The sequence below is a fragment of the Lemur catta genome, chromosome 7 (assembly GCF_020740605.2).
Source record: "Lemur catta isolate mLemCat1 chromosome 7, mLemCat1.pri, whole genome shotgun sequence".
Lineage (NCBI taxonomy): Eukaryota > Metazoa > Chordata > Mammalia > Primates > Lemuridae > Lemur > Lemur catta.
In genome coordinates this window covers 65,924,477-66,068,655 of record NC_059134.1, presented here as the reverse complement: position 1 = coordinate 66,068,655, position 144,179 = coordinate 65,924,477, and the positions used below count along the sequence as shown (strand labels likewise).

At 42.6% G+C, this 144,179-nt stretch overlaps 4 protein-coding genes and 1 non-coding gene across 9 annotated transcripts in view; 3 read left to right on the top strand and 2 right to left on the bottom strand.

Annotated features, from left to right (window-relative positions):
- The window catches only part of IRAG1 (inositol 1,4,5-triphosphate receptor associated 1), a 77,494-nt gene extending 75,487 nt beyond the window's left edge, over window positions 1-2,007 (top strand). The window contains exon 20 of the mRNA XM_045557511.1: window positions 1-2,007. This exon is cut by the window's left edge and continues 1,458 nt beyond it. The gene's annotated coding sequence lies outside the window, so the exon portion shown is untranslated.
- Window positions 2,008-10,600: 8,593 nt separating this feature from the next.
- Window positions 10,601-24,881, top strand: LYVE1 (lymphatic vessel endothelial hyaluronan receptor 1). The gene is made up of 6 exons (XM_045557510.1): window positions 10,601-10,966; window positions 14,593-14,764; window positions 14,886-15,025; window positions 22,008-22,310; window positions 22,692-22,770; window positions 23,314-24,881. The coding sequence occupies exons 1-6, from the start codon at window positions 10,882-10,884 to the stop codon at window positions 23,498-23,500; spliced, it is 966 nt and encodes a 321-aa protein (XP_045413466.1). The 5' UTR covers window positions 10,601-10,881; the 3' UTR covers window positions 23,501-24,881.
- A 17,457-nt stretch (window positions 24,882-42,338) lies between these two features.
- On the top strand, window positions 42,339-81,518 carry RNF141 (ring finger protein 141). Its single transcript, XM_045557509.1, has 6 exons — window positions 42,339-42,454; window positions 49,903-50,096; window positions 53,125-53,233; window positions 60,887-61,068; window positions 73,539-73,646; window positions 78,646-81,518. The coding sequence occupies exons 2-6, from the start codon at window positions 49,954-49,956 to the stop codon at window positions 78,794-78,796; spliced, it is 693 nt and encodes a 230-aa protein (XP_045413465.1). The 5' UTR covers window positions 42,339-42,454; window positions 49,903-49,953; the 3' UTR covers window positions 78,797-81,518.
- Window positions 59,576-59,682, bottom strand: LOC123643040. Its single transcript, XR_006736617.1, has one exon. It is a non-coding gene; the product is annotated as a U6 spliceosomal RNA (small nuclear RNA).
- A 9,218-nt stretch (window positions 81,519-90,736) lies between the features above and the next one.
- Window positions 90,737-138,280, bottom strand: AMPD3 (adenosine monophosphate deaminase 3). Of its 5 annotated transcripts, XR_006736452.1 has the most exons (16): window positions 137,360-137,486; window positions 127,058-127,283; window positions 116,874-117,078; window positions 113,113-113,275; window positions 110,731-110,950; window positions 108,786-108,915; window positions 103,178-103,372; window positions 101,773-101,904; window positions 101,072-101,235; window positions 100,176-100,302; window positions 97,306-97,469; window positions 96,080-96,200; window positions 94,790-94,963; window positions 93,178-93,288; window positions 91,843-92,146; window positions 90,737-90,919 (listed from the first exon to the last, which is right to left on the bottom strand). XR_006736452.1 is itself a non-coding variant. In XM_045557507.1 (15 exons), exons 2-15 carry the CDS (start codon window positions 127,276-127,278, stop codon window positions 91,970-91,972), a joined length of 2,304 nt encoding a protein of 767 aa, XP_045413463.1. In that variant the 5' UTR covers window positions 127,279-127,283; window positions 138,181-138,280; the 3' UTR covers window positions 90,737-91,969. The 5 variants fall into 5 exon arrangements, 4 of the variants coding, with proteins under 4 accessions (XP_045413463.1, XP_045413462.1, XP_045413461.1 ...); XM_045557507.1 differs by lacking the exon at window positions 137,360-137,486 and adding an exon at window positions 138,181-138,280 and having other exon boundaries at window positions 90,737-92,146; XM_045557506.1 differs by lacking the exon at window positions 137,360-137,486 and adding an exon at window positions 138,029-138,152 and having other exon boundaries at window positions 90,737-92,146.
- Between the last annotated feature and the right edge of the window lie 5,899 nt (window positions 138,281-144,179).

The following is a 144,179-nucleotide window of genomic DNA, read 5'->3' as shown; positions in this document are numbered from 1 at the left end:
TGCTTTTGGTTTTTTGTTATTGATATTGTTTGCTTTTGTTGCTGACACTCCTATGGAACTTACTATGAGCCAAGCACTGTTCTCAGTATTCTATAGGTATCAATTCATTTAGTTCTCAAGAAACAGAAAAATACTATGAGGTGGGTACTGTTCTTCCCATTTTCAGATGAGGAAACTGAAGCACAAACGGGGCAAGTAACTTGCTATGGACACCCAGCTAGTAAATCATGGAGCTGGAACTCAAACCCAGGTAGGCTGGCTCCAGGGCTGTGCTCGTATTGCCTCTTCTGATGGTCTCCTACCTGGATGCCTTGCAGTCTAGTCCTCTTCCTCCATGTGGCCCTTCAGCTACTCCAAACCATCTCCACTTCCCAAACTAAATGGTTTCTCTTATAGCTCTGGACCTCTATTCACTAGTTTTTCCTCCAATAGTTTTTCTCTTTTCTTTTGGTCACTCTTCAGGACCAAGCGCACAGATCATGCCTTCCATACAGGCTTTGATGGACCTCCCTTCCACATTCCCCGCCATATACAACCTCCTCTGTGCTTTCCAGAATTTTCTAAATATCTTCATTACTGACCTTTGCCTATAGTATATCACAATAACCTATTTATCTGTATCCCCTGGTATTTTTCCTCAAAGACAAGAACTATGTCTTACCCATCTCTTGGGTAAGTGCCTAGCATGGTGGCTGATACTTGGGAGGGTGTCATTAAATGTTGATCAAAAGGACAAGTGAACATTCAAGGTGGTGGAGAGCAGCCTGGGACAGCTAACAATTTGCGTGCTTCCCAGTACTAGCACCAACACCACCACCATCTTTCCTAACATCTTCTTAGCATCTTTCTTAACCACAGCTTATTCTAATATTTCTCAGTCTACTCTGAGAGGGCAGGAATGAGACCAGACTAGCAAGACCATTTCCAAGCTCAAGGACTGGGCTCAATGCAATCATGCCCTTCAGAGAGACCACCCCACCTTAAAGGATGCCCACTTTAAAGTAGCATGTTTACTGAAGGAGAATCCTTTATAGTGGCCAAAAATGACTGTGAGAGGAGCCTATTCCAGGATTGGCCCAGGATGTGCCATTATGGTAAAGAGGTACAAAGCAGAGAAGAGGAACTTTGGGGACATGGGTGCATGGTTTACCTGGCCTCTTTCAGGGGGTTCAGATACAACTGAAGGAGCTTTAGGTACATGAGGCCATCAGAGCCAAAGTTGCAAATGGAATTCCAGAGAGTGGCTGTGGGGCAGGTCTCTAGGTGGGCAATTTCCAATCCCAGCCTCCCTTAAAGGAGGACCATGCTGAGATGGCCCATTGTCCACTTGGCCACAGGATTCCCAATTTTTTTTCCAGGTGAGTCAAAGACCAGGAGAGCAGGTGCAGTGAGCAGATGCAGAGAGCTCCTGTACCTCCAGATACTCCACAGAAAGGCCTGCAGGAGTACTGGGCACAGGCCCTCTCCTGCACTACTCCATTTGCAAGTAAAGGGAGGTCGAGGAAAAGGACATCTCCAAAAGGGAGCATAAGAGTAGCCACATTTACAAGGGCATTGCTGAAAAAGTACTAATTTGTCTTTGCTGGAAAGAAAAGATCAACCTAAAGCAGTTGGAGCTGCTACCAAAGCAGTAGTGAAATGGAGAGAAATAGGTCTTGTATAGCCAACAGTGACATTGATCTGAAATAAAAGTTTCTCTCCAAATGCTTCTGAAGCCTGACATTTCTGCTGAGCCCTAAGAGTCTGGTTGCCTACCTTCAGTTACAGAGTGATGTGATGTGTCATTGTTGACGTCACCTCCTAAAAGGACCTTCCCTTTCTGATTGCCACAAAGTGAAATGCGTCGCTCCCTGTATACAGCCTGACAGAGTAAATGGAGAGAGAGATGTTGGATTTGTGTATTACTGGCCACCAGTTCCCATTGTTATTAAGCCTCACATGGGTGTGCTAGCATTGAACTGTAGAATGTCACATACCTGAGTTTGAAAATAAAAGCACATTTCCAAACCTCTGGCAGCTTGCCATATGCCTCCTCGTTTTATGGAGCTGAGCCACAATTTAACCCCAACCCTGAATTAGATGCCTTTGGATATATTAGTGCCTCCCAGATCCAGGCCAGGGGTCCCCAACTCTGGGGCACTGTACTGTAGACTGCCTCACAGAGGCTGGATCAGCTCCTCCCCTTTTTTCCTTCCCCATTCCTGATCTAGTTTCCCGTATCTTCCTGGTATATGATATTTTAAACTTCAAAATATTAAGGGGATGCAAAAGCTTTTGTTATTAATACATGGATATACTCTATAATGCTGAAGTCAGGACTTTCAGTGTCCCCACCACCAGGACAATGTTCATTATACCCAATAGGTAATTTTTTGCTGTTGTTTTTCTTTTCTTTTCTTTTTTTTCTTTTTTTGAGACAGAGACTCACTCTGTTGCCTGGGCTAGAGTGCCATGGCATCAGCCTAGCTCACAGCAACCTCAAACTCCTGGGCTCAAGCAATCCTCCTGCCTCAGCCCTTCTGAGTAGCTGGGACTACAGGCATGTGCCACCATGCCCAGCTAATTTTTTCTATATATATATTTTAGTTGTCCAGCTAATTTCTTTCTACTTTTAGTAGAGACGAGATCTCGCTCTTGCTCAGGCTGGTCTCCAACTCCTGAGCTCAAATGATCCGCCTGCCTCGGTCTCCCAGAGTGCTAGGATTACAGGCCTGAGCCACTGCGCCCAGCCGGTAGGTAAGTTTTTATCCCTCAACTCCACTTCCATGCTCCCCACTTCTTAGTTTCTAATATCCTTTGTTTCTTTTTGTGCCCAAGTGCACCCAACATTTAGCTCCCACTTATTAATGAGAACATGTGGCATTTGTTTATTCATTCATGAGATACTTCCGTTACAATAATGGTCTCCAGTTCCATCCAAGTTGCTGCAAATGACATTATTTCATTCTTTTTTATGGCTGAGTAGTACTCCATGGTATGATGTACTTATGTATTATCCACTTATGTATTGATGGGCATTTAGGTTGATTCCATATATTTTCAATTACAAATTGTGCTGCCATAAACATTTGAGTGCATCTGTCTTTTTGATAAAATGATTTCTTTGCCTTTGGGTAGATACCCAGTAGTGGGATTGCCAGGTTGAATGGTAGCTCTATTTTTAGCTCTTTGAGGAATCTCCATACCATTTTCCATTGAGGTTGTACTAATTTGCAGTCCCACCAACAGTATATAAGCATACGTTTTTCTCTGCATCCACACCAGCATCTGTTGTTTTTTGACTTTTTAGTAGCCATTCTGACAGGTAAGGTAGTATGTCATTGTGGTTTTTAATTTACATGTCCCTGATTATTAGTGATACTGAACATTTTTTCATACATCTGTTGGCCATTGGTCTATCTTTTGAAAAAATTCTGTTCATGTCTTTTGCCCTGTTCAACATAGTGCTGGAAGTCCTAGCCAGAGCAAACAGGCAAGAGAAATAAAGGCATCAAAATCGGGAAGCAGTAGGTCATACTATTCCTGTTTGCCAATGATATGATCTTGTACCTAGAAAACCCCAGAGGCTCCACCAAAAGACTCCTAGAATTGGTAAATTCAGCGAAGTCTTGGGTTACAAAATCAATGTGCACAAATCAGTAGCAATTTTTTTTTTTTTTTGAGACAGAGTCTCGCTTTGTTGCCTGGGCTAGAGTGAGTGCCATGGCATCAGCCTAGCTCACAGCAACCTCAAACTCCTGGGCTTAAGTGATCCTACTGCCTCAGCCTCCCGAGTAGCTGGGACTACAGGTATGCGCCACCATGCCCGGCTAATTTTTTCTATATATATTTTTAGTTGTCCAGATAATTTCTTTCTATTTTAGTAGAGACGGGGTCTCACTCTTGCTCAGGCTGGTCTCAAACTCCTGACCTTGAGCGATCCACCCGCCTCGGCCTCCCAGAGTGCTAGGATTACAGGTGTGAGCCACCGCACCCGGCCAGTAGCATTTTTGTATACTAATAACATTCAAGCTGAGAGTCAAATCAAGGACTCAATACTATTTACAAAAGCTATGGAGAAAATAAAATACTTAGGAATATACTTAACGAGGGACGTGAAAGATCACTACAAGGAAAACTACAAAATACTGATGAAAGAAATTGTTGATGACACAAACAAATGGAAAAACATCCCATGCTCATGGATTGGTAGAATCAACATTGCTAAAAATGTCCATTCTGTCCAAAGCGATTTATAGATTCAATGCAATTCCCATCAAAATACCAACATCTTATTTCACAGATCTAGAAAAAATAATCCTAAGCTTCACTTGGAACCGAAAAGGAGCCCAAGTAGCCAAAACAATCTTAAGCAAAAGGAATACATCTGGAGGCATCACATTTCCTAACTTCAGATTGTATTACAAGGTTATAGTGACCAAAACAGCATAGTACTAGTTTAAAAGTAGAGACATATAGACCAAGGGAACAGAATAGAGAACCCAGAAACAAAACCATATGGCTATGACCTACTGATCTTTAACAAAGCAGGTAAAAACATACACTGGGGAAAGGACACTCTATTCAAAAAATGGTGCTGGTAAAATTGGATAGCCACATGCAGAAGAATAAAACAGGACCCCTCTCTCTCACCATATACAAAAATTCAAAATGGATAAAAGACTTAAATGGTAAGGCATGAAACCACAAAAATTCTAGAAGAAAATACGGGAAAACCTCTTTTAGACATAAGCCTAGGCAAGGAATTTATGACTAAGACTCCAAGGCCAAATACAGCAGCACAAAAATAAATGGCACTTAATTAAATTAAAAAGCTGCACAGCAAATGATATTTTTAGTTAACACATTTTGCTGTGATTCAGTCTGCTAAGTTTTTACCAGAATGAATTCCACAACTCAACTACATTTTTGGGTCTTTCTTGCAGCTAGATGCAGGGGAATGTGGACCTTCCAGATCTACTTCCCTAAAAATAAACTCTTCTGCTCAATGCTCACACTCTCTTTATTCTCTTCTCTGTCTACGAAATTCAGAGGAGTCAGTTGAGAAGTCTGAGAACCAAGAAAATGGCAGACCCAGGTGGAAGCTGGGTCTTTGAACGGGTGCTCACAACATTGAACTGTGAATGAGCAAGAAACACAATTTTAGTGTATTAAGCCTATAATGAACATTTCTTAATTTATTATAGGCTATTAGGTAGTTAACCTACCCTGACTAATGCAAATGAGGTGCTTCAATAACAAAATTCCAAAATATGAAGCACTGGCTTACCAGTCAAATTGCAGGAAACAAGAAAACTGATTTCAAAGGCTGGGAAGATGGTGACCCATGTTGTGAAAATAACAAAAATTTTTGAAACTCTGACCTGTGATAACTTGAAAAGCAAGTAGCCTATAGCTTTAGGAGTGATTGGAAATTTCTCAGTTGAACAGATCCACTCAGCCTTGTGACAGAGACTAGATTAAGGATGTGGTTTCAAATGAACTCAGTATATTGATGATTAAATTAGAGAGGTATGAAGTTAAGAAAGCAAAGAAATACTTCTTGAGCATTGTGACTGGGAAAGGATTTGGAGAATAATTATTGGCACATGGAATCAAATGGGAGCAGAAATCTAAGTTTGTTTGGGAATTGTATTTACAAACAAACACCAGCCAGAACTAAAAACTCCTTTGATTGTTAGAATCAAGTTAGAAAACAACTTTTGGGAGGAAAGAAAAGCAATATAACAAAGAGATACCTGCACCCCCATGTTTCTTGCAGCACTATTCATAATAGCCAAGATATGGAATCAACCCAAGTGTTCATCAACAGATGAATGGGTTAAAAAAATATATACACAATGTGATACTCTTAAACTATAAAAGGAGTGAAATCCTCTCATTCTAGGCAACATGGATGGAACTGGAAGATGTTATGTTAAGTGAAATAAGCCAGGAACAGAAAGTTAAACACTGTAGGTTCTCAATCATATGTGGAAGCTAAAAAATAAGTTGATCTCATAGAAGTAAAAAGTAGAACAGAGGATATTAGAAGCTGGAAAGGGTAGCGGGGGTGAGAGACACAAAATTATATTTAGATAGGAGGAACAAATTCTGGTGTTTTATAGCACTATAGGATGACTATAGTTAATAATATATATTTTCAAGTAGAAGAGAGGATATTGAACATTCTCAACACAAAGAAATGATAAATGTTTGAGATGATTGATATACTAATTAGCCACGATCATTACAGATTGTATCAAAACATTACTGTGTACCCCATAAATATGTACAATTATGTGTCAACACATTTTTTTTAATTTAAGAAAACAACTTTTGGGATCCTAAGCTTATGCCAGCAGGAAGCAGACAGCAAAAGCTGTGCTACTCCCAAGGAGGGCATACTCCCTAATGTCCACTTCAAAAGTGGCCAAGAAAGATTATATATAGTGAATGGCCACAGAGAACAGTGGACATGGGAGTTTCTCCCAGGAAGAGGAATCAGAATCTAATCAAGGGTAGGTGACCATGGGAGGCAGAATTTCTAGAAAGGCCCTCCAAAGATGTCCCACTCCAATCTTTGGAGCCTTTGAATATGAGCTATCACTACTGTTACTATGTTGCGTACATGGTATGGTTGACCTTAAGATGGGGAGATTGTCCAGCTAGACCCAAGGTAATCTCACGAGCCTTTAAAAGCAGAGCACTTCCTCTGGCTAATGGTAGTTGTGGAAGCCAAAGAGATTAGAAGTATTAGAAGGACTCTGTGTGTCATCGCTGCTTTGAAAATGGAAGGGCCCTTAGGAGCAGAGAATGGACTCCAGCTGACAGCCAGCAAGAAAACACGGACCTCATTCCTACAACTTCAAAGAAATGAATTCTGTCCACAACCTGAATGAGCTTAGAAGTGGATTCCAAGTAAGAGCCCAGCTCAGCGAGCACCTTGATCTCAGTCTTGTGAGACCTAGCTGAGCCCACCTGGACCTCTGACATAGAGGAACTGTGAGATAATAAATGGTATTATTTAAGATGATAAGTCTGTGGTAATTTGTTTTTTTGTTTTTTAGCTGTTCACAAAATTCTTTATTCCTAAACAGGATGTATTTTCAAATTGTAACATGATATTTATAGATAATGAAATATAAAAGGTTACTTATGTGATTAAATAACATTTACAAAACACTGTCTTGAGAATTATAGTTTGATGAGATTTTTTTCATTCCAAAGTATTATGGGAGTACAAATATTTTTGGTTACATGAATTGCTTTTATAATGCTTGAGACATGATTATAAGTGTGGCCCTCACCCTGTGGTAATTTCTTAATGGTAATAGAAAACGGATATAATGGCCTTTATAATGTCCCTTCATTGGTATTCCAGAAATACCATGGCTGGTGATTTTTGTGCTCCCCATTCTTCCCCTTTACACATGCGAGTTTTTGTTGAGATCATCCAGGTCCTGCTCCACCATGATATTTAGGGAGTATTATATAACCGTTTTGGTTCATAGATCACCACACCACAAAGTGCCACAGCTGGACCTGATAGGGAACACTCAGAGATCATAGACTTTGAGCTGGATGGGACCTTGGATCATCTCCCTTGAGAACAGAGTACCGTATTCTACATGTGGGAGGAATAGTGAACCCTGTATTGGGTGATCAGAAGGCACACTGTGGCAGGGACTGCTATGTGTTCACCGAATCATTTTCCTTTTACTCCTGGGCACAAAGCTAGATTACAACTCCTTTGCAGTTAGTGCAGTTAGGTGGGAACATGTGACAAACTTCTGATAGAATATTGGTGAAAGCGATATAGCTGCTTCCCAGGCCTGGGCCCTAAAGCAATCTCCAGCGTGATCCTCTGAACTCTCTTTCTTTGATTGCTGCCTCGACCGGAAGATCTTGGGGAAAACTTGGAGGGGATGGCAAAGCTACACAGGGACTGATGGAGGGAGTCTCAGCCTACGGATAACTGTGTGTGGCAGAATCCCCCCAACACACACACCCTACCGTCACCACCATCACCACCACGACCACCACCACCCACCAGCCATTGGATTGTGACGTGAGAGAAATAAACTTTTAATTTGTTAAGCCATTAAGATTTGGAGTTGTTTGGTATAGCAGTTAGACTACACTGACTAATACATTTGCCTATATATATTTTTTAGATAACTGATCCCTAGAATATCAAGTACCGTAGAATTATATTGCTATGTTATTTTTAAGTTCATATAATTCAACTCCCTTCTTTGACAGATGATAAAACTGAGGCCCAGAGAAATTAACTGACTTGCTCAAAGTCACACAGATAATTAGTGTTAGAACTGAAGCTAAAATTTAGATATTACCCCCAGTCTGGTACTCTGAATGATATCGCATTTCCTTCCTTCATGACACATTTCAAAGTTTCTACTCCATTTAAATTTGTATTTGCATATATCAGATTAAACATAACTTTCAATCTTGTTTTCCATATTCAGGGAACAAGAAAACTGGCCTGAATATTCCAGGCTTCCTGCTCTCTTTTGAAACTTGATTATTCTCTTCATTTTCATTTTTAAAATTTCTCTTCTAATTCTATAACTTTCTTCTTTAATTACTGGTTCTCCTTGATTGCAGCACAAGCTGTCATTTCAGAAGTGGACAGAACTGCTGATTCCTTTTCTGTATCCTGAACATTGTTTCTCAAAATGGTCAAGGGAGATTATCTGGCAATATTTTCTTTATAGCTCTCCACTTTGGCTTTTAGCTTTTGGCAACAAACTTTTCAGAAGCTTATCTTGGGTGAGAGGCCTAGAAGCTGAGACTGGGCATATTCATACTTGACAAGAAACGCAGCAAGTTCCAATCAAGAATTTTCAATCACATCCCAATGATCGCTTAACTTCTCTCAATAGGGGTTTTCAAAAAAATAAGATTTCCTCTTCCAGAAACTTATTATTAAGCACCAATATAATCAGGCAGACTCCCTTTATCCAACAGATCCTCTTCTAGCAATTTGTTTCTGAAATTTAAGTACTCTTCTCATTTCTTATAAGCTATTTCTCCTATCCAAAGCTGTGCCCTCTGCAATTCATTTTTTCCCCTTCCTATCTTTGTTCCTTCTTTCTTTTTGTAGTAATTTAACAAATGCTTGAGAGCCAGCTCTCTTTTGTGCATGGTGCTAGGCTTTAAGGATAATTGTGAAGAGCACATGATTCCTGCCTCTGTCTGCTGGTACCACGATAATAGAGTCACACGTTTTTGAGATACTAGGAGCCTAGGGCTGTGCTCACCCAAGTAATGAGCTCTGTATTGGAGATCTTTAAGCACTATTTTCCTGGTCTCTTAGAAGTTTTCTGTTTTGTGCTGAACAGGTTCTCTTTTTGTTAGTGGTGTTTTCCACACAGTTATCTAACTTGATGATCAATACTACTTATATAAAAAAGAACTAGTTGTTCATACACCATTCCTATACAAGACATTTGCTTTGGAGAAAACCTACAAGCTTTTTGTTTTTTGTTTTTTTGGAGACAGAGTTTTGCTCTGTTGCCTGGGCTACAGTGCCATGGCGTCAGCTTAGCTCACAGCAACCTCAAACTCCTGGGCTTAAGCGATCCTACTGCCTCAGCCTCCCGAGTAGCTGGGACTACAGGCATGCGCCACCATGCCCGGCTAATTTTTTCTATATATTTTTAGTTGTCCAGCTAATTTCCTTCTATTTTTAGTAGAGATGGGGGTCTCGCTCTTGCTCAGGCTGGTCTTGAACTCCTGACCTCGAGCGATCCTCCCACCTCAGCCTCCCAGAGTGCTAGGGTTACAGGTATCAGCCACCGTGCCCAGCTGAAAACTTACAAGCTTTTGCTCAAGACATTGGTCACAAGCCAGAACTCCATAATTACCATGCAGGGCAAACCACTGAAAACCCATCTGGGAAAACATAGAGTGCACTCTGCACAGCTCAGATATACCTCACATTCATCAAGTGAGAGGCAGAGTCTAAATTCAAATATTGGTCTATCAGAATATTAGAGAAGTTATTAAAGTTATTGTATAAAGAAACTGTGGTGATTACTATTGAAAAGTCAAAAATCCTTTTGTAAAATGTAAAATGAATAATTTTGTAAATTTTCCCCCTGTTGTTATTTGTAAATATGAATTTTTATATGTGCCTGGTTTCTTTGAAAAGAGAATCACCTGTAGTGGTGTGGAGATTTCAAATGTCTAAAAGAAGACCCCAAGGAAGGCATGAAGGTTCTGGACTTGGTATTTAAGTGGGCATTTACTCTCATGAGCTTCAGCATCACACCCCAGAGATCACAAGGCAGTTGGGAGGGAAAAGAAAATCACTGATCGGGGGAGGAAAGGAAGCACAGCCTATGCTCAAAATCCTTTAGGGAGAGAGACATTTCTAGGACTCTGAGGGCTGTCCAGAAAGTATCCAGCCATTGTTAGTATAATGAGAATGGTTACATGGCTGGATACTCTGCGGACAGCCCTCGTATATAATGAACGAGCTCCACCGGCAATAACAATGAATGGTGTGAGAACTGAGCTGGTGGGGGAGGGGGAGTGGCAGGGAATATGGGAATTCAGAAAACCTTCAGCAGTTCACACTGTGCTATCTGCCTTCCTCATTTGTGTGCTCTCTGAGTCAGCATTAGCTAAATTTTCCAGAAAGCCATCCACACAGTACAGCCTGGGCATTCAAGGGACGTCACTCATTTCCCCCAGTGACCTTGACAAGTCAGAAGCTTGAAAGCAGGGAAATCCGGATGTCTCAGTTGTGAAGTGGAGCAGTGTGAGCCTCAACAGATTTCCAGAACTCTCCATCCAGACCAGAGATTGAGCATCTGCCTCTCATACTGCCAGTGGCCATCTGGGGTGCCTCCCTGGCTCTAAGGGGTTGGCACAATGGCCAAGGGCTTCAGCCTGGTGTTGCTTCTTGCTTTCATCTGGACCACGAGGCTCCTGGTCCAAGGCTCTCTCCGTGTAAAAGGTAGGTTTCTCACCAGATTTCCAAACTGGTAAGGCAAAGCAAGATCTTGCAAACTGTCCTAAGCCTACTAAGCTCTTGACTATGAATTACTGGGAATGAGTGTGACCCTCAAAGTCAACAGCAGGTCTAATTAGTAGTATTGCTCTGCCAGAAATGTTTTCACCATATTGTCAGCTTCATCAAAATGATTTGCATTTTCCTTTAGGTCATCTGGACTTTTATTCTTGATTATGGAATATTTTTAATGAGAATATCTTGAAATAAAACATTGAAGAGAAATAATTTGTTTTTTAAAGGGTTTTTCATTGAAGAAGGAAACCATGATTGTTAAAAATCGAAAGCAATCACTAAGCCTGGGAATAATGGGTAACTTTTAGTAAATGATGGCCTACTTTATTTTTGTTTTGGGGAGTGTCAGCATAATTATTTTAATTTCAATTTTACTGTACTATAAATGGAATGCAACATTTTTAATATGCAGTAAATAGCAAATTAACTGAAAAAATCTGTGAAAATATAAGTTTGAAAATTAAGCTCCCTACCAAAAGAATGACTTAAAGTGATTTCTGGGCTTTTGAGATGCCTAAATGGAAAACCTAATTCTGCACTGTAGACAAAAAATTGTAACCACAAATCACTCACTGCAGCTCTGGGCAAATGAAAATCTCAGCACTTTAAAAGGAAAATTGTATGTTCCTATGCTGGAATATGCCCTGAGATATAAAATATGTTGGAAACAGATATCCAGACTTGATTCATATGTTATTATATTAAATTTTATAGGGGAGTTTAGAGTTATATGACTGAGTCTTTTTAAATACCAGAACTGTTATTTTAAATAAGTTTGATCCTCTTTGAAACCCTCTGGGGAGACTATTTACTTTTCCGCACAATGTTGCCATTATTTAAACTATTTTGGAATTGTTCTTTGACAATGACTCCATCACACTCTTTGGACCATCCTCAATAATGGCAAAAATTTTCTAAGGAAATTAAATTTTTGGAAAAAGCCAAAAGTTATAACCATGATTGTGGAATAAGGTGGCTGATGAAGGTGAGTGAATGGGGATGGGAACTATTTTTGAGTGCAAATTATATAGAGATCCAGAGGTAGGTGTATATATATACAATTTCACTTAATCCTCTCAAGAAGACATTTTATAGATGAAGAAACAGGCTCAGTGAGGCCAAGGGACTTGCCCAAAATCATGCAGTCAGTAAATTATAACACTTGGTTTTAAATTCATCTCTGATTTCTAAGCATATAGTATTATCCGATATTATATACATATATCTGATTCCTAAGCATATTCTATTTCTACTATGTTTGCCATTTCCTAAGAAATCTTAAGAAAGGGGTTATTAGAGTACCCCTTGGATTCCTGCTTCTTCATTTTATCCCTAAATGAAATAGAAAAGCATAAAATGACTAATATCTGATGACTTCCTACTGGACCCGGCCTCTATTAGGTACCAGTTATCTAATTTAATTCTGAAAAAAAAATCATGTGAAGAAGATATAGCCATCCCCATTTTTCAGATGAGAATGAGGACTTGCCCAACATCCCAACAGGCAGTTAACGACAGAAAAACCTGGGCCCAAAGCTAGGCCTATTCACCAAGAATACTCTTATGATATTTAGAGTAAAAATGAAGTATGATGAGAGAGTAGCAGGACTACTTTATAGTGTGATAAATAAACCTTCTCAATTTCCAAAGCAGCAGCCATAAGAGATCTGAGCAATAGAAAGGTCTTGCAATAAAGGAGCCACATTCCAGGATAAATAGTGTGTTCAGAGAGTTCAGCCTAATTTTGTGTGTGTTTGTGTGTGTGTGTCCGGTCCCCTGTAGCACAGTGGAAGGCAGAACAGTGTCATAGTCAAGGAGCTGGGGTTCACAGCTGGGTGCAGTGGCACACATCTATAGTTCCAGCTACACGGGAGGCTGAGGCAGGAGCATCGCTTGAGCTCAGGAGTTTGAGACCAGCGTGGGCAACACAGTGAGACCTTGTCTCTCAAAAAAAAAACCCTGGGATTTTAGAGTCAGGCATAATTTGGTTTGTGTCCCCAATCTGCCACCTAGTTGCTCTGTGTCCTTGGGCTTGGGAAAGTTACTTAATCTTCCTGAGCCTCAGTTTTCTCTTAAAAGAAGGTTTGGCATAAGATAACATCAACAGATGATAAGTGTTGAAATTATAGTTGATAATAACATCAATATCAATATTGGTATAGGTATTAGTGTCAGTACCTATGGACATAAAAGGCTGCTCTGTCACCCCAGTTGCAAACACTAATATTGGGGTGCTGACTATCCGTTGTCTCTTGGCGAGAGCAAGGTCTGGAAGCAAACATTGCCATCCACAAATACCATACATTATGCACACCTCCCTTTCCCCAGCCCCTGCTCCAGAATACAACAAGGTCACATGGAGGGCTTGTAGAAATGCTCCCTCAGCATTTGTAAAAAGAAACTTCCTTTAAATACCAACCTAGAAAGTGGTCAAAGCATTTGACTGGGTGGCCAATACTCAGCCCTGTGTATAAGCAATTACTTGGGAGATTTAAACGCCCTTTATGGACTTTCATGGATGAAGCCCAGTAGGAATAATGTACTGAAATACAATGCAACTTGGCAATTTCATACAAGTCCACAAATCCCAGAACCTAGAGGGAAAGGGTCAAAAGAATTCCCAAACCCATTAGATTTTGAGTAGAAATATTATTCACATCCTACCTGTTCCACTGCCTCAACTTCCCCAGGGAAATTGGTTATTAGCAGACTAAAACTAAAATGCTTTAAAGATAACAATGATAATATGTTATCTATGATTTACTGAGTACCTATTACGTGTGGCAGGCACTATGCTAAGCATTTTTATTAGAATTTACTCATTTAGTTTCACCACATCGTGCAGTAGATATTGCTACTCTCTTTGTTGTATAAATCAGGAAGCTGATACTCAAAGAGATGAATTATCTAGCCTAAAGTCACAGAGCTAGCAAGCGACATAGAAGCCCAGGTCTGACTCTACTTCCTTGACTTAGTTTTTCTGCCGTCTAAGTTTCACTGCCCAGCTCCTCCAGGAACTTCTGAGTAAGCCTGCCCCCCAATGGTCAGGGAAGATCTGGAACTAAGAGCACTCACATTCTGTTATAACAAGTACATTTCCAGCCCATCTCAGAAATAGTGATGTGCCCAAACCACATTGGTTTGGAGTATTATTAACTATTCTATTAACCAGCGCCCTGAATTCTATCTTTCTCAAAAGTGTCAGATGCTTCATTTTACAGACTCCAAAAAGGTTTGCAGCAACTGCATCATCTAGTCTCCACCCCAGGAACTGGTAGCCGAAGCCCCACCTGTGATGAACAAGGCACCTAAATGCAGTGGGATAGGATGGACTTCTATGGAGTGAGATTTACACCTCGGACCAGAGCAAGCATCAATCTAACCTAGCAGGTTGTCCTTGTGGGATCTATGTGGACTGTGTCCTGTTATTTCTAAACCCTGATCCCAGCCAGACAGACCTCACTGCTGCAAGATGATAATGCTCTGCTAGGAAGGAGAGCCTGAGTGCTAAGAACAAGGACAGCAGCAAACTGAGGACCCATGTGATTCCTTTGCAGATCTTTCCATAACGCTGCCATGCAGAATTGTGGGGATCACCCTTGTGAACAAAAAGGTAGGCCAGCAGCTGAATTTCACAGAAGCCAAGGAGGCCTGCAGGCTGCTGGGAATGACTTTGGCCAGCAGAGGCCAGGTCGAAGCAGCATTGAAGGCTGGCTTTGAGACTTGCAGGTGAGAAACAGCTGGATTCACTGTCACTGCTGGAGCTCTTTTGGCTCTGTGTTCTTGTTCAGCAGTAGAGATGATGCCTTCTAATCATTTGTCTGTCCAACTTGCGATTATTCTTTTACAGCTATGGATGGGTTGAAGACAAATTCTCGGTCATCCCTCGGATTCTCCCGAACCCCAAGTGTGGGAAGAATGGAATTGGTGTCCTGATTTGGAGAGCTACAGTTAGCCAAAGGTTCGGGGCCTATTGTCACAACTCATCTGGTGAGTTAGATCTGTAGGCTTTCCATGTGGCATATTTTCTCTGGGTATCTCTAGCTCTGTGACCTGTCTGGGAAGAGTAACCCCGAGCCGCAGTAGAAGCAATCATGGCAATGGTCATCTGATTCTTCCAAGACTGTCTCTCCGGCCGGGCTAGAGGTGGCAATGTGCCTCTCAGGGGGAAAAGTTAGGAAAAATATAACTGAATGGCAACCCAGGGAGAGGGCACAGGGACAGGGCATTTAGGAGGCTCAATTACTACCTCCACTACCCGAATCCTACAAGATAATCAGGACAAAGGGAAGACAAATGTACAAATGTAAGTAATGCATCCACTATGGACAAAGCGATGTACAGTTCTCCCTCGGTATCCGTTGATCTATTGGTTCCAGGGTCCCCTCAGATACCAAAATCCGAGGATACTCAGGCCCCTGATATAAAATGGTGTCATATTTGTACATAACTTACACACATCCTCCTGTATACTTTAAATTGTCTCTAGATTACTTATAATACAAAACACAATGTAAATGGTTGCTATACTGTATTGTTTGTTTATAGTATTTTTTTTCAAATATTTTCAATCTGCGGTTGGTTGAATCCGCCTATGCAGAACCGCCAGACATGGAGGGCCAACTGTACTAGGTGATCTCACTGAATATGACAACTTCCCTATGAGATGCATTTACTATCCCCATTTTGCAGATAAAGAAACTTAGCTCAGAGGACATAAGTACATTTGCCTAAGGTTGCATTACTGTAAAGTTTCAAACTCAGGTCTAACCCTGAAACCATGCTCTTTCCACGGTCCCACATTCCTCTTCTGGAGAGGAAATTCACATGCTACCTTTGACATTTTTAAGAACAAGACCCAATCTCCGTTTTATGAAGGAAGAGATTAAAGCCTAGAGAGTAGGACTCATTTACTCATGGCCATGCAATCATCTCATTAACCTTGCTTAGAGAGCCAGGCTGCCTTAGTCCAAGTGCTTTACCTAAGTAATTGCTCAGAAAATTTTTCTCTTACTAAATACTCACTTGTTCTCAGTTTGTCTGAGCACCCTGTCTGATTTATTACTCTTCACACATACTCATATATCTGACCTTCTAAAGGTTGGGCAGCTGAGCGTTCATGCAAAGCATAGATTTCAAAATCCTTCTCTGAGATCCAAGAGACAAATGTGCACCAGCCAACATTAGCAAAGCCTGTCCCAGGAAGGAAATATAGGATCCAAGCAGTTCTCTGAACCAGAGGGCTTCCACACAGAAAAGGCCCTTGGAGATAACTTTACCCAATTCTCTCACTTCAGGGATGAAACAGTTATAGTTCAGAAAGGGGGTTTAGCTTGTTCAAAGTCCTACAGTCAGCTAGTGGCAGAGTCAAGGCTGGAACATAGGGCTTCTTGCAATATGTTTTCACGATTCCCCTTCCTTCTCTGCCTCTTTGTCCTGTCATCCTTGGCTGGGGAACTGGTGATTTACATGCCTGCTTATCTCACAGCTAGCCCGTGCCTGTCAAGCGGCCTTGCCTTTTATCTGCCTAGCCTTCCTGCCAGCTGTCACTGTGATGCTATGGTAGCCAGCCCTTCGGACTAAACAAAAAAGAGCCAGGAGAGAGGGCTTGGATTTGTCTATTTCTTTATGGTTTCATTTAACTTGTACTCCCATCATCTGTATTTCCTATATACCGAAAGTTAGGTATAGAGGCTTAATTAATCTCATGTTCAATATTTTTGGCAAAAAATACTCATAGATGATATTGTGCACTTTGGATCACATCACAACAGAAGGCACTTAATGTTACTATGTCTCACTCTTAGTTATGCTAACTTTGATTATTTGATTAAGGTGGTGACTGCCAGATCTCTCTCTAATGAAACTATAACAATGTATCTTCCCCTTTGAAATTAGTAGGGTAAGCTATAATGTGATATTTTCACACCATGCAAATATCCTGACCCCCAGTGAGCTATAACCTAGTGGTTTAATCAGCCACTGATGATCCTTACTGGAATCAGTTATTATATGGGGGGCTGCAAAACAGTGATTTTTCTAAATCTGTTCTTCCTTCTACATTTGTTAGTTGGCATCTTTGATGAAGAATCTCTTTCTCTCTGTGTCTCTCTCACTCACACACACACACACACACACACACACACACTCACTCACCTTTTCCCTCCCCCTTATATTACCATGGGCACATGCATATTACTTATTCAATGTGTTCAATATGTTATAATCAATTTTACAATTATTATTCTTTTATTTTTTGGGTGCTTGAATTGTCTTGAATCTGGCAAATGGGAGCCCATTTTAGTTGACTTTTATGTCCTTTATCCCATTAGGTTTTGGGCAATTCCTGGCACAATAACATGTTCCAGACTCACTTTGTACTTTCTCTGCCCCAGATGTGGAATCAGCCTCTTATTTCTCCCAGGAGTGTCTTGGTTCTTTTTAATGGGGAATGTTAATTAGAAACCAAGATTTGGATGCAAGTAGTTCCCTTTACTACTGGAGTTTTCATTGCTTCTCAGTCCTTTTCAATAGATAACTAATAAGTTATATGTATATGAGTTTATATTGAGTTTCCAGCTCAAATTTAACAATTCAAGTTTTTTCTTAGTTTACTTTATTTTATATTAGTATCGCTTCTCTTATATTGAAAATCTTAGTTCCTAATAAATAATAAGATATTTTCTTATCCGACAACAGTTTCAAAATTACAAAACCAACATTACTAGGAATCATAAACCTACTGAGTGAAATTTAAGATATCTTTCCATCTTTTAGTCCTTAGAAGATATCCTTCTAAGTACAGAGAATTGTGTGTAAAAGTGACTTCAAAAAAATTTGCTACTCTGTATAGTTATATTATCATTTTGAAATAAATTAGGTTTATTTGCTTCTATTTGTGATCAATTTTAGGGTTTGACTTTTGTCCTATTTTTATTTTTTTGAATAGCTAAAAAATGTACATGGCTCAATGGTCCAAAGCATACTTTCTTCAAAGTATATTCAGAGAAGTTTTATTCCAGTCCCTTCTGAACTGTTTCCACCAACCATTTTCACTCATTTCTGGTTTCTCCCTCTGTGTTGCTTTGTGTATAAAGGGGAGTGTGTATCTCTGTGTTGTCTTATTTCCCCTTCTTACAAAAACTAGCATATTATATACACTGCTTTGCACATGGCTTTTTCCACTTAAATCCTAGAAATTACTCAATACAAGTTCATTGGGACATTTCTCATCCTTTAATGGCTGCATATACCCCACTGGGTGGCTGTATCATCATTTATTCAACCAGTCCTCTAAGATGGACTTTTAGCCTATTTTTCAATCTTTTTCTATTCTATGGAATGCTAAGGTGTATAACCTTGAACATATGTTGTTTCATATCCATCATATCCATGGAGATATCTCATCAGGATAGAAGCCTACATGTTCAAAACGTGTGTGCAAGTGTGTGTGTGTTGGCATCTTGGTGAGGATCAGAGTTCCCTAACCATCATCCTAACGCTAATCCTAACCTTACCCTAATTTTATTTTGTAATTTCCTTTTTCATTACTCTCTTGTGAAGGTTTGAGGACCTGAGTAACACTAACCCTAACCCTGATCCTAAACCTTACCCTGATTATCTTTCTCATTGCTATCTTTGCAAGGCTTGGGGATCAAAGTAACCCTACCCCTAATCCTAACTTTATTTTTTTATTGCTTTGTGAGGTTTGGGGACCAGACCAAAGTGCTGTTAATACTCTGCACACACCATTTGTTTCAGCTATTTCCTCTGCCACAATGCCCACCCTCTTCATCACCTGGCTAACTCCTACATTTTATTCTAATCTCAAGGCCAGGCACTGTGGCACACACCTGTAATCCCAGCGCTTTGAGAGACCAAGGCACGAAGATTGCTTGAGGCCAGGAGTTCGAGGTTACAGTGAGCCATGGTCACATCTCAAGTGCCATCTGCTTCAGAAGCCTTTCCATACCCCTTACCCCTGTCCGTCCTCTGGAACTCCAGCCACACTCTGTGCTTAGTATCTATCAGAGCACTCAGCACATCTAGAGAAATTGTGTTTGTAGTTTGGAAGGGAAGGAAAACGAGACCCTAACACTTCCAGGTGACCAACACTGTGCCCTCGACCAGTTAGGGATTACAGGACCAGACTACTGTTGCTCCCTCATACCTGGGAGGCCACACATATAAACAGAAAGGCCAAGGAAATGAATTCTTGCAGATCTTATCTATCATACCCAGACACTATGAGAGAGGCCCTAGACATTTACTGTCTGATTAGTCATGAGTAAAATGACACCCGTGTGTCATTTCTACTTTCAGGAGAAGTAACTGATGCTTAGCGTGTACCTTGCCTGCGGTCACAGTCAATAAAGGATAGAGCCAGGATTTAAACCTTGAGCTAACTGCATGGAGCCTTGCTGTTCCAGTGTAGCATCTTCCATGCTGATGACCACACGTCAGTCACATACAAGCCTGGGGTGGGCCTGGGCATCGGTATTCTTTAGAAGCTTCCCAGATGATTCTAACCTGCAGCCAGAGTTGAGAATCACTTCTCCCTAGAAGATCTCTAAGATCTAAGTTTTAGGATCCCAGGAACTTCTGAAATTCTCCTATTTCTGTGCAGTTGCCATAACAGCCTTGTTTGCTCCTGGATTGTACTCTCTCCTGTCATTTCATTGTCCATGCATCTCCACTGGTAATTACTTCACTCTCCTGCTCCATAACCTTGGGTGACTTCCCGTTTGATAATATGATGTAAATTGTAAAGAGTTTTGCACATAAAAGTGGACATATATGAGAACATTTGTATATAATTTGGGAAATTTGTGGACCCCTGTTGAAAATTCCCTCTCCTACAGAATCAATTCCAAATTCTTTAACGTAGCAGTTATGAACCTTGATATCTAGGCTCCAACCTATCTTCTCAGTCTCATCTCCCACTTGCAGTCTTTCCTATCCCCCATCACACACACCCCCTACATTCCAGCCACACTGTGCTTCTTGCCATTTTTCTAACATGACTACACTTTCAAACTTCTGGATTTTTAGATCATGCTATTCCTATTGCCTGGGATATTCTGTTCCTTCCCCTCAATGAGCTACTGCCCTCTTTCAGTCATTTGACCTTCTTATTCATCACATGAGCTAAGTTCATTCAACTCTGGCTCTTGAACTTTCTGTTCTCTTTACTTTGAATGATTTTGCCCTATATCTTCAATGACTGGCTACTTTTCATCATTTAGGTCTCAGCTTAAGTATTACCTTCCCAGGGGACCATCTCTTATCACCCTATCCAAAGTATCCTCCACCCCTACCACTTTAATCTGTATCCTGTTTAATTTTCTTTTCGACATTTATCATCTTCTGAAATTTCTGGCTTATTTATTGTTTTTTAAAATGATCTCTATCCTTCCAACAGCATGCAGGCCTCTTAAGGGACTTTGTCTTGTTTGCACCATGTCCCTAGCACCTAGAACAGTGCCTGGCACAGAGCTGGTACTCCATAAAAATTTGATGAATGAACACATTAATCCCCCATACTCTGCCCAAATGCCCTCTCATCTGAATTCCCAGTGATCTCCACCTACCCCCATCAAAATGCTTCCTCTGTCCTCCTGGAAACAGAAACCATGCCTTTTTTTTTTTTTTTTTATATTTTCAGTTCCCTACATAGCATATTGAATTTAGTATGTTTTTCCCCTGATACTCAAAATTTTCATTTTTCTGAGGGAAGAACTTAGCATGTACTCAAGAATGGGAAATATAGTTAACAGTTTAGGGCAGAGAAGGTCAAAGATGATGTCTTTTTAAATAGAGGTCTTTTCAAAGTAAAATGAACATAAAAACAGTACATGTGCAGTCAAAATGTTTTGTCAGTAATATCCATTACCTTGAATGATATTTAATTTAATTTTCAAAAATTAATCAACTTAATGAAATAACTTTTTCTTTATAGCTAACATTCCAGCTGATGCTACTCACTGCCTCAAATACTTAGGGATTCAAAATAGATGCAAATTCACACTATAATATATTGCATGGCTCTGTCATTTGCTAACTACATGACTTTGGATAAGTGATTCAATTTCTCTGAACTTCAGTGTCCTCCTGTATAAATGAGGGTTTGATAAAATTGTTAAGTGAGGTACCTATTTAAACACCTAGTGCTATGGTTGACTCAGAGTAAGATGCTCAACAAATGTTAGTTTCCTCTCTACCACATTTAACAGATTGGAAAGCAAATCCTCATTCCCCTCCCTTTTTTTGCTTCCTTTTTTTTTTTTTTCGATAAGAACAGAAAAATCTGGTCTCGCAGAGCTTTGTCCTGAAGTGGCACGACATACGTACATTTGGTCTTCCCATCTACTCCTTCCTTCCTTTCACTTTTCCTTCCCTCCTTATTCATCAAATATTTATTGAGCATGTACTGTGTGCCAAGCACTGTGAACATACCATGATGACCAAGACAGATAGGGTTCCTGCTTTCAGGAAGCTCACAGTCCCGTGGGGAGCAGTGTAATGAGAACTGTGATGAGGGAAGTACATGGAGGTCCAAGAACACATGCCCAGGGACCCAATCTAGTCAACAAGTCTGCTTGAGAAAGAGATGGTCAATCTGAGACCTGAAGGATAAGTCACAGTGAGCTAACTAAAGAGGGGTAAAAAGTCTCAAAGGTGAAGAAAGCATCATAGCACACTTTTGGTGAGAGAAACCATATCAAGGAACTGAAGGAAATTCAGTATGGCAGGAGCAATGAGAGAATGCCTGCAGGTGACACTGGCCATGTCAGCCGGAGCCATGCAGTGGCGGCATGCCACTGAAGCATCCTAAGGAAGGAAGTGATATGATTAGATCTGCATTTTGGTGAGACCATTCCAACTGCAGCATAAGAGGTTGGAGGGTATTAAGTCTACAGGCAAGAAGAACAGTTAGGAGGCTGCTGCTATTCATATTTTCCTCTCCTGACAGATATTTGGATTAACTCGTGCTCTCCAGAAATCATCACCACCGAAGATCCCATGTTCAACACTCAAACTGAAATACACATGACAGATTTTATTGCCAGTGACAGTACATACTCAGCATCGTCCCCTTATTCTACGCCTCCTGCCCCTGCTACTACGCGTGCTCCGGCTTCCACTTCTAATCCACGGAGAAAAAAATTGATTTGCATCACAGAAATTTATACAGAAACTAGCACCATGCCTATGGAAACTGAACCATCTAGTGAAAATAAAGCATCATTCAAAAACGAAGTTTCTGGGTTTGGAGGTAAATGCTTTCTGTGTCTGCGTTATGTGTGTGTATATGTTTACATATTACAGACAATTCACAGTATCCAGCCTGTCTCCAGACTGGGCATTCAGGACCTGCCAAATAAAAATCAAAGCTTAACGCAAACTCAACTTTCATAAAGTCATAGAACTTGAGAGCTATAAAGAGCCTTAGTGATGAAACTAAAAATCGTGAGTATACAAGGGCTTCGCTGTTAAAAACTCAAAGAAGCAAAGAGGCTGAGGGGGCCTGACATCACAAAGGGTTGCAGAGAAGGTTTTTCTCCTACGCTATTGTCTCAGCCACCTGGATGGTTAAATGAGCAGCGCACGCAATGTACACACGAAAGACCAACAGGTATGTCTCTGCTTCCTGCAGGTGTCCCCACGGCTCTGCTGGTGCTGGCTCTCCTCTTCTTTGGTGCTGCGGCTGGTCTCGCATATTGCTACGTCAAAAGGTGAGGTTATTGGCGCATCGCTAGCCTTGTAATCTTTGTCACCTCCCCATCTTGTGGTTTTCTAGGGTTGTAATTGGCATTTTATTGGTCAAAATGGAGATGACAGTCCTCTTATACTGTAAATTTCTCCCTCATCTCACCTCTCTTCCCTTCCATCCCATCTTTCCTACTGTTGCAGTACATGCACATCATCTAGCCTTTAGATATTGGTCAGTATCTAGCCTTTGAAAATCAAGAAATGAAAAGAAAAATGGACATCTGGGGAAAATTTATATACTTTATTTGATTTTTTCATTCCTTGTTTTTGGTGGAAGAGTTGTGAATTCAGCTTAAAGTCTGGCCTGTGAACATACTGTCCAATTTAAATGACTCCATTAAGGTGGGGATGTGTTAATGTATTTGAACATGCATGTGTTAGCATCACTGTGAAATAAAGGGACCCAGCATGCTGGGCCAATATGTGCTGTGACAGACAAAGCATTATCTATTGTAATTTGGGTTACATAGAAGTCCCTCACTTTAATGTCATGTTTATGCCTAAAGGTATGTGAAGGCTTTCCCTTTCACAAACAAGAATCAGCAGAAGGAAATGATTGAAACCAAAGTAGTAAAGGAGGAGAAGGCTGATGACAGCAACCCTAATGAGGAACCAAAGAAAACTGATAAAAACCCAGAAGAGCCCAAGAGTCCACCCAAAACTACGGTGCGATGCCTGGAAGCTGAAGTTTAGATGACAAAGAAGTGAGAAGACACACCTGAGGCTGGTTTCTTTCATGATATGTATCCTGGCCCCAGTTGAGGAAACTATTAATAAAATGGCCAAAGAATCAGCGAAGAAAGTCCAGCCTTGGTTCCTAACTGGAATCAGCTCAGGGCTACCTTATGACTATGGAGTTCACCAAAGAGAACTCCCTTCTTCCTAATGCAAACCTTTCTGGATCCTACCCTCCTACCTCCAAAGATTCCCACAGCCTTTCTAGCCTGACTATGTCCTGATAATATCCAAGTGGGAGAAAGGAGCTTTGCAAAGCACACGGATCTAAAACAGCTAATCAGTACACAGTTGTAAAAAGGCCCCCAGGCTGTCCAGGACCAGGAGAGTTGAGAGGCAAGGAGTCACTGAGACCAAGGCTCTCTCTGCTGACTCCATAGCCTAGATCCTTCCTTTAGCTCTGAAAGAGAAACACTTACACCACCTGGCATATCCTTCTGAACCAGGCGTGAGCGAAAGGACAGAGAAGTTTAGCACTCGAGAGCCATGGAGATTCCCATGACTTGACATCTAAACTCTGTAAAGCCAAGATAAACAGAGAAATAGAAAGTGGCTGAGGATGCTGACAGCGTGTTGTCAGCAAGGACTATCCACATAGAGTCACAGCATTCTTCTCTGAATAAATTGAGTTGGAACCACTTTTTAGAATATACACACATTTTCTTTTCTCTGTCTCTACTGTTGCTACTATTTCCTTTAGAAAAATATACTTTTACAAGAAACAAAACTAAATACTCTTATAAATTTCTATTTTTATCTGAGTTATAGAAATTACTACTGAGGAAAATTACTGTGTTAAAAAAGTAATAAAATTCAACAAATATTTGCTGAATATCTACTATATGTCAGGTGCTATGCGAAGAATTACATGCCATAATTGAATATTATTCATCAAAAAGTTACATATAGTAGAACGCTATCTGAAGCTAAGTTTTTTCAGTTTTGATATCCTTAGCTTATCCACTTCCAAACTAATTTTTTTTGCTTGGACTAATATTACTCATTTTCCCCATTATGGCAACTATTATAACCTTAATTTATTATTAACATACCTAAGAAGTACCTTATTACTTCACCACACCAAAATTTTTAAAATGCCATTAACAAATGTATCACTAGCTCTCCTTTTTCCAGCAAGAAGAGCCTGAGAGGTGCAGAAATATTTGTCCCCCCCCAAAAAAAATAAATAAATAAAACATTTAGAAAGCTTCTTTGCTCTCTTATTTACATAGATCTACTTTTCATGCAAAATTTAGATAAGGACCAGATTATGATATATTGTTTGTAAAAGTAAAATGAACAACTTTGGTTGTTAAAATACAAACAAATGTAAACCTCACAGTATGTACATTACCATGTTGGGTGTTCTTGCTTCAAAAGGTCTCATTTTAAGTTGGGCAACTACACACACATTAAACAATCCTTTATTTAAGATTCAGTTCCTACATTCCAGTCCATTTCAGAGTTCACCGGGAGTTGGAGATTCAGGATAGCTCATCTGGCCTGTTTCTGTAGCTTTCTCTTTCCCTCCACATTAGACTAGGAATCATCTTCTTCCCCTCACCTCTGACCCCACAGCTCCATGGCACTTTTAGCCCAGAGGCTGTAACCTGCTGGCATAGTCTTTTTTGGTTGGCCCACAGAGTATTATCTTAACATTTGTTTTAATTGCCAAGAATTAAACATCAAAAGATTTTTTTATGTTTACATTTCTGGGTTCCCTGTATAAATGGAAAGATCTGGAAGTAGAGAACCTATATTCCCTCATAGCAATAATCACCTGATATTGAGTAGTGGCTGTTCCCTCTAAGTGGGGTCTGCTCTCTCCATTTCACCACAGTCCTCGTCACCCCCTATTGTAATCTCAAAGAAAAGTAAAGATGCCATTTCTTGTCGATCTTATAATACTGTGGCCTCTTTCTACACCCAGCCATGTCTTTCATGTACGTGACCTGCCTGGCCCTGCAGGTCTGAGTTGGAAACTCTGGTCTGTCAGTCCTTAAGCTTTATCACCTTCATGCAGTTCCCAGGGAATGAAGTAGAAAAGGGGACAGAGCCCAAGTAATGGTCTGCCCTCTGGGTGCATCAGCTGAAAATAATCAGATCTTCCACACTACATCTCCCATCTTGTGGGCATCCACTATATATTAGGATGCTATCATCTCCTGTTATTTTAGACAGGTTTGTATCCTACCCAGGAAGAGGAACTAGGGAGGAAGAAAACCCCACCCGGCCACTCAATAGCCCAAATGTTGTTTGCAAACATACTGATGAAGATATGAAGACGTAACTTCCATCATTATGTAAAGGAGGAAGGAAAAAAGGAAGGAGGGAAAGAAAGAAGGAAGGAAACTAATATTTACTGAGCGCCTACTAAGTGACGGTCATTTTATATGTTGTCCCATTTAATCTCTACACTTTTCCTGAGAGATAAGAATTATTATTGCCAATTTTTATTAATTGGAAATTTGGATTTTTAGAGGAGCTAAATAATTTTCTGAGGCCACAGGTCTATTTAAATGATAAAGGTAGGATGCACTCCCAGTTGAGAATGACTGCAAAGCCCATGCTCCTTTCCCTACATCAGGATGCTTCTCTTGCAAATGACAGTATAGGAATGTAAACTATTCCAATATGAAAGCTTGAAATTGGCCACTTGCAAAAAACAACAGGGGTGAAATAAGGAAAACAGAACTCCTGTGTCAACTTCAGAAAATCTATCTTAAATCCATTGGCAATGACTAGGAAAAAAGAACCATTGAAGAACTTCGAGACCTGCCTTCTCATTGACGCAGTCACCAATCTCAACAAAGACCTACCTGGCCCAGCTCATATGGTAAGAAAATGTAAGGCTCAGAAGGATCCAAGATAAGCTGCTCTAAACTCTTTTTTCACAGAGTAAAAAAAAAAAAATGAAGCCTAATGTCAGAGATGGCTAGAGGTAGAGGCCTGGTCTAGAAGCTTCCTTCTTTCTAGTCAAATACTCTTTGTTCTCCACTGAACAAATAGAAATTGGGAAAATAAAAGGGACCACCCCAATTTAGACCTACAATCCAGCCCACCAAAGCCAGTCTTCAAAAGAGGCGGGCAGAGAACCATATGGTGACATTTCCAGGTGGTGCAAAGGATCTCCCTGCCCAGAAATGCCCCTTCATCGTGCCTGCCTTTCTGGCTCAAACAGATCCATTCCTTTGAGCAAAGATACTCTGTCCTGAGAAGGAATCCCCTGTAAGATTGCGTGTTTTTATAAAGGCCAGGCCACTGTCAAATATTAACATGCCAATACGGGTCCAATAAGGGCAAGCTGATTTCTAAGGGTAGAAAGCTGGACTAAAGCATATGGCTTGAGGCCTAGCACAGTGGTAGTACACAGTTGGAATCTAAGTACGTCCACTGGCTTGAACATAATTGACTCATATTGATTTCCGAGTCCTACATTTTATTGCCCCTAGAACTTCAGCTGGTGCTGGGGAAGAACAGGTTTGCAAGGACAATAATGATAATAACATGCAATTCAATGAATTCTTACTAAGAAGTGGGAGGGCCACTCACACCAAAAAGAAAATGTTTTAACCCTCCAAACATGAAGAAAAGCAAGTATTTGTCAGTTTAATTTTCTAGTTTAAAGTAAATAAAATTTAATGGATTATTCCCATAATAATCTATATGTGAGGTTAGGTCTGACCTAACAGTATTTTAATAATGCCAAAATCAGATAGTAATGCTCTCCTTTCTGTATGTTCCCCAGGAAACGCCCAAATTTCCAAACAGGGTTGTTGTGATTTGAGATGTCCCTATTTAGTATCTAGAAGACCATTTGCTTATTTTTTTCTTTTCTTTTTTTTTTTTTTTATTTCAGCTCATCATGGGGGTACATAAGTTCAGGTCATATACATTGTCCCTGTCCCGCCCATCCCCCCGAGTCAGAGTCCCAAGCGCGTCCGCTCCCACTCTCCAGACAGTGCGCCTGGCACTCGCCATGTATTCATACCTCGATCCCCTCCCCCCCCACCTCCCCGGGTCTGCACCCTCAAGCATGACCATTCCCCAGAGGGTGCGCAATGCACTCGTCATGTAGGCATACACCCATCCCCTCCCCCCACCCCCCCATCCCAGTCTGATATCCAATTGGTATCCTTCCCTGATGTACATTTAGGTGATGATCAGGGAAACCAGTTTTCTGGTGAGTACATGTGATGCTTGTTTTTCCATTCTTTGGATACTTCACTTAGTATAATGGGTTCCAGCTCTCTCCAGGAGAACCAAAGAGATGTCGTATCATCGTTATTTCTTATAGCTGAGTAGTACTCCATGGTATACATATACCACAGTTTACTAATCCATTCGTGGATTGATGGGCACTTGGGTTGTTTCCACATCTTTGCGATTGTGAATTGTGCTGCTATAAACATTCGGGTACAGGTGTCTTTGTTAAAGAATGACTTTTGTTCTTCTGGGTATATGCCCAATAATGGGATTGCTGGATCAAATGGTAGGTCTACTTGAATCTGTTTAAGGTATCTCCATATTGCTTTCCATAGGGGTTGCACTAGTTTGCATTCCCACCAGCAGTGTATGAGTGTTCCTGTCTCTCCGCATCCACGCCAACACGTGTTGTTTTGGGATTTTTTGATAAAGGCCATTCTCACCGGAGTTAAGTGGTATCTCATTGTGGTTTTGATTTGCATTTCCCTGATGATTAGGGATGTTGAGCATTTTTTGATACGTTTTTTGGCCATTCTTATGTCTTCTTTTGAAAAATTTCTATTCATGTCCTTTGCCCATTTTTTGATAGGATTGTTTGATTTTTTCTTGCTGATTTTCCTGAGTTCTAAATAGATTCTTCATACTGAATGGGGAAAAATTGAAAGCATTCCCACTCAGAACTGGAACCAGACAAGGCTGCCCACTGTCCCCATTACTTTTCAACATTGTATTGGAAGTCCTTGCGAGAGCTATCAGACAAGAGAGCAGAATCAAAGGTGTCCAAATAGGGACAGAAGAGGTCAAACTCTCACTCTTCGCTGATGATATGATGTTGTATCTGGAAAACCCCAAGGACTCAACCAAGAGACTCCTGGAATTAATTAACGAATTCCGTAATGTCTCAGGTTACAAAGTCAATACACACAAATCAGAGGCATTCATATATGCCAATACCATTCAATCGGAGAACCAAATTAAGGACTCAATACCTTTCAAAATAGCAACAAAGAAAATAAAATATCTAGGAATATATTTAACTAAAGAGGTAAAGGACCTCTATAAAGAGAACTATGAAACGCTAAGGAAGGAAATTGCAGAACACGTAAATAAGTGGAAATCCATACCATGCTCATGGATTGGAAGAATTAACATCGTTAAAATGTCTATACTACCCAAAGTAATCTATAGATTCAATGCAATTCCTATTAAATTACCAACATCATTTTTCACAGATTTAGAAAAAATAATTATACACTTTGTATGGAAACAGAGAAGACCCCGTATAGCAAAAGCAATCTTAAGCAATAAAAACAAAATGGGAGGTATTGATTTGCCAGACTTCAAACTATACTACAAAGCTGTGGTGCTTAAAACTGCTTGGTATTGGCACAAGGGCAGGGACACAGACCAGTGGAACAGAACAGAAAACCCAAATATAAAACCATCCTCATATAATCATCTAATCTTTGACAAAATAGACAAAAACATACTCTGGGGACAAGAGTCCCTATTCAATAAATAGTGCTGGGAAAACTGGATAGCCACATGTAGAAGACTGAAACAGGACCCACAGATTTCACCTCTCACAAAAATCAAATCACGGTGGATAACAGATTTAAACCTTAAATGGGAAACGATTAGAATTTTAGAAGAAAATGTAGGAAAGACTCTCACAGACGTTAGTCTAGGCAAAGAATTTATGAAGAAAACCCCTAAGGCAATTGCAGCAACAACAAAAATAAACGAATGGGACCTGATTAAATTAAAAAGCTTCTGCACAGCCAAAGAAACAGTCATGAAAATAAACAGACAGCCTACAGAATGGGAAAAAATTTTCACATACTACACATCAGATAAAAGACTGATAACAAGAATCCATTTGCTTATTTTTTAAAAAATAGACTTTTTATTTCAGAATAGTTTTAAATTTACAAAAAAAAAGTTATAAAGATAGTATAAAGCAGCAGTCCCCAAACCTTTTTGGCACCAGGGACCTGTTTCATGGAAGACAATTTTTCCACAGACCTGGGGTGGGGGGGGATGATTTCAGGATGATTCAAGTACATTGCATTTATTGTGCACTTTATTTTTATTATATTACATTGTAATATATAATGAAATAATTATACAACTCATCATAATGCAGAATCAGTGGGAGCCCTGAGCAGCTGTAAATATGGATGAAGCTTCCGTGGCTTGCCTGCCATTCACCTCCTGCTGTGTGGCCTGGTTCCTAACAGGCCACTGATTACTACCGGTCTATAGCCTGGCGAGCAGGGGTGGTGCGTTGGGGAACGCAGGTATAAAGAGTTCCCATTTACCCCACACCCAATTTTCCCTGTTATTAACACCTGACATAGTATGGTACATATATAACAACTAATGAAACAATATTGACACACTATTATTAACTGAAGTCCACACTTGATTCTGACTTCCTTAGTTTTACCTACTGTCCTTTTACTGTTCCAGCATCTCATCCAGCATCCCACATAACACTTAGTCATCATGTGCCTCCTCTTGGCTGTGACAGTTTCTCGGACTTTCCTTGTTTTTGATAGCTTTGTCAGTTTTCTGGAATACTGCTGAGGTGTTGTATGGAATATCCCTCACCTGGGATTTCTCTGACATTTCTTATGATTACACTGGGGTTGTATGTTTTAGGAAGGAAGACCACAGAAGTACAGTACCACTTTCATCACATTATATCAAGGGTATATACCATCGACATGACCTATCACTGTTGATGCTCAGCTTGAGCATCTGGCTGAGGTAGCGTTTGTCAGGTTTCTCTACTGTGAAGTTGCTCTTTCTATGCTGCATTCTTGGGAAATAAATCACTATGCACAACCTACACTTAAATAGATGGGAGTTATGCTCCGCTTTCTTGAAAGTGGAATATCAATATAAGTTATTTGGAATTTTCCTGCACAATAGAATCATCTATTCTCCTTCATTAATTAATATATTCAATCACTTATTTATATTAGTATGAACTCAAGAATATTTTCTATGTTAGGTTATATTCAATACAATTTTATTTATGTTGTTGCTCAATTTTTTTCTGTTGGTTACCATTGGGAGTTCTCTCAGTTTGCTCCTGTGTCCCTTTGACATACCCCCATTGTTGTGTTTTTATTGTGTATGTCTTTAATTTCTGGCACTACAGGATGCTCCAGGTTCATCTCATTTTGCATATTTCATGCCCTGGTTCTAGAATCAGCCATTTCTTCAAGGAGCCCTGGTCCCCTCACCCCCTTTTTATTTTGGACAGAATATTAGAAACCAAGATCTGGGCACTGGGTGTGTTCTCGCTACTGAGATGTCATTGCTTCAAGGCTCTCTCTCAACAACACAGGCAATAGCAGTCCCAAGAGTTTCCAATTTCATAGAACAATGATTCTTTTTTAAATTTAGGGAGCAACATCAGGTTTCTAATGTTTTCATTGTTTTCAAGTAAAGACATCTGAAAATTATACTACTATCTAACATCACTACCATTTTATGAAAACTAGCAAAGAGGAAGAATATAAAATCAGAATAAAGAGAAGTCACTATATAAGTCTAGTTTTATGAAAACTCGCTACACAGGCTTGATTGTTTTCACTTTACTCTCGGCCAGTGAAGACTTGCTCATTGATAAGCACCACCAACCAACTAGAGGAAATAAGGCTCTGAGCTGCAGTTAAGATAACTTTTTAGGATAATGTGGACATGCTGAGAGCAAGAATAAACAAGCCCTATGATTGGGCTTTAACTTCTACCCTCCCAATTGTCTCTCCTTCCACATTTCTCACTCCTACCCCACTCTTGCCCACTATGTACAAATACTACCACCATTAAGCAAAGAGAGTCAGTATCTGAAAAAGGAGAAAGACAATGTTCAATGCACAGTAATTTGAACCCAATTGTTCTAAGTGCTGTTAGGCACAGGCTGCGGGAACTCACAGGAGAAACCACTTCTGACTTATTTTATCTGCAAAGCCTTCATGAAGGTGGTGATACTTTAGCTATGCTTTTAAGGATAGAAAAGATTTTTTTTAACAGGGAAAGATGAGAGAGAATAACAGTCTGGGCTTTGGGGTCTTCCAAAGGCACAAAGTTGTGAAAGAGGAAGCAATGCTCCCTAGATAGCCCATTGTATACTCTAGCAGCAACCTAGGGTGTCATGGCAGTAGGGAAAGATGGAGGAAACTGAGGCTGGGAAGGTGTGCAAGTGACAGATTCTGGTTGGCACAGATCACTGCATTATGATCATCAAGGTAACATAATAAGATTTGGGGGTTCTGAAAGATGTTAGGCTGGGCACAGTGGCTCACACCTGTAATCCTAGTGTTCTGGGAGGCCGACAGGGAGGATTGCTTGAGGTCAAGAGTTCGAGATAAGCCTGAACAAAAGTGAGATCCTGTCTTTACAAAAAATAATTCTATTTAAAAAAAGAAAGAAAAAGAAATGCTTATACCAAACCTAGCTGATCAATGGATTCATCTAAGGAGATTCATAAAAATTCAAACTCACAAACTCCAGACTTGCCTGATAGAATCAGAATTTATTTTTTTTTTCACATTCAGGACCTAGAGACCTATATTAAAGTAAACAAACAAAAGCAAAAAACTTCCTAGAGAATCCATCCAGCTTCTCCCAGGTCAGTGAATGGCAATCCCTGAACTAGAGAGAAGAGGGATTAGAGACAGTCAGACAAGGAGTGTAGATGTGAAATGCTAAGGGCTTGGACTACAGCAACGTCAGTGCAAATGGACAGAAGATGGATTCCAGAGATGATGCTGAGACTAAAACTGGAAATACTTGCTAATTGATGGGACAAGAAAATAACTCAAAGATGACAATGAAGTTTTCAACTTGGGCAAATACACAAATGGTGATTTCATTAGCCAAGTTAGGAGATGAAGAAAAGGGAAACACCTTTGAGAGAGAAGATAATGAGCTTAGCTTGATTACACGTTGCTTGTGGTCTGGAAACAGAATTCCAGGTGGATGTACCTAAGAGGTAGGTAAAATTCTAGATATGAGGGGAAGGCAGGGTTAAAGATAAAAGATTTTTAAGCCATTAACATACAAGTGATAGTTGAGTACTTGGGAGGAAAGATTAGTTTGGAGGTAAAAGAATGAAAACAAAAATATTTAACAGTTGACGGTGAGAATTGTGGCAGGACAAAAATTATTAACACATGACCTTTACTCCTCTAATTGCCAGTCTAATTTTCCCCAGTATCTCCCTTTCCTGAAAAGGAAGGATTTACCTTGTTGGAGAGAGTCTAAGCGAAACTATGTAGTACAGGAACGAGAAGGAGGCAAGGAAGGGAGGCAAATGGGGAAGAGAAAGAATCACTGCACGGGGCTGGATATTGACGTTTGGATTTTATGCCTCAGGAATTGCAGGTTGTGATGGAAGAATTATAGATAGGAGACGAGAGGAAATTTTTATATACTTTGCTGTGGTATATGTATTTAGATCCCTTTCATGGTTTCTGAGAAATGCAAGAAAAGGATTATTTTGAAGTTAATTTTCATTGCTGAGCTATGTTTCTTTCACTTTAGCACCACTCCAAGCCAGAACCACAGAGGCTGGAGCTTAATAAAAGATTTATAATTATTAGACTCCATAATCCAGTTAGAAAATACAGTCCTTGGAGTACTATTATAAGGATGCATGAATTAAGGGCCATAGAGCTTAAATGGTGGCATTAAATATTAACCGGACTGGAATGAACTCAAGTTACTGTCTCTTACACATCCTCTGACCTCTCCATGCTAGTTGCCAGACCTGAGCTCAAGCTCTCATCACTTTTCACCTACACCATTTCTCTCCCTGTTTCCAGTCTCAACAACTGCTCTGTACACCTCCTTACTTTCAGCCTACCAGACTGAATTCTCTCCAATACAGAGTTTATTATGTCATTTCTTGGACTTTTGAGGGCTCCCCATCTTTTTCCAGAAGCAAGTAGAATCACATTACTATACTAGGTGGATATGGTGAGTTAGCATTTGGCAACCATTTCAAATGTGTGCCTTCCTAAACTGCAGGGGGTGGAAAACTACAACTACTTTTCTCAGACTGTCCACAGCTAGGTTTCTAGCTGCAAATTAGGTTCCACCAATGAATGCTCAACCACATGAGTGAGAAGGCAGAAGAGAGGAGGGACAAACTTTATACTTCTTCAGCTATTGCTTCAGTCAAGCAACATCACAGAGATGCTGGGCTTTTCTGCAGCAAAGTTCCAGAATCTAGCATAGCCTCACTGGTGTTGAAGGTCAATCACAGTTGTAGCGGCAGTCAGACTATGGTTCTGAGCCCAGCCACTCACTTCATGGGTGTGAAGGCAGTTGTGGCTGTAGCAGTAGCTGCCACCTGCTTCCCCATTTTTCTTATTATGAGACAGATAGAAATTCCCCTAATGGGCCCATTTGGAGATACTGATCTGGGAGACATTCCTGCATCTGGGGATAGAAATCATTCCTACAGCCCTTCTGATGATTTTGTAAGTACCTAATTTCCTGTTAAACTTGTTTGTTTAAAATAGTTGGAGAGGTTTCTGTTTCCTGTAAGGGAACACTGAGGATGCAAATGACATTGAACACATTTTACAATTTGGCCTTGACTATTCTTTTCAAACCTTATTTATCCCTGCAAGAATGCTTCATGCTATAGCTACACAGAATCATTTACCATTCTTGAATTTTATCCGTACTATTCCCTGTTGTTTTTGCAAGTGTTTTTCCATCTGTTGCAATTACCCTTGTTTTTATTTTTAGCTGTACTAGTTACCTATTGCAGCAAAACAAATTATCGCAAAACTTAATGGCATATAAACACATTTACTATCTCACATCACTGTGGGTCAGGAAACCAGGCATGAATAGCTGGGTCCTCTGCTTCAAGGTCTCTCACAAAGCTGCAATTCAAGTGTCAGCCAGGACTACAGTCATCTCAAGGCTCAACTGGGGTAGAATTCACTTCCAAGTTCACTCACATGGCTGTTGACAGGATTTAGTTTCTTGTTTGCTGTTGGCCAAAGGCTGCCCTCAGTTCTTTCCCAGTGGACTCTCCATTGGAGCATCTCACAATACAACAGCTTGGCTTCATTGGAGCAAGCAAACAAGAAGAGCCAGAGAGGGAGTGTGCCAGCAAGATAAAAGTCATAATCTTTTAGACCTAGTCTTGGAAGTGATATCCCATTACTTTTGCCATATTTTATTCATTAGAAGCAAGTCACTATGTCTAGCCCACTCCTAATGGGAGGAGATTACACAAGGTCATAAATACCAAGAAGTGAGGATCACTGGGAGCCATTTTTGAAGGCTGCCCACTACCACATCAATGAATTTTTCTCATCCCTTCTCTTTATAATTTGTTTACATGTCTACATTATCATATGCCACATTATATTATTATTAATTGTATACGTATTTTATTTTTTCTTGCACTCTTAGCTCTTGTGTAAATATATGTTAAGCTAGCACATACAGAGTAGGCTCTCAGTAAGTGCTGAATGCATAAATGTATATATTCATTAAGATTTCACGTGCTGCAAGTCATACCTTTATCTAGTTATCTGTATTGGGTGCTGAGATCATTCAGTTCCAGCCCAACTGTTCCTTCCCACCTAAATTTTTTTCTTCTCGAAGACTTTCTTTGGTGTAATTGTGAACAAGGCAGAAGACTGCATAAAAGCTATTGTACTTGAACTCTCTGAGTTGGCCATTGAATAACCTGTGTGAGTCATATTAACATTTATTTTAACATTAATTAATGCAGTATGTCTTGGACTGTCATCAATTCAAAGGAAGTTGTGCTCCCTCAGCAACCACAAAGCTAATAAGTATTGGCAAAAATTTGGTTGTTTGGTCTCCGTATTTTTATTTCAGTCTTTGAAGTATAGGGTACATTCTTGACAATCTGAAATTCTGCACTAAATGATATTTCCTGAAAATTAGAACCCTTTTTGGGAACTTCCACACTTTTTTGTTACTCTACTCATTATTTTGTTTGGGTTTTGCCTTCAGCTAAGTTGAAAATATTCTTCTGTGATCAAAGAAAGACAAAATCAATTAAAAATAAATCTTCACGGATACCAAAAGACCTACTTGAGTACTCCACTGTGCATATTCTTTTACCTGTGAAGATTATCATTTCAGCAACAGTCAATATTGTAAATAATATTAATACTTCTGTACATAATGTCTTGTCTACCAGAGACGGCTACCTTTTCCTCCAGCAACCACAGAATTCTCCAGTCTCTGCTATCTCTGCCAAGTATTATTGTGGTTGCTGTTGGCTGACACCAGCACTGATGCACTGGAATTCTGAAGCCATTTTGCTATGAAATTGTTGGGTTCAGGCACTGTTACTGTGCACATTCATTCCTGTGGGAAATATTCTATGTAAATATGAAAATACAGGATTGGAACTCCAATGAAAGATAACAATTGGCTGTATATATTTGGAAATCATCTGAAAACAGGTGACAGTTGAAGCTGTAAGTGTGTGAGCTCCCCAAACATTTAAAAAATAAGAACAAAGAGCTGAGGACAAAGCTTGAGCAGAAGCTGGCAGAAAGAATGAGATATAAAAACCTCAAAGTGCAGCATCCTGGAAGACGATGGAACTTTAATCTTAATTGTAGGTAACTAGTTGTTCCTCTGTGCTCTCCACTGATATAATTAAAAGCAGTAATGCATTGTGAGGAAAAGCACTAGACTAGTGGCCAGGAAATCTGGATCTTAACCCAGTTTAATTAACTTGCTCTTTAGTCCTTAGGTAAATAATTTCTCATTTTTGGATCTCAGCTTCCTCACCTGTAGAGGAAGAATGTTGGACCAGATGATTTTTAGACAGTTCTTTCAACTTTATGATTTTTTTTTTTTAATTTCAGCTCATCATGGGGGCACATAAGATCAGGTCATATACATTGTCCATGTCCCGCCCATCCCCCTGAGTCAGAGTCCCAAGCATGTCCATCCTCCAGACAGTGCGCCTGGCACTCATCATGTAGTCATACCTCCATCCCCTCCCCCCCCACCTCCCCGAGTCAGCACCTTCAAGCCTGACCATTCCCCAGAGGGTGTGCAACGCACTCATCATGTAGGCATACACCCATCCCCTCCCCCCACCCCCCATCTCAGTCTGATATCCAATTGGTATCCTTCCCCAATGTGCATTTAGGTGATGATCAGGGAAACCAGTTTTCTGGTGAGTACATGTGATGCTTGTTTTTCCATTCTTTGGATACTTCACTTAATATAATGGGTTCCAACTCTCTCCAGGAGAACCAAAGAGATGTCGTATCATCGTTATTTCTTATAGCTGAGTAGTACTCCATGGTATACATATACCACAGTTTACTAATCCATTCGTGGATTGATGGGCACTTGGGTTGTTTCCACATCTTTGCGATTGTGAATTGTGCTGCTATAAACATTCGGGTACAGGTGTCTTTGTTAAAGAATGACTTTTGTTCTTCTGGGTATATGCCCAATAATGGGATTGCTGGATCAAATGGTAGGTCTACTTGAATCTGTTTAAGGTATCTCCATATTGCTTTCCATAGGGGTTGCACTAGTTTGCATTCCCACCAGCAGTGTATGAGTGTTCCTGTCTCTCCGCATCCACGCCAACATGTGTTGTTTTGGGATTTTTTGATAAAGGCCATTCTCACCGGAGTTAAGTGGTATCTCATTGTGGTTTTGATTTGCATTTCCCTGATGATTAGGGATGTTGAGCATTCTTTCATACGTTTTTTAGCCATTCTTATATCTTCTTTTGAAAAATTTCTATTCATGCCATTTGCCCATTTTCTGATAGGATTGTTTGATTTTTTCTTGCTGATTTTCCTGAGTTCTAAATAGATTCTTGTTATCAGTCTTTTATCTGATGTGTAGTATGCGAAAATTTTTTCCCATTCTGTAGGCTGTCTGTTTCTTTTCGTGACTGTTTCTTTGGCTGTGCAGAAGCTTTTTAATTTAATCAGGTCCCATTCATTTATTTTTGTTGTTGCTGCAATTGCCTTAGGGGTTTTCTTCATAAATTCTTTGCCTAGACCAATGTCTGTAAGAGTCTTTCCTACATTTTCTTCTAGAATTCTAATCGTTTCCCATTTAAGGTTTAAATCTGTTATCCACCGTGATTTGATTTTTGTGAGAGGTGAAATCTATGGGTCCTGTTTCAGTCTTCTACATGTGGCTATCCAGTTTTCCCAGCACCATTTATTGAATAGGGACTCTTGTCCCCAGAGTATGTTTTTGTCTATTTTGTCAAAGATTAGATGGTTATATGAGGATGGTTTTATATTTGGGTTTTCTGTTCTGTTCCACTGGTCTGTGTCCCTGTCCTTGTGCCAATACCAGGCAGTTTTAAGAACCACAGCTTTATGATTTTATGAATTACATACAGGAAGTTAAAGATGTTTACAATCCATAGCCACTCAGAGTCTTCCTCATATATTCCCACAGTCCTGTCACAGATGTTTAGTGACCTTACAAAAAAGCAAGAGGCATTGGACATACTTTCACAGAAAAAATACACCATTTCAAAAGTCTCTCCAATTTTCTGGTCTTCACTACAGGACCATGTTTATTATAATTTTTTTAAAGCTTTTGTGTTTTCTTTAACTGGGAAATCCCTATTTAAAAAACTATGAAAATTTGAATATGTATTACAGATTACAAGATTCATTGCAAAAGTGTCCTTCTTCCTAAAAAAGGATTAATTTAGAAGTCTCTTCCGCTATAATGCTTACTATTAATATTTCTGGTTTCCTACAAACATTTTTCTGTACTTTTTTATATGTAAGGCAAATAAAGGTTTCCTTATCCTGCTGCAAAGTCACTTCATAATTCCTATTTCATAGATAATTTCTAATCTCTTCTATTTTTTTTAGTTAATCCTTATTACTGTCTTATTCTGTTTTACATTCTATTAATAGTTAATTCATTATGGTTGTGCAAAGTTAAGAAAAAAGCTGTTGTGATGAGAATGAAATATGGGTATGTAGAGATGTCATTAATCACACTAACACTAAATTTTAAATATTTTAATCTTGTAGTCTTTCCTTTATCCAATCCTCACTACACGCTCCATGAGGCATAAAAAGGAGTATTGGTCCCATTTTATAAAATTGAAGGAAATTTTCGCAGAGCACTTTTCCTGACACCCAGGCTCATATTAGGCTGGAATTCAAAGCCTTTTAAAATTTAACTAGCTATGTCTTTTTTAAACAACTTTATTGAGGTTAATTGGCGTACAATAAGCTATACATAATTAAAATGTACAATTTCAGAAGTTATGACATATATACACCTGTGAAACCACCACCTATAATCGAGAAAATGAACATATCCATCACCCCAAAAAGTCTCTTTCTGCCCCCTTGTGATACTACCTTCCCTCCCATCTCCACCTACCCATTTCCTCACAAGCCCTTCCCCATTTCCAGGGAATCACCCATCTGCATTTTGTCCTATAGGTTAGTTTAGATTTTCTAGAATTTTATATAAATGGAATCACACCATATGTACTATTTGGGTGGGGGAGGATATAGCTTCTTTGATTCAGAATAATTATTTTGAGATTCATTCATGTTATTGAGTATATCAGTCGATCATTCCTTCTTATTGCTGAGTAGTATTCCATTATATGGCTATACTGCAATTTATTTTCCATTCATCTGTTGATGAATGCCATTTGGGTTGCTTCCAGTTTGTGCCTATTACAAAAAATGCTATGAATATTCATGTACAAGTCTTTGTGTACACATATATGTTCATTTCTTTGGGGTAAATACCTAGGAATGAAATGGGTGGATTGTGTGATAGGTATATATTTAGATTTTTTAATAGCCAAACTCTTTTCCACAATGGTTGTATCATTTTACACTTCCAACATGAGTATATAAGAGGTGCAGTTGTTCCACATCCTGCAACACTTGATATGATCAGTCTTTTTAATTTTAGCCATTCTAGTGGCTAGAGTGTACAGTGATTGTACTTCCAAGTCTGTGGCTTGTCTTTTCATTTTCTTTTTTCTTTCTCTTTCTTTCTCCTGCCAAATTAAGCAGAAGGTTTTCATTTTCTTAAGTCTTTTAAAAAGCAGAAGTGTTTAACTTTGATGAAGTACAATTTATCATTTTTTTCTTTTACATTTTGTGCTTTTTATGTGCCATGTTTAAGAAATCTTTACCAAATCCAAGGTCACTAAGATTTTTTTCCTGTTTTCTTCTAGAAATTTATAATTTTAGCTTTTATATTTGTCTATGATTCATTTTTAGTTAATTTTTGTATATGGTATGAGAAAAGGACCAGGATTTTTTTTTTTTTTGGCATATGCCATCCAATTTTTCCAGCTTTGTTTGTTAAAAAGATTATCCTCTACCCCATTTAATTGCTTGGATTATTTGTTGAAAATCAATTGATCACATATGTGTAGGTATACCTCTGGGTTCTCTTCTGTTCCATTACATTTTTTGTCTACCTTTACACTTATATCACATTGTGTTGATTTCTGTTGTCTTGAAATCAGATAGTGTAAATCCTCAAACTGGTTTTCTTGATCACAGTCTTGGCTACCCTAGGTCCTTTGCATTTCCCATACAAATTTTAGAATCAGCTTGGCAATTTCCACAGAAAGAACCTGCTAGCATTTTTATTTGAATTTCCTTGAATCTACAGACCAATTTAGACAGAAATGGTAACTTAAAAATATTGAATCTTTTGATCCATGAACATGATATATTCTATTTAGGCCTTCTTTAAGTTCTCTCAACAGTATTTATAGTTTTCAGTACACATGTCTTTCACATCTTTGGTCAGATTTTCCAGGAAGTATTCCTTTTGTTTTTTTCTCTTTTCTTTTCTTTCTTTTTTTTTGGCTGCTAAATGAGATTTTTAAAATTTCAATTTCCAATTGTTCATTGCTAGTATATAGAAACACAACTGATTTTTATATATTTACTTCGTATCCCACAACTTTTGCTAACCCCATTTATTCGTTCTAATAGCTTTTTTGTAGTGTTCCACATTATTTTCTTAATGCAAATAAATGCAGTGTTACATCTTCCTTTCCAACCTGGATGCCTTTTATCTCTTTATCTTATTTCACTGACTAGAACCTCCAATACAATGTTTAATTGAAGGCAATTTTTACAGAGTAATATTCCTGATTCCCAGGCTCATATTAGGCTGAACTATAGGACCTTTTTGAATTTAATTAGGTATCTTTTGGAATTTACCAAATCATTATTTATACTTCATTTTAAGCTTTTCACATTTCCAGTGTTCAAATATTCATTACATATTTAAATATTGCAGAGACAGGAGGATCACTTGAGGCCAGGAGTTTGATACCAGCCTGGGCAACATAGTGAGACCCCCCATCTCTACAAAAAAAAATTTTTTTTAAGTTGAAATATTGCACAAGTACTCTGTGCCAGGCACTGTGCTGGTTGTCAGGGAGAAAATGGTGCACAGAACTGCAAGGTGCACAGGTGCAAGCCCTGATGAAGTCTTGCCATCTTACTGTGGCAGTTTAAAATAACAGTTAAAAGCACAGGCTCAGGGGTTCAGTTGGCTTGGGTTTAAATCTGTCTCTTCTCTTTTCTGGTTGTTTGACCTTGGAAAAGTTAATTGACTTTTCTAAACCCATTTCTTCATCTGTAAAATGAGAGTATTAATAATACCTACTCACAGGATTGCTGTGAGGATTAAATATAATAAATTAATACCTTAAAGTCCTTAGAACAAGGTTTGACACATAATAAATGGTCAATAAATATTATCTTTTATTAGAGGGCAGAATTAGTTCTTCACAGGGTAAATCTACAAATGATTGGTGAAGAGTAGGTGTCCAAACATTAAGAAGCATAAGAAGCCGTTTCATTTAGTTGCTAAGCACAGAGGCAATAGTGGTAACTAAACCTAGATTTAAATCCTTGCTCTGCTGTTTACTGGCTGTGCGTCTTTGAGCAAACTATTAATACTTAAACAAGAGCCATGCCTGTGAAGTGCCTAGTGCAGTCTGGCACACAACAGTTGTGTCATGGACAATTATTGACTCAGACGTCCTGAAAAGCAATAATATCACCAACATGTAGTTATAATAATAACTATCATTTATTAAAGCTTACCGTTTTGGACCCTTTGCTAGTTACTTTCCATACATTCTCTTTTATGCTTAACAACCCAGCTAGGTGAGCACATTCGGCTTCATTTAATGATTAAAAAAAATACCAAGATGATCTTTGTGTAGCTATGATCAATGGGCGGCTGGAGGCCTGGTAAGCGGTGGCTTGGAAACCACATAGGAGCTTGCCCACATAGGGGCTCGCAGTGTGGCATCTGTCGCCAGCTGGGCGCCCGACTTTCCGCTCGGAGATGGCGCCAGGAAAGCCATGGAGCCCTTACTCGAGGAGCCTGCCAGGGGACACCTCCCCCGCAGCCACTTGGCCTTCGCCGCCACCTCTCCGCTCTCAGATGGCCCTCGGGGATCGAAAGTCCACGCGAGCAGCGAAGCGCGAGTCCGTAGGGATTCCGGAGGGGAACTTTCCGGCGCCGTTTCCAGGCAACGCGGCGGGGGCGGGGCTTGCGTCACTGAGGTGCGACCGGGTCAGCGAGCGAGCAGCGGCCGCTTGCGGGTCTGAGCGGCTGCCGGAAGCGGTGCTGCTGCTGCCGGGTGGGCGATGCCTTGAGCCTTGGGTGAGCTTCGCGGCGCTGTCCTTTCGCTGTTTCCCTTCCTAGCAGCTCTACGACCCCGGGGCTGGGAGTAGAAGCCCCGGCCAGGCCTCGACTGCCAGGCTGGCTTCAGAGGGGAGATAGGCCCGGCCCCGCCGCCCTTCCCAGGCCTCGGCTTAGGGCTCAGGGCTGGCTTGGGAGGCCCTTCTGTGGGCGACGTTTCCCCAGCCTGGCGGTTTCCAGTTGCCCGGGGTGGAGGTGGCCTGTCTCGCTTTGGGGTTGGATCTGCGGGACCTGGAAAGAGTTTTTCCTCCTCGAGCTCAGAACGGGTTTTTGAATATTGCCGCCGGCGCAGTCAGTCGGCCACCGGAATTAGCTGTTGGTTAAAAGTCCAGGTGCGCTCGAGGAGGGGCCGAGGCGGTGAAGGAAGAGCTAACGCCAAGGTGGCCTGTGACGTGGCGTCCCCGCGCTGCTGGACGCTCCGGTTAAGAAACCCTGTGCCTGGGACGATAGCTCAAATGGTTAAGTCGATCTACTTAGCCAGCCCCACATTTCTAAATTAGCCTAGGCTGCTGCCCTTCTCAAATCCCTTGTCAAAAACCAGCTGCTACCTTGAGACCTGGCTGAGGGGGGAAAAAGTTCTTGCTACAAATAATTGTATTGATTACACAGAAGGAACAGAGAAACCTTCTTTGTTAGCTTTGGAAGTTGTTCCTGCAGTTGTCTTGTGTTACAAAATGTGGATTTACGATTATTATTGAAATTAATCCCAGTCCCCTTAATTAACATGGCAGTGTACTTCTGTATTCCGACCCTGCCCTATTTCGCGGTGCCAAATGATTTAGTTCTTTCCTCTGTCGTATTTATAAAGTTACTGGAACACTTCCAGTTGTTTATAATTCTTACATGTTCGGCACAAAGTTACTCGTTTTCACTCCCCTCTGCCCATTTTTCTTGCTATGATATGGGCTCCACCCATTCAGAATTTTGTTTGGGGCATGAGCTGCCACGGACCAACCGTCTTAGCTTAGTCGCTTCTATATTGAAGCCACCCTTCTGAGAAGTGATGCTTCCTGAATTCAGAACTCAAAAATAGTATAGTTTTCTCCTTTCAAGTTGTCTGGCTTCATTTTCTAAATATTTTTCTCCAGAACATGGTTGTATGTTTCAAAAATACGTTAATTCTTTGTCATTTGGTGTGAGTTTTATATTTAATGTGGGTAGCCTGATGCTTCTTGGTTCACGGCTAAATACTAACACATTCCTTCTCCTTCCCCTCCCAAAAAGAAAAGGAAGGTCCAGAGAGAATTCTAGTGTATTTTTTCCAAATATGAAATGTATTTAGTAAACATACTGGTACTGTTAGAAATCCATATTTTTAATTTCCTAGTACTCTATCCTTTTGTAGTTTTTCTTTCTAAAATTTGTTTTCTAATCTTTGAGCCCAGAACAAGCATTCCAGACTCTATAGTGACTCTGGCTGGCCTAATTGTTTCACTATGTATTTGTTACAACTGTTAATGTCTTGTCTTGAAAAATAGCTGATATCTGCTTACAGATCTAAAGTTTGAGTAAGCAATGAGTAATAAAGTAAATAGTATCCTTAGGGACCTAATCAGTAGCACTTGGTATTTATTGCTTGTGTTAAAGTTGACAATGAAAACAGTCAATGATTATTTCAGTTCAGTATTTCTAAGTGAAGATGATGCACAATTTGATGGAGAACAGGTTTCAGAGAAGTTTTCTAAATACTACAATACAGTACTTGTCATTTAGTCATCTTGTTGCACTTTCAGACTTTTCAATTACTTTAGTCCTTTTATGAATGGATTATGGTTTAAGTTTTTAGGTATTTTTTTTTGTATGTTTTGCTTGTTTGGGGTTTATTGGCTAATTACCCATGGTGTGATTCTTATATTTTTATAAGGAATATTTGAACTGCAACAATTCATTTGTTAGTAAAAAGTGATCAATTGTACCACCCACTAAAGAATGTGGCATTTTTGGAATCCTTGATGTTCTTGTGAGTTTCAAAATAATAGTTCTTTATTTAGAATATCCTTCAAATGCTTTTTAAAAGCACATTTTTATCGTGCTAAAAAGGACTGTGTTATAGATGGCACAAGAGTATGAGAGCTACTAGTTCTTTGAGAAATCTTGACCAGAGATTTTTTTGCTGAATTTTATGCCATTGGTTTACAAATTATGTTCCTATTGCAATAATACTGTACCATGATCTAGAGAGGTATTTTGTTAATATCAAATAATGAATATTTCCCAATTTATATAAGCATTAATTTAATAAGTTTTCACAATTTTACATTTTTCTTTCATATACATTTTTAACTTCTGCTTCTCTCCAAGTTAGTACTTACTAATAGATAGCTGAACAAATTAACAAAAATCAAAAGAATACTAAATGATTAATAAAAACTGTCCACAATATTTACTACATTCATTCAGTAAACATTGTGTGCCTGTATATCTGCCAGAAGAGAGACTACAGCTGCTCTCCTCAAGAAGTTCACAGAGAGGGATGGTCAAGTGACTTAACAGATGTTATATGCTATGACAGAAGGATGTGCAGTCACCAAACAAGGACACTGAAAAAGCTGTGGCCAGTGACTAGAGGATGGCCTCAAAAGTTTTTATGAACATGCATTCTTTAGTTGTGGTTTTAGATTGTGTAGGTCACAGTCATATTTTTATTTAACATCCACATAGTGGTGGATGTTAATATTTATCAATATTTTATGGTTTTCAAAATAAACCGTAAATTCCAGCCCCTCCTTCCTGAGCCAGGTTGAGAACCTACTGTTCCAGGTGCTCTTGGGTAGTCTCTAGATTAGGGGTGGGGAACCTTTTCATGTTTGAAGGCCGAATTAATTTAGCTGTAATCAAATAAGGCCCCTTTCAAGAAACTTCAATTAGATATACTTAAAAATATAAATTATTTTGTAAGATCTAACTACTGTGTACGTAATAATTTCAAAAAATGAAAACCATTTGTTAAAGTTAACCTTTCAGTGACTTTGTTATGTCTGCTTTTTGTTGGAAAGCATCTGAATATTTGGTTGCAGCATGGAGGTCTGCGGTTTCACTTGATCCTCTGGATGGGGATCAGTTATTTGTGACCTTAAGCTTAGGCATCTTGATTTGGGTTAGGTAGGAAAATGTAGATTCACAGCAATAAGTGGTTGAAAAGCAAGAAAGCACTTTTTAGGCATGTTGCCAAATGTGTGGGTATTCTGCATTTTTTCCGTATTTCAATTGGATCTTTCTTAGCATCAAACAATGACTTTAAAGTGTCATCTACTGAGAGCTCAGTCAATTCCATGTGTAGTTCTTTAGGTGCCTTGGTGATAATCAACTAGGTGAGGCTGAAATGCTAATTTGAGTGTGATGTCAGTGATTCTCAAAGTCTGTGAACCTTTCATTGTATTCTCCAATTAACAGGTCTGTAACAGCTGCCTATTCTTCAAGTGGTTTGCATATATTATCCTGCTCATCAGTGACCTTTGCTAACTGGGAAAGATGTTCATCTGAAATTTCCTTTTGAAGAGGAAGTGTTTTGAAAAAAGATAGCTTTTTTCAAAATGCTTGGATTTTTTGCCACATTTCATATATAGACTTAGTTTTACCTTGCAAAGAAATATTCAAGCCATTTTGATTTGACATGATATCACATAGAAATGCTACATTCCTATAAATATCATCTTTCAATAATTCATATTGCTGATTCTAATCTTTATAAAATTTAACTGTCTGTTCTCCCAGAGATAAAATTTTGGTAAAGCTTGTCCCTGCGATAGCCAACACACTTTAGAATGATATGGCAAATCCACACAATACCTCATTGTTCAAGTTTAGCATGTTATGAAACCGATGATGCCCTGGTGCATTTGCAGGAATATAGTTAACAATACTTACAACTTGTTGTAAAGTGTCACTTAAAATAGTAGCTTTAGTGCAGAAATTTTGCTGATACAAGATACAGTGAAAATAAATGACAGCATCTGGATCTGTTAATATTTTTTTTACCTGTGCATAAATCCCTCATGTTTTCCTGTCATGGAAGTTGCACCATCTATGCATACATTCACTAAATTTACCAAATTCAGTTCAACTTCATGATATTTATCTTGAAAGTTGTCGAAGATATCTATTCCCTGTGTTCTGTTCGCAGGAGTGCCCAAAGCAAGCAACTCTTCGTAGCAAAGAAAATCTTCTGTTATGACCCCAATGAAGTATAAAACCTGTGCTGAGTCAGTAGTATCAGTTGATTCATCCAAAGTGATTGAATAATACATATTTACCTTTTGAAGTATTGCGTGAAGTTGTTAAGTTGAAGGCTAATTCATGCTGCTTTTCAGTGATGATTCTCCTCGAAAGAGGCAGTTGTTTGTACTTTGAAACGTTATCAGGGTCTATAAGCATCCTGTAACTTCTACAGTGCATTCTTTCACAATATCTATATCACTGAATGGCTTCCCTTTTTCCCTGAGTATATAAGCTACTGTGTAAGTTGCTTCAGTGGCATTATTTCCAGGTCTCATTGCTGCTTGAAAGAATTGTCTTTGCTTTTACTTTTCATCTTTTAATTTCTGCAATACAACCTTATGTGTCTGTCCCTCTAATTTAAAATATTTGTGGTCCTTATGAGTGTTATGATGCTGATGAGCATTGAATTTCTGTTGACATTTCTTTAGCAGAAACAAGATAATATTGCAAGTCCCAATCCTCATTAAAAAATCTGTTTTCTTCCTTCAGTATTCTCTTGGTCTTCTTTGACATGATGGGCTGTTAAGCAGACAAAATTTTTAAAAAACTGTCAAGCTGTGCAACTATTCACAAATTTACCTTAAACAGAAACACAATGCACCGTTGTCAAAAGCTGATAACAGACGGGAGTGCTTGACCCCCATAAACTCTTGCCAGCTAGCCTCATGCAGTAGTGGCACCAGTCAGGTGGGGGAGGTTAGAACTAAATCATGAGCATAGCAGCTGTCAATTTAGTCCTTGTGGCTTCCTTATGTTCTAATTATGCCAGTCAATCTGGGAGGATTATTATGTTGAAACTTATTTTTATTCTTTGGTATTCTAAATACATTCATTTTAAAAATAAAAATATAGAAGATGAACAAAAATGTATTAATAAAAATAAAAGGATTTGTTCTGTAAAATTTGGATTCAGTCAAAAGGCTGCACTTAAGGACCTAGAAGGCCACATGTGGCCTTAAGGCTGCAGGTTCCCCACCCCTGCCCTAGAGACCTCCTGTAAGCTAAGATCTTTAATTGTTTCTCTTTGAATACAGTTGTTATAAATCCACTTGGCTATATTTAAAATATATAATTTTTCTTTCAGAGATTATTTTTTTGGTGACCTGAATCTTCCTCAATAACTTATTTTCATTTACCTCTATCATATGATATTTGTTATTGCTAAGTAGGCTCACATTCAAAATAGTAATTATTGAGTTTTTATTTTCTTACTACAATTGTACTTCTATACTTAAGGTAACTAAAAGAATAAACTTCAAACAGTACATTAAATTTTAATACTAAAAGCAAAATTTACATATTTATGGATATCAACTTTATATTTTAAATATATTTTATACTTTAAAATTATAAATTTATTTTTGATTAAATGATAAAGCAAGTTTCCTGCCAAAACTTTTCCTATAAAATTATTACTATTTCACCTGGCTTATATGGGTAGTAATTTGGGTGAAATAAAATGATAGTCTTTGATGGGTAAAGTAGAATTTCTTGGGGGATCAGATTTTTGGGGGGCATTGCTTTTTTGATACATATTAGATGTACATATTTTGGGGGTACACGTGATAATTTGATACATTCATTTAATCAAATCAAGGTAATTGGGACATCTATCACCTTGAATATTTACCTTTATGCCAGGAACATTTGAATTATTCTCTTCTAGCTGTATTGAAATGTACTGTACATTAATGTTAACTATTGTCACTCTACTGATCCATCGAATACCAGGTCTTATTTCTTCTAAGTTTGTATTCATGCCCATTAATCAACTCTCTTCAAATTGTGATGCATTTTTCTTTTTCTATCTGTATTTTTTTAGAAACAGAAAAAAACTGCTTTTAGCTATTTGACTTTAAGCAAGTTACTTTAACCTCTCTATGCCTGTTTCCTCAACTATCCTGGTCCTTCCTCTAATAAAATGGTTATTATTGGGATTTAAATGACCAATGCATGAATACATGGAAAGTGTTTAGAAGAGTGTGTTACACAATGGAAATGATCAATAAATATTGGCTGCTTTTACTATTAGTAGTATTAGTATTAAATAGGGATTTTCACGTTCAGTTACTGAATATTTCACTATGGGCAAATACTAAAAATTTAGCTTACTTTTTATTTTAACCAGATTTTCAATGCTTGCTATTCTTGCAGATCATTATTTACCAAAGAAAAAGAGGTATCTAGAATAAACACAAACTCTTCTCTAGCCACAATATGTACAATTATATCTTTTCAGACTTTGGAGTAAGTAGTTATGAAATAAATGTCTTGTGATTAAATTTTGAAGTCAGTTTAACAAATTATTGACTTATATTGATAATAGATTGTTAAAGTTAGTTATCTAACCTTTGAACTATATTTATATTTAAAAAACAAGTTATATAGACTCCAAACTAAAAACGCCTAAAGGAGTTAAAGAGCAAAAGAGTTGCATTTTTCTAAGAATAAAGTATGAGGTGGTTAAATTATCTAGCATTTTAATTTTCTTAGGTTTTTTCAAACCAGAAGTCTAATTTATATATATTTTTAAATTAAAAATAAGTTGCATATTTACAAATACAGTAATTCAACAACAAATTTTTTTTAACTGATATATTGTGAGCCAGTATATCACAGTGGGTAAGAATGTGAACACTAGAATCTGGAAAACACAAGTTCAGAGTTCATTTCCACCACTTAGAACTGGATGTCACTTAGCCTCCATTTCCTTATCTGTAAAATAGGTAGGGATATAATGTCCGCCTCTTAGGATTGTCATAAGAAATAAACGACTTAATATATGGAAAATAGTTTGGAGTCTGACATGTAAGTAGTCAGGAAATATTCTTAGGAAAATTATATAAGGTAGAAAAACTTCCTCTTAAATATAGTCACTTGAAAGTCTCTGTAAGTGTGTGTGTGTGTTAATGGTTTTTGATGTGGCAAAATTATAGAAATTAGAGGTTCATCACCCTCCCAATAATATCTGAGTGAATCCTGTTTCCTCATTTAGCTATGTGAATCTGAAAAAATAGAAATGTAAATCTTTACTTTAAAAATATAGCTATTTGAATAAATTCTACAGTAGACACATGTAAGTTTACTGAACTCTCACTTAAAGCTAGTACTAGTTCTTTATTTTTTTGAAGAATAGGTATATTGCTGTTTTTATATTATATATAAAAGTAACTTTTATGTATGTTTGACAGAAACTATGTGAAGCAACACTTTTTCTGGATTTTGAAAGACGTCATTTCATCATGGGACAGCAAATTTCAGATCAGACACAGTTGGTTATTAGCAAGTTACCGGAAAAAGTAGCAAAGCATGTCACATTGGTTCGGGAAAGTGGCTCCTTAACTTATGAAGAATTTCTTGGAAGAGTGGCTGAGCTTAATGATGTGTAAGCCTTGATCTTTTTTTTTTTTTCTTTTTTCCCCATGATATATGCCCCGTATGTCATGGCTGTGTAAAAGGTAACCAGAGGTATTGATTGGTAAGAGTTAATGTTTTCAACAGTAGTTAGCAAATATTTGAGTGCCTATTATAAGTAGACTTTCTATGTAGCTTTTTAAAAATATGTAATGGGAACAGAAGAGATGGGAGGAACTTAAAATGAATTTGCAACACAGAGCACAGGCATATTGAAGCAATTCTAAAATACAACACAGCACAACATCTCAACAGTTGTATACTAATTGACTCTTGTTGGAAAGCACTGAAGGGATGCATAACAGAAGGGAATATAGCAATTAGCTACTCTAGAGAAGGACTCCTAAGATAGTCAAAGGTAACACTGAGAAGGTTTATGTACATCAACCAATTAATTCATATATATATATATATATATATATATATATGTTTATGTATCCTCTGTGTTTGCTGAGCCATTATTTTTCCAGAGAAATACATATATAGTAATAGGTCATTTTTATAACAGGTATATTTCATTTGTTAATATTTTCTAATGAGCTAACACCTTTAAATCCCTACTTAACTCTTGAATAAATTTCTAAGATGGGATGTAAATTTTTCTGCCTTCTTAAAGAACATACCTAGTAGAACTTAGTCTTTTCTTTGCAGATTTATTCTTTATTATATCAGTTTTTATATTGATCTGTATAGAAGCTATTATGATAAAATATACAGTCTGGGACCTGAATTGTCCCAGACTGCTATACTTTTTAAATATTACTTTCTTTGCTGTTTGCTTTCTCCCCTAGTGACAGGTGGGCAGATGTCACTTCTTTGTATTAAATCTTCCTCTAGCAGCATCCACATCTACCTTTCTTAACACACACACACTATCCTCCTGGGAGTATAATTAGAACTTATTGGAGTTGCCTCTTAAATGAGGTCTTAAAGTGTCTCTATTTAGTCTCTTCATTTTAGCTAATATTCACTGAGCACATATTATGTACAAGGCACCTCTGCTGAGGGTTGGACATTTTAACTGAAGCCTAAATTGATTACCCAAGTAACTGTCTGAGTCTCAAGCTTTTCCCACTATCCCACATTACCTCTCCTTAAACCCCCCCAAAAAGGCCAAGTAAAATTACCTAGTAGTCCAGGAACACTTAGTATATAAACTTACAATAGTGTAGTCACTACTGATAGCTTAGGGTAAGATATATGAACCCAGTCCCTAGGCTGTATGACAGCTGTGTTAGGTAATAAGAGACATACTTGGCAATCTGGAACACATTAGGTAAGTTTGAAATATCATCCTTATGAACTTGGTTAGAGTCAATTGTTATAAAGAATAAAGATTGTCTTAAAGTTATTGTAGAAGACGATTTCTTTTGAGAACACTGGATTTCATTCATTAAAAAAAAAAACCTGTATAATGATAAATATATACAAATACTTAGAAAATGAACTAGGAGGATACACACTAAACTATACCCAGTGCTTGTCTATAGGTCGGGAAATGGTGGGAAAGGAGGGGAGTGAGGGAGATTTTACATTTTGCTGTGTGTGTTGATGTATTATCTGATTTTTTATTATAAAAGTGTAGTCATAGGGTTTTAAACTCTAGCATTATTTTTTTAAATCATCCAAATAGTAGTATTTGAAGCATTACTTCTGGGACCATATTCTTAAGGAATAAAATAGGATTGTGAATTTAATAGGATCATGAGTGGAATGCTTTGTTATGTTTATGGTTTCCACTCTTGTGAGAAGTAATCAATGCCATCTACTATCCTTTTAGAGCCTTGGAATTTATATATATAAACCCAGTATATTGTATAAAATTTTGCCTTTTAGCCTAAAGATACAAGTATTGGATAAAATGTGTGCTATGAAATCGTCCCCAAGCTAAGCTTACTGTGTAATACAGAAATGATGATAAAGAATATCTTCCTTTTATGTATTTAGCACAGGACACTTCTGACTGGTTTTGGTTCCTAAAACCAATTCCTATAGGTCAGAGTTGGGTGTTTCACAAGTGTAATGCTCTCTGAGAACTGTAAAGTTAAACTTACATGGAAGTATGGCTTGGTAGCTAGAAAACAGACCTGATCTCAAATTCCAGGCCTCAAGCAATCCTCCTGCCTCAGGCATGAGCCATCACACTCAGCCTAGAAAACAGAACTGGAAACTGGCACAGCTGAATTATTTTCACTTAAAGACTTTGTTTCCTATGACTAGTTGCTTAATTTTTGATGGCCTCATCTTTCTTAGCTGTAAGTCACTTAGTTAAGTGTGATAGATATCCCCACTGGTGCGTAGAGAAAAATGTTAGTAATGATAAAAGGGAACTGCAGTACTTAAGTATGTCTTTGAACTGATTTAAAGGTGTTGGTAGCATGATATTGAATTATCTTCTAAAAGTGTTATATTTTTATATTAGAATGCTCTGGCTCTCAAAATTACTCTGCTAGAGGAGGACAGTAAGAGCTATAATTAAAGTGTCTCAAATCATTTGTTTTACTTGACTCATCCCCAAATTATCTAGAAAACAAAAACTTTCAAAGAGATGTGTTAATGTTGTTTAAACAAGGACTCAACCAAGAGCAAGATTTTTTCATGCTTTATATACATCTAAGGCAATAGTCAAAATTTGGATAAGTGAAACTAGCCAAGCTTTTTTTAAAGTACCTGATTTCTTAGATTTGTTTTTGCTAAATGTCTTTGTTAGAAATTAAAGACCATTGAGATATAGATATGACAAAAAGATTTATAAATATCATTCTAAGCTTTTGACTTTAAAAACCTTGGAAATTAAATTTTATGTTTATGTTCAAAACATGTTCTATCCCTATGTTTTTAAGAATCTAGTTGTTACAATCATTGTTATTATTTCTCTTTATGTGTTTTCTTCATATTTCCTTCTCGATGTTTGAAAGTGTTTATTGAATCTGGTTTCATAGTGCTATTATTTTTTATGACTTTTCATAAAATTGGCATATGCATTTGTATCTTTTCAGAACTGCTAAAGTGGCTTCTGGCCAGGAAAAACATCTTCTCTTTGAGGTACAACCTGGATCTGACTCCTCTGCCTTTTGGAAAGTGGTTGTACGGGTGGTCTGTACCAAGGTGAGACTGATAGAGACTTCCACTTCTAAGCTTAAACTATTTTTGTGGTTTGAACCACATTTAAATAATGTAAAATAATATAGTGGATATAAATGTTAATAATTTGTTGGTTTTGTAAAAGATAGTTTTCATACTGTTACTGCCTTTTAGCTATTTGAATTTCACCAGTTGTCTGATTGTTGTATAGCAGAGATTTTTATAATCAAATTCCTTTTTGTCTCAGTATCTCTAACCATTACATCACCTTTACCTTCTATCTCTATTTTTGGATTTTTAGCTGGCTGTAGAGCTCCCAGAGTGCTAGGATTACAGGCGTGAGCCATCGTGCCCAGCCTGTTATGTTTTGTATAATAATAATTTTTAGTTATGGAATGGATTTTTCACCTTCAGTGCACTGTTTCTTAGTTCATCTTTACATTTTAGATAATTGAATATATCAACTGTGCTAAAAATATAATGGCAGCTGTCATAGAGTGTTAGAAAGCCTCATCCACCATTGAGTGAATTAGAATAGACAGTTCTTAACCTTTTTGATGCCAAAGACCTTTTGATGATAATGAAGCTGTGAGTTTTATTAGGACTCCTCCTATCCCAACCCCTGATCTAAAACAGACAAAGCAACAGTTAGTCATCCATATGCATATAAACAATAAATTGGGCATTCATGAATGTCCTGAAGTCCATTCCTGACCAACCTATTAAAAACCCCTGAGTGAAATTTTCCCTTTGAGTCACAGACCCTGGGGGTTACCCAAATAACATGCCACGTTTCCTCAGTAGGTTATCAGTTTTACCTCTACTATGTTTCACTTCCAGTTTATTCAAACATTTCAGCACAGGTATGCCAGGCACTAGGAATATATGATAAATAAGACAAATTACTACTCAAGTAGACTGTAATTATAGTTCAGGGCCATTTCACTTTTGATCCAGATTACCACAGATTCGGTATTAATCTTCATACCTCCAGGCTCTTCTACTCCAAATTCTAATTAATGCTGCTGTGAGATTTGCCTTTCTAAAGCACGACTGTCATCAGATCACCGCTCTGCTTAAAATTCCTTAAAATTTCTCCTTGCCTACAAAATAGTCCAAAGTCTTTAATGTGGCATTCAAGGTCCCCTACATATGGCTCCAGACTCTCTTTTCTGTTTTATTCACAATTATCCCCTTTTTCACTCTCTATTTTCACCAGGCTTAACTAATTTAAGACTATGAAATTGTTACTTTTCTACTTCAGTGCCTCTGCTTATTGAATTCCCTCAACTAGAATGTCCATTCCTTCTGTCATTTAAATGCCCTCAGGTATAAGTCACTGTAAACTCCTGTTAAGCCAGTTTAAACAAAAACAGTATTTATTTTCTCATTTATCAAGAAATCCTAGCTCCTTAGACGAGCTGCAGGACTGGTTAATTTAAAGACGCAGCAAATCTCTCTTCTGAACTCATTAGTCAATATTAGGTCATATCCCCTTCGTATACCTACACTGTCAGGGAATGTGATTACCATTATTGGTTAGATTAGACTAACCAGGATTGACTCCTGAGTCCCTGAGTCATTTCAGGGAGTGGTGGACGCCAAAACAAAATAAGGTTCGGCCAGCAATGAAAAGTAGGAATAGTATTTGGCTAATCAGCCAGTAGTTTCTGCCACATTTTTTATTTCTATACGTCTCAACTTGATGTCTCTCTAAAGGTCCACCTCAGATACCATCTCATCCACAAAGTCTTCCTGAATAAGCATTCTCTTGGCTCTTCTGAATTCCAACAGCACTTTATTTATACTTCATAATTAAATTCTACATTAAGAATAAAATTATTATTTAGGTTCTTAGTTCACCTTGTAGGTAGTAAGTTCCTGAGGATAGGAACTATGTCTAGATTTAATCTTTTCAATCTTACATCCCTTATAGCCATAATACAATGCTTTGTACCTGGTAGGAACTCAGTATATGTTGAATGAATAAAAATCTGTTGAAGAACTACTCTCATTTTAAATGACTGGGATAGGTTGAAATTTTCCTTGTTTATTGATACAGTATATTACCTAAATTACATTTACTCTCCATCTTTATTTCATAAAATACTCAGCTTACATTGAAGAGGCCAATATAAATTATAGAAAGCTGTGGGAATATGATTATATCAAGTTTTTGATCCCTTAGTTTTCTGTTGCTCCTCTTTGACAAACATAGAATTAAAGTTTAATTGTATTATTAGTCAAATTCCTTTTTGCCTCAGTATCTCAGACCATTACATGTGTATGTGACTAGTTTAAACATCTTCCTTAAAAAAAGATTCTAAGTATTAAAGATGAAGGCAATTAGATCTTACTTCTGTGTGATTTTTCTTGGTTTTAGATCTACTCTAAAGAAATGTTTTGGCCAGGCACGGTGGCTCACGCCTGTAATCCTAGCTCTGGGAGGCCGAGGCGGGTGGATCGCTCGAGGTCAGGAGTTCGAGACCAGCCTGAGCAAGAGTGAGACCCCGTCTCTACCAAAAATAGAAAGAAATTATCTGGCCAACTAAAAATATATATACAAAAAAATTAGCCGGGCATGGTGGCTCATGCCTGTAGTCCCAGCTACTCGGGAGGCTGAGGCAGTAGGATCGCTTAAGCCCAGGAGTCTGAGGTTGCTGTGAGCTAGGCTGATGCCACGGCACTCACTCTAGCCCGGGCAACAAAGTGAGACTCTGTCTCAAAAAAAAAAAAAAAAAAAAGAAATGTTTTTATTTACATTTCTTAGGTTCTTTCCAAAAGAATCTGAGAGGTCAGTGTTTATATTAGAAAGTTAGAATTCAAATCCAATGTGAAAAACTGATAGGAGACTGAAAGTTTTGTATTTCTTAAACAACTAAAAAAAATACATACTATAACCTTCTATATTTACATTAAGTCCTTACCTTCCATCTATGATTATCCTCAAATAATATTTAATCCATTGCAAAAATAATCTAAATTATGTTTAAATGGAATGTTTCATGGAAATAATATTGGAAAAATTAATAGGTTAATTAAAAATTATGTACTAAGGTGGCTATTAAGAACTTCCATCCTTGTTACCTAGACCAAAACCTTGGAGTCATCCTTGACTTTTTCCTCTCATACCTCATAAATAATCCATAAGTGAATCCTGTCAGGTTTCTCTTCAAAATATATCAGAATCTGGCTAGTTCTCACCATCTATTATATCTGCACTACTACCACCCTATTCCTAGTGACTATGATCTCTTACCAGGATTATTCCAATAGCCTCCTAACTGGTCTTCCTGCTTCTGCTCTTGCCCCCCTTCTGTTTATTCTCAGCACAACAGCAGTCCAGTCCACAATTTGAAATGAAAATCAGATCATATTACTCCTTGGCTCAAAACCCTCTAGTGACTTCCCACTCACTTGGAATAAAAGCCGGAGTTGTCACTGTGATCAGTAAAGTCCTGTATACTCTGTCTACGCCTCACCCTCTAACCTTATCTTCTCCTATTCCTTCCTCTTTCCTTCTGTTCCAACCGCTGTGGGCTTCTTGCTGGACTCGTGCTTCTTGCCAGGTACACTTAACGCCTAACAGCCTCTGCACTTCCTATTTCTCTCAGCCTGGAATGATTTTCCTGCTAGTTTTCTATATGACTCATTTCTGTACCTTTTTCAGTTCTTAAATGTCACCTTCTCTGTGAGGCCTTCCCTGCAACCCCTCAGCATTCCTTATCCCCTATTTAATTTTCTCCATAACACTTACTTCCATCTAACCTAATCTGTATGTTATTTGTCTCCTCCTCCTATCATGTAACTTGCATGAGAGGAGGGATTTTTGTTGTATACACATTATATAACTTATGCCTGGAGCAATGTACATGGTACCTATAACAGCCACATAATGGGTACTCAATAAATATTTGTTGCAGGAATCCTATGATTAGAATAGTTACAGTGTGATAAACTTTGCTTTTACAATACTAAGCTTGTATGAACTATTCCATAATTTCTTCTGTACTATGCAGTTCCGAAGACCTGTTTTATAAGCCTCTATAAATTCCTATCACCTTTTAATTCTATTTAAATATTCTCTATCAGGTAGAATCTACCTCATGTCCAGTCTCTTATTACAAAGAACTTTGTATATTTGCATCTTCACATAGATCTTACCTTCCATAAATTTAATCAATTTTTTGATTATTGGAGTTGGTCCTACAATTTTCACAGTATGGAATCTGACTCATTCTTGATTCTCGGTATTTCCTATCATTAGCTTCTCAAATAGTAAACAATAAATGTATTACAACTATTATTTTCATTCAAAATATTCAAATGTTGCTATAATAATGTTTTTTAATATGTAACCTAACTACGTTTTCACTTTGTCATTTCCCCATTTCCATCAACACATTTCATAATCTATTAATAACTTCATTCACAATTTTAAGGCTCTATCTTTATATCTCTTCCTACATTATTCATTTCTTTCTAAATATTTTCTGATTTTGCTTGTTCCATTTACTTTGATATGCACTTAATAGATGTCTTTTTTTTTTTTTAAACATCTCCTGCAGGGATAGTTTCTTCTTTTAATTTATTTTTTAAATTCAGAATACAAACAGGGGTACAAACACTGGTTACGTATGTTGCCTTTGCACTGCCTGAGTCAGAGCTACAAGTGTGCCCATCCCCCAGACAGTGCACACCACACCCATTAGGTGTCAGTTTACCCATCCCCTGTACCCCTTCCCACCTGCCAGACGTCTGATGAATGTTACTTCCATATGTGCACATAAGTGTTGATCTATTAGTACTAATTTAGTGGTTAGTATATGTGGTGCTTGTTTTTCCATTCTTGTGATACTTCACTTAGTAGCAAATGGGCTCCAGCTCCATCCAGGATAATACAAGAGGTATTAATTTACCATCATCCAGGATAATACAAGAGGTATTAATTTACCATCATTTTTTATGGCTGAGTAGTACTCCATGGTATACCACATTTTATTAATCCACTCATGTATTAATGGGCACTTGGGTTGTTTCCACATCTTTGTAATTGTGAATTGTGCTGCTATACACATTCACATGCAGATGTCTTTATTATAGAGCGTCTTTTTTTCTTTTGGTTAAATACCCAATAGTGGATTACTGGATCAAATAGTAGTTCTACTTTTAGTTCTTTGAGGTGTCTCCATATTACTTTCCAGAGAGGTTAAACTAATTTGCAGTACCACAAGTGGTGTATGAGTGTTCCGATCTCTCTACATCCATGCCAACATTTGTTGTTTTGGGACTTTTTGATAAAAATCGTTCTCACTGGAGATAAGTGATATCTCATTGTGGTTTTGATTTGCATTTCTGTGATGATTAGAGATGTTGAACAATTTTTCATATGTTTGTTGGCCATTAGTCTATCTTTTGAAAAGTTGGTGTTCATGTCCTTTGCCCACTTTTTAATGGGATTGTTTGATTTTTTTCTTGCTGATTTTCCTAAGTTCTATATCGATTCTAATATTGGATGTGTAGCATGCAAATATTTTCTCCCATTCTGTAGGTTGTCTGTGCACTCTAATGATAGTTTCCTTGGTTATACAGAAGCTTTTTAATTTGATCAGGTCCCATTTATTTGTTTTTGTTGTTGCTGTGATGCCTTTGGGGTCTTCTTTATAAATTCTTTGCCTAGGCTGATGTCTGTAAGAGTTTTTCCAACATTTTCTTCCAGAATTCTTTTTTTTTTCTATTTAATGACTTTTATTATTTATTTATTTATTTATTTTATTATTTTTTTTTATTTCAGCTCTTCATGGGGGTACAAAAGCTCAGGTTATATACATTGTCCATGTCCCGCCCATCCCCCTGAGTCAGAGCCTCAAGTGTGTCCATTCTCCAGACAGTGTGCCTGGCACTCACCATGTAGTCGTACCTCCATCCCCTCCCCCCCCACCACCCCGAGTCAGCACCTTCAAGCATGACCATTCCCCAGACGGTGCACAAGGCACTCATCATGTAGGCATACACCCATTCCCCACCCCCCCACCCCCCGTCTCAGTCTGATATCCAATTGGTATCCTTCCCCGATGTGCATTTAGGTGATGATCAGGGAAACCAATTTTCTGGTGAGTACATGTGATGCTTGTTTTTCTATTCTTTGGATACTTCACTTAATATGATGGATTCCAACTCTCTCCAGGAGAACCAAAGAGATGTCGTATCACTGTTATTTCTTATAGCTGAGTAATACTCCATGGTATACATATACCACAGTTTACTAATCCATTCGTGGATTGATGGGCATTTGGGTTGTTTCCACATCTTTGCAGTTGTGAATTGTGCTGCTATAAACATTTGGGTACAGGTGTCTTTGTTATAAAAAATATGGAACGCTTCACGAATTTGCGTGTCATCGTTGCACAGGGGCCATGCTAATCTTCTCTGTATTGTTCCAATTTTAGTATATGTGCTGCCGAAGCAAGCACTCTTCCAGAATTCTTATGCTTTCGTGCCTTAGGTTTAAATCTGTTATCCATTGTGAGTTGATTTTTGTGAGTAGTGAGAGGTGTGGATCCTGTTTCAGTCTTCTACATATGGCTCTCCAGTTTTCCCAGCACCATTTATTGAATAGGGATTCTATTCCAGTGTTTGTTTTTGTCAGCTTTGTCAAAGATCAGATGACAGTATGAGGATGGTTTTATATCTGGGTTCTCAGTCCTGTTCTGTTGGTCTATATCTCTGTTCTTCTGCCAGTACCATACTGTTTTGGCTACTATAGCCTTGTATTTAGCTTGAAGTGTGGTAGATTGTTGCCTCCCAATGATGTGCACTTAATAGATTTATTTAATGGCTTACTTCTGTTCTCACAGTCTTCCATCCCATCTCCTGTGTTGACAGGAATTTTTTCACATCTTATATCTTTCTCTGATTACCTCAAGTTCTTTATCCAAGAACATTACATCCTCACCTTACTGGCCTTGCTCATTTCAAAAAGAGAATATATTTCTCATTCTGTGACTCTCCCAAGCCTTATGAAAGCAATCCCCTATCCTTGTCCCAAATATCTTCACATGTTAGGTTGTAAACTGGAGGGGGAGAGATACAACCTCTCTAGGCCAGTAGTTTCACTTCACATTAAACGAGTTTTATGCTAAAGCTCAAAATCGCCTTCTGGGAGAAGTTCAACCGTATTTTGTTAGGATTTACTTTAATGTAATTTTCTTGCTTTAAGAAGTTTGGGTACAAAATAGAAGTTAAAGAAATTCAAAAAAGCACTTGTTTCAGTTATAGTAGAATCACATGTGGTTGTTGGGTTTGAATAAATCCTTGAAGTAAGAAATTCTCTAAGAAATTAAAGTGAAAGAATCATCAATACCGATCTCTAAAATTTATTTCTTAAATCTGGGAAAGTCACCTAGCCCCATGAACTCTAAACAGGATGATGCCTAATATCTTAGATGGTTATTTTGAGTATCAAATGAGATAAATTTGAATAAGTACTTTGAACTCCACAACTGTAGGGGACATGGCATTATTTATTTATTCAGATTTTGGCTTCCTTATGCAATTTGTAAACCTTGAAAACTTTTTCCAAGGATGATTGACTATTTGTTCCCTCTTTTTTTAAAAAAAAAAATTGGTCAGAGACATGATAAACTTTTCTTTTTTTCATTTTCTTTGTATTTTTAGATTAACAAAAGCAGTGGCATTGTGGAAGCATCACGGATCATGAATTTGTACCAGTTTATTCAACTTTATAAAGATATCACAACTCAAGCAGCAGGAGTATTGGCACAGAGCTCCACCTCTGAAGAACCTGATGAAAACTCATCCTCTGTAACATCTTGTCAGGCTAGTCTTTGGATGGGAAGGTAGATGATGCATAATTACCATATTTTACTTATTTTCCAAGATGCAAACCACTGAAATATCATTAATATATTTGCTAGTGCTCATTGTGATATCTTAAATCTTTTTGTTTCAGTTAGTGTTATATCTAAGATCAGTTTTGGGGTTATTCTGTGCTTCAGACATTGTTACAGTGACAAATTAAAGCTAAATTAAACTGGTTCACACCAGTTAATGTTTCTCTCAAACTAGTCTGTAAGAATCCACTCTCTACGCTATATACTTGCATTTAATGACAAACGAGATAGTTAATGCCCCCCTCATAATAGGTATTTAGGTTCTTAGTCAAAGCCCTTTAAGGAATTAGGTCCAAGAATTTGGTGAAATCATCCCAGTTTTTCTTAAAAGTGTCTGACTAATTGGTGGATTAAAATTTTAAATATTAGCTTCAGGACTTGGCAGTCCATTCAGGAATGAACTGAATGCATATACTGAGGTACCAGAAGGAAATGAAGTCAGCCAGAGTTTTCTCTGATGGTGCTTGTTTACTCAGGCCCAATATATTATTGTTCTATCTAAACTTTCTTTTCCTTCTCTGTTATGCTTTTGGCATGTGAAAGCTCCCACCTGTTGCCATTTGACAATCATGACCGTAATTTAAATTTATGAATGCCTCATTGGAAAAAGACTTACGTGGATCCAGACATGTTGACATCCTGTCTTATTGAAATACTGGTTAGGCAGCAGAAATCTGTATTGACGTTGTCCTTTACCTTAAAGTTAAAAATGTGCTTAACAACAATCTCTCTTTTATTGCTCTATTTACAGTTGCATTTTCTGGTTCATTCTTTTACTAAGACAGGGTCTCACTCTCACCCTGGCTAGAGTGCAGTAGCATGATCATAGCTCACTGCAACCTCAAGCTCAAGCAATCCTCCTGCCTCAGCCTCTCGAGTAGCTAAGACTACAAGTGTGTGCCATCACGCCCGGCTAATTTTTCTTTCTTTTTTTTTTTTTTTGTAGAGACTGGGTCTCGCTTGCTCAGGCTGGTCTTGAACTCCTGTCTGGTTCATTCTTATCTGGTTTTCAAGTACTATGTTGTAATTGAATTATATTTTCCATTTATCATTTCTTGGTTACCTTTAATAGAATTATTTGGTTTTCTAGGTTTGGGTTATATGAGTGTTACTGACATGCCAAGTGAGTTTTAGAGCATTGTAGGTCATGTTTAGGCTTATCTTTCCTGTATTTTGTAAAGTTAATCTTTCAAAAATGGATCTGATTTTTGGCTTTTTTTCTTCTCCCTCATCAGAATGGTGATTTTTTTTTTTTTAAAGTGTTTTAAAAGCTGAGAATGGTTTTAACCAGTATATTTAAGATATATGATAGGAAGTGAAAAGAAAGTAATACTTTTTTTCATTTTGTAATCATCTTAATGAAGAAGGTAGAGGTGTTAACCGTTTTCATGTGCCCTCAAGACTGGAAACTCAATGCCTCAGTTGGTTTGTTAGGGCTCCTTCTTGTCTTTGTATGTTTGTGGGTTTATGGTGAGAACCCTGATATGCTAGTTCATAGAAAAAGATTTTCCAAGTTGAAGGGGATCTTAAGGGGCATTTATGTAGTTCAGCTTTACATGTGATGCATAATTCTACTTATGGTTTACATTTATTGAATATTTACGGGGTATTAGAATTGTGATGAGTGTTGTACATATATCAACTGAGTACATCCTCCCGAGCCGTCCTCATAAGGAGGCTGAGATGATGCTGCAGGGGGAAAACTGAGAGAAAAGACTGATGAAATAAAGCAGAGTTAATCTGATGGGAGTACAATTACTGATTTCAGATGAAGAAACTAAGGTTTAGCCGAATAAGTGTTATAATTAGAAATTGACCTAGCTGAGACTCACATTCAGACCTGTCTGGCAACACAGCCATGCTCTAACTTCTGCGTTATTACCTTATGGTACATAAAGATCTTGTGATACAGTGCTTCTCAAACTTTAATATTCAGTGGTTTGAAGAGGAGCCTGAGATTCTATTAAGCTCCCAGGTGAGGCCAATTCTGCTGATCCTCAGACAACACTTTGAATAGCAAGACTGTACTTAACCACCTTTTGCCAAGTTGTACTCCAACTTGCAAGTACAACTAACACTGCAGTTATGTGAGACTAAGTAGCAAGCCTTTTCATACACAGATGGCCCTAACCACTATGAAGTTTTTCCTTTTGCTTTATATTCCTCAGAGTAGCCAAAATCTGGCTCTCTTGAGGCAGCGCAGCACAGCACAGACTCCAGAACCAAATTGCCTGTGTTCACTCCTAACTGTGTGATTTTTGGACAAATTATTAAACTTTTTCCTCAGTTTCCTCATCTTTTAAAAGAGGTCGATAGTATCTGCCTCATAGAACTGTTGAGAGAGTCAAAAGATGTAACATGCTTAGAACAGTGCCTGGCATGTAATAATTTTTCTATAAGAGTTTATTATTATTATTAAATTGTTACTCTATTCTACTTACTGTTCCCGCTGGCTGTGCCCTCTGGAATTGCACCAAACAAGTCCTTTCTCTCTTCTAGCCTTTCAAATATTTGAAAACAGTAATCACACTCTCACTGAGCCTTCTGTTCTCAAGGATGAGCATCCCCAGTGCCTTTGGCCTGTGTTTATATGGATTTCTTCTACATACTGGTGGCTTTCCTGGATGATCCTTTGTTTGTCAATATGCCTTTCAGAGTATGAAGCAGAGAACTGAATACTGCAGTCTACAAGTGATCTAACAGGAAACAAATAGAGCAAGACTGTCCCTTCTTCTGGTCACTAGGCTGCTAGGAAAGTAGCAAAAAATCAAGTGAATATTATACAGGTTCCACTGGCTGTTTCTGTTTCTCCTGTTCTTTCTTTTATCTCTATTCCAATGCTATTCTTTGTAGCCCTCTGCTCCTCACTTTTAAACTCTAACCTTAAGAACATTCTGTCACTCTTTATGGATTCAGTTATATTCTCTGTTACTGACACCCAAGTTGACATCCTTAGATGAAGATTATAAACTCCTCAAAAGCAGAGACCCTAATTCATCTGGGTCTAGGTCTAAAAGGTACTTAAGTGTTGAACTGAATACATATATTTATATAAAATTCAGATACATTAGATCCTCATCCATCTAAGTTTTCATTCAGTTTCCCCATTTTAATTCAGTGGCTGCCCTCTTTTCTTCATTCCTAAAGCATAACATTTAATCAATTACCATATCTTAAATGATTTGTCTTTTAAAATGCTCCTTAGACTAGGCCCTAATTATCTCCTAGATGAATTGCTGAAATAAGATCCTGATTTTCTTTTTTCTAAATTGTCCTTTATACTGAACTCCCAATTAATCTTCCTAAAGTACCATTTCAGTGGGAGTTCACTTTCCCTTACTGATTCTAGTTTGTTTGTCAGAACACATTCAGACTTAGTATTTTGACATTTGAGGATCAGATTTTCTCTGCTATATTTAGTCAGTCTTTTCTCTCAGTTTCCCCCCTGGAGCATCATCCCAGCCTCCTTGTTACACATACACATGCTTTTATTTTCTGCCTCCACTGCTTTGTTTGTGTACTAGAGTGTCCTCTATCAAATTCCATTATTTTTCTATCTCATCTTTCCAACAAGTTTGAAATACACTCATCTCTTCCTTCTTTACTTAGCATTTACAGTGTATAATACACATTTGACATTTATTTGTATTATGTTCAAATCAACAAATTTTTTTTATTTCAGCATATTATGGGGGTACAAATGTTTAGGTTATTTATATTGCCCTTGCCCCACCCAAGTCAGAGCTTCAGGTGTGTCCATTCCCCAGACGATGTGCATTGCACACCTTAGGTGTGTATGTACCCAGTCCCCCTACCTCCTCCCACCTGCCCGACAACAGATGAATGTTATTACTATATGTGTACTTAAGTGTTGATCAGTTATTAATACCAGTTTGATGATGAGTACATGTGGTGCTTGTTTTTCCATTCTTGTGATACTTCCACTTAGTAGAATGGGTTCCAGCTCTATCCAGGAGAACATAAGAGGTGCTATATCACCATTGTTTTTTGTGGCTGAATAGAACTCCATGGTATACATATACCACATTTTATTAATCCGCTCATGTATTGATGGGCACTTGGGTTGTTTCCACATCTTTGCAATTGTGAATTGTGCTGCTATAAACATTCAGGTGCAGATGTCTTTTTTATAGAATGTCTTTTGTTCTTTTGGATAGATGCCCAATAATGGGATTGCTGGATCAAGTGGTAGGTCTACTTGTATCTATTTAAGTTATCTCCATATTGCTTTTCACAGAGGTTGCACTAGTTTGCAGTCCCACCAGCAGTGTATGAGTGTTCCTGTCTCTCCGCATCTGCGCCAACATTTATTGTTATGGCACTTTGTGATAAAGGCCATTCTCACCGGAGTTAAGTGATATGTCATTGTGGTTTTGATTTGCATTTCCCTGATGATTAGAGGTGTTGAGCATTTTTTCATATGTTTGTTGGCCATTCTTCTGTCTTCTTTTGAAAAATTTCTGTTCATGTCCTTTGCCCACTTTTTGATAGGGTTGTTTGATTTTTTTCTTGCTGATTTTCCTGAGTTCTAAATAGATTCTAGTTATCAGTCCTTTATCGGATGTGTAGCATGCAAAAATTTTTTCCCATTCTGTAGGTTGTCTGTTTACTCTCGTGACAGTTTCTTTGGCTGTGCAGAAGCTTTTTAATTTAATCAGGTCCCATTTATTTATTTTTGTTGTTGCTGTGATTGCCTTAGGGGTCTTCTTCATAAATTCTTTGCCTAGGCCAATGTCTATAAGAGTCTTTCCCACATTTTCTTCTATAATTCTAATAGTTTCACACCTAAGGTTTAAGTCTGTTATCCACTGTGATTTGATTTTTGTGAGAGGTGAAAGCTGTGGGTCCTGTTTCAGTCTTCTACATGTGGCTATCCAGTTTTCCCAACACCATTTATTGAATAAGGATTCTTTTCCCCAGAGTATGTTTTTGTCTGCTTTGTCAAAGATTAGGTGGCTATATGAGGATGGTTTTATATCTGGATTCTCGATTCTGTTCTACTGGTCTGTGTCCCTGTTCTTGTGCCAATACCAAGCTGTTTTAATAACCACAGCCTTGTAGTATAGTTTGAAGTCTGGTGAATTAATACCTCCCATTTTGTTTTTATTGCCTAGAATTGCTTTTGCTAACCAGGGTCTTCTCTGGTTCCATACAAAGCGTAAAATTATTTTTTCTATATCTGTGAAAAATGATGTTGGTAATTTAATAGGGATTTCATTGAATCTGTAGATCACTTTGGGTAGTATAGACATTTTAACAACGTTGATTCTTCCAATCCACGAGCATGGTATGGTTTTCCACCTGTTTACGTGCTCTGCGATTTCCTTCCTCAGTGTTTCATAGTTCTCCCTGTAGAGGTCTTTTACCTCCTTAGTTAAATGTATTCCTAGGTATTTTACTTTCTTTGTTGCTGTTGTGAAGGGTATTGAGTCTTTGATTTGGTTCTCAGTTTCACTGTTGTTGGCGTATAGGAATGCTTCTGATTTCTGTACATTGATTTTGTAACTTGAGACTTCGCTGAATTTGTTTATCAATTCCAGTAGTTTCATGGCAGAATCTTTGGGATTTTCTAGATATAAGATCATACCATTACCAAAGAACGAATAGTTTGACCTCTTCTGCCCCCATTTAAATGCCCTTGCTTTCCTTCTCTTGTCTTATTGCTCTGGCTAGGACTTCCAGCACTATGTTGAATAGAAGCAATGATAAGGGACAACCTTGTCTGGTTCCAGTTCTAAGTGGGAATGCTTTCAGTTTTTCCCCATTCAGTATGATGTTGGCTGTGGGTTTGTAATATATGGCTTGTATAATTTTTAGGTAAGTCCCATCTATGCCTATTTTGTTAAGCGTTCTTGTCATAAAAGGGTGTTGAATTTTGTCAAGCGCTTTTTCTGTGTCTATTGAGAGGATCATATGGTCTTTGTTTTTGCTTCTATTTATGTGGTTAATTACATTTATAGATTTGCAGATGTTGAACCATCCCTGCATCTCTGGGATGATAGCCCACTTGCTCATGATGGATTATGTTTTTGATAAGCACCTGAATTCAGTTTGCCAGGATTTTGTTGAGAATTTTTGCATCTATATTCATAAGGGATGTTGGTCTGTAGTTTTCTTTTTTTGTTGCATCCTTTCCTGGTTTGGTATTAGAGTTATGTTGGCTTCATAAAATGTGTTGGGGAGGATTCCATCTTTCTTGATATTATGGAATAACTTTTGTAGACAACAGTTTTTTGTAGGTCTGGTAAAATTCAATGTGAGACCATCTGGTCCAGGACTTTTCTTTCTGGAAGGTTTTTATTGCTGTTTCAATGTCAATACTTGATATCGGTCTGTTCAGGAATTCTGTTTCTTCCTGACTGAGCCTAGGGAGGCTGTGTGTTTTTAAGAATTTGTCCATTTCTTCCACATTTTCCAGTTTATGTGCATAGAGGTTTGATAGTACTCATAGATGAATTAATTTCTCCTTTTTCATTCCTGATGAATCTTATTAGAGTTCTTTCTTTTCTGCTTCTCAGTAATCTAGCCAGAGGCATGTCAGTGTTGTTTATTTTTTCAAAGAACCAACTTTTTGTTTTATTAATCTTCTGTATAGTTTTTTTGTTATCTATTTCATTTAGTTCTGATTTGATCGTTATTATTTCCTTTCTTCTGCTGGGGTTGGGGTCGGTTTGCTCATCCTTTTCCAATTCTTTGAGATGATTCATTAGATTACTTATTTGTGATCTTTCTGTCTTTTGGATGTAGGCATTTATGGAAATAAACTTTCCTCTCAGGACTGCTTTAGCTGTGTCCCACAGATTTTGATAATTGTATCTTCTTTATCATTTAGTTCAAAGAGTCTTTTGATTTCCATCTTGATTTCCTCCTTAATGAAATACTCATTCAGAAGGTTGTTTAGTTTCCGTGACTTTGTGTACAGATGAGAGTTTCTGTTGGAGTTGATTTCTAATTTTATACCACTGTGGTCTGAGAAGATGCATGGTATAATTTCTATTTTTTTAAAATTTTTTGATACATGCTTTGTGGCCTAGGATATGGTCAGTCTCAGAGAATGTCACATGAGCTGAGAAGAAAAATGTATATTCAGTGGTTTTGGGGTAGAATGTTCTGTAAATGTCAGTCAGGCCCATTTGTTCTAGAGTTCTGTTTAAGTCCACTGTTTCTTTGTTTATTTTCTGTTTGGAGGATCTGTCCTGTTCTGTCAGAGGGGTGTTGAAGTCTCCGGCTATTATGGTATTGCTGTTTATCATTTTGTTTAGAGCAAGTAGGATTTGCTTTATGAATCTGGGTATAACTGAGTTAGATGCATAAATGTTTAGAATTGTTTTGTCTTCTTGTTGAATTGTACTCTTCACCATTACATAGTGACCCTCTTTGTCTTTCATTACTTTTGTTGATTTGAAGACTAAGCTATCTGGAATCAGAACTGCCACACCAGCTTTCTTTTGTATTCCCTTTGCTTGAAATATTTTTTTTTCATCCCTTCACCTTGAGTCTGAATGCACGCTTGTGGGTTAGATTTGTTTCCTGAAGACAGCAGATACTTGGCTTGTGTATATTTATCCATTCAGTCAGCCTATGTCTCTTTAGTGGGCATTTCAAGCCATTCTCATTTATTGAGAGAATTGATAAGTGGGGCCGATTTCTGTTCATCCTGTTGAGTTGAACTTTGTTGCTTTGTTTTCTCTCTTGAGCCATTGTGGTATCTGGCCTTTGACCTTTAGCTTTTGGATGATTTTATATTTGTGAATGTTTATTGTGCTGATCCATGTGTGACACTGTTTTGAGTACTTCCTGGAGGACAAGTCTTATCTTGATGAATTCCCTCAGTCTTTGCTTGTCTGAGAAGGTCTTTATTTCTCCTTCATATACAAAACTTAGTTTTGCAGGATACAGGATTCTAGGCTGGGCATTATTCTGTTTGAGAAGAGTGAGAATGTGACCCCAGTCTCTTCTTGCTTGTAAGGTTTCAGTTGAGAAGTCTGTCGTTGTTTGGATGGGTTTTCCTTTGTAGGTTACCTGCTTCTTTCACCTTACAGCTCATAGGAGGGCCTCTTTGGTGGTTATTTTGGTCAGTCTGATGACTATGTGTCATGGTGTCTTCCTCTTTGCATTGAATCTCTCAGGAGTCCTTTGAGCTTCTTATACCTGGATATCTAGATTTTTAGCAAGGCCTGGGAAATTTTCCTCTGTTATGTCCTCAAATAGCTTATCCAACCCTTGTGTATTTTCTTCTTCACCCTCAGGGATGCCTATGATTCTAACGTTAGGCCTCTTCACATAATCCCGCATTTCTTGTAGGCTTTGCTCTTTTCTCTGCTTTATGTCTGTGACTGACTTATTTAATTGAAAGGTGTTAACTTCAATCCCTGAGATTCTTTCTTCTGTTTGATCTGCCCTATTCTTGAGCCTTTTCACTGTGTTTTGTAATTCCTTGAATAAATTCTTCATTTCCAGAGGTTCTGTTTGGTTTTTCTTTAATATTTCAATTTCTTTAGTGAATTTTTCTTCCAAGTTCTGGATTTTTGTGTGTGTGTGTGTGTGTGGTTTCTTTGTGTTTCTTATCCATTTTGTCTTGCATATCATTGCGTTTTCTTACAGTTTATGTTCTAAATTCTTCTTTCATTTTAGTGTTCTGAATTTGGTTGATGTCCATTTCTAGAGAGCTGGTGTTCCCCCTTGGGGGGAGTGTGCTTTCCATTTGATACTTCATACTTCCAGAGTTCTTTTGCTGATTCCTTCCCGTCTTGATCAGCTGTTGTTTCTTACCTTTAGATTTTCATTTGAATAATGACACGCCCTGTTTAGTCTCTGAGCCAGTAGGTGGTGTTTGTAGGTGACACTTGCTAGAAGGAGCAGGCTGCAGTGTTGTTTTGGGGTCCTGTAACCAGCTCTTGTTACTCTGGAGAGGCACTCTAGTGCCTCAGGTGGTGGGTGGGACCCTGGGACTTCCAGATGTGTCCTTATTCTCCACCTCAGTGGGGGCAGGTGGGGGAGTGAGTCTGGGTGGAGCTGGGTGGGTGAGCCTGCCCACAAGCACCACAAATGCTGTTAGCAGGGGTCAAAGGTCTGTTCTCTGCTTCTGGGTAAAGGTGTCAGGGAGAGGCTGAAATGGCTCCACTCAGCCGAAAAGTCCGCATATGGGAGTGGGACTGTCTGAGACTCACAGTTTGGAGCAGGCCTTGTTGCTTTCCACCCTCCCCTATTCTGCAGTTTTTCTTGGGCCCCAGCCGGCAGGCAGAACCTCAAGCCAGTGGATCTCCCTGGCTGTGATGCGGGAGGAGGGTTGTCCCTCAAGCACCCTGAAGGCACACACACCTCAGTCACTTTGTTCACAAATATCCCTTCTGTGCCCTGGGACAATGCGATCAAGACCTGGGTGTACGGAATCTGGTCAGCAGGCCTGTCCCCTGGGCCCCGGAGATCAATCCCTGACCCTGCCAGAGAGAAGAGTGCTGGTCTCAAGTCACCCACGGGGTGCCCAAGCTGGATCAGTGTCTCTCCGCCTCGGGATTTGCCCCACTCTCCTGGAGTCACCAGGCAAGCAGCACCTGGGAGGGCTGGTGGGTAGGGAGCTCACAGTCTGAGTACCCCTCAGTCTGCTGTAGGGCCCCAAAAGGAAAGGTCCCGTTCCTTGCAGACATCTCCGAGTGGTGGCTAAATTGTTTCTCTTGGCTGCCATGGGTAGGGAAGGAGAAGGAGAGAATGAAGCAATATGGCACCTGCCAGTCAGCTCGGGTCTGTGGATCGGGAAGTGCCCCGAGGGAGCTGGGAGCCTGGTGCCCTGTCCACAAGAGGCTCACCACGCACTGGCAGCAGACGTCTCTGGGCTGGTGTTGGCAGGTCTCTCCAACCGCTCAGAAGCCCACCAGCAGTCCGAGATGCAAGGGAGGGGAAACTTAACAGCTCCACCTAGCCTTGTTGCTGGTCTCCAAGCCTCTCAGGGGCCTTTCTCCTTTCAGTTCTCCTGCGCAACTTCTTCCCATGGAGTCTCCTATAGTTTCAGGCACCCTTCCTTCCGAACCTCATCCGATCTGTTTGTCTGCCTGTTTATTATTTTTCACTTCTTCTAAAATCTGTCTGTCTTGCAGAGACACTCTGGCTGGCGGTTTTTCTTGTCCTCCATCTTGCCCCTCCCAAATCAACAAATTTTTAAGTGCTATTTCAATGTCTTATATACAGTGTTGTGCTATAAACCCAGCAGGGAGTGAAAACACATTAGAGATAGCTCTTACTCTTAAGAAGCTTATAGTCTAGTGGCTATACTTTGAAACATTTGTATGATCACAGAAATAATACGTGTTTGCTGAAGAAAATCTTAAGAATTACAGAGTAACACAGGATAAAAGAAATTAAAATCACTTCAAGAAACATTTATTGAGAATCTAAGACAAACGCCGTATATTCAAAGAGCTTAGTTTATGGAGAGACCAACTGATGAACAGTCAATATGCAATATTTAAGTTCTTTAATTGAGGCAAATGTTGATTTTGAGAGCAGAGAGATGATAATTTGAGCTGAGTTACTGGGTTTGGAATTTACTAAACTCACAAGGGCCTTTTAAGGAAAGGAAAATACCATGTACAAAGGTGTACGGCTTATTCAGGGGCACTCTTGAATTGTGGCTAGAGTAAAAGGTTCGACATCTTTTTTCTTCCCAAGAGGATGAAAGAGCTCATACAGGACAGAAACTGCCTTCTCTCCCTTTTGTGTTTCTGATAGCACCTGATAATGAAGACTAAGCTGTTCTTTCACTTATATGCCCATTATCAGCCTCAACATTTATAAGGCCTTCATGGCAGTGTTCATATTTTAAAGAGCTTTGTATCCTATGTGATGAATAAATTATACAATTATGCATCACATAACATTTTAGTCAATGACAGATTGCATAGATAGATAATGGTGGTCCCATGCGACTATAATGAAGCTGAAAAATTTCTGTCACCTACTTATGTCATAGCTGTCCTAATGTTGTAACACAGCACATTACCCATGTATTTGTGATGATGCTGGTATAAACAAATCTACTGTGCTGCTAGTTGTATAAAAGTATAGCCCATATGATTAGGTACAGTAATAATATTTGATGATGATAAATCACTGTATAACTGGTTTAAGTATTTACCATACTATATTTTTAATCATTATTTTAGAGTTTACTCCTTCTACTTAAAAAAAAAAAAAAAAAAAGTAACTAAGTCCTTCAGAATATATTCCAGAAGAAGACATTGTTATCATGGGAGATGACAGCTACATGCATGTTATTGTCCCTGAAAACCTTCTGGTCTTCAAGATGGACAAGATGTGGAGGTAGAAGGCAGTGATATTAATGATCCTGACCCCGTGTAGCCTAGGCTAATAGTGTGTGTTTGTGTCTTAGTTTTAACAAAGAAGTTTAAAAAGTGAAAAAATAAGAATCTTAAAAGCAGAAAAAAGTTTATAGAATAAGGACATAAAGACAGAAAATATTTTTGTATACCTCTACAATATGTTTGTGTTTTAAGTTGTATTATTACAAAAAAGTCAAAAAGTTAAAAACATTTAAAAGTTCATAAAGTAAAAAAGTTACAGCAAGCTAAGATTATTATTTAAGAAAGAAAACTTTTTTTATAGGTTTAGTGTAGCTTAAGTATATAGTATTTGTGAAGTCTACAGTAGTGTACGGAAATGTCCTAGGCCTTCCCATTTCACTCACCAGTCACTCACTGACTCACCCATGGCAACTTCAGCCCTGCAAGCTCCATTCTTGGTAGGTGCCCTATATAGGTGTACCATTTTTCATCTTTTATACTCTATTTTAGTGTACCTTTTCTATGTTTAGATATGTTTGGAAACATAAATACATACCATTGTGCTACAGTTGCCTGCAGTATTCAACACAGTAACATGCTGTACAGGTTTGTAGCCTAGGAGCAATAGGCTATGCCATATGCCTAGGTGTGTAGTAGGCTAGACTATCTAGGTTTGTCTAAGTACACCCTATGATGTTTGCACAGTGACGAAATCACCTGACATTTCTGGAGACCGTATCTCCATCATTAAGTGACATGTGACTGTATATTGGTTGAATTCATTTATATAAATTCAATATGACTAAAATGGGCTGAGTTATATAAAGAAAGACCTGAATATTTCTATTTTTTTGCCCATATTTTCTTTAACCATCACAGAATTTATCCAGTCTTTCTTATGAAATTTACCCCTGTTAGTACTTCTCTCCTTTGCTATCCCTAAAAGATGTTAATTTTAGTCTGATTTTACTGAAGTCATATTGTGCTTTATACTGTGGACACATAGATGCTTAATAACACTTTTTAAGGCAACAAAAACAAAGTATGAAGCATAATGACATAGAGTATCATTGTTTCAGCTCAGTTTTCACATTGCAGGGTAAAGCAGCTGACCGATGAGGAGGAGTGTTGTATCTGTATGGATGGGCGAGCTGACCTCATCCTGCCTTGTGCTCACAGCTTTTGTCAGAAGTGTATTGATAAATGGTAAGTTATCTACTGCTTTCATGGGATAGGCAAAGGTCAAATGGGATAGTGTATATGAATAAACTTTGAAAAGTATGAAAATAGTGTAGTTAAGTATGAGAGATTTTATTCTTTAGTACTTTGAATTTTATGGCATGCCTTCTGGTTAAAAATATTTTTATACCTGAAGTTTATAAAATGTGGGGATGTAGGTTAGTTTTGACATTTTACTTTTGCAGTAAGGAGATTTGTGCCTGACTTCAGTCTAAAATTAAACATTGTTCTCTATGTGTTCAGAAGTGATGAATTCTTGAATATTGGAACTGGAAGAACCTTTAGAAATCAGTAGGAAAGCTCATTATTTTATAAAATAAGAATTGAGCATTTAGGAGAATTTAGAAAAGTATGAATAAACTACATGTATTTAAAGTACATTTTGATATGTTTTGACATATGTACACACCCATAAAAACTATCATCACAATCTAGATATTGAACAAATCTATCACCCCCAAAAGTTCCTTCTCACACCTTTTCCTTAGTCCCTAGGCAACCACTAATCTGCTTTTAATCACTATAAAATAATTCGAATTTTCTAGAATTTTTATAAATGGAATCATATGTATATACTCCTTTTTGTCTGGCTTCTTTCATTCAATGTAATTATCTTGAGATTTATCCATGTTTTAGCATGTATCAATAGTTCATTCCTTTTTATTACTGAGTAGTATCTATTATAATGTGGATACCATAGCTTGTTTATCCACTCACCTGTTGATGGACGTTAGGTTTCCAATTTTGGGCTATTACAAATAAAGCTATGATACACATTTGTAGGCAAGTCTTTTTATGGACATATCTTGGTTTTTTTCTTGGGTAAATACCTAGAAGTGGAATGATTAGATTATATGGTAAGTGTTTAACTTTTTAAGAAACTGCTATTTTCTAAAGCAGTTGTACCATTTTACACTCCCACCAGCAGTGTGTGAGAGTTCTAGTTGCTCCACATCCTTGCCAATACTTTGTATGGCCAGACTTTTTAATCTTAGCCATTTTAATAGGTATGTAGTGATATCTCATTGTAGTTTTAATTTGTATCTCCTTACTAACTGAAGATGTTGAGCATCTTTTCATATACTAATTTGTCATCTGTAAATTGGTGAATAATGTCCATTCAAATCTGTGCCCATTTTTGTTGGATTTTTTCCATTTTATTGAGTTTTGAGAGTTCTTTACATATTCTGGATACATGTCGTTTATCAGTTATATGATTTGCAAATATTTTCTCCCACTCTGTGGCTTATCTTCTCTTTCTCTTAAGAATGTGTTTCAAAAAGTAAAAGTTTTTAATTTTGATTAGGTTCAATTTATCAATCTGTGATTTATGGATAGTGATTTTAATGTGGTATCTAAGAAATCTTTTCCTAACCCAGGGTCACAAAGTTTTTTCCCCGTCTTTTCTTCCAAAGTTTTTTAGTTTTTGGTTTTACATTTAGATCTATAAATCTTTTGAGTCAATTTTTATATACTATGAAATGTGAATCAAATTTCTTTTTTCTATCTTTTTTTTTTTTTGCATATGATATGGCTCTCCAAGTTCTCCAGCACAGTTTATTGAAAGGCTATCTTTTCTTCACTAAATTGTCTCTGCGCCTTTGTTAAAAATGAGTTGTTCAAATGTAGATCTATTTCTGGATTCTTCTGCCTTTGATCTGTTTGTCCATTTCACACTAATACCATAATATCTTGATTAGTGCACCTTTATGGTAAGTATCAGGAAGTGTTAGTTTTCCAATTTTGTTCTTTTTCAAAGTCCTTTTGTCCATTCTAGGTCTTTTGCATTTCAATATGAATTTTAGAATCAGCTTATCAATTTCTACAAAAAAGCCTACAAAGATTTTGATTGGGATTGGGTTGAATAAATATATCAGTTTGGGGAGAGTTGATTTCTTAACAATGTTGAATCTTCCAATCCACACACACACTGTATTTCTCCATTTATTTAGGTCTTCTTTAAGTTCTCTCAGCAATTTTTGTAGTTGTAAGTGTTGCATATCTCTGACAGATTTATCCCTAAATATTTCATATTTGTGTGTCATTTTAAATGTATTTTTAATTTCAATTTATGATTCTTGCTAGTATATGTTAATAGAAATACAATAGATTTTTGTGTATCAATCTTGTATTCTGCAACCTTACTAAACCCATTTATTAGTTCCAGTAGTTTTTTTGTAGATTCCTTTGGATTTTCTTGAATGTCTGAATATCATTTTTCAAAAATGTTTTTTCTGATACAAAATTCTAAACTGAGAGTATTTTTTCTTTCAGTACTTTAATGATGTTGCTCCACTCTCATCCTGCTTCCATTGTTTTTTATGAGAAATCTGTCATCCTTACCATTTTTCCTCTGTGGGTAATGTGCCTTTTTTCCCTTCTGCTTTTAAGGATTTTTTTTTTTTCCTCTTTTCACTGGTTTTGAGCACTTTGATTATGATGTGCCTTACGGTAGTTTTTTTCATGTTTCTTATGCTTGGGGTTTATTGAGCTTCTTGGATTTGTAGGTTTATACTGTCATCAAATTTGGAAAATTTTTCAGCCACTATTTTTTCAAATTCTTTTTCTATCCTCTTCTCTCCCTTCTCCTGGGATTCCATTTACCATAGATTAGCCTATTTGAAGTTGTCCCACAGCTCACTGATGCTATTTTTCTTCTTTTTTTCTTTTTGAGTGTTTTTCTCTGTGTTTCCTTTTGGATAGTTAATATTGTTATATCTTTTCAAATTCACTAATCTTTTTTTCTGCAATGTCTAACTTTTCATTTATCCTATTCAGTGTATTTTTTTAACCTAAGATAGTTTAGTTTTCATTTCTAGAAGTTTGAGTTTTTAATATTGTCTATGTCTCTACTTAATATCTTATATCTTTTACTTTTTTGAATATATGGAATAGTTATAATTTTTAACTTTCTTTTCTTTTTATTCTAATATCTGTATCAGTTCTGGGTTGTTTTGATTGATTTTTCTCTTTGTTTTTCTCTACCTGGTGCTCCTTTGTATGTCTGATAGTTGTTCATTGGATACCAGACTTTGTGAATTTTACCTTTTTGGGTGTTGGATATTTTTATATAACTATAAATATTCATGAGCTTTGTTCTGGAATATAGTTAAGTTACTTGGAAACAGTTTGATCCTTTTGGGTCTTGCTTTTACAAGTTGTCAGGCAGGACCAGAGCAGTATTTAATTTAGAGCTAATTATGCCCCACTAATGAGGCAAGACCCTTCAGAGTACTCTGCTCAATGCTTAAGAATTATGAGGTTTTCCAGTCTTGCTGGTGGCAACAGGCAGTATCCCAGGCCCTGTGTGAGCTTTAGAATACCATTCCCTCAAATCCTTTTGGGTGATTCCTCAGCCTCCTATAGTTTTCTCACGTGCACATGCTCATCAGCACTCTGATGTATATACTGGAGGGGGACCTCTGTAGATCTCCAGAATTTCCCTCTGTGTGGCTCTGTAGTACCCTGCCCTGTGAACTCTAGCTTCCTCGGCCTCCCGAAATGCTCAGCTCTCTCTCTTCAATTTAGGGAGTTTGCCAGGCTCCATCTAGGTTCCCCTTTCTTACTGTGTCAAGGCAGTAAACTGGGGCCGTTTAGTTATGTGGCTCACCTTCTTTGCTTCTCAAGTCTCAGGGATCACTGTCATTTGTTGCCTGTTGTCCACTGCTTTATATGAAACATTATGCGAAACCATTGTTTCATATAGTTTGTCCTGTATTTTAGTTGTTTTATGTAGGAAGATAAATCTGGTGTCTGTTGGCCAGAAGCAGAGGGTGACTATTTTTAAATTGTGATGTTTTTAGGCACAGAAGAGCACACATAATTATCTTGTAAAATATCTCTGGAGAACAAGAAATCAACCTGAATAATATATGCCAGCTCTAGCTTTCACATTTAGTTTTTGGAACAGATTTCTAAATTTTTGCACAAAAGCCAAAGAGCAATTGATATAATTTGATTACTTTGGTCCTTGATTTCACTAAGAGATGAAAAGAAAAAACATTTTTCCCTACAGGATATGTTTCTGGCTCAAATATGGTATTTTGGAAATTTCCAAAATAATGTTTGACCAAAGAAATCCCTTTGGAAAACATAGTCGTATTTATCTTATGAGTTTTTTCCCTGTCAGAAAAATTATTCTGCATGTAAAGTTCTTCTTTTATGTTAAACCTCATATGCTCCATTTTTATACAATTTCTTAAGGAAATCTTCCTGTTGCTTATGAACCATAGGAATTATTATCATACCTTTAAGCAAGCAATAAGTAGGTATATGGTTCAGTCATGTAGATATTACTTAGAAAAATAATTAATAATACTTTTTCCTGTTGTCATATTCCCCTGCCACTGCCAAGAAATTATTTCTAGAGTAATGGCTTCATTTAAATAATTATAAGTAAACATTTATATCTTGTGGTTTGACCAAATCTTCCATTGCTGAGAAGGAGTTTCCTCTTAGGACTCACAAGGAATTTTGATTGTAAAGGAAAACTTTACCTATTTAGGTACAGAGATATGAATTGCAGCATTGTTTGTAGCAACAAAAGAAAAAAGCCTAAATGTCCTTCTACAGGAGATTAGTTAAATAAATTATGGCATATCCATACAGTGTATGTTTAAAAAGAATAAATAGCTCTAACATGTGCTAATACATAAGAGTCTACAAGATATATTGACAAGTAAAAAAAGCAGTGAGATAATACACATACACGTGCACGCACATACATAAGCTTAATCATGCTTAGTCTATCTCTAGAGGAACATATAAGACTCTGATAACTGTGATTGCCTATGGGGATGAGAACTGAAGATTGTGATGGAAGGGAGACTTATTTTTCACTGTATACTTTTATGCTGTTTACTTTTTTTAAAACCACATACAACATGTATTACTTTTCATACAAACCCCCGTTTTTAAAAAAGAAGAAAAAGAAAACAAACTCTTCTTGTTTTGACTTCTCTAATAGGAGTGATCGACACAGAAATTGCCCTATTTGTCGCCTACAGATGACTGGAGCAAATGAATCTTGGGTGGTGTCAGATGCCCCCACTGAAGATGATATGGCTAACTATATTCTTAATATGGCTGATGAGGCAGGCCAGCCCCACAGGCCGTGACCTTGGGGTGAAGGTCTTTTGCTATTGTGGGCGACAGATACTTTGGTCATGGGGGAAGAATGCAGAAGAATGCAGGGTTATTGTGGCACGGACGCAGAAAAATCAATTTTCCCCGCCCTCTTATTTTTTCTATTCTGACAATTTGTCCCATTTTGTAAAATAAACTTTCCATGTCTTCCATTTATGGTAAACTAAAATTTGCTACTGTTTTAGACCATATTTTCCTATTATTTATCTGTTCTAATGTGTATTAGAACTAATTGCTCTTGAATCCTTTGCTAAAGGTAACAGCAACATTTCCAGAGGCTTCTGAAATACTATTGTTTTTCAGGGCAGAAGTATTCTGGAATCTTTTTAGTTAGGTTTAAAATAAACCTTTAATGTTAAAAAGTTGTAGCTATCTGAGAGAAAATTTTAAATGACTAAAAATGTAGACTACTTCCAAGTACATGTTACTACTAAAAACTAGTCTTTCTGCTGGAATCTAAGGACTATCTATGCCCTCTTGTGGTTAATTATTGTTCCTTTAATAATTTTTACTTGAAATGATCCACAATTATTTCATAACTTTAGTTGTGTGTTTTGGAACTACTGTACATGTTTTTTACTTAAGGTGTTTGGTTTTTGTTTTGTTTTTTGCCATGCTGTACAATTTGGGTGAGGTCTCTTAAGTTGGGTGTGACTGCCTTGCAAGTGGATTTCTGCTGGGGAATCTTCTTGGCTGTTCTGGAAATGCTTTCCTACAGCTGGGTAACTGTACTGAATGGTTTTGATAATGCTCACACAACTTAAGAGTTTCTGAAGGAAATTTTTCTGTATCACAAATACTAAATTTTATATTTCCAAATTATGATAAGTCATTCAATACTGGTTTATGGTGCTTTTATTTTCTTAACTTGAAGGCATCTTTCTGAGGTTTCAAAGTCCACAGATTTCTTAGATTAAGAGAGAAGAAAATAGGGTGAGGCTTTTTCACTGTATATACATATAAAACATCTCTGAAAATTAGAAGATAATTTGGCTTTCTTACTATTTCACTGTACTTCCTTTGAAATACTCTGAAAGAATATAGTAATAATGGAATTGTGATCTTCAGTAGCACCTCAACCATTCTTTTTATCAACTAAAATTTTTAACATTAACATTTCAGCATATAATAAAACAAGAATCTGTCTCCTTTAAAAAGTATTTTAACATTCCATGTAACTTTTCTGACCTATAATTGGTAAGTTGCCAATATCACTATTTTCCTAAATCAAGGTATCCAATTTATATTGCTAATTATTGATGACAGAATTTTTGGATACTAAAATTATAATAGGCATGCAAGTAAAATAAAATGCATTATAAGGAAAAACATCTGACCAAAGGTAGCTTGATTTTACCCAAAAAATACTGAAGACTAATCCATTGGCATTCATGATGGGGACACCTAACTACCAAATAGCCAAATACTCATTATGATGGAGGTTTATGCAAGCAGAGTACTTGGGGTTCTGTCATATCAATCTGGCAATACACTTGGTTGTGTGACTTTAAGAAAGTCTCTTCCTCTTGTTTGTAGGTTCCTACTTTAGAAACTGGGACTTTTTCTGTAGTTTTGACACTGTTTTAGCAGTGGAACCTTTTTTTCAAGTAAAATCTTACACACACCCCTTACACACACATGTGCATTCGCGTGTCCTCTACCCCACTATATAAAATTCATGTTTTATTAATATAAATTTCCTTATGTATTATATAAACTTTATATACTATGATAACTAAATATTAAGTAAACCAATAAAAACACATATTAATGCATTGGTGATATCCAGTATATTTGAATTTGGTGAGTAGCAGATTTGTATGATGGGAATTGGTTTTTAAATTAAGTTTTTAAATTTCTTTAAATTAAATTTGCAGAACCTTGAATCTCCTCCGTGGAACCGTAGTAGTCCATGGATCATATTTTGAAAACCTTGGGTTAGATGACCCTCTGAGATCTTGTCCAACTCTATGATTTTAAATTGTCCTTTTGGATTAGACTTGCTGAATTTAATTCAGATTGCTGAATTTAAAAATGTTTCTGAAAATAAGCAAAGTTACTTTATGGAGTTTGGGATCTTTCCAGGTATAGCCAATGATTTTATCTTCCTGAGTCTTTTACCTTTCAAGGAATTATTTAACAATGAGCTCAGTGACTTCATAGTGCCCAAACCTTTTTATTTTACCATGTTAGCTCAAAGACATTAACTGATCTACTGTGAAATGTAAAATGTTTTTATTAGCCTTATCAAATGAGCACAATTCTTTGCTCACTCCATAAAATTGAGTGATGATTCTTTAGATGTGAATGTTAGGTAGGTTCTACTGTAATAACTAATCGTAAAAGTTGTAAATTTGTTTGATGGATGAAATGTACACTTTTTGTATTCTGTACAGCTTTTTCGTTTTTAAAGATGATGTACTTAAATGTATTTATTATGATAGGAAATATAATGTGTGCCTTCTAGAATTTGTGAAATGGTTTCATAAACTCTTAAGGAATTTGTTTTGTAAGTTAGTTCTGTTTTCCCTATCCTGACTCAATAACAAAGGGTTTACTCATAATGCTATAGAACTTTAGTTTGAGAAAATGAATTTGACTATGTGCTGAATTTAGAGGTTGAAAGTAATAGTATCTGTTTTATTTTTAGGACAAACTGATAGATTGTGCAATAAATAATCTTTAGCAAATAAATCTTAGCTATTTGAGTTTTTTTCCTATGTAAGGTCATATTCTTATATACTAAATCTTTATGTCCCTTAGAGCAGTGGTCCCCAATCTTTTTGGCACCAGGGACTGGTTTCATGGAAGATAATTTTTCCACGGACTGGAGTGGGGTGAGGGGTGTGGTTTCCAGATGATTCAAGCCCATTACATTTATTGTATACTTTATCATTAGCAGAGAGGTTAACAATGTAATAATCATCTATATTTGCAGCCACTCCCCAGCACTAGCATCACTGCCTCAGCTCCACCTCAGATCATCAGGAATTAGATTCTCATAAGGAGCTCACAACCTAGATCTCTTGCATGCACGGTTTACAGTAGGGTTCGCCCTCCTATGAGGATCTAATGCTGCTGCTGATCTGACAGGAGTAGCAGCTCAGGTGGTGATGCAAGCAATGGGGAGAGGCCATAAACACAGATGAAGCTTCACTGGCTTACCTGTCGATCACCTACCGCTGTGCAGCCTGGGGATGGGGGGCTGCAGCCTTAGAGGACTATTCTGTATTGTGTCCTGGGAGTTTGTGATTGTGTGCTATGTTTTAAGATTCATTTCAAATTGGTATCAATTTCCTTATATCTAATATATATCTGGATAATAAGGCTTCTTGAAAATATCTTTTCGTTCAGAAATTTTTTTAACATTAGGAAGTTGGGTTTATTAAAAGCCAGTCTGAAGAATTTGCATTTTTTTTTCTTTTTTTTTTTGGTATTTTATTTTTTTATTATTATTTCAGCATATTGTGGGGGTACAAAAGTTTAGGTTACGTATATTGCCCTTGCCCCCCACCCCCCCAAGTCAGAGCTTCAAACATGTCCATCCCGTAGACAGTAGGCATCATAGTCATTATGTATGTATACACCCATCCCCTCCCCGCCCCACATCTGCCCAACACCCAATTAATGTTATTCCTGAATGTGGTCTTAGGTGATGATCAGTGAAACCAATTTGATGGTGAGTACATGTGGTGCTTATTTTTCCATTCTTGGGATACTTCACTTAGTAGAATGGGTTCCAACTCTATCCAGGAGAACATAAGAGGTGCTATATCACCATTGTTTTTTGTGGCTGAATAGAACTCCATGGTATACATATACCACATTTTATTAATCCGCTCATGTATTGATGGGCACTTGGGTTGTTGTTTCCACATCTTTGCTGTTGTGAATTGTGCTGCTATAAACATTCGGGTGCAGATGTCTTTTTTATAGAATGTCTTTTGTTCTTTTGGATAGATGCCCAATAATGGGATTGCTGGATCAAGTGGTAGGTCTACTTGTATCTATTTAAGTTATCTCCATATTGCTTTCCACAGAGGTTGCACTAGTTTGCAGTCCCACCAGCAGTGTATGAGTGTTCCTGTCTCTCCGCATCCACGCCAACATTTATTGTTATGGGACTTTTTGATAAAGGCCATTCTCACCGGAGTTAAGTGATATGTCATTGTGGTTTTGATTTGCATTTCCCTGATGATTAGAGGTGTTGAGCATTTTTTCATATGTTTGTTGGCCATTCTTCTGTCTTCTTTTGAAAAATTTCTGTTCATGTCCTTTGCCCACTTTTTGATAGGGTTGTTTGATTTTTTTCTTGCTGATTTTCCTGAGTTCTAAATAGATTCTAGTTATCAGTCCTTTATCGGATGTGTAGCATGCAAAAATTTTTTCCCATTCTGTAGGTTGTCTGTTTACTCTCGTGACAGTTTCTTTGGCTGTGCAGAAGCTTTTTAATTTAATCAGGTCCCATTTATTTATTTTTGTTGTTGCTGTGATTGCCTTAGGGGTCTTCTTCATAAATTCTTTGCCTAGGCCAATGTCTATAAGAGTCTTTCCCACATTTTCTTCTATAATTCTAATAGTTTCACACCTAAGGTTTAAGTCTGTTATCCACTGTGATTTGATTTTTGTGAGAGGTGAAAGCTGTGGGTCCTGTTTCAGTCTTCTACATGTGGCTATCCAGTTTTCCCAACACCATTTATTGAATAAGGATTCTTTTCCCCAGAGTATGTTTTTGTCTGCTTTGTCAAAGATTAGGTGGCTATATGAGGATGGTTTTATATCTGGATTCTCGATTCTGTTCTACTGGTCTGTGTCCCTGTTCTTGTGCCAATACCAAGCTGTTTTAATAACCACAGCCTTGTAGTATAGTTTGAAGTCTGGTGAATTAATACCTCCCATTTTGTTCTTATTGCCTAGAATTGCTTTTGCTAACCAGGGTCTTCTCTGGTTCCATACAAAGCGTAAAATTATTTTTTCTATATCTGTGAAAAATGATGTTGGTAATTTAATAGGGATTTCATTGAATCTGTAGATCACTTTGGGTAGTATAGACATTTTAACAACGTTGATTCTTCCAATCCACGAGCATGGTATGGTTTTCCACCTGTTTACGTGCTCTGCGATTTCCTTCCTCAGTGTTTCATAGTTCTCCCTGTAGAGGTCTTTTACCTCCTTAGCTAAATGTATTCCTAGGTATTTTACTTTCTTTGTTGCTGTTGTGAAGGGAATTGAGTCTTTGATTTGGTTCTCAGTTTCACTGTTATTGGCATATATGAATGCCTCTGATTTGTGTGTATTGATTTTGTATCCTGAGACTCTGCTGAATTCATTTATCAGTTCCAGGAGTCTCTTGGTTGAATCCTTGGGGTTTTCTAGATATACTGTCATATCATCAGCAAAGAGTGAGAGTTTGATCTCTTCTGTCCCCATTTGGACACCCTCGATTCTGCTCTCTTGCCTGATTGCTCTCGCAAGGACTTCCAGCACTATGTTGAATAGCAGTGGGGACAGTGGGCAACCTTGTCTGGTTCCAGTTCTAAGTGGGAATGCTTTCAGTTTTTCCCCATTCAGTATGATGTTGGCTGTGGGTTTGTAATATATGGCTTGTATAATTTTTAGGTAAGTCCCATCTATGCCTATTTTGTTAAGCGTTCTTGTCATAAAAGGGTGTTGAATTTTGTCAAGCGCTTTTTCTGTGTCTATTGAGAGGATCATATGGTCTTTGTTTTTGCTTCTATTTATGTGGTTAATTACATTTATAGATTTGCAGATGTTGAACCATCCCTGCATCTCTGGGATGATAGCCCACTTGCTCATGATGGATTATGTTTTTGATAAGCACCTGAATTCAGTTTGCCAGGATTTTGTTGAGAATTTTTGCATCTATATTCATAAGGGATGTTGGTCTGTAGTTTTCTATTTTTGTTGCATCCTTTCCTGGTTTTGATATTAGAGTTATGTTGGCTTCATAAAATGTGTTGGGGAGGATTTCATCTTTCTCGATATTATGGAATAACTTTTGTAGGACAGACACCAGTTCTTCTTTGTAGGTGTGGTAGAATTAGGATGTGAAACCATCTGGTCCTGGGCTTTTCTTTTGGGGGATGTTTTTTATTGCTGTTTTGATTTCAGTTCTTGAAATCGGTCTGTTCAGGAATTGTATTTCTTCGTGGTTGAGCCTGGGGAGGTTGTGCATTTCTAAAAATTTGTCCATTTCCTCCACATTTTCCACTTTGTGTGCATGAAGGTTTTTGTAGAATTCATAGATATCATCTTGTATCTCTGTGGCATCAGTTGTAATTTCTCCTTTCATGTTCCTGATGGAGGTTATTAGAGATTTTTCTTTTCTGGTCTTAGTCTAGCCAAAGGCGTGTCGATTTTGTTTATCTTTTCAAAGAACCAACTTTTTATTTTATTAATCTCCTGTATAGTTTTCCTGTTGTCCAGTTCATTCGGTTCTGATTTGATCTTATTAATTTCACTCCTTCTGCTAGGTTTGGGGTTGGTCTGTTCTTCTTTCTCCAGCTCTTTGAGTCTATTCATTAGGTTGTCTTTTTGATGTAGGCATTTATGGAAATAAACTTTCCTCTCAGGACTGCTTTAGCTGTGTCCCACAGATTTTGATAACTTGTGTCTCCTTTGTCATTTAATTCAAAGAATCTTTTGATTTCCATCTTGATTTCCTCATTTATGAAATGGTCATTCAGGAGAAGGTTGTTTAGCTTCCACGACTTTGAGTGGAATTTCTGTTAGGATTGATTTCTACTTTTATTCCACTGTGATCTGAGAAGATGCACGGTATAATTTCTATTTTTTTTTAATTTTTTAAGACATGCTTTGTGTCCTAGGTTATGGTCAATCTTAGAGAATGTCCCATGAGCTAATGAGAAGAATGTATATTCAGTGGAGTTTGGATAGAATGTCCTGTAAATGTCAGTCAGGCCCATTTGTTCTAGCATTCTGTTTAAGTCCATTATTTCTTTATTTAGTTTCTGTTTGGAGGATCTGTCCTGTGCTGTCAGTGGGGTGTTAAAGTCTCCGGCGATTATGGTGTTGCTGTTTATCATTTGATTTAGTTCAAGTAGGGTTTGCTTTATGAATCTGGGTGTACCTAAGTTGGGTGCATACATATTAAGTATAGTTATGTCTTCTTGTTGAACTGTACCCTTCACCATTATATAGTGATCATCTTTGTCTCTCATTACTTTTGTTGATTTAAAAACTAAGTTATCTGAAATTAAAACCACCACGCCAGCCTTCTTTTGGCTCCCATTTGCTTGAAATATCAATTTCCATCCCTTTATTTTCCATCTAAATGCATCTTTGCAGGTTAGATGAGTTTCCTGGAGACAGCAGATACTTGGCTTGTATTTTTTTATCCATTGGGCCAGCCTATGTCTCTTGAGTGGGGAGTTCAAGTCATTCACATTTTTTGAGAGAACTGATAGGTGGGGCAGATTTGTGTTCATCCTGTTGGGTAAAACTTCATTGTGTGTTTTCTCTCTTGAGCCATTGTGGTATCTAGCCTTTGATCTTTAGCTTTTGAGTAGTTTTACATTTGTGAGTGTTTCTTGTGCTGGTCCCTGTGCAACTCTGTTTTGAGTACTTCTCGGAGGGCTGGGCTGGTCTTGGTGAATTCCCTCAGTCTTTGTTTATCTGAGAATGTCTTAATTTCTCCTTCATATATAAAACATAGCTTTGCTGGGTACCGGATTCTAGGCTGGGCATTATTCTGTTTCAGAAGAGTGAGGATGGGGGCCCAGTCTCTTCTTGTAAGGTTTCAGTTGAGAAATCTGGCATTATTCAGATTGGCTTTCCTTTGTATGTTACTTGTTTCTTTTGCCTTACTGCTCAAAGAAGGGCCTCTTTAGTGGATATTTTGGTCAGTCTGATGACTGTGTGACGTGGTGTCTTCCTATTTGCAATGAATCTCCCAGGGGTCCTTTGGGCTTCTTGTACCTGTATATCTAGATTTTTAGGAAGGCCTGGGAAATTTTCCTCAATTATCTTCAAATAGCTTATCCAACCCTTGTGTATTATCTTCTTCACCCTCAGGAATGCCCATGACTCTCATGTTAGGCTTCTTCACATAATCCCACATTTCTTGCAGACTCTCTGGTCTTTTCTCTTATTTCTTTGCTCTATCTCTGTGACTGACTTATTTAATTGGAAGGTGTTATGTTCGATCTCTGAGATTCATTCTTCTGTTTGGTCTACCCTGCTCTTGAGGATTTCCACTCGGTTTTGTAGTTCCCTGAATAAATTCTTCATTTCCAGGAGTTTGGTTTGATTTTTCTTTAATATTTCGATTTCTTTAGTGAATTTTTCTTCCAACTTCTGAATTTTTTTTGTGGTTTCTTTGTGTTGGTTATCCATTTTGTCTTGCATATCGTTCAGTTTTCTGATGATCCATGTTTGAAATTCTTCTGTCTTTGAGACCAGCCTCAGCAAGAGTGAGACCCCCTCTCTATTAAAAAATAGAAAGAAATTATCTGGCCAACTAAAATATATATACAGAAAAAAATTAGCCGGGCATGGTGGCACCTGCCTGTAGTCCCAGCTACTCGGGAGGCTGAGGCAGTAGGATTGCTTAAGCCCAGGAGTTTGAGGTTGCTATGAGCTAGGCTGACGCCACGGCACTCACTCTAGCCCGGGCAACAGAGCGAGACTCTGTCTCAAAAAAAAAAAAGAAATTCTTCTGTCATTTTGGTGTTCTGAGTTTGGTTAACGTCCATTGCTAGAGAGCTGGTGTTTCTCTTTGGGGGTGTGCTTTCCGTTTGATTCTTCATACTTCCAGAGTTCTTTTGCTGATTCCTTCCCATCTGGATCAGCTGCTGCTTCTTGCCTTTAGATTTTCATTTGGATGATGATACACCCTCAAGAATTTGCATTTTTAACTTTTTTTTTTTGATAAGTCAAGCTAACTTTATCCAGGAATAAGAAAACTACTTGGAGATTAGGGAAATCAGCTGATCACCCACATTTATGATGAACTACACAATGACAATAATATAAACAGTTGACAGCAGACTTTCATTTGTTTTTATGTCTTTTTATCCTATTGGACATTAAAAGGAATCGATAAAATGTTTGATGTTTATCTTGTAAAATGATCTCTACCATATAAGAATGTAATTAGAGAAACATCATAGAATCTTAGTGCTGAAAAGAACAAAGGCGTTTATAAGAGGAGGTGGCAGTTTATAATTAAATTTACTGATGCATATCATCATACTGTGGAGAAATACATGTTTTGTTACCAAGACTAAAAGCCTCCACAGAGGTATATTTTGATAATCTTATAGCTATTTATAGGCTTACTAATTGTCATCTTCTATCTTACTAATTGCAAAACTTTCCAAGGAACTATGTTTATCTGGTTAATGTTCCCTTTATTGGAGTTAGTTACACTCGTTCTTTATCACAGTCATAGTTCAGGTGTAGAATATTTAGATATATCACCTTCAGTTAACATGAATGAAACTCAGGAAAAGATGAATATTTTTTCACCAACACAGCACTCAGAAACAAGTAAAGAGAAAGTCAGAGAGAGGTGCTTTCAACTCTGCTTTAATCCAAGAGAAAATAAAGGCCCTGGGAACAGGCCTTGATAAAAACCAAACCAGGAGCTGTGATTTGTTTTCATGAGGCAAAGAGCAATGACGTTAATCATTTTAACAATACAGTTTGAAGTAACACATAAAGTGAACGTGAGCCCTTCAGGACAGGTAAGGTATAACATGCCTCAAAAACTGTTCCTTTTAAAACCTGGGCCAATATACAATTGCCTTTGATTCCAACTGCGAACACAAAGGAAAGTAGGATTCATCCCCAGAAAGGCCAGTTAAGTACGACGACGTAATAAAAGTGCAAAGTGCTATAGAAAAAGGTGCCTGAGAAGCTTGCAGGATAGGTAAAAATCTAACACATGTTGGCTGAACCGATTAAAATAATATCCAGGGAAAAGGAAATGAATGTGCCACATGAGCTATTAGGTCATTAAATATGAAATGTCCAATTTTGAGCCAAAAATGTCATCTGTTAGATCTCAAACAAGAAGCAGTACAATTAATCAAAGTATGCACCTAAACTATCAACGGTTTTGCCATCTTAACAGTAGCTTGTTTATGCCAGCAGTGGAGAAGCCTGGAGAGTGAGTGGTGATGAAATTGCAAGAGGCATTTTCCACAGCTTGCTGAAAATTGATTATTTTTCCTTGCAAGAAGTGCTCCAAAGCCTGGAAGAAGTGGTAGTCAGCTGGTGCAAGGTCTGGTGAATACGGTTGATGACAGAGACTTTCCAAGTCCAGCTTCTGTAGTTTGAACAGCATTATTTGAGCAACATATGGACAAACATTGTCTTGCAACAGGATTGGCCTATCCGTATTGACCAATCTCGGCTGCTTAATCACAAGCATCCTCCTCTTTTCCTCCAGTTGGTTGCAGTAGACATCCGCTGTAATAGAATGACCAGGTTTCATGAAGCCATAGTGGATAACACCAGCGCTGAACCACCAGACAGACACTGTTTGTTAGTCCAAAACCAAATATTCATCAAAAAGAGCTGTTTTGGCACTTCATCTTTATCCAACCATTGTGCCAAACGCTTGCAATTGTCAAAAATAATCCATTTTTCATCACACATAACATGGTTCGCCTTTATGTTGTGACAGCAAAGAAAAGCAAGCTTCAAGATGATTTCTCTTCTGATACTCTTTTAATTCATGTGGAACCCATCTATCCAGCTTCTTTATCTTGATTTGTTTCAAATGGTTCAATACTGTTGGAATAGTAATGTCAAACCTTGCTAATTCACACATATGTTGAGTTGGATTCAATTCTACTGCAGCTTTCAGCTCATCATTATTCACCTTGGTCTCAGGTCACCCACATGGCTCATTATCAAGGTTAAAATCACCAGAACTGAACTTCTCAAACCATTGACGTACTATGCGTTCATTAGCCACATCCTTGCCAAACACTGTTGATATTTCGAGCTATCTGTGCTGCATTGGTTCCATGATGGAACTCATATTCAAAAATAACACGAATTTTTAACTTACTCATGGTTTCACAAAAATTATCTTTCAAATTTTTTAGAGCAATCAATCACAAGCCAAAACATGCTTTGGAAGACTGAGGATGTACCTTCACAATAAAAACAAGGCGTGTCAAAGAGAAATGTCAGAGATAGCAACTGTCAAACTTAGTACTTAAGGAAATGGGACATTTCATATTTAATAACCTAATAATGTAACAGGGCAGAAGTTAAAGAAAAAGCCAAGGTTTTTCTTTCTGGGTCTGGTGAGCTTCAGTTTGAAAATTTTGAGTTTTCCTAGAGCATGTCATTCATGTCTGAGTCTTAGTAAAAGATAAATTAGCAGTTATTATGATAGCTTTGCATGATGCCCAATCTCAAAAATAATAAACTTTAACATTTATATAAATATGATTAATTTGAAACAGTTTTAAATTACTGAGCCACAGTCCTAACAAAAGATACTTGATACAGATAAAATAATGAAAAACTGTACAATAATTTGTATGTTGCAAATGTTATACAAATGAAGGCTTTTCAAAAATAATGAATCCCTAAGATAACAATGGGTTTTCTTTCAATTTCATAATTAGCTGTAAGACAGCATATATTTTTGCCTAGTAAAAAGACAACATTTATAGTTCCATATGCTAAGTTGACCAGCGGAGAGGACAGGCATTATAAAGTCACAAGGTAAAATAATCTAGAGTCAGATAAGCAAGTGCACAGGCAAAAATAGGCTCTTCTAACTTTTTAATAATTCAAAAGGATGTCTTAATAATCTGAATTTGCCCACAGAAATAGATAGGAAGGTTCTTGAGCAGCTTATTGAGGACTAGGAGCACATATCCTTAAAAAGTTGCCAAAAGAAACTCAGTTATTCAATAATGTATTTATTGAGCACCTACTACATACCAGGCACTAGTAACACAGATGAAAAATATACTTGTAAAGCTTAAATTCAGATTAGTTTTTAAAAAATGCTTTCTTCCTGGCCCCCGGGACGACCACTATATCTTCCAAAGAAGTCTTCATATTAGGGAAGGGAGAAATTTTGCCTTTAAAAAAAAAAAATGTGCCAAGTTACAGTAATACAAAACTAATATTTGTGAGACCTAATGGAATAGCCCCGGTGGAAAGGACTGGATTAGCAATAAGGAAACCTAGCTGTAGTCCTATTACTCATTAGCTGTGTGACCTAAAGCAAATTTCACTTCTCTGGCCCTGTATCTGTTCATCAGTAACATGATAATTTGGCTACAATCATAGCATACTGGAGCCAGAAAGAACAGAGATCATCTAGTCCTGTGCTTTTCAATGTCCTTCGTCCAAATGAAAATACTATGTAGCCGCCTCAATGTAAAACTGATGAAAGCAGAGTCACTTTGACAGCCTCAGAGCCTCACGCTTTGCCCCACCCTGAAGTGGCCATAACGGAACATGATTTGAAAACCACTCTTCTAGAAGGACCCCTCACTTTCTAGATGAGGCAACCAAGACTCAGAATAGGAGAGACTGTTCTGAGAACATTTGGCTTCCTAACTAGAAAGCAGGGAGGAGGGCTAAATAAAACAGTTTAAGAAATTCATTAAAAATGCAAATTGTCAAGATGGAAGTTTTCTATTTTAACTCTCTCAGAGTGGCCCCTTTATGAAATGGAGCTTTGAAATTGATTTTAAGGCAGCCAGCCAGAGGCTGAAATGAACAACTACCAATGTTAGCCTGCAGGGCCTGTAGAGAGGAGTATGGCAGAAAACTACACAGACCTCTCATGTCAAGTTGGCATTTGACCATGGAAAATCCTGGCCCCAACAATTCAAGCACTGGTGGTTTCAAGAGAAATATGTGGAAAATTATGAACAAGTACAGACAAGTGCCTAGCTCCCAGATCCCTAAGGAGAAGTCACCATCTATTACTCAGAAATATTAACAGAACTGTGGGCATGTGAGATCTTACAGTGAACAATGCGACCAAAATTACCAGTTTGAAATTTCTTCAGAGGCATCCTCTTCCTGGAGGAAAGGCCTAGTTTGGTATCTTGACCACTAATAGCCACAGTAGACTTAAAATTAAACCAAAAAGTTAAAATGCATGTTGTGTGCTGGACCTATTTGGTCAAGGCTGTGATCTCTTCTGATTTCATGGCATCAGACAGAAAGCTAAGCTCATTGCATAAGGTCTCATATCGGAATGCCATCCGGATCTGAGCAACATTTGTCTTTCGAATATCATTTCCTTCAGGTCCTTCTTTATAATAATTTTTTCCCAGAAACTTCTGCTTTTCCTGTGGACCAAGAGAAGTACAAAGGAAACAATTCACTTTCTATATCCACATGGGCAGCTTCTACGTCAGCCACAGCAAGTCAGACTAGTCCCCCTGAGGCAGAGCCTCAGTCAGGACATCTCATCCCCACAGAACTCTTACAGAATTCACCCTGAAAACCTCAATCATTCCTCAGATGCCCCTTCATTCCTGACTCTGCTTTCGTTGATCAGAAAAAAAAGATAAAATCTGTAAGAGCTGCTGGGGGTGGGAAAGTCAAGGTGGAGGCTTGTACAAGACTCTAAGTCCCTCCTGGGAGTTGACAAGGACAGACAATACGTATTCCAGGGGAGGGCCAATCCAAGGAACCAAACTCCACATGAAGAGAATCTTAAGCCTTTCACTCCTGTGCATCATCATCCAAGAAGAGCAGCACCTAATGCAGCCATTCCCCACACCAGTGACATCACCCAGGGGAGGCCCAGGGACCTGAGATACCATCCAGAATATGGTTCTCAGTGCTCCATGTCAGAATACTTACGGAGCTTTATAGAAAGGTGCTGATGCCCATATTCAAGGTTTTTATTCAATCTAGATACTGGTCATCTACTCAGGAAATGCTGAGTGTTTACTATGTGCCAGGGACTGTTCTAGGTAGTCTGGGGATATGATACTAAACAAGTCCCTGCACAGCAGAGCTTATGTTCTAGAGGGAAAGACACATAGCTAAATACATCAGTAGTAATAAACATTATGAAGAAAACCAGATTAAGAGGATACAGAACGATGGCAGGTATGTGGCTGCTTTAGGAAGACCTCTCCAAGGAGGTGACATTGAGTAGAGGTCTGAAAAGGGGGCGGAAGCAGCCGTGAAAACTCAGGAGGCTCCGAGGATTCTCTCACGGAGCCTGAGGAGTGTCAGTGTGCCAGAGACCCTGCCTGCTCTTTCATCACGGGTCCCCAGCGCCTAGAAGGCACCTAGGCACATAGTCGGGCATCACCATTTGTTGAAAGGCTGGAAGGGACAGAGGCAGCATTGTCACATGCCACACCTGGTGTGAGAGGCCGCTCTGCAACACGCTGTTCCTGGCGATCTCGCACAAGTCGCACGTGCTCAGCTTCCACACTTGAGCTGCGATGGCATATTCTTCCATAAGTGCTTCCTAGATCCCTCCCCCAAAAGTACATGGATTAGATGGGAGAAAATCCATTTCAATGTTTCACATATTTCCAAAGCTAAAAACATCAGACATTGCAGAGTTAATTTTTTTCTTTACTAACTGGCACCTGGATCATCAAACTTCACACCTTAAATTCCTAAGGTCTTTTTTGTGTGAAATCATGGGTTATTACAGAGATATAAAAGTACATCTGCACATTTATTCATTGACCAGCACTGAAAGCCTGTCATGTTTGAAGCCCTGTGCCAGTCAGCAGGGATGCCAGTCTCTGCTTTCCTGTGACAACCCCTAAGTCATGCCATTTTTAGTATTACCTGCCCACTAGCTCTGCTTTTTATAGATTGTCCAAATACATACACACACACACACACATGTGTTTGTATATATATGAGTAAAGTACTAAGAGCAGAGACAGAACCTTGAATAAGAATGAAAAGTGCTCATAGGCTATAAGCAGTAAGACAGTACGAAAAGGATTTGGGTTTGAGCTGTGGTTCTGCTTTCCCTTTGGGGATGTAAGTGTCTGCAATTAGTCACCAGCCCTTCTGCTGCCTCGCTAGCCTGGAGCAGTGCTTCTCAAAGTATGGTCCAAGGTCCCCTGGGGGTTCCCCACAACCTTTTGAACGGGCTTCCTTTCCCAATTATGTATCTTTATAAGGCAAGATTTTTTTTTTACATACTTTGATAAAAATAGCAAACAGGATGTGGAAGCAGATGTGAGAATCCTGCTGGTTCTATTAAGTAAGACATTAAAGAAATCAAACTCTAAGACAGTGCTCTTCTCTATTGTTTGGGGAAATAAAGTTATTTTCAGAAAAATTGCTATTTGTGTAATATTCAATAGGTTTATTAATGTTTTTAAATAAGTTAATATTTTTAAATTTCTCATTAGCTTCTAACAAAGTCAATATCAGTAGATATGACCCACATAAGCAACAATTCTTTCAGGGCCTCAATTCTCATTAAAGGGGTCCAGAAACCAAAATGTTGGAGAACATCTGTCCTAGAAGATTCTGGTGCTTCTATTTTTGCTAACCAATGGCTGGTCTTGTCAACACCATCACAGTGTGCTAGGTACACACTTGTGGCTGGTCCCCATGCATGATACCTCCTTCCCCTTCTCTTTTCCCAGAGATTCAGGGTGTTATAATAAGACAGTTTTATCTTCCTTTTACAGATTAACAGGGATTCTAAACAGAGGCCTAATAACTTTCCAAGGTCACAAAGCCAGTAGATGTCAAAGAAAGGGAAAATAGAGAAAGGCAAAGATATTAAATTGTACCTTCAAGGGTTCAAGGACACCAAAGAGAGGGCTCCTGGAAGGAATACTTTTCCCTCACCAGTGGCTTACCTCTTTGTCTTCACTGGACCACCAACCCCACCCAAAAGCAGAACTGAGCCACGGTCTCAGGTCCCTACAATGCGAGGACAGGGTAGGACTGATGCCTGCTGCGGCACCACTGTCCTTACCCCGAAGTCTCACCTTCGTGTAATGGAACTGCATGGGGTCATCCGTGGAGAGAGAAACATGTAGTCCCTTGTGCAGGAATTCCCTCAGAGGGTTCTTGGAATATTCAAGGAACAGACTGTTGTTGCTAAGAGGAGACATGGCAATGGGGATCTGAGCAAGGTAGTAGAGATACTGCAATACTGGACTCTGCAAAAGAATCACCAAACTCATGAGACAAGTGCCAGAAAGTGTGGTGGGGGGGAGGGTGGAGAGAGGGAGACAGGGAGGGAAGATGTATCTATCAGTGGAAACCAGGGGTCTGAGCAGTATCTGCACAAGTGGCCAAACCAACCCTGAGTTCTCAAGCCAGGACACCCAGACCCACTGTCTCCTTCATCTCCTTCCTACATCTCATGCCCAGCCCTCCTGGCACCTGCCCACTGTTTGAAGTGCTCACGCTTGCTGCAGACTCAAGGTACGGCTCAGGACAGGAAGGGCAGCCGACCCCAGCCTGCATCTCCTGCTCCCCTCCCCCAGCACGGACCCATTGGGCAGTCCGGGAGATGCCCCACTTTTGCTGTTTTGTCACATTGACTGCAAACATTCAGTTGAACCTGGAAACACTTCAGCTCCTCACAGATGAGCCATGAAGGGACGGGAAAGGTCAGACCTGACCTCGCTAGTGTGGTTTTCTGATGTAACACCTGCTCCACCCACCCAAAAACATGACCCGTGGTTAGACCTCGCCAGGACCAGGGCAGGGGAGCATATTGAGCAAACACTGTTCCTATGGAAGTGATCCAAAACGCAGAAAAGACCATGCACACCAGTGAAAAGGTAGATGGGCTCTGTGTCCAACAAGGGGGGGCTGGTCAGTTTTAGACCGGGTGGCAGAGCCTTTATCCAACGACAGCTTTTAGGAGGAGCAGCACAGAGATGATGGGCAGCACCAAACAATGTTACACATGGGGACAAAGCAGGATCCAAAATTCTGTGTTCATTATGATAAGAAGCACATTAAAAATATGCTCTGGAAAAAAGATGGAAATTAGAAGTATTAAAAAGCTAATAATGGTTGTTTCTATTAAAGTAAGAGCAATAAGGGTTTTTTTCCTCCATTTCTCTATTTTTTGGAAAATCTAAAATGTAATGAGTTTGATTATATTACTTTCATAATTACCAAGGAAACCAAGGGGACTACAGACATCTCAGCCCAGGTAAAGGCCCAGCCTTCTGGCATCACTGGCCAAGACTCCCAGGGGCAACAGGTGCCCAGAACAGGACAGTCACTACAGGGCCAGCTCCCGTGAGTGGCCTGGTTACCTTCTTGAGGAGTAGCCCATGGGAGATGTTGTCGGCAGTTAGGAAGGCAGACACCAGGTGGGTGATGGAGCCAGCCTCCCCACAGTGTGGCCGGAACAGGAATGTGCTCAGGCTGCGTTCCCTGTAGAAGGAGGGCCCCAGGTCAGGAAGGACCCCTAGTTTCCTCTGTGTGGGGCCCGTACCCCCAACTGAGACCAAATCTGGAGGCAACAGCCACCCGTGGCAGGGTCAGCATGGCTGACCCAGTGCACCCTGGAAACTATCCCTCCTAAAATGCAGAGGCCCAGGCCCCAGAGCCCCTCAGAACCACGAGGCATCATCTCTGGGGGCAGAGAGGGGGCCTAGTGGTGGAAAGAGACCCTGTCCTCCAGCCACTCTCCTCTACCCCTCCTCACCAGGCCATGTGTCCCACGTTCATACACCTCCAGAGCAGGAAAGGCCTTGAGAAACCATTGAGTCCAGCCTCTGTGTTATAAAAGTGGGCAAACCAAGGCCCCGAGAGTGGAGTCTATGGTCCAAGCCATCTAGCAGATCAGTGATAAAGCTAGAACTCCCATCTCCAAAAGCTGCGTCCAGGACTGCCTCCAGCCCACCAGGCCGTTTCTTTCAGTCAGGGCCCCATTCAAAACCTCCACGCCCACAAACTAGCATGGGCTTCGGCTGAGCGAGTGGCCCCAAGGCCCGGCAGGGGCAGGCAAGATGCAAGGCTCGTAGGGATGGGAATGGCCCTGGGCAGCCAACTCTTGCCCACGGGTGCCATCCCTGAGGACGTGCATGGAGTTAGTCTGTTTGGTTCCCTGTTATTTGGGATAGTGCCTGTCACATTGCAGAAGCAGTCATTTGCTCGAAGAATACATGCATGTGTGAACATTGTTAGTGTGATGGTAAGTGAGCATACATGTGTGTTGGCATGTTTCTATAGTCTCAGGGAGGTACAGGTACACATGGACTGTGTGTTGGTGCACGTTATGGAACACTTGTGTGTATATATGAACACGTGTATGTGTAGAGTGTGGCTACATTGTATGCTATATATGATACAGGTCTGTCTTGGCATGTGTGTTGTGATATGCATGTCTGCATGTGTGAGATCACAGGGAGACATGCCTTGGGTGGTATGCTGGGGAGTGTCATGTGTTTTGAGGTATGAGGGCATGTGTGTTGGTTCAAATGCACAGGGACACATGGACACATGCACGTGCAAGTGCTAACACAGGAACACAAACCTGCGGAGGTTGTTGAGCACCATGATGTTGGCATACATGTAGTACAGGTAGTAGCTATAGGGCGGGTTCTGCTCACTGGTCCAGATGTCTGGGCTGGGGCTCTTGTCCGAGAACATGTGGTCACTGTGCTTGGACTCATCATCCACGCTGTCGAACCCCGTCACCTGGGCAGGAGGAGGGGTCCTGAGCTTCAAGACAAGGCAGACCAGGCCAGACCCGGGCTCAGCTCAGCTTCCTGGGCTCGGAGCCAAGCTGCCAAAGGGGAGCCTAGGCCCCCTAGGTTCACACCTCAGCAGGGGATATTCCTCCTGGGGATGGGGATGGGAAGTGGGTACAAGGCTAAGGTCTGCCCCTCTAGGGCTTCCAAAGGTAGCCAAGAGGCCAGGCTGGAGAATGTCAAGCCCCCCTATGGTGGTGGTGACAGTGGGAGACACTCAGCCAGGCCAGGTGAAGAAGCCACACCCACTGCTTGTCCCACTGCTGTGCCAAGGCCCCGGTGCTGCAGGGTGCAGCAGCCACTGCCATCAGCAGCAGTGACAAGCCCTGCTTGAAGCAGTGCACACACGTCAGTTATTTAGTACTCAGAGCAACCCTGAGGGCGGGGTTGGCTGCAAACCCCATTTTACAGTGGAGCAAACCAGGGCCAGAGCAATTAAGGAAGTTGCGCTCTGAGCACACGTGGGCTCTGGGTGTGGACTCTTTGTGGCTGCAGGTGGAGGATACCCTAGGGCATGGCCAGGTGTGGCCAGGAAAAACCAGCCAGGTGCCTCACAGATAGACCAAGAGGGTCCTTGCCAGACTGAGCCTCAGTTCCTGGGAGGCAGCTTTGCTCTCCAATCCCCACTGGGACCTGTCCTCTGAGCTGGGCCAGAGGAGCCTCAGCCAACTCCCACCCTTCCACTGCAGTTACGCCTCATCTGGGACCCAACTGTGGCCTAGAGGGCCCCACCTAAGTCACCAGAGCCTTCTGACTAATCCCAGAGGCCAAGCCCCAGCCAAGAATGTATTAATACATAGAGACACGGGCTCTCAGCCAGCACACAGGGGAGGTTTGCTAACAAGTGGCCTTTCACTCAGCCACAGCAGTGCTTTAGGGAGGGGCCCCTGAATACCAGACAGCAGGAAGAGACTGTCCACCTCACTCCACATGTGGCCCAAGCTGGGGGCTCCCAGCCCAGCCCAGACCCCAGCCAGGTCTGCCAGCCTCTCCCATTGCTACATGGCCAGGAGCAGCCCAGAAGAGCAGGGTACCACAAGGGTCTTGGTCAGAATCTCCCTGTCACAGAGCCCTACGTGTCAAAGGAAAGGAAAGGACAGGGTCCCCGATACAGCTCTAAGCATGCCTTGGTGGGCCAGGGGTGCCAGGGAAGACCCCGAGCTATGCTTTGTGCTTCAACCTGAACTTTCCAGGGCCCAGCAGGGGGACCATTCCAGCCCCTCACCCAGGGGCTCTGTCCAACTGATACAAAGCCTCACCCTCGGGCCTCAGGCACGAAATAGGTGCACACCCTGCCTTCCTCCTTCTTCCTCCCTCCTCCCCACCCCCACAAAGCCTGCTCTTCCCCCACTGTTGGCAGTGGCCCCTGAACACGCACCATCCACCTTCCTACAAGTAGCCAGGCACCTTGGAGGCACCCCAGACTCATGTCCTCCAGTCTCTGCCCAGGTCCTGTCAGGGCTGCACCCACAATTCTCACCAACCCCACGCTGCCCAGAGTCCCTGCCTGCCAATGCCCACAGCCATGGGCTGCTAGCTGCTGCACACCCCACTTTCCCTACTGGGGAGACAATGCAGAATGGGGGTTCTGGGCACATGCTCTGGAGTCAGGCTGCCTGGACAAGAATTCCAGTTCTGTGCTTTTTAGCTGTGTGATCTGCTTGAATTTCCATATCACAGTGTCTAACACACAAGAGGCACATAATAATTTGATTATTAACAACAAAATGGAGACAACAGGGCCACGAGGTGTACGTGAGGTCATGTGCGTGGCTAGGCCAGGCAGCAGGGCTCAGTACACCTGAGCTGCCGCCACTGGTTCAGGCTCCCCTTGGGCAGCCCCTACACACACACACACACACACACACACACACACACACACACACACACACACACACACACACACACACACACACACACACACACACACACACACACACACACACACACACACCCCTCCCCTGTGCCCAGCCCTTGGGCTCCTCCCTCCCCCCACGCCTTGTCGAAAATCACCCCATCACCTTTACAGGGAATTGAACTTGTTTCTTACCACTCGACACCCTCTTCATCATCCCAGGCATCCTGAGGAAGGGCCAGCTGCCACCCCTTCACTCCCCTCCTGGTTAAGTCTCTCCCCCATTGCTTCTCTCTCTTCCCTACAACTAACCAATTATGGAAGAGTAATATATTTTGTGGGGCTTCTTAGCCAAACGTGGTGTGAGGACCTCTATTTCTAGGCAAAAGCAGGAGAGTTCAAATGTCTGTCTTTCTCAAGAAGCCCCGAGGCTGCTTGGTACCTCTGGGGGCTGGATCCAGCTTTTCCAGCCTCAGCGGCCAGAAACCAAGTCCCCAAGTCTTTGCCCACCGCGGCCCTTCCCAGCTAGGAGCACAGCCTGCCCCAAGACCACCACCACCACTCCCCGACCCCCAGGGTTGCCCCTGAGGAGAATGGGACGTCTGCTCCCTGGCGGAGGCTCCCTTATGCAGAAATTCAGCTTCTTGGGGCTGGCAACCCCATGCCTGGGGCACATGGGGGTCTGAGAAGCCATGGTGAAGGGCAAGGAGAAAACCTGACCCATCCTGCGTGGAATCCACCCGCTCCCTCCGCCACTGTGAGCCTTGCCTGGGACGCCCCCTCCCCCTCCACACTTACATATTTAAGGAAGAGGTGAAGCTCCCGGTGATCCTGGGGGTTGATCGTAGCCTGGAAAAGGGGCAGGAAGATGTTCTCCAGCATCTTCCCAAAACTTGGCAGCAGCTTCTTGGACCTAAATATGTCACTGGGGGGTAGCAAAGACTTGTTTATTAGGTGGGCCTAAAAGCCCCCTTGCCCTGGCGGAGGTCAGCCCCAGTTCTCTTCCTCAGGCAGCCCGAGTCCCCGTCAAACACCCAGAGGAGGGTCAGACATGGCCTGAACGCAGATCCCTCCTTCCCCCCCACTCCCAGCAGCGTCAGAATCCCAGGCTCTGGTTTGCCACCTCCACACCCACCCACCTGTCAGAGCACTTTCTAAGCAAAGACTGTTCTAGGAGTGAGGTGGTGGGATTCAGGCTGACCAAGGGGCAGAGAGATGAGTCCTCAAATTCCCAGTGATGCAAACTCTCTGCCACTCGGCTCAGTTTCCCTAAACCACACGCCCCAGCCCATCCCGGGGGCCATGAGCCCCACACTGGCCAGCCACCTGGAGAGGACAGCGGAGGTGTGAGTGACACCAGGGAGAGGGCCCTCAATGTAGGCCGCTGCCAGGTCACCACACACCCTGGCCGCACCAGAAGGGCAATCCATCCCCAACACTCAATGAGAAGAGGGCTGGGGTGGCAGTTCCCCAAGGACTCTGCACATATATATTTTTCAAAGAACAAGAGTTTTAAGTGTCACGAGGACATCTTTGCCAATCACTCCTTCCTGTGGAAAACCCCCTGGAGGGGACCAGCCAGCACTGGCACCAGAATAGGCCCCACCCCTCAGTAGTGCAGACTCAGCAGCCCGTGTGGGACAAGGCGTCATCTTTGGAGGGCACAGGGCAGACAGCGGGGCCACCTCACTTACTAGATCCGAGGCACCTGAATGATCCAGCGCATGTTGGGCGAGTAGACCTTGTGCTGGATGAACCAGCGGGCCAGGCTGGTCCACTCCTCAGGACTGCGGCCGTAGATGGACAGCCGCGGCTCCGAGTACTGGTACTTGCTCTCCTCCAGCTCCCGGGCCACCTCCTGGCACCAAGAAGAGTTTGGGTCAGCCCGAGAGCGTCCCAGCCACATGGGAGACCCCCACCCCCAGCCCTCCATCACCAGCCAGGTCCTGCGGCTCCCTCAGCTCCCGGGCTAGAAGGTCAGATCTGAATCCCCAGTGCTGCCCGCTGCCTGTGAGCGCTCGCTCTGCTGTAGCGGAGGCTCCCCTGGGCAGGAAGGCCTCAGGCCAGCACCACCATGCTGCCGGCAGCAGAAGCATCTCCACACGGAGCTAGGCTGCACCCAGCCAAGTTCAGGCTGCAGAGAGACACAGCAGCCAGCCCGGGTGCTGTGAGCTTGGCGAGGGTAGATGCCCTCCCCTCTTCTTCCCTGCGGTTGGCACACGCAGCACCGCCTGCCTGCACTCTGGCCCCGGGCGCCTGGGCACCTTGGCCCCTGCCTGAGCCGATGCTGGACAGAGGGAGGGGAAGGGGACAGGAGACCACGCAGGACCCCTACCCTCCCCAGGCAGATGCTGTCGGGTATCTGGGAGGCCGGAGAGGCTGAGGGCTCACTCACCTTGACCATGCGAGCAAAGTACTCTCCTCCCAGGTAGTTTTCGGTTTTCAAATACAGGTCACGCAGCTCACTGGCCCCCACAGGGTTGTATTTGGAGTTGAACTTGTCAAAGCGATGGAATGTCTGCCGACCCTGGGGGCAAGAGAACACCCCCAGGTCACCACGTTGTTCTGTAGCTACCACACACATTCCCCCCTCCAGACCTTTCCAAGGTGGCCTTCTGTGGGGCCACACTGCAACTTGTCTTCTCTGTCATTCGTTTCTTGCGTGAAATCCTGGCCACTCCCGAGGGCCAGGACCGTGGATCCTCACTCAGTCAGCACAGGGCCCTTTCATGAGGCCCTCGGTGAAGGAGCAGCAAGGGCCTCGTGCCTCCAGGTGCCACAGCCAGGGACAGGGCTGGCTTAGGGAGCAGAGGACGCCAGACTATTGAACAATCAGAGATAATAAAGTGTTCCCCATCACTGCTCAGACTTCGTAAAGCACCTTCTCCATGCGATAGCATGGGTGTTTTGTTTTTTTAACAAAGTTTTTTATTGTGGCAAAACATATATAACACAAAATTTATCATTTTAACCATTTTTAATTGTACAGTCCAGTGGCATTAAGTACATTCACATTGCTGTGCAACCATCAGCTCTGTCTATCTCCAGAAATTTTCCCTCGTCCCAAACAAACTGTGTACCCATTAAACACTAACTCCCCATTCCTTCCTCGCCCCAGCTCCTGGTAACCTCTGTTCTCCTTCCTGTTTCTATGAATTTGTCTACTCCAGATACCTCGTGTAAGCAGAACGATACTTGCCCTTATGTGTCTGGCTGAATAATACTCTGCGGCAAGGATACACCGCATTTTGTTTCATGTCCCGATGAGCACGGCTCGCTTCCCCTTCTGGCTGCTGTGAATAAAGCTGCTGGGCACGTGGGTGTGCAGGTATCTGTTCTAGTCCCTGCTTGCAGTTCTCGTGGGTACACACCTGGGAGTGGAACTGCTGGAGCCTACGCCAGTTCTACACTTAACCTTTCTAGGAACCACCCTACTGTTTTCCACGGCAGGTGCACCATCATTTAGTATTGTAATAACTTTGTAAAGTTAGGCACATGGCAATCACCATTTTACAGGCAAGGAAATAAAAGCTTCAGTGAGCTGCCTAAGGGCACACCACTCCTAAGTGGTAGGAGTAGGGTTAGTACTGAGGCCAGCTGACCCCACGTCACATGTGCTTTTCCCCTGTCCCACGGCTGCCCCAGAGGCCACACGACCTCTCACAGCCTCCACGGTTGGAAGAGAAAGCGCTGCCTCCACAGCCAGCCTCCCTCCAAGCACAGTCCTGCGACTTTCAGGGGGCTGAGTCTGCGGTCAGGGATGCTTTCTGATTGCAGCTCTGGGGCAGATGCTCACTCACCGCATGGACGTCCAGCGAGTCCACGGTGAGGTCGTAGGGGTCCATGTGCAGGCTGTCAAACACCTGCCGCAGGGAGATCTTCCGGCCCCGCTTCTCGGCCACAATCCTGTCGGGCTCCGTCTGGTACGTGTGCTTGATAAAGCGCAGCAAATGCTTCTGGTTCATGCAGGCAGCCGCGTGGATGTGCGTGTCCACCTGGAACACAGCACCCACCAGCCCGTGAGCCGGGCCACCTCCCCTGGTAACAAGAGTTAGGACATCCAACCCTCAGTGTGGAGCACAGAGCCTCAGCACCTTGCGGGCCGCAGCCGCACCAATGCCAGGATCCCTCTCCCGTCCTCCACTGGACTGTGGAACTGGTGTCCCTCCCTTCTGCCTTGCTTCCCAATCCACCTCCTTACAGCACCCAGAGATAGTTTAAAATGTAGATTGGATCAGGCTACTCCCTTGTTAACAAACCATCAGTGGCCCCCATAAGCCTCAAGGTAAAGCCCGAGGGCCTTAGCCTGGGGTTCAAAGCTTACTTCAAGCCTTACCTCTCACCTTGCCACTGCCCTCTTCTGTGCTCCAGCCACGACCAGCCACTTACAGGTGCTCAAGGCACCCACCATGTCACTTCGCCCATGTCACTTCACCCATGCGTCTCAGCCCAGAATGCCTGCCTTCCTCCCCATCAATCTCATCCACCTGGAAATTCCCACAGCCTCCTCCACCTGGAAGCCAGCCCTGATCCCCCAAGCACAACTGATCACTCCTTCCCTTGCTCAACCTAGAAACCTAGTACACACATCCATTGCTGTGCATGTCCTCCTGAGCCACTCTAACATTTTTCTGTCTACACCTTCACTAGACTGGGAGCTCCTCAAGGACAGGGACAATGTTTGATGCATCTCAAGTGTCCGGCACCTACCCCAGAGCTTGGTTTGAAGTATTAGTTGAACCAATGAATGGATGAACAAACGAATAGGTGTGATGATTCTAATGGCTTCAATGATAACCCTGAGGAGCCACCAAATGTGCCACAAAATCCTCACTCTTCCCCTGACTGCTCAGACCCCCAGAGGATCCCCAGGGCAAACCTCCACATGGGGGTGAGGAGGACAGGCACCTGGGGCCAGCCCCCACTGCACCATTTCCTTGGCTAGTTACACTTCACCCAAACCCCAGGGCATCCAAATCCCAAGCAGCAGTAGCTCTACTGACCCTAAGCCAACACGTGGACTCAGGCTGTGGGGCCCAAGGCCAAAGATCGCAGAGCAAATCCTGAAGAGCAGAAATGCACAGGGAGCTTGGACTTCTCCCCACATTGCATGGAAAGGCAGCTTCCTTGCAGAAGGCACCAGGAAGGAGCCCAGCAGGGTCTCACAATACCTCATGGGATTTCTCATGTCCTCTATATTGTGCTAAGCCCTGTGACACCAAACTGTCCCCTTGCATTTCTGGCCTCTCCTCTCCAACCTCCTCAGTCATCTCATCCTCATTCCCAGACCTCTCAGTGTTGGAATTTCTTCAGGCCTGGTCCTGGGCCCTCTTGTCCTCTCACTGCACACTCTCCAATGGTGATATGATTCATTTCTGTGCATTTAATCAACTTCTTTATACCAACTCCCAAGTCTATATCACCAGCCAAAAGCTCCAGAATCATAAATATTAATACAATTGCCTATTTGACATCTCCACTTGGATAATGCAAAGGCAGTTCAAATTCAATATATCCAAAAATGGACTCTCCGTCTCTGGCCCCAGCCCAAACCTGGCTGTCTCCCAGGTTTCTGAATCCCAGGAAATGTTGTGTCCCACACCCAGCTGTCCATGGTGGAAAACTGGAGTCATCCTTGGCCTTCCTGTCTCCCCTTCCTCAACACCAGCCAGTCCCATCAGTTCTGCCTTCCAAGTAGATGTTAAATTCATAAGACGCTCCACCTTCACCATCCCCACGTGAGTCCCAGTCTGCGTGCTCTCACACCTGGATTCACAGTGACCCCCCAACTGGTCCTGCCCCTGTTCCTCTTGCTCTGGTTCAACTCATCCCCTACACCCAGAAGCTAGAAAGGACTTCTTAAATACGATTTTATTTGTTACGAGATATCCTTCATTAATCGTAGAATGAGGGCCCTGCTAATATTACCTGGCCCCTACCTATTTCCCCACCCCTCATCCCTACTCTCTCTTTTTCACTGTGCCTCTCTCACAGGACAGCCCTAAAGAATGAAGCCCCACTCAAGCTGACGGATGGCCTGAAGCCACAGTGGGCATCACGACTCTACTTCCATGAGCTCAGGGGCCTATAGGAAGTCCCCAGGGAGGGAGACAGCAGCCTCACAGGCCGGGGTGCTGCCAGCCACCAGACTACACTGCTGTGGTTACTGCTGCAGCTGCCTGGGCACTCTGCCGGGGCTGGGGTGAGTTGGCAGCTGACCTCAGGGCCGAGAATGCTGTCCACAGCTGGCTGGGCATCTCCAGGTCATGCCAAACCAGACATTTGATATATGGGACCTCTGTGAGCATCATACCAGCCAGCCCATGTTGTTGGCCACATCACTCACTTGTCAGGGTCCCTACTGCCATTAATCCTGCCACTCCTGCCAGAAAGACAGACCACTGGACACCACAGAATTAAAACATTCAAAGCACCAAAAACTAAAACATCACTGAAGCACGGTGTAAAGGCTCAGGCTCCTCTGGGACGAGGCTGGGCTCATGTGGGACACGCAAGAGGTCAGCCTGGCTTAGCTCAGCAGGACGCAGCTTGGCACAACTACCTCAGCATGACTCAGCACATTCTGGGCTTCCTGGCTGCGTCCTCCAGGCTTACCAATGACACACCACAGGGGGTTCAGCCTGTCCTCACTACCCCCCACCGTGAGTCACAAGATAAAGGAGGAAAACAACTGGACAATCCAGGAAGCACCCAGTCCAAACTTCAGAATCTCAAAAGTGATTATTTTAGGAACAAGCAAAAGAGGCTGTCGGTAGAGGGCAGTGTTTTCAACTCACCAGAGCCCTGCTTTTCACCTAAGATCCAGGTCTAAACAAATAGCAGAGTTTCCGAATAGGGCTGGCCAATACCTGGATCTAAGCCAATGCTGACCATTTCTGCACCCGCAGCAGACATCAGTAATCGATTACAGCACTCTTTTCACTAAGCTTCAGGAGTAGCCTCAGGTAGCCACTCCCAGTTGGTCAGGTTTGGCACAGAAGTTGAAAACTATGTTATCCTTGATATGACACTTAAACCAAGGTAGATTATACCTACACTTCTACCCAACTCCCAAGCAGCAAACACACTTCTTATTAGCCTTTTCATCATAGCTCTGAATAGAAAAGAAGTGTCTCAGTTCCACAGTCCTGCTGGTTGGGCCTCACGGTGTCATAGTTTGTCACCTTCTGCGACGCTGCAGGTGCTTTCACAGAAACCACCCACTCAGACCCATGGCCACAGCACAGCTCCTGCCCTCAGAGCACAGCCCTGGCCTGCCACGGGACGTGACAGCCTCTTCAGACACACAGGGGCCCCCATTCCAGCCCCTTCTGGATTTCAGATAGCCAGCTCCCCTCCCCGCAGGAGGGGCTGTGGGGGTAACATAAAGCAGCCAGCACCAGGGGCAGGCCTCCCCCTCACCCAGGAGGAGCAAGCACAGGCCTGACTCACAGCAGACCTGGACCCACGTTTATGGACTGACTGGTGCCAGAGAACAGGCCACTGTATCACGGCACAAGTGCCAAGGCCATCTCTTTCCAGAGAGCACATTAACCTGCAGACTGCCAGGGAACCCTGGGGACTGGCTCTGAGATGCAGTCACAGCCCCATGCCAGGACTCTGTCCCACACTGTGGCCAGAGAGCAGCTGGTAGGCCCAGCAACACCCAGAAGCAAACAGTGCCAGAGCCAGCCCTGTCAGCAAGGACCTGTGTCGCAGGCAGGCCCAGAGCGTTCACGTACGCAGAGGGCAGGGCTGCACTGAGCAGGGCGAGGAGTTCCCTTGGACACCTGCCTGGGCACCTGCTGGGCACGTGGGATGCTGCAGGCAGGGCTGCGTTCACATACTGACTGAGGCGCCCACCTGTCTGAACACCTAAGTCTCACAGAGAAGGAACAAATGGTACTTTAAGGTGAAAATGCCAGGCCGCCCAGGTAAGTGGTATCTACCATACGACCTTTCACCTCTGCCTGGAAGTCCCCATGACACTTCCATAAGCTTCTCAGGGCCCATGAGCTGAAGCCAAACTCTCACTTCTTAAAGCTCCCGATCCCATCCAAGTAGGAGTCCATATATGGCCTCCAGGCATACAACAGAGGTGACCGTAGGGCTTCCCTGGAGGGGGCCTTCCACCTGCATTGCTGAGTGCTCCCAGCTACGAGGTCAGGGAGGCTCGAGCTGGGCTGTTGAGAGGAGCCACATCCTCCCTGGACCTACCCTCCCTTATCAAAGCCCACCCCAGGGAGGGGCAGCCCTCAAGAGGTCCCAGCTGGGATGGAAGCTCCTGGGGAGATGACAACCCCACTGTGACTCAGCTCAGGTCTGGCCACTCCTCCTCCAAGCAAAGCCTGATCCCCACCCTTCCCCCCATGAGCTTCTCTCCCAGCTCCCTGCCATAGCTGGGCCCACCTCGCTGCCTTCTCCAGAAACCAATGGCCCCCGTGATCCAGAGCCTCCCGCAGCCCACCGCTGCCCTCTCGCACCACCTGAGCTCCAGCCACGCTGCACTCCTTGCAGTCACAGCAGCGCACTGTTCAGACTCTCTCCCTCCTGGCACCTGCTCAAGGCACATTATCTTGTGCCCTCTCCCTGGAATGCCACCACTTCCACTCCCCTCCCCCACCCTCGGCCTGGCTAACTCCTGCTCTCTAAGTCAGCTCAGATCTGGCCTGTCCCCGAAAGCCACCACATCGCAACACTTATCACTAAGGTAATAAATAGGCTGGGGGCTTCTTGTCGACAGGAAGTGTCTCTTGCTCACCAAACACCCCACGCTTAGCACTGACCTGGTGCCTCACTGTGTATCACTTCAGTGGCAGAAAGGGACACGCTGGAGGCCACGACATTTAACCTTCACCCCTGCCCCTGCTGTAGCCCCTGCAGGCTGAGGCTGCCAGGGGCCCAGGCCAAGGCTGCCTCAGTGGGTAAAGAAGGGCAGAGATCTGAGCATGTTGAAAGCTTTTCTTTAAATCCACAAACCTGAAGGTTGTAAAACCACAAACTCCCAAGTCCAGAGAGGTCTTAATAGTCTTTTCTCTCCATGATGATCTAATATGTCCCCTACCCTAAAAGTAGCCTGTGCTCAACTTTTATGACCAATTAACAGGATATATCCTATTTTCCAAGGAGGAGGGCACATTCCAACAGATACACAGTGTGGACAAAGGTTTCTACCTCGAGTGACACAAGCATGATCTGAGGCACAGCCTGACTCAGCAAAGGCAGCTCTCCAGTCCTCCTACTGCACGTATGCGTCACACCTCTCTGGCCAAGGAAGGCCCCCCTAGCCGGGAGCCCTGATGTTCTCATGGGAAACTAGCCCTAAACTGGCTCAGAGCGTCCCATGGGCTGGGAGGGGGCTGGGAGGGGGCCGGGAGGGGGCAGCTCTGAACACGGCTGCCCACATACCTTTCTCACGTTGTAGAAGTCCCGGTGGGGGTTACTCTTTAACTCCTTGAACTCGGACATTTCATTTAACATCTCATGAAGGCTGAACTTGGATTCCAGAAAGTTCAGTCGCCGGTGACAATAGGTCTTCCTGCAGTTTGGGGAGGGGAACAAACCACAAGTGAGAAGTCCCATCAAGCTCTCCAGTTTGGAGCCCGGCAGCCTCTGTGGCGACCAGCCCTGGGTGGAAGGGGCAGGGCTCCGGCAGGAGGGAGCCGGGAGGGGTAAGGGGGGTCCTGCTTTCTACAGACCCCCTGGACTGTCCACATCTGTGGACTCTATAAAGTGAGGGGAGAATCAGGACCTCCAAGCGGTTCTTTGACTTCTAGCTTTAAGTGTTCAGGCAATTAACCGAGAGCCTCCCTTTCCCACGAGCAAATACCAGATGGTACCACTCACGGTTGAAGTGAGGGTTAAATTGGTTTTGCCTGCGGAACAGCCTGGCTCTGCGCACAGTGGATCTCAACAAAAGTCTCCCTCCCTCAGCCCCTCCTTTCTTTCCTTCCATCCATCTTCAGCCGCCTTTATTCCTTGAAGAAGGAATCCATGCCCAGAAGATTAATACAGTCATTCAAACTATAAGGCATGACCTGCCCACCTTGGGATACAGAGGTACCGCCCCCCTGACCAAATGGCCATGCCCCAAATCCCAAGACCCAGGGTCCTCCCAAATCTGGGGCTTCATGACAAGAGGCGGATGTTTTGCATCATGGTCGGATTGGGAATACAGGGGTGTGGTTGCTGGGCAGGAACCTCTGTAAGGACCGATACCCCAGATTCCCACCAACCTAGAGAAGGGGCCCCGGGTAGGGAGGGTTCTCAGCTGGCAAACGCTGGTGCCAGCTGGCAAACAAGGTGCCTGGCCACATGCTGCATCCACAGCCACACCAAACCTTCCACCACGGTTCATGCTACCCTCAAACCAACAGCAGCTCCCTTTGCATCCAATCACTTAGACTTCCATAAGAGCAGCTGCTGGCCATGCAACAGGGAGATCGTCTGTCTGCCAAGACAAGCCCCAGAGCGGAGCACAGGAGAGCCTCAGAGTCCAAAGGGAGCTTGAAGGTCACCTTGCCCAGTCTCTCTCCCCAGGCAGGACAGCCACAGCTCACACACCTGGCTGAGAAGGGTCTCCTGGGAACTGTCCCCTCCCCTCCCAAGTCTTGATTCTGGCCTCAGATCAGTGAGGACCAACAGCCATGCTGCCCGCCCACCTTGGACCACTCTCCTCTCTTGGGGACTGGCATCACACCATTCCCACCGGAACCACAGGGAAGGTGCTCAGGCACCACCCGCACCCGCCCCCTCACCCAGACTGCCACTCCCAGCACAGCCGCTCCAGGGCTCTCAGGGTCCCGGCATGTTGATCTCCGTCACTGATTAGCCTGAGTGCCCACCAAGAAGGGAGGGGGCAAATTTGGAAAGATAACTGCCTGCTGGTGCGGGAGCCAGGCCCATGAGCACTGTTGGGGTCATGGCATGAAGTTCCCCAGGCTCCCTGCAAGCTCCCCCCAGAAACACAGAAAACCCAAGGCCCGAAGCAACAGTCTTCATCACTCCTCACCAAGTACGGTCATGCCCTGGGCTGGCAACTCTCTGCAGGGCTGTTGTCCTGCCTGGGGAGAGCAGGGACAGCCATTTTAAGGTGCACAGGTGGCCACCAGCACACAGAAGGCTCCACACCTACGTATGCAGAAGGGACAGGCAGCACCAACTCCAAGAATGTGCCAGCTTGTGAAGGGAGATGGCTGCAGAAACCCACAAAGCACTGAGGAAGGGGGAAACCACTCTCTTTCTGGGAGGGTGTAAGTGCAGGGAAGCCCAGAGCAGAGCGGTGACCTGGTTGGTCTTGCCCATGCAGAATAGCGCCCATGCCGAGAGGCAGCCCCGGGGGAAGCTGGCTTACGTGGGGCCATCAGTGATGAGAGCCAGGATGTGGCTCATGTCTACCGTGTAGGTCTCCAGGTCAGGGTAGGGCAGGCTGTGGGGCTCCTGGCGCTCCAGCATCTTCTCGTTATCGTACACAAAGAGGATGCCCCCCTGCATGCGGACCAGGTAGCCCAGGTTGGGGGGCGCATCATCCAGGCAGTAAGGGTCTTCATGGGGCAGTGGGGGTGGGTGGAAGTCTGCAAAACAGGATTGAGGGATGACAAAGCACCCCTGACCTTATGAGCGTGCATGGGACCAAAAGACACTCAGGCCTGTCTGGCCATCCTGGCTAAAACCCAACCACCCTCAACTGCCCTGACGTCTTCCCTGCTTCATTTTGTCTCCTTAGCGCTCACCACTGTGTAAAATACTTTCACTTCTTTATCTTGAGTATAGTATGTCTTCTCTACTGAAATAGAAGCTCCACACAGCAGAGACTGGTTCACTGCTGTATCCCCACTAACCTAGGACAGTCCCTGGCACGTGGCTGGCACTTCAACAAATCTTTTAAGTTTAACTGAAATGGGCTTCAGTTTCCTTGGCACTTCAGAGACCCCAGGAATGTTTTAAAGGGCAGCTGTGTCTTCTCCCAGTAATAGAACGACAGCACCTGGGACCCCCCAGTGGGAATAATTATCTGTCCTCACACATCTCAGCTGCGAGGGGCTAGAGGAAGACTGAAGACGACACCCCCTCCAAAGCAGCAGATAGGGAACTTGTCTCCTACAGAGCAGGGACTGCCAGTGACAAAGCTGCCAACAGGAGGCAGAAATACCTCTTTGCTGTTTCCCAGCTGTGAGCCTTTGACCAAACCCTTTTACCTCTCTGATCCTGTCTCCTCATCTGAGGATATCACCCCCTCCCTTAACAGGCTGTTGTGAGGGTGGCAATGGTGTGTATAGGACAATTCTTTGCAAACAGTAATGCACTACACATGATGAATTATACGGCCTTATTCTCATAAGGAGTTTTCCTGCCTCCTGATAAACTGTGTCTCTGGCCAAGGAACAGGCTGTTGCAAACTAGCAGCAGAGCTGAGGCTTCCACTCTCTGCAGATCAGCAAGCACCACATAGAACCAGCTGCCAATCGAGGCAGGAGCAAACCCTGGCATCCTCATCAAAGCAAGCCACCAAGGTAGGATGACCTGCCTGGGCATCTTCCATCGCTGCTTGGAAGGGACAACCCGTCCCTGGAGCAAACATGAGGGGTCACAGAGGAGTTGAAGCAGAGCAGAGCTGGAGACCAGTGTCCCCCGCCCTCAGGCATGATCACAGGGTTTGCACAGCCTGTGAGATGCAGGTGGCTAAGAGGCCCTGCTGATGCTACAGCCTGCATGCTCGGAGGCTGCTTCCCCTCACTGCACTCATGCCCAGGACCCTGGGGGCCTCTATCCAAATGAAGTACACGTTTGACAGTCACTCCTGTCTGTCTTTGACAAAACTGGGGTGGTGGGATCCACTTCCCTCAAACAGAGAAATGGGCCCAATGGGCTGAGATTTACCCAGGGCCCCAGGTAGTAAGAGATACTCAAAGTGCAGGATTTGAGCTTCAGAAGACGCCAGAGGCAGGACAACTTGGCACCACCAGCTACCCCAGGGGCAGCAGGGTCCTGCCATTGGTGCAGACCACCGAGCTCTCATCTGCTCCCCACCACCAACTTTCAGAAGCGAGGTTTCCTGTCCTCATTTATATTACTTAACATACAGCCTCTACTGCTCCTGGGTCCTTCACAGGCCAAACACACTGGGAAACCAACCAGCCCTCTCTGATCTCCCTTCCCTTCCATCTATACCAGAACTGCACTAAGTACTGCACATGCATTCTCCTGTTTAATCCTCACAACAGCCCTAGAACATAGATATTATTAGTATTTCCATTTTACAGATTGAGAAACTGAGGTTTGGAGAAATATCTTGCCCAACATCCCCAGAAATTGGCAGAGCTTGGATACAAACACAGGTGTGTTTGGCACCAGAGCCCATTTCCCCTGCCCTGGGAACGTGCCGTCCGTACCTATTCCTGCCCTACCACCAACTTGGCTACTATTGTCTGATTGTGTTCTTTGAAATATCCCACGTGAGACTGCCTGTCTCCCTGGCAGACACCCATGACCAAGGACTGTCTTTCTTTTCTCTCTCTTAACTTCTACAGCTTAGCTCTCTGCCCAGGGCTAGGCACACAGTACACATTAAATTAGTCCTTGAGGGAACCAGCAAAAATCAGTGTAGGAGAAGCCAATAAAAGGACTCTGCCCCTAACACACCATCAGGGGACATACATTGAGCCAACAAAAAGCCCTAACCAACTCTTGGTCCAAGCCCACACTTGGGACCCCACCCCCAGCCAGAGCTTCATACCTGGGAGGCCCTCCTCCGGAGGTGCCGTGTCGGCCTGCCGGTGTCCCAGGTACTGGGCCGTGGTCCTCGGGAAGCGGTGGTAGGCGAGCCGCGCATACTTCTCCCGGATCATTAGGGCCTTGGCCAGGCTCTTGGCGGCCTGCTCATAGTCCTCCAGGGTGATCTGCAGAAGGCAGGCAGGCAGAGAAGGTCACACAGCTGGCCTGGGACCACCATCCTCAGAAAGCTCTGCTTGCAAGCTGGCCCTTGGCTCACAGCTGGGAAGCTGGATTTCAGGAGGGTTTTCACCACTCCCCGACTAATAAGAGTCACTGAGACTAAACTGTTGGTATAAACAATACGGTTTACGTTGGACACTTGCTTTCCTTTCAGGAGTCTGGAGTGTGGGGATGTGCTCTGCAGACGTGTGACCAGCCCCAACAAAAACCCTGGGCATTGAATCTCTAATGAGCTTCCCTGGTAAAAAACACTTCATAGGTGTGTTGTCACAATTGGATGCTGGAGGTGTTAAGTACGTTCTGGTGACTCCAGAGGGAGAGGACCCTTGGGAGTTTGCATCTCGTAGCCTCCACGTACTCTTTTTCCCTGTGCGGACTTGCTCTGTATCCTTTCCCTGCAATAAATTCCAGCTGTAAGTACAGCTCTATGCTGAGCCTGTGAGTCCTCCCAGAGAGTCACCAACCCGGGGGTGGTCTTGGGAATCCTCGACACAGGAGAGAGAAGGAAAGTTAGGGTCGCCGGGAAGGAGAGGGGCACCTGGCCCAGAGACTGGCCTCACATGCTGCTGATTAAACCACAGTTGCACTGGTGCACGAGGAGACAAAACCTGAATCCTATCCCTGAGGATGAGAACCATCATTTTCAGTAGAGAAAATTCACCTGTCCTTCAGATGTAACAAAGCAAAACTTCTGTGTGCTCAGCCTGCACTTTGCCAATCCCAGGCTTCTGATTAAATCTGGTGATCACGCAACTCCTCTGGTGGACAAGCCCTATTGTCATGTGCTATATGCCAGACCTTTCCAGAGGTTTCATTTTGCTCCTCACTGCAACCCATTTCACAAATTGGAAAACGGAGGCCCAGACAGGATAAGTCCCTGGCCAGGAAGTTACAAAGCCAAACTTCACACTGTAATCTGATTGATTCCCAAAGCCCAAGGACGTTCTGCTTTCCCAGAGCCGCCCTGTATTCAAAGATGAATGAGATAAATTCCACCTTCCAAACGGGCTCATTAATCTTAGTCTGTTTCGGAAGGATGAGCGTGGGGAGACAGCAGCCAGCCAGCCAGTTGTCATGGGGCTAAGCGATGCAGCAGAGGGAGCTGCTACATGCAACATGCTGGCAGGGCACGGAGTGGGCAGGGCTGGGGCCTGGAAGGTTCCTCCTTTGCCTGATTGAAACAATCATTTTTCGTTTTGGAAGATTTTAACACAGAGACAAGGATTGAAGATAATATAACCTACCTTTCAGAGCTAACTATATTAATATTTTCATAATCGTTTCAGATTTCTCACAAGTTTAGGTAAATAAATCATCGCAGATACAGCTTTTAATAAAATCCGACCCTCCTCCCTTCCCCAGCCTCCTCCATCCTCAGAGAGAGGAAGTTGGTAGGTATCTTTCTTGTGCATGTTTTTATACTTTTACTAAATACCACTCTTTGCTTTTTGTTAAGGTGGCAAGGTTCTCCTTTCCTGCCTCCAAATGTCCACATGAGGGTGTGCTCATTCCATTTTACACCTTCCAGTGGATGGCTTCTGAGAACAGCAGGAATAGGGGAGCAGACAAAAACACTTTAGACAAAAATCTGTCCTTGCCAACGACAGAGCCAAACACTTTCTCTGTAGAACCAGTGGACTCGTCATGACAAAGGGCTCAGGCCATGGCTAAGGATATCAGAGAAGGTGCTCGGGATCCCAGTGGACCAGTGGCCACCAGCCAAGCCGGTAGGCATTGCAGGCCCCACGGCTGGCAGCAGAGCCACTGGGTGCCAAGGAGATCTTCAAGGTAGCCTGCTTCTCATGAACACTTAGCTCTCGAGAGACCAACTGCCCAGTTCAGGGGCTCTGTGCCCTACTATGCGCCAGGAGACTGGTTGAAAGAAGCTAGTTAATGGTCTAAACTGGTGTCCTCCCATTCAGCTGGTGCTCAACCCATCTCGGCTCTTCCTTTCCACTGCCCTACCCACATGCTGAGGCTGGGTGGATACCAGACTCTTGGTCAGGGTGCTGATCTTCAGACAAGGGCTGCATTGTTTCCAAGCCAACCTGAATTCCCACCCACAGGAACCTAATTAAAATAAATGATGGTACAGCCACACAGTGGACTACCATGCACTTGTAAAAGAAGAATGAGGAAGTTCTTTTTATATTGCTATGGCATTACCTCCAAGATGTACTGTTAAGTGAAAAAGCAAAGTGTAGTATAATGTGCGTAGTAAACTACCATTTGTGGAAAATGTGTGCATACTTAATTGTAGGTACACAGACCATCTATGTGAGAATACATAAGAAACCAAAGCCAGTGTTTGCCTCTGAGGAGGGGAATGGGTAGCTTGAGGATGGATACCATTTTTGTACCTTTTAAATTTTGTACCAAATGCAAGGTTTTTTTTGTTTCTTGTTTTTTTTTTGAGACAGAGTCTGGCTCTGTTGCCTGGGCTAGAGTGCCATGGTGTCAGCCTAGCTCACAGCAACCTCAAACTCCTGGGCTTAAGCAATCCTACTTCCTCAGCCTCCCAAGTAGCTGGGACTACAAGCATGTGCCACCATGCCCGGCTAATTTTTTCTATAGAATTTTAAGTTGTCCAGCTAATTTCTTTCTATTTTTAGTAGAGACAGGGTCTCACTCTTGCTCAGGCTGGTCTTGAACTCCTGACCTTGAGCAATCCTCCCACCTCAGCCTCCCAGAGTGCTAGGATTACAGGCGTGAGCCACCACACCCATCCTGCAAGCATTCTTTGTCGCAAAAAAAAAAATACTTTTTAAAGTTGGTGGCAATTTTATAGGGAGAGCAATAAACTGCTTTGCTTTCTCAGATTCACTGTACATCCTACAGCTGCTGCTAAAAAGAAGAGACTGACAAAGCCAACTGGAACATGAGTAGTGGGTTGGGCCAGGAAAACAGAGCCAAACTTAACCCTGCCACTACCTTAGCGATGTTTCTCTCCAAGAAGTAAGCATTCATGAAAAGGACTCATCCGATCCGGTGAAATTGGCACATTCTCAGTGGCTGACTTAACTGACTAGGTGTAGAGCAAGCTTGTTCACTTTCCAAACAAGACCCTCTCTTCCTGGGTGCAGGGTCTAGCCTGTATTCAAGGGCACTGAAACTAAGTGGTAAGACGAGCTGAAGCAGCCATGACTAACGCCATGCAACCAGCCAGTACCATGACTTTGCATCTATTAAACATGTGGGAACCCAATGGGGCCCAAGCTGGCAGCTTTCTCAACAAGGTATGGGGACAGAGGGCAGGCAGCATTGTGGACCTAGACGACATATGGAACTTACAGGCCACAGCCACCAAGTGCCAGCCTGCAGCCAGGGCCCTCCTCACAGGGTCGGGGCAGCCCCCAGACACACCTACACCCCACAACCTCTGCTAGGACCCTCCTTCTGTTTGAATGCCTGTGCCTCCTCTCCACCACCGGCCAGACACCCATAGACTGGGTCACGCTTCAGGGGTGGGCATGACCCCAACAGCCCACAGGGCCCCTAGCCTCTGCCCACAAGGCCCACACAACACTCCAACAGACACCTTACCCCAGCACAGTAATCTCCGCTGATGGTGACCCGCTGGAACTCGGGCATGGCATAGGGTGCTGGCGTGGGCTGGGATGTGGCTCCCACAAGCACAGGGGTTGTGGGAGACAAGGCCGGACTGGCCGTCGGGGGACCCTTCCAATCTTGCTGTGTTGGCATTTGCAGAGACAGGGACTGGGACCGAATCATCTTGAAACTTTTCTTTCTAAGAGCCAAGGACAAAGAAAAGTGGGAGACATCAGCAGCTGATTGGGGCGAGTTATAAAGTCTGCATTATGTACATGGCTATGATTAATCCCTGGTTCTGGCCCTACCATTAAGAAGTTTCTAATTATCTGTGCCTTCCTCTTACATACATCTCTCCGCATGAGACGCAGCACAGCCCTCCCGACACCCCAACCTGCAGTTACTACTGCTGGGGGCTGTGTTTGCACACAGAGCACTGGAGTAGGCAAATGCAACGGGAGATTGACAGACAGACGGCAGACCACACTGTAAGGGCTCTAACGCCCAGGGCATGAGAGGTGAGGCCGACAGCAAATCAACCAGGCTTTCCCCAAAGTGTGGACAGCATGCTGTCTTCAGATAACCCAAACTCTAACTCTCCAATTTGAACAGTCTCAGGAAGGACTGTGAACAGAGAGATAATCATGCTGCATTTCACACTTAGAAATGTGTGGCAGAAGAGACAGGAATGCTCAACTAGTCCAATCTCCTCATTTTATAAAAAGAGTCAGAGGCCCAGAGACAGGAAAGGGCTTACACAGAGTCACGCAGCAAGGTGGCCACTGTACCCAGCCACCACCTCTGCTGCTCCCTCCGCACGCCGGGCGTTGCCACCCTGGCTGCTGCTGCTGCTGGACCAGGCACAGACCTGTGCCTCTGTTATGGGAAAGCGATTGATCAGCATCAATTTCACGTCCCTCTGGACCTGTCACCTGGGCACCAAAAGATGATTTCACTGACTTTGGGCCCCAAGGGTGGTTTAAAATGCCACAAGCTCATGCTTATTTGCAAGGCTGATTTGTGATGACTCCACCTTCCTCATTAACGTGACAGTAATGCTTCTGATGACACCACCCCAAGTCCTGGAAGCCCCAGGAAGAGAATGACCCAGCAGGAAGGTGAGGCCATCAGCACTCCCCTTCCATGTGTTCCTTTCTGCCTCCAGTGGAGCCCGGTCTCCCTGCGTTGCCACCCCATAGCATCCAGTGCAAAACTAGCTGACTACTCGCCCTGCCTTGTGCTACAGGGGCCCAGTGGTTTCCTGGGTGTTAACTCCACCACAACCAGGGCCTACAGCCACCAGACTCAGTGACAACTGTGACCCACCAGAGCCCATCAAACCCCTCCTCTTCTCCAGGCACCAGTGACACCTACAGAGGTGCAGAAATCAGTTGATCCCCGAGTGGGCTCCATGGCTCACCCGGAAGCAGCTGCCTTCCTCTTGGCTGTTGGCCAGGTCTCATCTCTGTCAGTTTTTCAAGAACCACAGTTCTCCCCTATTTATACAGCCACCACCTGCCACAGTCCTCTGGTTCTTAACAGCTTAGCCTGTGTCATCACCTCTTTGGGACGAGGCTGCTTACACCTGGAAGATGGAGGTGGCCTTTTCAGGAGTTTACCTTTGCCCTGCCCCGGCCCTGCATAAGAGGTGCACTGGGCTCTTCGGGCAACTCCACCTGGGCTCTGGGAGCCCCAACCCCCAGCTTTCCTGGGCCTGCCATCCATCCCATGGAGCTGAGCCAAGCATCCCGCCCCAAGGAAGATGCCAACTCGTGCTAGCCAATCACTCTTCAGAGGCAGATTCACCTTGACAATGAGGTCCTTCCTTTGGCATCTTTTAGATGTTCACACCTAGAGGAAGAGCCATTACTTTGGGCTCCCTCTCATGTTCTGACAGGCTCAGCTGGGTGCCGTGAGATTCTGGCTTCTGTGTCACTCACATGCCTGCCAGATCACTATATTTATGCCTATGCAACCTCACCCTCATATGCCTCAGCCAGCGCTGCCTGAGGTCTGCTCCTGCCAAGGAGAAGCAACAGCTGGCATCTAAGGTGAGCAACAGGTAAGAAAGGTTAAAAAAAAACAATCTGGAAGGCTGCCTAAGCCAAGAGCCCACCAGGCTTGTCCTAGGAATGTCCATATGCTTCTGCCCCAGTAAAGAAGCCAGTACCCACCAGCTGGTGCCCACAGAATTCTCCTTCCTTCTTGAAGACATCCATTGTGGCTACAGCCTTGGCCTTCTGGTGAGCTCCAGATCATGACCTGTGAGCATCCAGGGGCTGAGAGCTCAGACTTTGCAGGCACAAGGGATAGGTTTAACAACAGATGGGCCAACTCCCCAGGGCCCACTCACCGTGGGCTTGGAATGCCAGAGCTAACCATGGAGCTTGTGTCTCAGAAAGCTGGAAAAGCTGAATGGAGCCCAAGGGAGGACCCGTATTTGTTTTCTACTGCTGCATAACAAATTGCCACAAACTCGGTGGCTTAAATCAACACCCATTTATTAGTTCACAGTTCCATATGTGAGAAGCCTGGGTGGGTTTGGCTAGGCTCTATGCTTAGGGTATAAAAGGCCAAAATCAAGATGTTGGCCACACTGTGCTCTTGCCGGGAGGTTCTGGGAAAGAATCCACTTCCAAGCCCATTCCCATTGTTGGCAGAATTTGGTTCCATGTGGCTTTAAGACTGAGGTCCCGGATTGCTTGCTGGCTTTGGCCAGGGTCACTCTCAGCTCCCACGGACCACACTCTGATCCTGGCACATAGCCCCTTCCATCTTCAAAGCCAGGCATGGTCATTGTTGTGGTGCTGCAAATCTCTCTGATTTCCCTGCCTACTACCAGCCTGAGAAAGCTCTCTGTTTTTAAGGGCATGTGGGATTAGATCAGGCCTACTTACAGCCTCCCTATGTTAAGGTTGACTGTCCCGTATTCCACAGCAACATCACAGGAGGGAGAGCTCATCATATTCACAGGGTCTGGAGATTAGGGAGGGACATCTTTGAGGGCATTTTAGAAATTCTGCCTACCATAGGCCCATATCTAGGATCAATTCTGTACCAAGGCTCAGCCCTCAAAGGTGGGGAGTAGCAGTTGAGTGACTGTGTGAGTGTGAATGTGTGATAGTGTGTGTGTTTGGAGTGTGTATGTGTGATAGTGTGTATGTGTGCATGTGTGTGAGTGTGAATGTGAGAGTGCAGGTGTGTATGTGCCCACACACGCGTCCTCTCCCTTTCAAGGCTGTCTGAAGCCCCACATGTGTCACCACAATAAAAGAAGTTACCATTATCTTTGTCTGAATTCTAGGACTATGGGGTCTCCTGGCTTGACAAGACTTTAAAGACTACACACCCCAACCCTCTCACGAAGGCAGCCTTTGCTTGAATACCTCTAATAACAGACGGCTCACTACATTCTTGAATAAGACATCAGCATTCAGTCATTTTTTAAATAAACATTTACCAAGCATCAGCTCTGGGCTGGGTCAGAACTAGACACACAAACACAAAGCTGAACAAAACATGATCTGGTGCCACTGTTGGAAAGCACTTCCTCATGAAGGCCCAAGACCTGTCTGTCTGCAGTCCCACCTGCTGCACCCCCACCTGCTGCAACTCATGCTAGCCCCTGGGGCCCCGGCATCAGCCGGCTCTGCCACAGCTGGCACGCCTCCCCCTTCCCCTGCCACACGGGCACCTGGCAAAAGCACACTCCAGCCAAGGAGCTGGCAGAGCCTGGGGCTGTGAGGACACCAGCTCTGGGCCAAGCCTGAGGGCCTGAAGGGCCAGGGGACAGCTTTGTCATCCCTGACTGAAATGGATGGTCTTCCAGGGCGTCAAGACAAGGAGGTGACCTGGTCACCTGGGTTGCCATCACCACTTCTCACCTCCCTGCCCCTGTGTGGTGGCCTACCTGCTCTGTGCCCTTGGCTGATCCTGCCAGTCACCATGTCCCCACCCTACCCTGCTCCACTCCCCAACCCCCCTCAGCTCCTGGGAATCAGATGCCCCAGAGCCTCCCCGTTATAAGGTTCATATGTTAAACCCAGGCTAGGAGCCCTTGGGCCCTCCTTGCTCTTCTAGAGCACAGCCAGCGTCCTCCCAGGGGCCTTCTGAAGCCCACTGCCTGGTGCCCTGTCTGGAGGACCGCCAGTCAGGAGGGGCGCCAGAGCAAACCTTTCACCGGGCTCTCAAGCGTGTCCCATGAGTCAGGGGGTGTCACATGGACCCCACTTCATTCAATAAACTACTGGGTGCCAGGCCCTGAGGGCAAAAGGGTAGACAAATATAACTCCTGCCTCCAGGGGCTGACGGTGATGGCAGAGATGGACCCAGACAGTTCAACAGATTGTTACCATACAATGTGGTTAGTGCAATGAGATGCCCCAGATATTTTGGAATCCCAGGGCAGACACTTAATCCAGACTGAGGGTGGGAGCAAGAGGGGACATTTCAGAATGGGGAGGCTTGTTAACCCCTCCCCCGACACGTAGATCATTCTGGCAGCCCCTCCCCCTCTAGATGAGAATTATTACTGCAAAGATTGGGGCAGGGGTCACGAGCCAGGGTGTTGTTAACAATGTGAATTTGAATGCCGTTAGGTGGGACAGGCATTCTCCACTCCACAGGCTCATCTGCCCCTATGGCTTACACTGTCACGGCACCAATACATGTGGAATGGGGACCCCTGGTCTACGGGGACTAAGTGAAGAGCTGGCACCTACTCTGTGGTTGAGAGCAGAGGTCCCAGCCTATCTGGAGAGGAGGGCTCAGAAACAGTGAGTCTGACACATGCTGCATGTCAGGCACCGTAAGAGGGGCCAAAGAGAGTGCGGGCCCCACAGACACCACTCACTCTGCAGGCACAGCCAGGTGACCAGTGGCCTGGCCAGTGCCTGCAGCTTTGACACCCCCACCCCACCTTGCAGCTGTGAATACTCAGCCCCGCCCTCAGCTCCCTCTGGAAACCTGCCCCTCCTGTTCCTATTCCACCCTCCCTCCCCTCCCCTGCCCTCCTGACTTAGTCTCCACCTGTCTCCTGCCACTCACCTGCGCTTCTCCCTTTCCCCATCCTCCCCAGCCGCCTTCCTCCCTAAAGGCCCCAGAGGTCAAAATGAAGCACAGTCTTCACCACCTTTGACTTAAGTGTTACGATCTCTATTCCTAACCTGAAACCAGATGAATTGACTATTTCAAAGAAAGCTCTTTGTCAATGGCTCTGAATTTTTAAAACTTTACCCACCCCTGATTTAACAAGTTTCATAAAATAAAGTTATCTGCTCAATTCATAACAAATAATCTATTTACCTATTCTACTCAAAATGTTATCAGGGAAGTGGCTGTTCTAGATAGCCAAATTTTTCAGATTATAAAGTCTGTCCCCTTTATATCTTAATTTTTAAAAAAACAATTTGGGTGTGGCTTTTTAAATGAAATGTAACGCCTGCATTTTTAATCAAAGCACGCTGAACACAATGTAAAGTTCTCTCGATGACTCAGGGTCATTACTGTATTATCCAGTCACAATCTTACAGGTGTTTTGTCCCTTGACTACTGTGCTTCAAATTCTTGTGTCTGCTCTTCATAATTATTCTGTGTCCTCCCTCACTGTCGACTGTCAAGTAATAACAATAACAAAACAGGAACATTAATGATGTTCCAAGCACTGTGCTAAGGATTTTTTGTTTATTAGTTCATGTAATTCGCACAAGGTAGGTCCTTCTATTATCCTCATTTTGTAGACTAGGGAACCGGCTCAGGCAGTTGAGAGCCTTGACCAAGGCCACTCAGTGGTAAGTGACGGGCTGTCACTTGAACCCAGCTAGTCTGACTCCAAAGCCCACACTTACCATCACCAGGCATCCCCTCTGCGACCCTGCCTGGAGATGTCCCTCTCCTCACTTCTAATTTGCTTCTTTAAATCTGCCACAGGATAAGAAACAAGCTAGCCAGCTTATCAGAACTCTGTGTAAAGCAAGAATATATAGGAGATGGGGTGGGAGGTGCCACAGCTGGAGAGGGAGCTGGGGAGGGGTTGTCCTCCATGAAAATGTCAATATTTTCTCTGCTTAAAGGGTATGGGGGTTTTTTGGTGGGGGGTGATGAAAATGTTTAAAGTTGATTGTGGTGATACTTGCACAACTCTGTGAATGTACTAAAAACCACTGAATTGTACACTTTAAAATGGGTAGATTGTATGGTACATGAATTATATTTCAATAAAGCTATAGAAGAAGGAAAAGAAGAGGAGGAGGAGGAGGAAAAGGAAGAAACAGGAAAGCCAGAGGAGCCCTGATGTGCACTTTGGCTGCTTAGAAATTTTTCACATTGTTATTAATGTTGGCTACGTTCCTATGTGTACATTTGCAGGGAGGTGAACTCTAGCTAGGTATGTAGATGAGATTCAAAATGAACAAAAGATAGCTGTAGGCACCACCAGGGTTTTCCTGTTCTTATCTTTGCCTCCTAACTTTGCTTCCATAGAGTCCACCCCTCCTTCTGACCTTTCCCCACCCTGAGTCCCGGGGGAGACCTGGCCAATGTCATCTTCCTAAGGAGGCAGGGGCCCTGCACCAAGCTGCCCTACTGTTCTCCCGATCTGGGCCTGGCCTGCAAAATGAGTGCTTCTCTGAGCAGCTTGGAGCACTGGCTCCCTGGAACAGCACCCTGTCCTGGAAGGGTTATATTTGAACCCTGCTTAGCTCTCACGGCTGCTGTAACCCTGGACAACAAACCCCATTGTTTTAGGTGTTCTTTCTTGCTCACAACCTGAGTTTTTTCTGTAAGAAGCTGTTTTACATCCATAGTTCAGCGTGTGCCTTTACATTGGACTCAGAATAGTTGTGTGTCTTTGTTTTCATAAATGAGACAGAAAAAGAAAATTGTAAAGAAAAGCCTTCTCCAAATGCCAAGAGTGTTCAGGCTTATGAGAGGATCCAGGGCAAGGGATCCTTCTAGTTTTTCCAAACTAGAAGTCCCATCTCATGTCACAGTTTGAAACACAAACCTACTGCCTCTGGGCACCTGGGCCTGCTGCTGGTTCCAGGCCTGGGGGCTCCTTGTAGGAAGGCTCCCTGTTGCCATTCCTATCCAGAGTGCCAGGAGGTGCCACGGACAGAGAGGGCTCTGGGGAGAGGGCGCCCGTGCAGCGTTAGCATCCAAACATTTGCACATAAAGTGAAGTTGAAAGACAAACTGGGGCATGCACTGCCCCGGAGGGTGCTGGGACATCTGACAGGTAGTCCAGGGACCGGGCTCTCTTTCAGGAAAGAAGCCAGTGGACAGAGCGGGAGCTCTGGCCAGCTTCCCACCATTTCATTCTGAAGCTGGTACTTACATCCTGGGGAGCAGCACCTGGTGCCACTCCAGCGTCTACAGACCAAGGAACCAGACTCCACCCCCACCTGAAGAGGGGATAGCTTCATGGCTGAAGAGTCTAGATTCAAAAGATGTGAATTCTAGTCCCTGCTCTGTCACTTACACACTGTGTGTCCCTGTGCAAGCTAATTCAATTTCTCCGAGCCTTGGTTTCCTAATCTGCAAAACTGGGATACCAAGAGTATCCACTTGCTAAGCTGATGTGGGAATTAAAGAATGCAAACCGCACAGCCTGTACTTGACCCACAGCAAGCACTCAGGGGCAAGAGCTGCTAGCGCTGCGCATCGCGGCAGCGGGAAGTTGGATAGTTAGCATTTACACGGGCACACTGTGACCCAGGCACCATCCTAAGCCTTATAGGTTGATTCCTGTGTTCCTCACAACACTCCATGAAGGTAGCTACTACTATCATCCTCACTTTATAGATGAGGAAGAAGCTGGGGCCCAGAGAGGTTTCCTAATTTGCTCAAGGTCACAGAGCATGCTAGTGAGCATCAGAACACAGAGGTCCAGACACCCTAATGTGGTGTCCTCTGCCGGACATCACTGCCCACCAACTATGTTCCGGAATGGATACTGGGGATGCAGTAGGAGCCAGACGCAGTCTTTGAGGAGCTTATAGTCAAATGGGACAGACAGATGCAAACCAAGACACCACAACCTAACAGGCAGGGACAGAACAAAGTTTTTGGAGAGGAGTTTGCAGAGGAATTTCTGGAAACCACAGAGTGTCATTTAGACTTAGAATAAGAAAGCTTCCATTTTGCCTTTAGCCTGCGCATTGATAAGAAGAACACAGGCTTTTTGCAGATGTCAGGCCCAGCATTACTGTGTAATTGAAACTGGCCTCAGAAACGCAGTTTCTGATAATAAAAAATGCCAGGAGTCCTTCTCCCCTCATTATTAAGGGCCTAAAATGCTCAATTCATAACACACAGAAGACCCTGCAGACCATTCAGTTGATGAAGTCAGCCCTCCAGTCTGTCTGCGGGGTGTGAATGAGGGTCTATACAGTCATGTTCACCCCTAGGGATGAGTGTGCCCCTGGAGCTGGGGCCACCTCGCCCAGCACAGGCTGGCACTCAGGAGTCGGCCAATGGCACTGATGATCCCTTCCTTCCTGAGCTCACAGCTCCTCCAAGGAAGCACTGAGCTTGTGGGTGGTGAAGCTCTGTTCTTGCCTTCATATCAGCAGTCGATTTTTTACTTCTTCCCAAGAAATGCTGAGATTCTGCTCTCCCAAGAAAGGGAAGGACTTGCCTTTAAAAATGAGGCAGTACCTTAGGAAGGGTTTGATCACTGACTGGGTCTCAGAGAGGGCTCAAAGTTCCACCATGTCAACTAGTGAGGTCTGTAGTGTGCTGGGCAGGCAGGGACCCAACTACAGCCCTGGGGTGAGGTAAACTGTGAAAGGATGAGGGCCTCCCACCATTCTTGGGCTAAGATCCAAACTTCTTACTGGGGAGCACAAGGCCAGTCTGATTGCGCCCTGTTACTCCTCCAGCCCAGGGTGTGGCACTTCTTTTAACAGACCTCTAACCACATGGGCCTCCTGGAAGACTTGAGGGCCTCTGCCCTGGCTCACTCCTCTACCTGTAAGGCCCCACTCAACTCTGCACACAGCTTTGTACCCTTGAAGTGTCAGCTAAGATGTCACCTACTTGGAGAGACCTTGACTGACTACCCAGTCTAAAAAAAGGATTCTCTCTCTCTCTCTGTAGCTCTTTCTCTCTCTCTCTCTTTCTCCCTCTCTCCCTCTCTCTCTCTCTCTCTCTTTCTCTCTCTCTCTCTCTCTCTCTCTCTCTGTCCCTATTCCTCTCCTGCACAGCACTGGTGCTGGTCCTTGGCATGTTTGTCTTCAGATCCATTCCTCATCCTCTCCCATGTTTCCCAGGTATGTTTGCAGGCTTCCATCTAGATTTGGCCAACGGCAGCCATTGGGGAAACCTGGAAGGTGCAGGAAGGGTAAAGCTGGGTATCTCCTGCCTCCACCTCTGCCTTGGGAGGCATCTCTGCAATTGCTGCCTCTCCTCCTTGGCCCCGGTTTCCATTGGAAAGGCCACCACAGTTCCACCTTCCCCAGGGTGATCCCACCCTAGGCTCCAACAATACCACCTCTTCCCTGGTCTCTCTAGCCTAGGGTGGTGGCCACTCCCCACTGTGTCTAATCGCTGAGCTGCCTCTCTCTCCTCCAGCTTCTCAGCTCTCTGCCACCTGTGTAACCGATCCCCTGCATTAAAATGCTATTTCTAATACTCCAGCAGCTTCTATTTTTCTGGTTAGACCCTGACTGATATAACACTTATCATAACTTGTAATTTTTTAATTCATGTGTCCAGTTACTTAGTTATTATCTAGACCCACAGGGCAGGGACTGCATCTGTCTTGTTCATTATTACATCTCCAGTCCCAGCACAGCACCTGGCAAATAGTGAGCTGTGTTAATTAATAATACGAAACACTTGTCAAGTGAGAAAAAGAAGAAAAATCAATGTTCCCCAAGAAATCCTCAAATTTCCAAAAAGAAAAGGGAAATGCCATTTGGAAATGGTGTGTTTTTATGCACATGATTTGTTATTAAAACAGCAGCAGGGGGAAAGTGGGCTTTGACCTTTTCAACCCAACAGGGGCACTGAGACATCCTTCAATAAGTAGGCGGTGAGTTAAATGGTCTTGGTTAAGAAATCAACACAGCTCCAGGGACATACCTGTCCCCATTAGGTGCCTCATCTCTGGACGCACACCCACAGCCCCTGGGTCTGCACAACTCTGCACACACAGAAGCCATGTCTTGGGGACAAACCTTTTTGCCGTCTCCACAGACTTCTGCTCTGCCAGCTCCTTCTGCAGCTCCCTCTCCTTGGCTTCCTTCTGCCCAATGGGGCAGTCCTCGGGGACAGTGAACAGGGACAGGGCATCTTTGCTGTCCTCTTCTCGCAGCACTTTAGCAAACACCTTCTCGGCCAGGAGCCGGACTTGCTCATCCACTTCAGAGATGTTCAGCTTGGGGAACTGGCGCGGCATCTCGGCTAGCAGAGAAAGAACACACATTAGCTTCGCGAATTGCCGGGCGGCCTGAGTCACCGGTGCAGGGGAGGAGAGGCAGCAGGCCCGCCTGGTCCCTGGAGTCAGCTGTCTGTCTACTCGGGAATTCCCCAGACCAAACCCACATGGCAATTTCAAAATAAGTTCAGTAAGTAACTGGGTTTGGGCCATGTAGGGCTACGCCCATGTCAGGAGGAAGCAAGTGTCCAGAAGTCAAAGGCTGAGCTGTTTAACTAAGGGTGCCTCCCTTTCCCCCACTCAGGGATCTGCAGCACACTGGCGGCCCTGCCCTCCTGACTCTGTGTCCACGATTAAGAAGGGACAGGAGACAGCTCAGAACACGCCCTCCTCCAGACTGTGAGCAGCCTGTTAGCCTCCCTCCCCCACTTCACAGACAGGAAGACCAAAGCCCAAAAGGTTTAACCATTAGCTTAAGGTCCCACAAGTTAACAGCAGAGCCTTGAAAAATCCAAAGCCGCATTCTTCATTACATAAAACAAGGCCTTTTGCTAAAAAGAAAGAATCTGCAATCACAGTTCCAGTCCCCTAAACCCTCCAGAACCTTCTAACAAGTCACAACAAACAAAATAAAGGTTTGGGGACAGGATTACTCTTTACTGAGCTGAAAACTCACTTCCTCAATGCAGCTTTCCCTATCTCTCTGCATACTGGCTCCGTGCTATCAGTAACTGGCCTCAATCACCTGATTTCTTTCTGTCTCTTTCTTTCTTTTTCTTTCTGTCTCTTTCTTTCCTTTTCTTTCTTTGAAAATACTTATATAGCACTTAATATGTGCACTCTGCCAACAGCATTATATGTACTAACTCAGTTAATCTTATTATTCCCACGTTATAGAAGAGAAAATGAAGTCACAGAGAGCTAACTTGCCCAGGGTCACACTTTTTTATTTATTTATTTATTTATTTATTTATTTTTTATTTTTTATTTTTTTTTTCAGCTCATCATGGGGGTACATAAGTTTAGGTCATATACATTGTCCATGTCCTGCCCATCCCCCCGAGTCAGAGTCCCAAGCGCATCCGTTCTCATTCTCCAGACAGTACGCCTGGCACTCATCATGTAGTCATACCTCCATCCCCTCCTCCCCGCCACCTCCCCGGGTCTGCACCTTCAAGCATGACCATTCCCCAGAGGGTGCACAAGGCACTGATCATGTAGGCATACACCCATTCCCCACCCCCCCACCCCCCGTCTCAGTCTGATATCCAATTGGTATCCTTCCCCGATGTACATTTAGGTGATGATCAGGGAAACCAGTTTTCTGGTGAGTACATGTGATGCTTGTTTTTCCATTCTTTGGATACTTCACTTAGTATAATGGGTTCCAGCTCTCTCCAGGAGAACCAAAGAGATGTCGTATCATCATTATTTCTTATAGCTGAGTAGTACTCCATGGTATACATATACCACAGTTTACTAATCCATTCGTGGATTGATGGGCACTTGGGTTGTTTCCACATCTTTGCGATTGTGAATTGTGCTGCTATAAACATTCGGGTACAGGTGTCTTTGTTAAAGAATGACTTTTGTTCTTCTGGGTATATGCCCAATAATGGGATTGCTGGATCAAATGGTAGGTCTACTTGAATCTGTTTAAGGTATCTCCATATTGCTTTCCATAGGGGTTGCACTAGTTTGCATTCCCACCAGCAGTGTATGAGTGTTCCTGTCTCTCCGCATCCACGCCAACATGTGTTGTTTTGGGATTTTTTGATAAAGGCCATTCTCACCGGAGTTAAGTGGTATCTCATTGTGGTTTTGATTTGCATTTCCCTGATGATTAGGGATGTTGAGCATTTTTTGATACGTTTTTTGGCCATTCTTATGTCTTCTTTTGAAAAATTTCTATTCATGTCCTTTGCCCATTTTTTGATAGGATTGTTTGATTTTTTCTTGCTGATTTTCCTGAGTTCTAAATAGATTCTTGTTATCAGTCTTTTATCTGATGTGTAGTATGCGAAAATTTTTTCCCATTCTGTAGGCTGTCTGTTTATTTTCGTGACTGTTTCTTTGGCTGTGCAGAAGCTTTTTAATTTAATCAGGTCCCATTCGTTTATTTTTGTTGTTGCTGTGATTGCCTTAGGGGTTTTCTTCATAAATTCTTTGCCTAGACCAATGTCTGTGAGAGTCTTTCCTACATTTTCTTCTAGAATTCTAATCGTTTCCCATTTAAGGTTTAAATCTGTTATCCACCGTGATTTGATTTTTGTGAGAGGTGAAATCTGTGGGTCCTGTTTCAGTCTTCTACATGTGGCTACCCAGTTTTCCCAGCATAGGGTCACACTTTTAATCAGTCACTGTCTCGGCCTTTCTCCCCTGTCCCTTTCCTCTCAGAGATCTGAACCCAGACACCTGGCTCCCACACGTGTGCCCTTAACCAGAACGCTGTGCTGCTCTCTTTGTCCATTTGGGTGTCAGGGCAGGGTCTCCTCACAGTCCCCACACTCATGGGATGGATGAATACTGCACCCTTTCCAACAAGCCACCTTCACCAGGAACGGATCTGGAAGGAGTTTCCTGTCTGCCTATTGCCACAGTTTCTTTAAGGCTGGCTGTGAGAAGCGGTTCTGTGAACCAGACAGACAAGGATGGAGGGGAGGCTGCCCTGTTGCTGTCTGGCGGCGGGGATGGGGGATCCCTGGTCTGTCTTGGGACAAACATTCCCCGGCCTCACAATTTTCTCATCTGTGAGATGAAGGGATTGAACGAAGTGGTCTCGAAGGCCCTCTCAGGTCTAAGTGGTGTGACTCTAGGTACGAGAGGTTTCCAGCACCGGAGGGGGGCTTGCTGCCCTGGTCCTCTCGGCGGCATCTGGAACTGCTCGTGACACTGACAGGAAGGAGGAAAGCAGGCTAGCAGGCGGCCGTCACGGCCATGTCTGTGGGCCCCTGGACTCTGAAACCCATTTCTTCCCCCCTCCCAAGGACGTGCCTCTCCTGGGCCTCTCTCACCCTAGGGGCGAGGTGGGGGAGGGGAGGGCGCTGGGGAGGAGGGGCTACCGCAGCAGGCCACCGAGCTGGTCTAGGGAGCAGACACCAAGACGGCAAAGGCCTGGCCTCTGCAAAGAGGAAGAGGAACAGAGCTGACCGTGGTGATTTCCATCCCCTGATAGCAGAGAAGGGGAAGCTGGAAGCCATCAGAGCACAGGCTCAGAGAAGAAGGTGACAGGAGAGAAACGTTAGAACAGCACAAAGTACTAGACCCAGGAGGCCCTGCCAGGCCGAAGCAAAGCTGGCCCCTGGCCCCCCAGCTCTATAGCCACAGGTCAAGCGCAGCGTTTCGAGACCTCACATCACATCTCAGAAGCAGACATCAAACAGGCCCCGGGCAGAGGGCACCAAATGCCATAAGGCAACATACCATTTGACTAAGTTACCCTACTTCTAGAAATTTCTTCTAAGAAAAGAATATAAGGGAAGGAAAAGCACAAAAATGTTTACCTGCACTCTTTACATAAATGGTTTTAAAATGTCCAAAGTAGAGCATACTCACCTTAAAAAAAAAAAAAAGTTAAGCAACCAAAATTATAATAATGAGGAGGGTGCAGTCACATAAAAAAATTTCTTGTGAAAGACAGTAAATGAAAAACTTAATACATAAAACTGTCCCCACGCTTTGATTGCAACAATATGAAAATGCATCCCTTATGGACAGGGGCTGCCAAGGAGACCACGCTTGAAATGGCCACATGGCGGGGTTGCCTGTGTGTGAGGGGATGTCCCACTCCGGTAATTGATGCTGCTGTAATGTCACTTTTAAACACAAAGAGAAGAGAAAGAAAATGAGTAGACTTAAGATTTTACGAAAAGAGAGAAAATTAGGAAAACAAGTCGAACTTCTCCTTCTGGCAGGTTTTGGCAGTTAGGGCCCTCTGCCACCTAACCCACACCAGTAAGGGAGCTAACAGTGGAGACCTACCTCTGCATTCGCTCCTACCCTCCACCGAAGCCGCCACCACAACCACTTTCCTACCCGCTCCATCCGCACAGACGCACAGGCCTGACCCTGACACACCTCACTGGGCTCCCTCAGAAACAGGCATTGGGGTGGGTGGAAGATCCTTTACATCTGAGGGCTGTCATGCCAGAGGCTGCCAGGTTTGTCCATGAAGCATTTCTAACTTGCTCAAGTTAACTAAATAAATCTTTTCAGGTTGCATCTTTCTATAAAAGCTCTTCCTTTTTCTTTAGCTCAAATAGCTTAGCTCAATCTTTCCCAAACTGGAACCCATAAGATGCTGGTAAAACAGGTCCCGTCGTTAATTACTGGGAGATACTGCGTTCCATAGCCCCTCAACCTGCATTCACAAGGCCCATTAGAGACTCGAGCATCATAGAGTAGCATTTCAAACCCTTTTGTTGTTTTACTATTTGTCTCTTTGTTTACAGAACCCATATGAATCTTATGCAGAACAGCTACCAGCATCTTAAATGGCTGGTGAAGAATTCGCTCTATATCTTAGTATGGACCAAGTACCCCACCTGGGGTGCCACGGCCTTAGCAGCCTGCTGCACATCTGCTGTCTTCTGGAGATCCTTGGCGGACAGTGCCCACCTGCCCACCCTTCCCTCCAGAGCTTTTCTCCCCACCAGACCCTCCAGACACCTGCCAGGCCAGGCATGCCAAGGAAAGCCCACTCCGCGGATGCCAAGCAGAGTTTCAGCTCCAGCTGCCTGTTCATGCCTGGCTTTCAACCATTCGTCAGCTAAAGCCAGCAGGCTTGGGAGGCTTAACTGTGAATTCACTGGCGTCACTCACCAGTGATGCAGCTTATCTCACTGTTACACGCCACACGCTCCCATGAGCTTGAAGTGTCCCAGAGTTAGAAAGCCCTAAAACACCACCAGTGTCAACAAATAGTAACTTTTCACAGTACCACAGCCCCTCCAGAAAGGCAGCACAGTGCCACTTAAATCCCCTCCTTATACAAATGAAGCCGTTTCCTACTCTTCCCGGGCTCCCATGACCAGAACCCACGACACAGACCTGAGCCTGGCGCTGGAGTCTCCATGACTGATCCTGTGGCATCCGAGACTGATGGATGCCACACAGGCGACGCGCTAGAGCCAGGTGTTACGTGCTGCCCAGGGAGCTGAGCTGAGTCAGTGTGCGAGCGCAGCTAGCTGGGTCCTGCCTGTCACTGCCGGGCTGGGAGGTCTCTGCTTTGCATATCTGTGAGCAGAAGTGAGCCAGAGCAGGAAAAGTCTGGGCTTGAAATTCTTCCGTGAATATGACATACAAGCGGAAATTTTCCAAGAGTCCTAAAGGCTCCAGGTAATGCCAGCTATCCCAGGCAAGATGGCTGTGGTATCTGAATGCAGGGTCCTGGCCCTGTTCACAGCCCTCAGCAGAAGAAACAAAACAGCAGCTTCCCCAACACACAGTACATTCAGCCACCCTGACTGATGGCAGGAGATAAGCCACAGCCTCCCTCCACCACCCAGGCTCCTCCTGAAAGCTGAGCAGCAATGAGTGATACCATCGCCTTTGCTGCTTCCTTTTTGAACCCATTTCAGACCTGGCCTGGCGACTGAATTCACCCTACCAAGGGGATTCATCTCAGGCACAGCCTGCCCTTCCTCCTCGCAGAAAGCCCCCAAAGCAACCCTCCAGAGAGCACCCCAGGACTGGCAGGGGGAGCTCCAAGCCCAGTTCCCAATACCATCCCCTCCCTCCCCCCCTCCTCCTAAAGGGAAGGACCATGAACTGCTTCCACCTTTCCCAGGAAAGGACAGAGACTCAGGGAGAGGGGACTGCCTCAGCACAGAGGCAGACTGCAGACAGGGGCAGGCTAGAATGAAAAGTAGGCGGCCTCGTTCCACGCCTTCCTTTCTTCCCAGAAAGAAGCTGCACATCACAGGTGACTGAGCAGCCTGGAAAGCTGTACCAACCCCCGAAATACACACACAGAATTATGCCCACCTGACCCACCCGAGCCCACCCCCACACCCACCCCTTCTTACTGCCGCTCACGGCTCCCACGTGGGCCTCCAGCTTGGAGCAGCCTCCTGAGCGCTGGCTGGACTCTGCCGTTCTCCCTGGGGAAGGTGGAGACCACCTCAAGGGACCCACGGGGGCAGTCCTCTAAAACCAAGCAGGGTGGATTAAAACAGCATCAGGGGGTGCTAAGCTCCGTTTTTCATCTGCCCTTTAGGAGAGTGGGCAGGCTAAGAACAGATACACGGCCTCCCAGTGACTTAGACAAATCGTGTGGGTCTGGGAGATAACCATGAGCAAAATGGCTATTTCTGTGGCGCTGTTGAAATCCTGGGGAGAAGAGCCCAGAAAGGATAGGCCAGTTGTTTACCGGGAGGCTAGCTGTAGCCCTGACTTGGGCCTGAGTCACCTCCTCATGTCCAGTCGTGAGGTTGTGCCTTACTGAGCGCACATCATAATTCCTGCGAGCACAGAGCAGATTACAGGGTTGACACATGATCCTCGGGCTGCCACTGGGCTTTAGCTACCCAGGGATTATGATCCACCTGTCCTCACAGCTGTTTTATAAACAGTGCAATGAGCAGGCTACAAGCAACCTAGAGGGAGGGTTAATATTTATTCATTAAATAATTAAATGGACTTACAGCATAAGAAAAAAGAAACCCAAGCCCTTAGTACTATCCTGCCAGAAGGGAGGAGAGCAAATGATTCATTCTGCTGGTGTTTTGGGGAAGGGGGTGGTTCTGTGTGGCTGCAATGGGCATCCCAGTCCATGGACCTGAGTCCAGCATGTTCAGGAGATTTTATTCTGCACCTTTAACCAGATCCTGGATAGCCTTAATCTAAACAAGCATTTCCCAAAGTGCAGTCTATAGAACATAGGATATCAGAAGGCTTGGAAAATAATGCATAGTCCCTTATGAGGATTCATGCAAAATTTTTACTAGCAGATTCAACATCTGAGAAGTTTTGCAATGAAGAAAGCTGCTTAACTTTGTTTAACCCAACACACTTATTTGACTGTCCCATCACTGTTGTCATAGGAAAAATACCTATTAATATCCTGTGGCATGAGCTTTGGAAAACACCTTCCACTTTGAATCTTCATTTTCCAACCTAGAGAAAGCTGCCTTCCTGGGGCCCAGCTACAGGTGTGAGACCCACTCCCTCTGGTCCAGACAGAGATGGGCAGTAGCCCCACTAAGATGACACAGATCAGAACAATGGCCAAAGGTCCTGCTGGAGCCAAAGGGAGACCCTCCAGAACATGGGCAGTTTAGGAGAAAACTATAGCTCTGTCTCAGGAGCAAAAGTTCTGCTTAGGACCTCACAATTCCACCTTGAGCCTAACATGTCCCTGCTCCTTGTGGCCTAGATGCCTCCTTGGACTGAAGAGCACTAGTCCCAAGCTCAAAGCTTTATTTCCCTTTTGAGTGGACATCAAAACAATCTACTATAACCAGACAGACCCAAGGCCTGCTTCTTCTGCCCAAAAGACCAGACTGCATTCACTTTTATCACTCAAGTGCCCTTACAAACCCTAAAAGACAGGAAAGGCTGGAATCAAATTACATCTCATCAAGAAAGACAGCACTCTCCTCCCCAAAAGCAAGGCATGAGCTTACCTATACAAATCCATTCATTTTCCTTCTCATCTCTGAGGTGTGTGTGACTCACAAGGTATTGGGCAAAGGGGCTTCACCTATAAAATATCAGCTCCATGACAAATCTTAGCTGTCTTGTTCATGATTGTATCCCCATGCCTGAAATACAGTAGGCATTCAACAAATGTCTGTTGAATGAGTGAATGAGCTTAGTCAATCCACCTACGGCAGTCTCAGGAATCAGTACAGTGTATGGTTAAGAACATAGACTGAAGGCCGGGCGCGGTGGCTCACGCCTGTAATCCTAGCACTCTGGGAGGCCGAGGTGGGTGGATCGCTCGAGGTCAGGAGTTCGAGACCAGCCTGAGCAAGAGTGAGACCCCGTCTCGACTAAAAATAGAAAGAAATTATCTGGCCAACTAAAATATATATAGAAAAAATTAGCTGGGCATGGTGGCACATGCCTGTAGTCCCAGCTACTCGGGAGGCTGAGGCAGTAGGATCACTTAAGCCCAGGAGTTTGAGGTTGCTGTGAGCCAGGCTGACGCCACGGCACTCACTCTAGCCAGGGCAACAAAGCGACACTCTGTCTCAAAAAAAAGAACATAGACTGAAGCCAGACTACGTAGGTTAGATCCTGTTCCACCACTTAGCTTCATAACCTTAGGCAAGTTAATAAACTTTTCTGTGGCTCAGCTTTATTCCTTATAAAATAGGGATAATAGGTTGCCATGATAAATTTGTTAGTATATGTAAAGTGCTTAGACTAGTACTTGGCACAAGAATATGTGCTTTATAAGCATTATCTCTATCAAGATCATTGTCATCATCGTCATTATTATATCAGATAGAAGAGAGGGTCCAACTGAGGAAATGAACATCAAGTTTTATCCACTGAATCCTTTTATTCAACATTATTTATTGAGCACTATTATGTACCTGGTACTCTCCCAAGTTCCTACCTGGGTGCAGGAAAAAGGAAAACATGTTTAAATGTGAAGCCAGATCAGAAGGAGGAACAGCCTTCTCCTCTATGAATGCTACTTCTTAGTGACTGTGCATGGCCAGGACTTCAGCCATGAGCTCATGCTCCTATGCCCCAGTCAGTTCCTTATAAATCAAAAGTCCAAAGCCATTGTCTCTTGCCCTAGATATGCAGCCAGCACACGGAAGAACTATGAGATTAATATACTTGGTGGAAGAACTAAGAAAGCCAATGAGCAGCTTTAGGGGAGAAAAGGTATCTGCCTGTTTAACCCTAAGGATATTTTTTATCTGCCCATGTTCTCAAGATCTAGGATTGATTTTGAGGTCATTTGAAGAGTGACCCAGCAAGAAAAACAAGCCTCATCTCTCAAAGAACTTCTTGACCTGTTTAGGAGCCACTGACCCCTTATCCAGGACCTCAGAAGACAGGCTGGGCTAAGGATGGGGCTGAGAGGTCAAAGAGTCTCCCAGCAACCCACTCATGCAAGCACCATTATTTCTAAAGAGGGAAGCCCCATACCATCATCTTCAGAGCAAGCCAGGCCCCTCAGAGTTGCAGCCAGGCCAGGCCAGCTATCCCAGACCTGCTGTCAACACCCCAAGAGGGGGGAAATGACAGAGGTTCTGTCTGCCTGGCTCAGTGGCTCCACTATCACTCAGCATGGATGCTTCGCAGCCAGGGAAGGAATTTCCCATCTGAAGGTTCCAGTTGCAGCCAGCTTTTCCTTGAAGATGGCCAAATGTTAGTCACCACATCTAGGGGGAAAGCAACAAGGTTCAGGACCATGCTGAATCCCTCCTTATGCTGCTGCCTTTTACCCAGTTCCTTTGCTAATTTGTCGTCACCAAGCTTTCAGCTACATACACTTTAGGGAAATGACACTCCAGTTAGCAAGCATCTCCTACTCTAGGGTCTCTCCAAGCTCTCCCCAGAGGCCTCTGCCAGCCTAGACAAGCCATTAGCAGCGCTGCTGGCAAAGCGACTACCAGAAGATCAAGGGCTGAAAGCAGATGCCAGAGCGCAAGGCTGCACACCTCCCTTGCCAGGAGAGAGCCAAGGAGGTAGGGATGAAGGCCTCAAACGACCCCAGCACCCTATCATCCTGTCCACCCCCTGCCTCCAGGTAGAAGTTCACCTTGGCGGTCCTCATCTGGCTGGTCCTTAAGCTCCTAGAAACTTGTCCAGGTGCTTAAGAGGCGAGGCGTTAAGTCCCAGGTCCCTTGATTTCTCTAAACCTTGCGATTCCAATCTAGGCCTCCAGGGAAGCAGGATGCTGCCGGCTCACCTGAGGCCTCTGGAGCCCGCCGGGGCCACCTCAGGGGCAGGGGCAGCGGCAGGGGCAGAAGCAAGGGCAGAGCAGGGGGGTGAGCTAGGGTTGGCGCCGCCACCTCTGTGAGCCTGGAAGCCGGGAGCCGAGGTTCTGCCCCGGGAGCGCTGCTGATTCCGGCCCTGCGCCGCAGGGTCCGCAGGGCGCGGGCCCAAGGTCAGCAGTGCAGCATCGCGCACTCACCGGGTTCGGAGGACAGGGCCATGCCGTGGACCCGAAGGGGGCGGCCGCAGGGCTGGAGCAAAGGTGACGCGCTGGGCAGGGCGCACAGCAAGAGCCGCGGAGCGGGGCTGCCGGGCACTGCAGCCAGCCAGGGCCGGGGCGGGCCAGGCCGCGCCCGCAGCAGGCGCGGGGGCCGGGCGTTCCGAGGGCGCGGCGCCGCGGAGCCCCCGCCGGGCCGGCCCAGCGCCGGGAGGGAGGCCGCCTCGGCCGGGAAGCAGCCCGCGCGCCGCGCGCCGCCCGGTCGGTGCCCGACCTGGGCGCGGAGCGGAGGAGCGGCGGGGGGAGGGAACGGGGGGGGGCGCGGGCCCGGCCTCGCCGCCCGCCAGCAGGCCTGCCGGCTGCTACCTGGAGCACCGGGCCGCGCTGCCCACGGAAACTTGAGCGCACCAGTGGCGCGGCGGCCGCCCTGTCCCTCAGCCGGAAGCGCGCCCGCCGCCGCCCGGGCTCCGCGGGGCCCGCGCCGCAGCCGGTCACACGCCGGCCGGGCTCCCGGACCTCGCTGCCGCTGCCCCCGCGGGCTCCGTCGCTGCCCCCCAGGGCGTTCGGATGTGCCTGAGCTCTTCCCCTTCCCGCTAGAACTTTCCCCAAGACGACAGTCTGGTGGTCTCCGCCCCCACTCAGGTGACTTACTCCCTGTAGCCGAAGTGACCCGCAAGCATCGGTTTCCTCCCAGGCGTCCGTCTGGTCACTTGGATCACCTTCCCGCCCCTCCTAACACACACACACACACACACACACACACACACACACACACACACACACGCACGCACACGCACGCACACCTCTGCTCTCTGGCTTGGACACCCGCCCCTCAAAGTCCGGAATGACCTCCTAGCCGTCAAGCCAGCGGGCGCCCTGCAGCCGGCCTCACTGGCCTCTTCCCGGCATTTCAGCCTGTGGCCACGCCTCTCCCTAGACGCCTGGACGGCAGTTTCCAGACTTGGCCCCTGCTGCCCTCCTCTCTCTCCCCGACTTTCCACAGCTGGGTGCCTATAGCTTCTCGGCCTCCATAGCCTGGCTTTTCGCTGCGGTGTTCCCCGGGGTCCCTCCGTGCCAGCCCCCCCCCACCCTCTGCTGGCCCACTCTGGGGATCTCAGCCACTCCCATGGCGTTAACAACCTCCTGCCTGCTAAGGACTCTTGAACCCCATCTCCAGCCCGGAATGCTCCAGACCCGCTGCAGACGGTGTATCCAGCTTCCTGGGGAACAGAGCCACTGGCGGTGCCTCGGCCCCCGGAAACGTGTCCAGACCCAAACTCCTAATTGCCCCCAGGGAGCACGCCAGAACCTGCTTCTGTGTTTCCAGTCTTAGTGAATGATGTCACCGTGCACCAACTCCCCAGGCCACCTTTAGGTGCCATCCTTGCCGCTGTCTCCCTTTCATCTCTCACACCAACTTAGTCACCAAGTGCCGAAAAGAAACTTTTAATTAGTGAGCACCCACCATGTGTCCTCGTGTGCCAACCGCTGTCACATAGTTGTCTCATTTAAGCACCAGGTGTTCTTCCTTCTACCTCATAGCCTGATATTTATTATTTATTTATTTATAAATGATATGCACATGAGACTGTGTTAATATAAAGCACACTAAAAACATCGAAGGATGTAAAGATGAAACAATAATTTAAAATTACTTCATTCTTAATGAATAGTACTATATACCTTTTTCCTTTCACTTTAAAGTTATTAGCAATAATCTGTTTAGTGAGAGCAACATGATTAAAAATGATTTTAACAAATCTTAGTTTAATGTTTTATGAGACGAAAGTTTAGTTAATGTCAATACTTGGTCCTAATGGCTATTACTGTTTATTTAAAAAAAAAGCTATCTCACAAAGATTATACAGACCCAAATAGAAGAACTCTATCTTTACACTTATTAAATCATCATTCTTACTGTTTATATCCCATCTACCAATTTTGCAAATGTGAAATTCCACAGGAAAACTCCTCTTTATCCATGAAGGCAATGTTGTCAATGATGTTTTTATCAGTTGTTCTTGAAAATATTTTTAACAAAAGAAATTTTTTTAAACCCTGAAACTCTGCATTTGAAAGATTGTAAAATGGGTTTGACAGTGTGCTTCTAAACTTTACAGATTGTGACTATGGGAGTAGAGGCGACAATGTTACATTCATTTTGACATTAAGATCACATGATAATGGAAAGAGTTCCAAAGGTCAACTTTCAAAATGCTTTTCCCGTAACATGATTCTTTTAAAGCATGTTTATTGTCTCAATTCATTACTAAAATATCACCTTTACCTGAGAAGACACAGTATGTGTGTGTGTGTGTGTGTGTGTGTGTGTGTGTGTGTGTGCATATGTGTGTGTTTCTTTCTACTATGTAGCACACTTGGGACAGTCACAAGGCAACATATCAGAGGTCAGCAAATTTGGAGCACTTGTCCTTTTGTTAAAGAAACTCATCTTTTAATTAAACACCTTTCAATTCTTTGCCTTGAGATAATTAGTAAACCTTTGAGTCATATAAAAGATTTTCAGTCTCATTTCACATCTCCTTGCAAAGCATAAAGATTCTATCATATTTTAAGTCTTTTCCAAATTAACCATATTATTGACATCCTGTAGTATTTTGTGTTCTTCTAGATTCAATTTCTTTATTGTTGTAGCCTGTAAATAAATGATGCCATTGCCGAGTTTCACGTGTAGTCTGTCCCTCAACCCCCAGTTTTGTATTCCAGACAGGGCAGCCACACCATCAATGGTTACCCTCACGCATAAAAACTACAGCATGTTCATGTTTCACTAAATAAGTCATTCATTGTTGTGAACATATTTTTCCTTTAGTAGATCACAAAAAGTATTTTATTATGAATGTCATCATCAAAAAGTATGGCAGGCCAGGCCCGGTGGCTCACATCTGTAATCCTAGCACTCTGGGAGGCCAAGGCAGGTGGATCGTTTGAGCTCAGGAGTTCAAGACCAGCCTGAGCAAGAGTGAGACCCCGTCTCTATTAAAAATAGAAAGAAATTAGCTGGACAACTAAAAATATATATAGAAAAAATTAGCCGGGCATGGTGGTGCATGCCTGTAGTACCAGCTACTCGGGAGGCTGAAGCAGAAGGATTGCTTGAGCCCAGGAGTTTGAGGTTGCTGTGAGCTAGGCTGACGCCATGGCACTCTAGCCCAGGCAACAGAGTGAGACTCTGTCTCAAAAAAATATATATATATATGGCAAATACTTAAGGTGAAACATGTTAGCAACTTACATCCAACTATATAGCCAACCTTCAAACACATCATGTGTTCTAAAACCTTTTCTTCAAACTGCAGCGTTTTCTGTGCGTCCTTCAACAGAATGCATTTCTATGTGTCACCATGTTCTCTCTGTACTAATTCAGTCACTTTAACCATGGCTAATAGAACAGCTATTTTGTCCAATAATATTGACTGACATTTTGTCTTTTACTATTAAGATGCCTTAAAAGAGATTTCTAAACATTTTTATTACATTTGGTAATAATTCACAAAAATACACAACTAAGTATTACATAACTTGGAATATCCCCCCCCCAAAAAATTGTTGAGGTTTGTCTTCATGCTCTGGGTTTGTAAAATTTACATGTCTTGCTGATCATGATGTCATATTTATATTATTATTAGCTAATATCTCAAGGCCCAATATAGGGTGATGTAAATCCATATTTCAAGTAGTTTTTTTTATAAATTTTAACTTCTTGGTTGACTGCCTTGTCAGAGCTGACTATGTCATCGTAATGGAGCTCATATTAGTAGTAGAAAGTCATTAGCTCTGCTGTTTTCTAGGTTTGCTTTTGCTTGCATTATTTTTGTTCAGTCTCTAGGTTTCCTTGCAGGAATCTCTTCAAACCACTTGTCCCTTTTGTGAGAGTAATTTAATTAAAACCAGATAATGTAATCTGTCTATCCACTTCCTGGGATAAATAATTCATAAGACCTAGTAATACACTTGAAAGCAACTGGACCGATGAGGGTGCCCTGGTCCCCTCCCCTCCTATGTCACAGAACCTCTCCTCCCTATGCCTCTGATGTGACACACAACAAGGACATCTGACCCATGAGCTAAGCAAGGGTGCCTGTGTCAATCCATATGATATTAGTGAAGTTCCATTTCTTTGTTTTTAGACTAAAAAAATAAGTACAAATAGATGTTTTAATTTTTTATTCACATTTCAATGGATCATTCTGCACACCTCACGTTGAAGATCACAGAGATAATCTATCTCTTCCACCTAACTAGTCTCTGCCAACACAACTGCCTCTGCACCCCTGCCCCACCCCAATTCTTAACCTCACCCCTACCCCACCCCAATGCTTACACCACCCTCCCCCCACCTCACTTCTTACGCCACCCTTCCCCACCCCACCCCAAGCAGCAGCAGCACCACTAGTCTCTTCTCCAGCTTTGTCACCTGGGACAGACATCCTGTGTGATCAGCTCCTCCAGTCTCCCTGACGCTCCACTCATTCAGACTTTGGAACGCCTAGGAGAGCACCTGGGACCAGAGCTGCGGTTACCCCACAGTACTCTGATGCTCTGGGGGATGAGGGTTATTCAAGCATTTTTGGAAGCCAAGAGCTATTCGGGGTCTCTGCTTCAGTCCTCCCCAGCCCCCCCACTAATGCTCTCCCCTGAATAATTGTTTCACAGTGCACACACACATTCAAGATGGGCATGGTCTCTGAATACTCAGTTTCTCTATCTCCTTTTATAGTCTCTTATGCTACAGAGGCCAAAATCTCCCCTCAGCAGGCAACAGGAGAAGGGCTGTGCTTCTGAGAATGCTTTAACTAAGCCTCATTGGATACAGCCTGTTTTCAAACCAAAGCGCCCTGGGGCCTCCTACTAATTGAGTGGACTGACATCACGGCATATGGTCTAACAACAGGACAAAAATAGGTACATCAGTATTACATGGTGGCTGGAAAAAGAATAGCCAGGGCGGTTTTCCTGGCTCCAGGCATGGAAGGGCATTGCAGCCCACCCTGATGCTGCGGCATAATGGGAATACAAGCCTTCCCCCACCCCTCCACTCCAGTCTGAGGCTAATTCCCTCCCCAGGACTTAAACTCTATGTAGTCAATCGGACCTAAGCAAGCTGGAGTCTGACAGTGGGCATAGCAGCCCTTTTACTGTTCAGATCTGGTTCCATTTTTCTGAAATGGGTTTCTAGAATAGAGGGAGCCAAACTTGGGCACTCTGAAAATCAGCGTGAGTGAGAGCTAGGCCCTCGTTACAGAGCTCACGCGCTCGGGTTGGTGACCGGGAGTGGGGAAGGATGACCTGGGCACCATGCACAGGCCAGGAGGGGGACAGGGAGAGGGCTCTGGAGTAGGACTGGGTTAAGTCTCTTTTAGGGGTCCTTGGGTTTAGAGTCCCTCACTCCTTACGAGACTGGAGTGAAAGAGGGTCGGTCACAAGTGGGATTCGAAGCTTGGGACCCACAGCTTAAGACCATGAAGCGCTCTCTGCCTGCGAGTAGGCAGTGGGCTGATTCTCCCCGGAGCATGCCTGTCTGCCGAGAGGTACATGGCTTCCGTAATTAAATTGAAGTCTGGAAATTAGTCCCGTACCCTATCTAAGAATGGCCTGCTGTCTCTGCCTTCCCTCCGGGGATCTCTGTACAAGATGATCCTAGGCTACACAGTAGCATTTATTGCTCCAGCTTGTTCCTTTGTGCATCTTTCACACTCTCCAAAACTCCACAATCAGCCTAATCATTACATCATTCTGGTGAGACATTGCAGTTGAACTTCCATAGATGAGGATCACAGCCTCAAACAGCCTTGTACATTAACCCATTGTCTGAACTCCCCAAACTCTCTGCCCTCAATCTATTTCATCTCTTGCCTTATAATTTGAAAGTCAAGTTTCAAATTCTAGCATAGCCCTCTAGAATTTTTGGAAGCAGGGAGGGAGAGGTGGGCAGAGTAGAGCTCAGATGAGGCTGTGCCCTAGGTCTCCCAGAGATGCAGTCTCTCCCATTGCTGCCACCACCACCAGCACACACACACATTCCTCTTAGGCAATACTCATTCCCAAGATTCCTCCCTGGCTGTAGCTTCTAGCATTCCTACTCCCAGGCTGTGCTCTTCGCTATGCCTAGTTCAGAACTGCTGACCCAACCATTCAATAGGCAATAGGGTCAAAGGCTGACCCTGGAGTCAGGGTTTGTAGCTGTCCTGTCCCACAGAGTTTGCTTCACAGTTGAGTGTCAGTCTCCAGAAGGCTGGTCACCATCGGACCTCAACAGTACTGTCAACACCCAGTACACTCACAGCTCTGTGGATTCTACCAGAGACATCTAGAGGAATGGGCAGCTTAAATTATATCAGAAAAAAGCACAGGGATTTTTTGAGTTCCTAGATTCCTGTTATTTAAGAATGAGCCTAACAGTGATATCACTGGGGATATAACACCTCGGGGTGGGGAAACAGGACTCTGCTTAAGAATTTAATCTGGGGGCGGGAGTAGTGGCTCACGCCTATAATCCTAGCACTCTGGGAAGCCGAGGCGGGAAGATCGCTCGAGGTCAGGAGTTCAAGACCAGCCTGAGCAAGAGTGAGACCCCGTCTCTACTAAAAAATAGAAAGAAATTAGCTGGACAATTAAAAATATATAGAAAAAATTATCCAGGCATGGTGGTGCATTCCTGTAGTCCCAGCTACTCAGAAGGCTGAGGCAGAAGGATTGCTTGAGCCCAGGAATTGAGGTTGCAGTGAGTTAGGCTGATACCACAGCACTCTAGCCCAGGCAACAGAGTAAGACTCTGTCG

Bases quoted from the DNA above. Each gene is read 5' to 3' on its own strand.
- LYVE1 (XM_045557510.1), top strand. From the start codon at position 10,882: ATGGCCAAGGGCTTCAGCCTGGTGTTGCTTCTTGCTTTCATCTGGACC. The intron at 14,765-14,885 runs GTGAGAAACAGC...ATTCTTTTACAG, and splicing joins GCTGGCTTTGAGACTTGCAG to CTATGGATGGGTTGAAGACA. The intron at 22,311-22,691 runs GTAAATGCTTTC...TGCTTCCTGCAG, and splicing joins CGAAGTTTCTGGGTTTGGAG to GTGTCCCCACGGCTCTGCTG.
- RNF141 (XM_045557509.1), top strand. From the start codon at position 49,954: ATGGGACAGCAAATTTCAGATCAGACACAGTTGGTTATTAGCAAGTTA. The intron at 50,097-53,124 runs GTAAGCCTTGAT...GTATCTTTTCAG, and splicing joins GTGGCTGAGCTTAATGATGT to AACTGCTAAAGTGGCTTCTG. The intron at 73,647-78,645 runs GTAAGTTATCTA...CTTCTCTAATAG, and splicing joins CAGAAGTGTATTGATAAATG to GAGTGATCGACACAGAAATT.
- AMPD3 (XM_045557505.1), bottom strand. From the start codon at position 137,381: ATGGCCCTGTCCTCCGAACCCG. The intron at 101,236-101,772 runs GTGAGTGAGCCC...TCTTGGTGCCAG, and splicing joins ACTTTGCTCGCATGGTCAAG to GAGGTGGCCCGGGAGCTGGA. The intron at 100,303-101,071 runs GTAAGTGAGGTG...GCTACCCCCCAG, and splicing joins ATTCAGGTGCCTCGGATCTA to TGACATATTTAGGTCCAAGA.